Source organism: Salvelinus fontinalis, unplaced genomic scaffold (genome assembly GCF_029448725.1).
Source record: "Salvelinus fontinalis isolate EN_2023a unplaced genomic scaffold, ASM2944872v1 scaffold_0661, whole genome shotgun sequence".
NCBI lineage: Eukaryota > Metazoa > Chordata > Actinopteri > Salmoniformes > Salmonidae > Salvelinus > Salvelinus fontinalis.
The window spans coordinates 1-108,257 of record NW_026600870.1 but is presented as its reverse complement, the minus strand read 5'-3'; the positions used below and the strand labels follow the sequence as shown (position 1 = coordinate 108,257).

The 108,257-nt window shown below is 45.4% G+C and overlaps 8 protein-coding genes and 1 long non-coding RNA gene across 25 annotated transcripts; 4 read left to right on the top strand and 5 right to left on the bottom strand.

The window, feature by feature from the left end:
- Positions 1-20,023: 20,023 nt before the first annotated feature.
- LOC129846943 (zinc fingers and homeoboxes protein 2-like) lies at positions 20,024-24,238 on the top strand. Its single transcript, XM_055914756.1, has 2 exons — positions 20,024-22,690; positions 23,147-24,238. Exon 1 carries the CDS (start codon positions 20,203-20,205, stop codon positions 22,678-22,680), a length of 2,478 nt encoding a protein of 825 aa, XP_055770731.1. The 5' UTR covers positions 20,024-20,202; the 3' UTR covers positions 22,681-22,690; positions 23,147-24,238.
- A 2,199-nt stretch (positions 24,239-26,437) lies between these two features.
- Positions 26,438-48,319, bottom strand: LOC129846945 (derlin-1-like). Of its 2 annotated transcripts, XM_055914758.1 has the most exons (7): positions 47,940-48,319; positions 45,189-45,300; positions 42,041-42,105; positions 38,051-38,077; positions 28,031-28,179; positions 27,821-27,931; positions 26,438-27,696 (listed from the first exon to the last, which is right to left on the bottom strand). In XM_055914758.1, the coding sequence occupies exons 1-7, from the start codon at positions 48,090-48,092 to the stop codon at positions 27,537-27,539; spliced, it is 777 nt and encodes a 258-aa protein (XP_055770733.1). In that variant the 5' UTR covers positions 48,093-48,319; the 3' UTR covers positions 26,438-27,536. The 2 variants fall into 2 exon arrangements, with proteins under 2 accessions (XP_055770733.1, XP_055770734.1); XM_055914759.1 differs by lacking the exons at positions 45,189-45,300; positions 47,940-48,319 and adding an exon at positions 44,882-44,921.
- LOC129846944 (uncharacterized) lies at positions 42,112-44,873 on the bottom strand. Its single transcript, XM_055914757.1, has 3 exons — positions 44,799-44,873; positions 43,308-44,762; positions 42,112-43,152 (listed from the first exon to the last, which is right to left on the bottom strand). The coding sequence occupies exons 2-3, from the start codon at positions 44,335-44,337 to the stop codon at positions 42,668-42,670; spliced, it is 1,515 nt and encodes a 504-aa protein (XP_055770732.1). The 5' UTR covers positions 44,338-44,762; positions 44,799-44,873; the 3' UTR covers positions 42,112-42,667.
- A 9,081-nt stretch (positions 48,320-57,400) lies between the features above and the next one.
- LOC129846939 (TBC1 domain family member 31-like) lies at positions 57,401-77,468 on the top strand. Of its 2 annotated transcripts, XM_055914750.1 has the most exons (22): positions 57,407-57,830; positions 58,055-58,201; positions 58,294-58,409; positions 58,627-58,805; positions 58,974-59,125; positions 59,284-59,443; positions 59,651-59,851; positions 60,013-60,174; positions 60,621-60,700; positions 61,291-61,437; positions 62,026-62,159; positions 62,353-62,486; positions 62,809-62,988; positions 67,691-67,923; positions 68,145-68,297; positions 70,295-70,430; positions 71,135-71,227; positions 71,425-71,565; positions 73,902-74,096; positions 76,015-76,168; positions 76,375-76,530; positions 76,894-77,468. In XM_055914750.1, the coding sequence occupies exons 1-22, from the start codon at positions 57,757-57,759 to the stop codon at positions 77,016-77,018; spliced, it is 3,252 nt and encodes a 1,083-aa protein (XP_055770725.1). In that variant the 5' UTR covers positions 57,407-57,756; the 3' UTR covers positions 77,019-77,468. The 2 variants fall into 2 exon arrangements, with proteins under 2 accessions (XP_055770727.1, XP_055770725.1); XM_055914752.1 differs by lacking the exon at positions 73,902-74,096 and having other exon boundaries at positions 57,401-57,830.
- Positions 62,996-67,682, top strand: LOC129846940 (uncharacterized). 13 transcript variants are annotated; one of them, XR_008758318.1, is made up of 6 exons: positions 62,996-63,194; positions 63,229-63,363; positions 63,400-63,787; positions 64,132-64,343; positions 64,560-65,051; positions 65,292-67,682. It is a non-coding gene; the product is annotated as an uncharacterized LOC129846940 (long non-coding RNA). The 13 variants fall into 13 exon arrangements; XR_008758316.1 differs by having other exon boundaries at positions 62,996-63,363; positions 63,400-63,584; positions 63,725-63,787; XR_008758322.1 differs by having other exon boundaries at positions 62,996-63,363; positions 64,132-64,273; positions 64,452-64,629; positions 64,666-65,051.
- A 328-nt stretch (positions 77,469-77,796) lies between the features above and the next one.
- On the top strand, positions 77,797-86,333 carry LOC129846941 (protein FAM83C-like). Its single transcript, XM_055914753.1, has 6 exons — positions 77,797-77,802; positions 78,416-78,683; positions 80,963-81,237; positions 81,756-81,923; positions 84,010-84,134; positions 84,776-86,333. Exons 1-6 carry the CDS (start codon positions 77,797-77,799, stop codon positions 86,331-86,333), a joined length of 2,400 nt encoding a protein of 799 aa, XP_055770728.1.
- A 507-nt stretch (positions 86,334-86,840) lies between these two features.
- LOC129846942 (uncharacterized protein C8orf76-like) lies at positions 86,841-89,096 on the bottom strand. The gene is made up of 6 exons (XM_055914755.1): positions 88,882-89,096; positions 88,687-88,782; positions 88,301-88,444; positions 87,791-88,113; positions 87,371-87,503; positions 86,841-87,124 (listed from the first exon to the last, which is right to left on the bottom strand). The coding sequence occupies exons 1-6, from the start codon at positions 88,987-88,989 to the stop codon at positions 86,957-86,959; spliced, it is 972 nt and encodes a 323-aa protein (XP_055770730.1). The 5' UTR covers positions 88,990-89,096; the 3' UTR covers positions 86,841-86,956.
- A 762-nt stretch (positions 89,097-89,858) lies between these two features.
- On the bottom strand, positions 89,859-99,469 carry LOC129846938 (zinc fingers and homeoboxes protein 1-like). 2 transcript variants are annotated; one of them, XM_055914748.1, is made up of 6 exons: positions 98,904-99,469; positions 98,133-98,412; positions 96,306-96,802; positions 95,911-96,132; positions 95,525-95,686; positions 89,859-95,392 (listed from the first exon to the last, which is right to left on the bottom strand). In XM_055914748.1, exons 2-6 carry the CDS (start codon positions 98,290-98,292, stop codon positions 93,893-93,895), a joined length of 2,541 nt encoding a protein of 846 aa, XP_055770723.1. In that variant the 5' UTR covers positions 98,293-98,412; positions 98,904-99,469; the 3' UTR covers positions 89,859-93,892. The 2 variants fall into 2 exon arrangements, with proteins under 2 accessions (XP_055770723.1, XP_055770724.1); XM_055914749.1 differs by having other exon boundaries at positions 98,133-98,340.
- A 93-nt stretch (positions 99,470-99,562) lies between these two features.
- LOC129846936 (ATPase family AAA domain-containing protein 2-like) lies at positions 99,563-108,107 on the bottom strand (the record flags this gene model as incomplete). 2 transcript variants are annotated; one of them, XM_055914746.1, is given in 19 exon segments in its annotated part: positions 99,563-99,769; positions 99,899-100,027; positions 100,306-100,430; positions 100,522-100,588; positions 100,692-101,140; positions 101,375-101,521; positions 101,672-101,794; positions 101,992-102,151; positions 102,362-102,558; positions 102,768-102,903; positions 103,380-103,565; positions 103,910-104,096; positions 104,297-104,417; positions 104,727-105,044; positions 105,259-105,349; positions 107,181-107,340; positions 107,478-107,566; positions 107,706-107,880; positions 107,992-108,107. In XM_055914746.1, coding segments are annotated over 19 exon segments (3,009 nt in total), but the record flags the coding sequence as incomplete, so codon positions are not given.
- Between the last annotated feature and the right edge of the window lie 150 nt (positions 108,108-108,257).

Below are 108,257 nucleotides of genomic sequence, written 5' to 3'. Positions count from 1 at the left end.
AGGAAGAGAGAGGAGAGGAAGAGAGAGGAGAGGAAGAGAGAGGAGAGGAAGAGAGAGGAGAGGAAGGGAGAGGAGAGGAAGGGAGAGGAGAGGAAGAGAGAGGAGAGGAAGAGAGAGGAGAGGAAGAGAGAGGAGAGGAAGAGAGAGGAGAGGAAGAGAGAGGAGAGGAAGAGAGAGGAGAGGAAGAGAGAGGAGAGGAAGGGAGAGGAGAGGAAGGGAGAGGAGAGGAAGAGAGAGGAGAGGAAGAGAGAGGAGAGGAAGAGAGAGGAGAGGAAGAGAGAGGAGAGGGAGAGGAAGAGAGAGGAGAGGAAGAGAGAGGAGAGGAAGAGAGAGGAGAGGAAGAGAGAGGAGAGGAAGAGAGAGGAGAGGAAGAGAGAGGAGAGGAAGAGAGAGGAGAGGAAGAGAGAGGAGAGGAAGAGAGATGAGAGGGAGAGGAAGAGAGAGGAGAGGAAGAGAGATGAGAGGGAGAGGGAGGGAGAGGAGAGGAAAGGAGGGAGGGATGGAGGAGAGAGGGAGAGGGAGAGAGAGAGAGAGGAAGAGAGAGGGAGAGGAAGGGAGAGGAGAGAGGAGAGGAAGAGAGAGGAGAGGAAGAGAGAGGGAGAGGAAGAGAGAGGGAGAGGAAGAGAGGGGAGAGGAAGAGAGGGGAGAGGAAGAGAGGGGAGAGGAAGAGAGGGGAGAGGAAGAGAGAGGAGAGGAAGAGAGAGGAGAGGAAGAGAGAGGAGAGGAAGAGAGGAGAGGAAGAGAGAGGAGAGGAAGAGAGGAGAGGAAGTGAAATGATAGAAGGAGAGGAAGAGAGATGATAGGAGAGGGAGTTCGTACTGTTGGGTGACCTAAACTGGGATATGCTTAACACCCCGGCCGTCCTACAATCTAAGCTAGATGCCCTCAATCTCACACAAATGATCAAGAAACCTACAAGGGACAACCCTAAATCCGTAACCATGGGCACACTCATAGATATCATCCAGACCAACTTGCCCTCTAAATACACCTCTGCTGTCTTCAACCAGGATCTCAGCGATCGCTGCCTCGTTGCCTGTGTCCGTAATGGGTCTGCGGTCAAACTACCACCCCTTATCACTGTCAAACGCTCCCTTAAACACTTGGTTGCTCTTTAAAAGTGTTTTCCTCACCATCTTAAATAAGCATGCCCCGTTCAAAAAATGTAGAACTAAGAACGGATATAGCCCTTGGTTCACCCCAGACTTGACTGCCCTCGACCAGCACAAAAACATCCTGTGGCAAACTGCATTAACATCGAATAGCCCCTGCGATATGCAACTTTTCAGGGAAGTCAGGAACCAATATACACAGTCAGTTAGGAAAGCTACGGCTAGCTTTTTCAAACAGAAATTTGTATCTTGTAGCACTAATTACAAAACGTTTTGGGACACTAAAGTCCATGGAGAATAAGATCACCTCCTCCCAGCTGCCCACTGCACTGAGGATAGGAAACACTGTCGATTATCGTAGATTTATCGGTGATTTCAATAAGCATTTTTCTACGGCTGGCTATGCTTTCCACCTGGCTGCCCCTACCCCGGCCAACAACTCTGCACCCCCCAATCCCCCCCCCCCGGTTCTCCTTCGCCCAAATTCAGACAGCTGATGTTCTGAAAGAGCAGCAAAATCTGGATCCCTACAAATTAGCTGGGCTAGACAATCTGGACCCTCTCTTTCTAAAATTCTTCGCCAAAATTGTTGCAACCCCTATTACTAGTATGTTCAACCTCTCTTTCGTATCTTCTGAGATCCCCAAAGATTGGAAAGCTGCCGAGGTCATCCCCCTCTTCAAAAGGGAAGACACTCTAGACCCAAACTGTTATAGACCTATATCCATCCTGCCCTGCCTATATCCAAGCCAAGTTAACAAACAGATCACTGACCATTTCAAATCCCACCGTACCTTTTTCACTATGCAATCTGGTTTCCGAGCTGGTCATGGCTGCACCTCAGCCTGCACCTCAGATATCCTAAACAATATCATAACCGCCATTGATAAAAGACAGTACTGTGCAGCCGTCTTCATCGACCTGGCCAAGGCTTTCAACTCTGTAGCTCACCACATTCTTATCAGCAGACTCAATAGCCTTGGTTTCTCAAATGACTGCCTCGCCTGATTCACCAACTACTTCTCAGAGTTTCGTGTGTCAAATTGGAGGGCCTGTTGTCCGGTCCTCTGGCAGTCTCTATGGGTTGCCACAGGGTTCAATTCTCGGGCTGACTCTTTTCTCTGTATATATCAATGATGTCGCTTTTGCTGCGGGTGATTCTCTGATCCACCTCTACGCAGACAACACCATTCTGTATACTTCTGGCCCTTCTTTGGACACTGCGTTAACAAACCTCCAGACGAGCTTCAATGCCATACAACTCTACTTCCGTGGCCTCCAACTGCTTTTAAATGCTAGTAAAACTAAATGCATGCTTTTCAACCGATCGCTACCCGCCCGCCTGACTAGCATCACTACTCTGGACGGTTCTGACTTAGAATATGTGGACAACTACAAATACATAGGTGTCTGGTTAGACTGTAAACGTTCCTTCCAGACTCACATTAAGCATCTCCAATCCAAAATTAAATCTAGAATCGGCTTCCTATTTCGCAAAACAAAGCCTTCACTCATTCTGCCAAACACCCTCGTAAAACGGACTGTCCTACCGATCCTTGACTTCGGCGATGTCATTTACAAAATAGCCTCCAACACTCTACTCAGCAAATTGGATGTAGTCTATCACAGTGCCATCTGTTTTGTCACCAAAGCCCCATATACTACCCACCACTGCGACCTGTACTCTCTCGTTAGCTGGCCCTCGCTACATATTCATCACCAAACCCACTGGCTCCAGGTCATCTATAAGTCTTTGCTAGGTAAAGCCCCGCCTTATCTCGGCTCACTGGTCACCATAGCAACACCCACCCGTAGTACGCGCTCCAGCGGGTATATTTCACTGGTCATCCCCAAAGCCAACACCTGCTTTGGCCGCCTTTCCTTCCAGTTCTCTACTACCAATGACTGGAATGAACTGCAAAAATCGCTGAAGCTAGAGACCATTATCTCCCTTTAACTTTAAGCATCAGCTGTCAGAGCAGCTTACTGATCACTGTACCTGTACACAGCCCATCTGTAAATAGCACACCCAACTACCTCATCCACCAGTATCTCTACTTGCACATCTATCACTCGTGTTAATTCTAAATTGTAATTATTTCGCCTCTATAGCCTATTTGTCTTACCTTCCTAATCTTACTACATTTGCACTCACTGTACATAGACCTTTTCTATTGTTTTATTGACTGTACGTTTGTTTGTGTAACTCTGTTGTATTTGTCGCACTGCTTTGCTTTATCTTGGCCAGGTCACAGTTGTAAATGAGAACTTGTTCTCAACTGGCCTACCTGGTTAAATAAAGGTGAAATAAAAATAATTCTTAAACAATTTAAGAGGGTGAGAGGAGGGAAAGGAAGGATCTATGGCGTTGGTTTTTATGACATGCTTACGTGTTCGCTATGCGGGGGAAAGTGGCTAAAATCTGTTGTAACGGGGATTATTATCATAGCAACACACTTTTTAAGTGAAGACAATCCCACGCTGTGTTAGCTAGGTTTTTCGTGTCTTCAGGTGTAGTTCGTAACGGTTGAAGTGTGTATGTTAGGATGGGAACGATATAATAATTAAGGATGAACCGTGAATTCATGCCAGGAACAAGAAGTGTGAAGTTTTGGATTTCCTCCCTTCTGTAATAAGCAGCCAATGAGGTATTTTTACTTTATTCATGTGTTTAATCCGATGCTGTTATAGCTCCGGCTAAACTGTTTTATTAATGTAAGCACTTCAGAGTTATACCAAGCTAATGTCACTCGTAAGATAAGGTTGTAAGAGTGTGCCTAACTGTGTTTTCATTTACTTTCTAGTTCTCATGGAAGATGATAATTCTGACAAACTACAGAACAAAATCAAGGAACGGTTGTGGTTACTGGAGGGAGGAGAAGGAGAGAGGAGGAGTAAAGCGAGGAGAGAAGAGGAGTAAAGCGAGGAGAGAAGAGGGAAATGAGGAAGGGGGGGAGAGGGAAGAAAGGGAGGGGGGAGGAGGAGAGGGAAAGGAAGGGAGGAGAGGGAAAGGAAGGTGAGAAACAGAGGACAGGTTGAGGGAAGAAGACGAGAGAAGAGAGAAGGAAAGGAGAAGAGTATGTGAAGGCAAGGAGAGAGCATAAGAGGAGAGGACGAATCAGAATCAAAGTTTTTCTTGGTTGCATACACAGATTTGCAGATGTCGCAGGTGCAGCGAAATGCTGGAGGAAGGGAGAGGCCAGAAGAGCTCAGCTGGGGCTCTTCTCTCTGACTGCAGAAACCCACCGCTCTGACCCAGTCACGTGTCTCCAGCCTGACCAGCAGGTCACCCCTGCTGTAGCAGAGGCTGTCTGATATGTGGACACCCAGTAACACCAGTCAAGCTTGGTTGACTCTACAGTAGGTCGAACAACTGTCTCTGATATAGGCTAGAGGAGGTACTCTGGATGTACAGGTGGTTCATTAGAGGAACACTACTAGGTAACCTTGTGTTGAATGCCACAACAGAAATTCCCTATTTATTCTATTCCTTCTTTATCCCAACATGTGAAATACAATTGCATAACAACTAATGTTCCAAAACGTAGTTCTGACCGTATTTGATCTCAGTAGTGGAGAAGCCGCTTTTAAAAGATGACCCTGGCACAAATATGCCATGCAGTCTAAACCATTTGGTCAGGATTTCATAACTGTCTGGGACCGCAGCCATCACGATCTGAGTTCAAATACTATTTTAAATCTTTCAAATACGTTGAGCGTTTGCTCGAGCCTGCCAGGTGTGCCAGATGGGTTTTCACTTTCACAACTACTCTACTTCCATTGCGCCAGGCAAGCTAAATCAAGCCCAGATGGAGTATTTGAAATAATATTTGAACCGGGGTCTGGCAGCCATGGAAGAGGGAGATTTGTCTCTGGCTGGTTTTGGTTTCAGTTGGAAACACCATATGTAGCCCAGGGTTAGGAGGCAACTTAGGACTGTTACAGATGGTTTTACCAGACACCATCCTGCCAGGACTGACTGTTACAGATGGTTTTACCAGACACCATCCTGCCAGGACTGACTGTTACAGATGGTTTTACCAGACACCATCCTGCCAGGACTGACTGTTACAGATGGTTTTACCAGACACCACCCTGCCAGGACTGACTGTTACAGATGGTTTTACCAGACACCACCCTGCCAGGACTGACTGTTACAGATGGTTTTACCAGACACCACCCTGCCAGGACTGACTGTTACAGATGGTTTTACCAGACACCACCCTGCCAGGACTGACTGTTACAGATGGTTTTACCAGACACCACCCTGCCAGGACTGACTGCTACAGATGGTTTTACCAGACACCACCCTGCCAGGACTGACTGTTACAGATGGTTTTACCAGACACCACCCTGCCAGGACTGACTGTTACAGATGGTTTTACCAGACACCACCCTGCCAGGACTGACTGTTACAGATGGTTTTACCAGACACCACCCTGCCAGGACTGACTGTTACAGATGGTTTTACCAGACACCACCCTGCCAGGACTGACTGCTACAGATGGTTTTACCAGACACCACCCTGCCAGGACTGACTGTTACAGATGGTTTTACCAGACACCACCCTGCCAGGACTGACTGTTACAGATGGTTTTACCAGACACCATCCTGCCAGGACTGACTGTTACAGATGGTTTTACCAGACACCACCCTGTCAGGACTGACTGTTACAGATGGTTTTACCAGACACCATCCTGTCAGGACTGACTGTTACAGATGGTTTTACCAGACACCACCCTGCCAGGACTGACTGTTACAGATGGTTTTACCAGACACCACCCTGCCAGGACTGACTGTTACAGATGGTTTTACCAGACACCATCCTGCCAGGACTGACTGTTACAGATGGTTTTACCAGACACCACCCTGTCAGGACTGACTGTTACAGATGGTTTTACCAGACACCACCCTGCCAGGACTGACTGTTACAGATGGTTTTACCAGACACCACCCTGTCAGGACTGACTGTTACAGATGGTTTTACCAGACACCATCCTGCCAGGACTGACTGTTAGATGGTTTTACCAGACACCATCCTGCCAGGACTGACTGTTACAGATGGTTTTACCAGACACCACCCTGCCAAGACTGACTGTTACAGATGGTTTTACCAGACACCACCCTGCCAGGACTGACTGCTACAGATGGTTTTACCAGACACCAACCTGCCAGGACTGACTGTTACAGATGGTTTTACCAGACACCACCCTGCCAGGACTGACTGCTACAGATGGTTTTACCAGACACCACCCTGCCAGGACTGACTGTTACAGATGGTTTTACCAGACACCACCCTGTCAGGACTGACTGCTACAGATGGTTTTACCAGACACCACCCTGCCAAGACTGACTGTTACAGATGGTTTTACCAGACACCACCCTGCCAGGACTGACTGTTACAGATGGTTTTACCAGACACCACCCTGCCAGGACTGACTGTTACAGATGGTTTTACCAGACACCACCCTGCCAGGACTGACTGTTACAGATGGTTTTACCAGACACCACCCTGCCAGGACTGACTGTTACAGATGGTTTTACCAGACACCACCCTGCCAGGACTGACTGCTACAGATGGTTTTACCAGACACCACCCTGCCAGGACTGACTGTTACAGATGGTTTTACCAGACACCACCCTGCCAGGACTGACTGTTACAGATGGTTTTACCAGACACCATCCTGCCAGGACTGACTGTTACAGATGGTTTTACCAGACACCACCCTGTCAGGACTGACTGTTACAGATGGTTTTACCAGACACCATCCTGTCAGGACTGACTGTTACAGATGGTTTTACCAGACACCACCCTGCCAGGACTGACTGTTACAGATGGTTTTACCAGACACCACCCTGCCAGGACTGACTGTTACAGATGGTTTTACCAGACACCATCCTGCCAGGACTGACTGTTACAGATGGTTTTACCAGACACCACCCTGTCAGGACTGACTGTTACAGATGGTTTTACCAGACACCACCCTGCCAGGACTGACTGTTACAGATGGTTTTACCAGACACCACCCTGTCAGGACTGACTGTTACAGATGGTTTTACCAGACACCATCCTGCCAGGACTGACTGTTAGATGGTTTTACCAGACACCATCCTGCCAGGACTGACTGTTACAGATGGTTTTACCAGACACCACCCTGCCAAGACTGACTGTTACAGATGGTTTTACCAGACACCACCCTGCCAGGACTGACTGCTACAGATGGTTTTACCAGACACCAACCTGCCAGGACTGACTGTTACAGATGGTTTTACCAGACACCACCCTGCCAGGACTGACTGCTACAGATGGTTTTACCAGACACCACCCTGCCAGGACTGACTGTTACAGATGGTTTTACCAGACACCACCCTGTCAGGACTGACTGCTACAGATGGTTTTACCAGACACCACCCTGCCAGGACTGACACACTGATGTCCACACAGCTCCTCATGTCAAGTCTCCGGTTTCCTTAAAGGCCCAATGCAGACTGTTTTATATCAATATCAAATCATTTCTGGGTAACAATGAAGTACCGAACTGTAATTGTTTTTAAATTAAAATGGTCAAAATTAAACAGAAATAGCTTCTTAGCCATGTGCAATTTCTCAAGCAACATTTTTGCTAGGACTGTCTGTGTGGCCTGAGTGGGGAGCTGTTATTGGCAGAGGTTTGAAATTCTCTTTTACTATTGGTCGATTAACTCATTTAACAGAACTCCATCCCACCAAAACAGGCAGAAATTTAAGGCCGTCTTTTCAACCAGTTCTTACACTAAAAGGGACTTAATAAGCATCCTTTTCACAATTACACAGTAATATTCCAACCTCAGTGTGGATAGATATATATTTATCCACACTATGAAATATATATACAGTACCCGTCAAAAGTTTGGACACCTATTTTCTAATTTGTCGAATAATGAAGACATCAAAACTACGAAATAACACATATGGAATCATATAATAACCATTAAACAAAATATATTTTATATTTGACATTATTCAAAGTAGCCACCATTTTCCCTTGATGACAGCTTTGCACACTTGGCATTCTCTTCATGAGGTTGTCACCTGGAATTAACAGGTGTGCCTTGTTAAAAGTACATTTGTGTAATTTCTTTCCTTGATGCGTTTGAGCCAATCAGTTGTTGTGACAAGGTAAGGGTGGTATACAGAAGAAAAGACCAAGTCCATATTATGGCCAGAACAGCTCAAATAAGAAAAGAGAAACGACAGTCCATTACTTTAAGACATGCAGCAGGACATCTATGCAAAGGAGATGTCGTACTGCATGAGGGAAATGGTGGTCACACCAGATACTGACTGGTTTTCTGATCCACGCCCCTACCTTATTTTTAAAGATATATCTTTGACCAACAGATGCATATCTGTATTCCCAGTCATGTGAAATCAATAGATTAGGGCCTAATGAATGTATTTAAATTGACTGATTTCCTCATATGAACTGTAACTCAGTAACATCTTTGAAATTGTTGCATGTTGCGTTTCTTTATATTTTTGTTCAGAGTATAAATATGTTGTTTCTTTATATTTTTGTTCAGAGTATAAATATGTTGTTTCTTTATATTTTTGTTCAGAGTATAAATATGTTGTTTCTTTATATTTTTGTTCAGAGTATAAATATATTGTTTCTTTATATTTTTGTTCAGTGTATAAATATGTTGCGTACAGGAGTACAGAGTTCAAAAAAGCATGGTCATTCTCAGGGTTAGACTGCGTGGTCATTCTCAGGGTTAGACTGCACTGTGAGGACATGGTCATTCTCAGGGTTGGACTGCATTGTGGGAGCATGGTCATTCTCAGGGTTAGACTGCATTGTGAGGACATGGTCATTCTCAGGGTTAGACTGCGTGGTCATTCTCAGGGTTAGACTGCATTGTGAGGACATGGTCATTCTCAGGGTTGGACTGCATTGTGAGAGCATGGTCATTCTCAGGGTTAGACTGCATTGTGAGGACATGGTCATTCTCAGGGTTAGACTGCATTGTGGGAGCATGGTCATTCTCAGGGTTAGACTGCATTGTGAGGACATGGTCATTCTCAGGGTTAGACTGCATTGTGAGAGCATGGTCATTCTCAGGGTTGGACTGCATTGTGAGAGCATGGTCATTCTCAGGGTTAGACTGCATTGTGAGGACATGGTCATTCTCAGGGTTAGACTGCATTGTGAGGACATGGTCATTCTCAGGGTTAGACTGCATTGTGAGGACATGGTCATTCTCAGGGTTGGACTGCATTGTGAGAGCATGGTCATTCTCAGGGTTAGACTGCGTGGTCATTCTCAGTGTTAGACTGCATTGTGAGAGCATGGTCATTCTCAGGGTTAGACTGCGTGGTCATTCTCAGGGTTAGACTGCATTGTGAGAGCATGGTCATTCTCAGGGTTAGACTGCGTGGTCATTCTCAGGGTTAGACTGCATTGTGAGAGCATGGTCATTCTCAGGGTTAGACTGCGTGGTCATTCTCAGGGTTAGACTGCATTGTGAGAGCATGGTCATTCTCAGGGTTAGACTGCATGGTCATTCTCAGGGTTAGACTGCATTGTCATTCTCAGGGTTAGACTGCATTGTGAGAGCGTGGTCATTCTCAGGGTTAGACTGCATTGTGAGGACATGGTCATTCTCAGGGTTAGACTGCATGGTCATTCTCAGGGTTAGACTGCATGGTCATTCTCAGGGTTAGACTGCATTGTCATTCTCAGGGTTAGACTGCATTGTGAGAGCGTGGTCATTCTCAGGGTTAGACTGCATTGTGAGGACATGGTCATTCTCAGGGTTAGACTGCATTGTGAGGACATGGTCATTCTCAGGGTTAGACTGCATTGTGAGGACATGGTCATTCTCAGGGTTAGACTGCATTGTGAGGACATGGTCATTCTCAGGGTTAGACTGCATTGTGAGGACATGGTCATTCTCAGGGTTAGACTGCATGGTCATTCTCAGGGTTAGACTGCATTGTGAGAGCATGGTCATTCTCATGGTTAGACTGTATTGTGAGAGCATGGTCATTCTCAGGGTTAGACTGCATTGTGAGGACATGGTCATTCTCAGGGTTAGACTGCATGGTCATTCTCAGGGTTAGACTGCATTGTGAGGACATGGTCATTCTCAGGGTTAGACTGCATGGTCATTCTCAGGGTTAGACTGCATTGTGAGGACATGGTCCTTCTCAGGGTTAGACTGCGTGGTCCTTCTCAGGGTTAGACTGCATGGTCATTCTCAGGGTTAGACTGCATTGTGAGGACATGGTCATTCTCAGGGTTAGACTGCGTGGTCATTCTCAGGGTTAGACTGTATTGTGAGAGCATGGTCATTCTCAGGGTTAGACTGCATTGTGAGAGCATGGTCATTCTCAGGGTTAGACTGCATGGTCATTCTCAGGGTTAGACTGCGTGGTCATTCTCAGGGTTAGACTGCATTGTGGGAGCATGGTCATTCTCAGGGTTAGACTGCATTGTGAGGACATGGTCATTCTCAGGGTTAGACTGCGTGGTCATTCTCAGGGTTAGACTGCATTGTGAGAGCGTGGTCATTCTCAGGGTTAGACTGCATTGTGAGAGCATGGTCATTCTCAGGGTTAGACTGCGTGGTCATTCTCAGGGTTAGACTGCATTGTGAGAGCATGGTCATTCTCAGGGTTAGACTGCGTGGTCATTCTCAGGGTTAGACTGCATTGTGGGAGCATGGTCATTCTCAGGGTTAGACTGCATTGTGAGGACATGGTCATTCTCAGGGTTAGTCTGCATTGTGAGGACATGGTCATTCTCAGGGTTAGACTGCATTGTGAGGACATGGTCATTCTCAGGGTTAGACTGCATTGTGAGAGCATGGTCATTCTCAGGGTTAGACTGCATTGTGAGAGCATGGTCATTCTCAGGGTTAGACTGCATTGTGAGAGCATGGTCATTCTCAGGGTTAGACTGCATTGTGAGGACATGGACAAGGGTTTGATAAGTGTCAAAGTATTTCTGGAAGACTTCATGCTTCCCTCCGCTTGGTAGTAATATTAGGATTCCTTCTCTAAACCAAATACACAACTCCTCATGCTGTCTATATTCACTGGGAATACCAGGCTCAGTCTTTTAGTAGTACTGGTAAAGACCTAGTACTAAGTGGGAAAGTACTATGCAATGCAGTCTATGCAATGCTCCGCTTGGGTAAAGTATAGATTCAATTGACCCCTACCTGGATTCTACCAGTTGAATACAAGGGTCTTGTGGACCCCCTCCAACTTGACGTTTATACAGTATCATCAAAAGTGGGGGGATGTCTTATCAAAGTTGGTCGGGCCAAAAGTAGTGAGGCGGAACATTCTGGTCTCTGGTGGAGAGAATAAATCCCTCCCCCCTGCTGTTAGCCTGTTTCCATGGTAACCTGGCTGCTAGACCAGTTCAGACTCCATCCAGACTCTGACTGTTATATTTAAAGACATGATGGGACCCTAACCAGTAACTTTGGACTATTTAATTGTCCAAATCAGAATCAATGTGATGGTGGACTGACTGGACCCCGGATATGATAAAGACTTGCTCCGGTCCAGTAGTAGCCTGGTAGGCTTAAACAGTGGGGTTTAAACACTGTTATTTGTACCATTCTAATACAGAGAATCTGCACCAGGCTTGCAGTGCACCACTCCAAATTCCTTGAACCAATTCAGTTATTAATATTCTGTGTTCATTACCTAAATAGAATGGTAATTAAAGAATGGATATAGTGAGTGATAGCATGGTAAGTCAAGCAGGGATAGAGTGATTGATAGCATGGGAAGTCAAGCAGGGATAGAGTGATTGATAGCATGGTAATTCAAGCAGGGATAGAGTGATTGATAGCATGGGAAGTCAAGCGGGGATAGAGTGATTGATAGCATGGGAAGTCAAGTAGGGATAGAGGGATTGATAGCATGGTAAGTCAAGCGGGGATAGAGTGATTGATAGCATGGGAATTCAAGCGGGGATAGAGTGATTGATAGCATGGGAAGTCAAGCGGGGATAGAGTGATTGATAGCATGGGAAGTCAAGTAGGGATAGAGGGATTGATAGCATGGTAAGTCAAGCGGGGATAGAGTGATTGATAGCATGGGAAGTCAAGCGGGGATAGAGTGATTGATAGCATGGGAAGTCAAGCGGGGATAGAGTGATTGATAGCATGGGAAGTCAAGTAGGGATAGAGGGATTGATAGCATGGGAAGTCAAGCAGGGATAGAGGGATTGATAGCATGGGAAGTCAAGCGGGGATAGAGGGATTGATAGCATGGGAAGTCAAGCGGGGATAGAGTGATTGATAGCATGGGAAGTCAAGCGGGGATAGAGTGATTGATAGCATGGGAAGTCAAGCGGGGATCGAGTGATTGATAGCTTGGGAAGTCAAGCGGGGATAGAGTGATTGATAGCATGGGAAGTCGAGCGGGGATCGAGTGATTGATAGCGTGGGAAGTCGAGCGGGGATCGAGTGATTGATAGCGTGGGAAGTCGAGCGGGGATCGAGTGATTGATAGCGTGGGAAGTCAAGCGGGGATAGAGTGATTGATAGCGTGGGAAGTCGAGCGGGGATCGAGTGATTGATAGCGTGGGAAGTCGAGCGGGGATCGAGTGATTGATAGCGTGGGAAGTCGAGCGGGGTTCGAGTGATTGATAGCGTGGGAAGTCGAGCGGGGATCGAGTGATTGATAGCGTGGGAAGTTAAACGGGGATCGAGTGATTGATAGCGTGGGAAGTCGAGCGGGGATCGAGTGATTGATAGCGTGGGAAGTCGAGCGGGGATCGAGTGATTGATAGCGTGGGAAGTCGAGCGGGGATAGAGTGATTGATAGCCTGGGAAGTCGAGCGGGGATAGAATGATTGATAGCGTGGGAAGTAGAGCGGGGATAGAGTGATTGATAGCATGGGAAGTCAAACAGGAATAGAGTGATTGATAGCATGGTAAGTCAAGCAGGGATAGAGTGATTGATAGCATGGGAAGTAAAACAGGGATAGAGTGATTGATAGCGTGGGAAGTAAAACAGGGATAGAGTGATTGATAGCGTGGGAAGTAAAACAGGGATAGAGTGATTGATAGCGTGGGAAGTAAAACAGGGATAGAGTGATTGATAGCGTGGGAAGTAAAACAGGGATAGAGTGATTGATAGCGTGGGAAGTAAAACAGGGATAGAGTGATTGATAGCGTGGGAAGTAAAACAGGGATAGAGTGATTGATAGCGTGGGAAGTAAAACAGGGATAGAGTGATTGATAGCGTGGGAAGTAAAACAGGGATAGAGTGATTGATAGCGTGGGAAGTAAAACAGGGATAGAGTGATTGATAGCGTGGGAAGTAAAACAGGGATAGAGTGATTGATAGCGTGGGAAGTAAAACAGGGATAGAGTGATTGATAGCGTGGGAAGTAAAACAGGGATAGAGTGATTGATAGCGTGGGAAGTAAAACAGGGATAGAGTGATTGATAGCGTGGGAAGTAAAACAGGGATAGAGTGATTGATAGCGTGGGAAGTAAAACAGGGATAGAGTGATTGATAGCGTGGGAAGTAAAACAGGGATAGAGTGATTGATAGCGTGGGAAGTAAAACAGGGATAGAGTGATTGATAGCGTGGGAAGTAAAACAGGGATAGAGTGATTGATAGCGTGGGAAGTAAAACAGGGATAGAGTGATTGATAGCGTGGGAAGTAAAACAGGGATAGAGTGATTGATAGCGTGGGAAGTAAAACAGGGATAGAGTGATTGATAGCGTGGGAAGTAAAACAGGGATAGAGTGATTGATAGCGTGGGAAGTAAAACAGGGATAGAGTGATTGATAGCGTGGGAAGTAAAACAGGGATAGAGTGATTGATAGCGTGGGAAGTAAAACAGGGATAGAGTGATTGATAGCGTGGGAAGTAAAACAGGGATAGAGTGATTGATAGCGTGGGAAGTAAAACAGGGATAGAGTGATTGATAGCGTGGGAAGTAAAACAGGGATAGAGTGATTGATAGCGTGGGAAGTAAAACAGGGATAGAGTGATTGATAGCATGGGAAGTAAAACAGGGATAGAGTGATTGATAGCGTGGGAAGTAAAACAGGGATAGAGTGATTGATAGCATGGGAAGTAAAACAGGGATAGAGTGATTGATAGCATGGGAAGTAAAACAGGGATAGAGTGATTGATAGCATGGGAAGTAAAACAGGGATAGAGTGATTGATAGCATGGGAAGTAAAACAGGGATAGAGTGATTGATAGCATGGTAAGTAAAACAGGGATAGAGTGATTGATAACATGGGAAGTAAAACAGGGATAGAGTGATTGATAGCGTGGGTAGTAAAACAGGGATAGAGTGATTGATAGCGTGGGTAGTAAAACAGGGATAGAGTGATTGATAGCATGGGAAGTAAAACAGGGATAGAATGATTGATAGCATGGGAAGTAAAACAGGGATAGAGTGATTGATAGCATGGGAAGTAAAACAGGGATAGAGTGATTGATAGCGTGGGAAGTAAAACAGGGATAGAGTGATTGATAGCGTGGGAAGTAAAACAGGGATAGAGTGATTGATAGCGTGGGAAGTAAAACAGGGATAGAGTGATTGATAGCATGGGAAGTAAAACAGGGATAGAATGATTGATAGCGTGGGAAGTAAAACAGGGATAGAGTGATTGATAGCGTGGGAAGTAAAACAGGGATAGAGTGATTGCCAGTTTCAATGCAGAGCTACAGTGTTTTTTTCAGGGACCATTTGATGAGATTTAAATTAATTCTGTGAAGTTCCCAAATTCAGCCCCCTGCTGGGGGATGCAGTGTTAGCAGAGCACTGTCTCCTCCCACACAGCTTCTCTGTTCTCGCTCTCTCTGCCTCTCTATCTCTCTCTCTATCATCACATCACCCTCCTCTAGAGCACTGTCTCCTCCCACACAGCTTCTCTCTCTCTCTCTCTCTCATCACATCACCCTCCTCTAGAACACTGCAGCTGTGGGTCTGTTCAGAACGCCGCAATGTTTCACAACATTACACAAAGTTCAGATAGAAATGCATTGTCTAGATCAGACATAATTCTCTGGTAGAATAGGGAATTAAGTCACCTCTATTTGCGTTTCTGTTGCTGTCAAAGTTCTGAACACTTCACCTCACTGAATACAGCAGATCTATGGAACAATGAGCCAGTCTGGATGGAATGCCTACCTTCTTCCTGTCCACTCCGTTATCCTAGCAACAGTGGTCTGTACCTTGTCCCCCTCCCCACACCCACCATGACGTGTGTTTCTGTCACCTCAGATGAAGGCTGCTCTGAAAGTGTCTCGCCACTCAGCAGGTGGATCCATTCTGCTCTTCAGTATTTTATCATTTACCAACTGTCTTGTTGTCATGGTAGATATGGAAGGGCTGTAGTGATGGTGTGATGGACTCATGAGTCATAGTGTTGTCTCTGATTGGCCGGATAGAAAGGTCCTTTGACAGTCTCTGACTCGGCAGCTTCACACTTGTAGGGATTCATTGGCCAGCTGTTACTATTCCTGGACACACAGCAGAGTGAAGTCCTTAACTCTTGAGCTTGGTTGTTATTGTGTCAGATGGAACGACGTTAGTGATCTGATGACAGGGAGTCATCCATCGTCCTACGGATGTCAACATCAGTTACAGAACATGAAACATCTGCGGCAGCCTAATCGTCAGGATTGATTAATGACGTGGATCAGCCTGTTAATGTATGTTCTCCTGTTGGAAGCAAATAATGAAAGCCCATGAATACAGCAGCGAGTCACCACAGCAGTGTCCATTGGGGGAGTTACTTTGGTATCTGCTGGCCCGGGTTAGTATGTGTCAGTCGGGCTGGGAGCATATGAGTGGACAGAGTAGGTCTCCAGAGCAGAGTCAGACTCGCGCTCTCCGAGACAGTGAGCTGAGGACATGATATGAGACACAAAGCGTCGGCTGGGACCTCATGCAAGTTTAATTTGGCTCCAGTATAGCTGTGCGCTCCTCTCCACCCAGCCTGACACTCCACAGCAGCACAGGGATAAGACGCCCAGCCTGACACGCCACAGCAACACAGGGATAAGACGCCCAGCCTGACACGCCACAGCAGCACAGGGATAAGACGCCCAGCCTGACACGCCACAGCAGCACAGGGATAAGACGCCCAGCCTGACACTCCACAGCAGCACAGGGATAAGACACCCAGCCTGACACGCCACAGCAGTACAGGGATAAGACGCCCAGCCCGACACGCCACAGCAGCACAGGGATAAGACGCCCAGCCTGACACGCCACAGCAGCACAGGGATAAGACGCCCAGCCTGACACGCCACAGCAGCACAGGGATAAGACACCCAGCCTGACACGCCACAGCAGTACAGGGATAAGACGCCCAGCCTGACACGCCACAGCAGCACAGGGATAAGACGCCCAGCCTGACACTCCACAGCAGCACAGGGATAAGACGCCCAGCCTGACACGCCACAGCAGCACAGGGATAAGACGCCCAGCCCGACACGCCACAGCAGCACAGGGATAAGACGCCCGACACGCCACAGCAGCACAGGGATAAGACGCCCAGCCCGACACGCCACAGCAGCACAGGGATAAGACGCCCAGCCTGACACGCCACAGCAGCACAGGGATAAGACGCCCAGCCTGACACGCCACAGCAGCACAGGGATAAGACGCCCAGCCCGACACGCCACAGCAGCACAGGGATAAGACGCCCAGCCCGACACGCCACAGCAGTACAGGGATAAGACGCCCAGCCCGACACGCCACAGCAGCACAGGGATAAGACGCCCAGCCTGACACGCCACAGCAGCACAGGGATAGGACGCCTAGCCTGACACGCCACAGCAGTACAGGGATAAGACGCCCAGCCCGACACGCCACAGCAGCATCTCTTACCAGAGCCCTGAACCACCAGACCAACATGATGTTCTACTGAGACCATCTCTTACCAGAGCCCTGAACCACCAGAGCAACATGATGTTCTACTGAGACCATCTCTTACCAGAGCCCTGAACCACCAGACCAACATGATGTTCTACTGAGACCATCTCTTACCAGAGCCCTGAACCACCAGACCAACATGATGTTCTACTGAGACCATCTCTTACCAGAGCCCTGAACCACCAGACCAACATGATGTTCTACTGAGACCATCTCTTACCAGAGCCCTGACCACCAGACCAACAACATGGAACATGGATGTTCTGGGTTCTAAACAGTAGGCTCTAACAGTTGTTCCTGAAATGAAACATGATGTTCTGGGTTCTTAACAGTTGTTCCTGAAATGAAACATGATGTTCTATGTTCTAAACAGTTGTTTCTGAAATGAAACACGATGTTCTGTGTTCTAAACAGTAGGCTGTAACAGTTGTTCCTGAAATGAAACATGATGTTATGTGTTCTTAACAGTTGTTCCTGAAATGAAACATGATGTTCTGTGTTCTAAACAGTTGTTCCTGAAATGAAACATGATGTTATGTGTTCTTAACAGTTGTTCCTGAAATGAAACATGATGTTCTGTGTTCTAAACAGTAGGCTGTAACAGTTGTTCCTGAAATGAAACATGATGTTCTGGGTTCTTAACAGTTGTTCCTGAAATGAAACATGATGTTCTGTGTTCTAAACAGTAGGCTGTAACAGTTGTTCCTGAAATGAAACATGATGTTATGTGTTCTTAACAGTTGTTCCTGAAATGAAACATGATGTTCTGGGTTCTAAACAGTAGGCTGTAACAGTTGTTCCTGAAATGAAACATGATGTTCTGTGTTCTAAACAGTAGGCTGTAACAGTTGTTCCTGAAATGAAACATGATGTTCTGGGTTCTAAACAGTAGGCTGTAACAGTTGTTCCTGAAATGAAACATGATGTTCTGTGTTCTAAACAGTTGTTCCTGAAATGAAACATGTTGGTTCTCATCTAAAGCACCACTGGGTCTTAGTCACCGTTGTGAAGAAAAATGGGTTTTCTACAGCAAAGCCATCTTTGAAGAGTTTGAAGAGCGGCAGTTAGTGAAATGTGATATTTGATCGCTTTCTCCTGATTTAGTGAACTGATAAATGATCCGAGGTCAGGCAGTCTACTGTGAAAACAGATATGTATCTTCATTTTGGAGCCAAAAGCTACATTATTCACCATTCATCACACAAAGCCCACTCTTCTATTAAAGTCCTCCTACCATCACTTACCTGCTGTCCTGTCCAGCAGATTCTACCAGTTCAGTCACTGCTGGAGGTCGGAACACATCGGCCCTTATAAAAGACTCATGTTTGTTACATAAAAACACCTTCTCCCTTCCAGTTTTGTTGCATGGAAATGTGATTTGGTAATGCATGAGGCAACTAGAATATCAATGACTTCTTTCACGCTCTCTTGAATTAGCTCCTCTATCGCTTCATAAAAAAAGAACTGCCCAGGGAAATTAAATCCATGTACTGTATTATATTGCATCTTTAAGGTTACGCTGAAGTTTTTCACATCTGTTACCTTGGAGCCAATTCTGTTTTGGTGCGTTGTCAGATTTAGTTACAGTATGTTGCACCAAAATGGTGCTGTCTTGGCTTTGGGTGTATGTACTACTGGCTTTAGGCCTTTAAAGATGCACTTTGTGGGAAAATCACTCTGCTATTTCCTGGTTGCTAAAATTCAAGTAGTTCGCTTCATTTCAGTTTGTGACAAAACAAGCCAGTATAGAGTAGAGAATCATTGTACCATGTAAACTGCTGCGAAATATATTTTTCCATAACTAAAAATATTGTATTTTCAGCTGTTTGATCCTAGTGTACAAAACTGAAAACCGTAAATGATACACACAAAAAAGAACATTGCGCACAGAACAGATCTACAGCTTCTTAGACTTGCTTTCAATGAGTGACAGATCTATTAACACATTTCTGTGTGTTGCCCATAAAAGTGACATGTTGCAGCTTCAACAGAGAGATGACATGTGTAATCTGTTACTAGGGAGACGGTTACATATTGCAGCTTCAACAGAGAGATGACACATGTAATCTGTTACTAGGGAGACGGTTACATATTGCAGCTTCAACAGAGAGATGACATATGTAATCTGTTACTAGGGAGGCGGTTACATATTGCAGCTTTAACAGAGATGACACATGTAATCTGTTACTAGGGAGACGGTTACATATTGCAGCTTCAACAGAGAGATGACATATGTAATCTGTTACTAGGGAGGCGGTTACATATTGCAGCTTTAACAGAGATGACACATGTAATCTGTTACTAGGGAGACGGTTACATATTGCAGCTTCAACAGAGAGATGACATATGTAATCTGTTACTAGGGAGGCGGTTACATATTGCAGCTTTAACAGAGATGACACATGTAATCTGTTACTAGGGAGACGGTTACATATTGCAGCTTCAACAGAGAGATGACATATGTAATCTGTTACTAGGGAGGCGGTTACATATTGCAGCTTCAACAGAGAGATGACATATGTAATCTGTTACTAGGGAGGCGGTTACATATTGCAGCTTCAACAGAGAGATGACACATGTAATCTGTTACTAGGGAGATGGTTACATATTGCAGCTTTAACAGAGATGACATATGTAATCTGTTACTAGGGAGACGGTTACATATTGCAGCTTTAACAGAGAGATGACACGTAATCTGTTACTATGGAGATGGGATCGGAAGCAGTTTTGAGTTTCCAGGATTACCGTCATTGAGTTTGAAATGCTTGTTTTGTCACAGAAGGGACAAGCTAGGCCCTGTGACAGAGGGATGGAGAACACTGACTCTGAATATGTACAATGGTTGAGGGACATGTTCATTGCGGAGTTAGGCCTTATTACCACGGCCATTGATGTTAAGTAGAAAAGAGGAAGAAAAATGATGCAGACTATTGAACCGGCGGTTTGGGATTTTAATATGGTCTGTTTTCAGGTTATTGCAGGGATGTCCTTGTTTAATTTCTCCTCTCTCTCTCCCCCAGGTTGGGTGATCTGGGATGAAGTCTCATGAATTCCCTCATTGGAGCTGACATTAACAGTCAGCAGGAACAAGTGCATATTCTTCACAAGACAAACATCCCCTCATTTCCCCTACAACATCCGTCTAACAGTCCCAGGTGACCTACGCACGCCATGGCCAGCCGAAGGAAGACCACGACCCCTTGTAGAGCTGATGCTGTTTTTAGAGGTGATGACATGATGGGGCAAGAGGATCCAGGTGAGATGGAGGTGGAGGTATCGGCGAATGACAAAAGCACAGTGGTGAATGGCTCCACAGAGATGCTTCCTGGAGAGGACTGGAGCTCTGGGACAGAGCCTGGTGGTTCACGTCGGGAGTCGCCGGCCCCTGAGAAACCTAATGCGGTGGATCCAAGGCCTCCGAGGAAGCAGCAGGGAGGCTATGAATGCAAGTACTGTCCGTTCTCTACGCAGAACCTGAATGAGTTCAAGGAACACGTGGACTCCAATCACCCCAATGTCATTCTCAACCCGCTCTACCTGTGTGCTGTGTGCAACTTCAACACAAAGAAGTTTGACACCTTGACAGAGCACAACGAGAGGTGTCATCCAGGGGAGAGCAACTTTAAGTTCAAGAGAATCAAACTGAACAATCAGACCATCCTAGAGCAGTCGATAGAAGGAACCAGCAACGCTGTCGTCTGTGATTCAACCAACGGCTTTCTGACTGGAGAAGACTTTGCCACTTTCCCCCTGAGCAAATCCACCACAGTGAAGATTAGTAAGCCAAAAACAGACAACAAACGGTTATTCACAGAAAGTCAACCGGACAGACTCAACCCCGAGCTCCCCAGGAAGCAGATCGCCGCCGTGAATGTGAACGGGACCGTGATCATCCCAGAAGCGACCCTAAAAGATGGCATCTCTCATATCATGCCTTCTCTTCAGCGCCCGCCTAACTACAACTTAGTACCAAAAATCGCTGTCCCTTTGAACACCTCCAAGTACAACCCTTCACTGGACAGTAACATGACACTCATCACATCCTTCACCAAGTTCCCGTACCCGACCCAAGCGGAGTTGTCCTGGCTTACCGCTGCCTCCAAGCACCCCGAGGAGCAGATCAAGGTGTGGTTCACCCTCCAGAGACTGAAGCAAGGCATCAGCTGGTCCCCTGAAGAGGTGGAAGAAGCTCGGAAGAAGATGTTCAACGGTACCATCCAGTCAGTCCCACAGACCACCTTCACCGTGCTGAGCGGTGCCCAGATGGCCCAGTCCACCAAAGGACAACAGTCCCTAGTTCAATCCGTCCCCTTCAACCTCCTGGGACAGACCAGTTATGTGTTGACGCAGGTTGCAAACGGCTCAGCTGTCAGTTGTTCTCCCATCACACTAACCATGGCAAACCAGGTCGTGCAGTCAGTTAAGCGACCCTTGGTAGCTCCAGTAGTGGCCTCTTCAGAGATCAAACGTCCCTCCATAATCCAAACGATTCAGGCACCTAGACTGGTGGCTTCGCCTAAACCCAGCTTCACTTCAGACTCCAATAAAACCCCGGACCAGATTGTTGTACTGAAAGCTAGTTACACCCAGTGCCAGTTCCCTGAAGAGGAGGAAGTGTACCGCCTCATTGAGTCCACCGGCCTCTCTAGAGGAGAAATCAAGAAGTGGTTCAGTGAGCAACGACTCCTCAATCACAAGGTGGCGCCACAGGTGATCAAGATTGAGCCACAGGCATCGAAAGACAGTCAGCCCAAAAAGGCTGTCCCCACCCAGTTTCCTCTCCTGGAGAGGCTCAAAGGCAAATCCTCTGAGCAGCTCAAGATGCTAGAGGAGAGTTTTCAGAGGACCAGCTCTCCTACTGAAATTGACGTTGACAACCTTGTTGTGGACACAAGGCTCTCCAAGACTGAGATCGACTGCTGGTTCTCCGAGCGCAGAGCACTGCGGGACAACTTGGAGCAAGCCCTGGCAAACTCCATGGGTCCTAAGAGCCTTGAGGAGCAACGAGGGATACTGAATGGTGTTTACGAACAGGACAGCAAAGTCCGGCGCTCACCTCTTCCCATCGTCACCACTTCCACCAGTCCTGAGCCCATCGATAGGAAATCCCTAGGGCTTCTCAAAGAGGTGTTCACCCAGACCCAGTGGCCGTCGCCAGAGGAGTACAGCCAGCTGGAGGGACAGACAGGTTTGTCTCGCACAGAGATTGTCCGCTGGTTCAAGGAAAACCGATCCGCCCTGAAGAATGGAACCTTGGACTGGATGGAACAGTTCCAGAAAGTCAACGGCAAAGCAGGACACAATGGTCAGAGCTCGTCAGGGATCACTGAACGACCCCCAAGCAGCATTCTCCAGCAGCACTTCACAGAAGCCAAGACGACACTGCTTTCAGCAGAAGACGCAGAGAAGCTTCCATTGCAGTCGAAACTCATCAACCAGGACATAGTCCAGTGGTTTACCAGTAAGCTGGGCCAGAGTATGACAGACATCAGCAGGGACCAACATGGACAGGCCAACGTGGACAGAAGCAGATGGGTGAAGGTGACCATGGCTGTAGGGGACGAGACTAAAGGTGCTTTGGAGAACCAGAAGATGGGATCAGAACCAGAGGTGCTGATGGGAGACCAACCTGGTCGGGTGACTGGATGAGAAGAGCACGGTGAGTCTATGAGAAGCTACTGTACAGCAAGTTTATCATTCCTTTGATAAGGATGTATTTCAGTGTTAATGATCTCGTCTTGATGCCTGTAAGTAACTCAGTCAAAACAGATGTCCCAGATGAAGGGGAACTGGTTATGTAGTAGTGTCATGGTTTCCCCTTTAACAGAGCGATGGCTAGCAACAATCTAGCAGCTGTGGCTTTGAACCACCCGGGATGCCTGTAATTTAGCCTTCAGAAAAACATCTTGGCAGGAAGAGGCTATTGAGATTATACACATGTGGTTATCACTGGGGATTTTTCCCTCCTGGTGAACAGAAAAGCACCTCTGATAGCCTGCTGTATGGGTATGTTAACTGCAGAATGATAGGTGAACTCAATGTGAAGTTAACAACAAAGGGTGTAGTCAGCCATTTGTATAACAAGTCTGTGTTTTGACATTTTACTTTGTTTCAGAGGATACTGAGTTTCTCAGGCAGAAGATTCTCCAGATTGTTGAATCTGGAACCAATGATTTCCTCCCTGGCCTGTGACATCAGCACGGTGGACAGTCCACTCCGAACACTGACTGGCAAGACCATTGAGTGCCAAAGCTGGACTTGATGCATCATTATTATTACACTTAATAAAAAAAGGGCCCTTGTACATATTTTTCTGTATTGCAAAAGCTTTGTAAACATTTTCAGGGTTGCTGGTTTTTACATTTCTAACAGGATTCGATAACCCCTAAAAGAGGAATGTTTTGGTTTTTATGATGTTAATTGTAAACCAATTCATCAGTTGGTAAATATTTTTAACAAAACATTTAGTGACTGACAGCTGGCACTTATTTCAAGTGGATAGACAAGTAACACCTGTGATCTGATAACCAGTGAGTTCATCCATTGGACTAAAGGGTTTATAGTGGTTCTCTACCAGACCATAGAATCACCTAGCCTGGGTACCAGATGTTGGCATATGACAAGGAGTGGAATGATGGCACAAACAGGTCTGCTACCCGGGCTAAGAATCACCTACTTACATTACAATAACAGTTCTCTCCCTCTCTCATGCTGAATGCTACTGCTGCCTGAGACGACAGTCAGACACAGAATGGACATGAATAAAAACAGTTCTCTCCCTCTCTCATGCTGAATGCTACTGCTGCCTGGGACGACAGTCAGACACAGAATGGACATGAATAAAAACAGTTCTCTCCCTCTCTCATGCTGAATGCTACTGCTACCTGGGACGACAGTCAGACACAGAATGGACATGAATAAAAACAACAAGAAAATGCACTGTACATGTTTTTGTAGTTCAGTCTCATTTTTGAATTGCAGCGTCCGTTGCATCAGTAACTGGTCTTTTCTCGTGTTGGCTTTCTAGATATCCTAGGTGTAGTTAGGCTCCATTTCAATGGCTCGCTCCTTGAGTTTCCTGCTTCTTCTATTAGTGAATCATGTTCACACATGTATCTGGAATACTGTACTGCTACCAAGAATCTCTTTGCTTGCTCTTTTTTTTTTTATCCGTCTGCTGTAACTCAATAAAACACAACCAACTGAAGGATGTCTCGTGATCCGTTGTGCAGTGGTCAGAGATATTCACCCCCCAGGGCAGTGGTCACTACTCAGAGATACTCACCCCCCAGGGCAGTGGTCACTACTCAGAGATACTCAACCCCCAGGGCCCAGGGCTGGGTCACTACTCAGAGATACTCAACCCCCAGGGCCCAGGGCAGTGGTCACTACTCAGAGATACTCACCCCCCAGGGCAGTGGTCACTACTCAGAGATACTCACCCCCCAGGGCAGTGGTCACTACTCAGAGATACTCAACCCCCAGGGCTGGGTCACTACTCAGAGATACTCAACCCCCAGGGCCCAGGGCAGTGGTCACTACTCAGAGAGATACTCAACCCCCAGGGCAGTGGTCACTACTCAGAGATACTCACCCCCCAGGGCAGTGGTCACTACTCAGAGATACTCACCCCCAGGGCAGTGGTCACTACTCAGAGAGATACTCAACCCTCAGGGCCCAGGGCAGGGTCACTACTCAGAGAGATACTCAACCCTCAGGGCCCAGGGCAGGGTCACTACTCAGAGAGATACTCAACCCCCAGGGCTGGGTCACTACTCAGAGAGATACTCAACCCTCAGGACCCAGGGCTGGGTGACTACTCAGAGAGATACTCAACCCCCAGGGCTGGGTCACTACTCAGAGAGATACTCAACCCTCAGGACCCAGGGCTGGGTCACTACTCAGAGAGATACTCAACCCTCAGGACCCAGGGCTGGGTCACTACTCAGAGAGATACTCAACCCCCAGGGCCCAGGGCTGGGTTTCTAATTAAACTAACATATGGAATAGTTTTTTAGATAGTCATGCCGAGGATCATTTATTTATTTGAGGACCCCTGTATGTATTATAAAATACAGATCAAAAGGAAGTATGTTTTAAAGTGTCTGGCCTATTTCTGGGAGATGTAAGAAAGCTTAGAGGGGGGGGGGGGGGGGGTTTAATTTGACCGTGGAACCTTTCTTGGAAATAACCTTTTCACTTCCATTCATTTTTCAGCCTGGTACCGTGACACTTGTGGAGGTCGTAGAGCAAAATGGAGAACACCATTGTGTTTGTGAGTCATCTTTCCATAGACTGGTCGTAGTAGTTTGTAGCCCAAACCTTTCGGACAATAAAGATATGTGAGAAAACCGATTTTCAGGATGTCTCCTGGTCTGACAAAATACAGCTGTAGCTCTGCCGCCTTCCACAGTAGATGCGTTGATTTGAGGACTGGCCCATGCAACAACAAAAACAGACTGGTATTATGCTGATTAGAGGACTGGCCCATGCAACAACAAAAACAGACTGGTATTACGCTGATTAGAGGACTGGCCCATGCAACAACAAAAACAGACTGGTATTATGCTGATTAGAGGACTGGCCCATGCAACAACAAAAACAGACTGGTATTATGCTGATTAGAGGACTGGCCCATGCAACAACAAAAACAGACTGGTATTATGCTGATTAGAGGACTGGCCCATGCAACAACAAAAACAGACTGGTATTATGCTGATTAGAGGACTGGCCCATGCAACAACAAAAACAGACTGGTATTATGCTGATTTGAGGACTGGCCCATGCAACAACAAAAACAGACTGATTTTGGTATTATGCTGATTAGATTAAGCGGGCATGTCAATCAACTCTAGGGGAAACGCACACTCTAGATATACCAAATATTGAGTTGCACCCCCTTTTCCCCTCAGAACAGCCTAAATTCTTCAGAGCGTGGACTACAAGGTGTTGAAAGCATTCACAGAGATGCTGATCCATGTTGACTCCAAAGCGTCGTGTCAAGTTGGCTGGGTGGATCATTCTTGATACACATGGGAAACTTGAGCGTGAAAAACCCAGCAGCATTGCAATTCTTGTCAAAAACCAGACCATACCCCGTTCAAAGGCACTTGCATTTTGTCTTGCCCATTCACCCTTTGAATGTTACACAATCCATGTCTCCAAAATCCTTCTTCAGCCTGTCTCCTCCCCTTTATCTACACCGATTCAAGTGAATAACAAATGACAAAGGAACATAGCTTTCGCCTGGTCAGTCTGTCACAGAAAGAGTGTTAATGTTTGGTGTTCAGTGTATATGGGCTGCCTTATTCTCCATTTCCCCCCTTTCCTGTGTCCTTTAAGAATATTCTGTTCCAGAGACATGCAATTGAGATGGAGAAGTGCACAGGATTTGATTACGTCAGTACAATGTTCAAAGATTTTTTATGCAACAAAAACTGAAAAGTTGTCACGTTCTGTTTACTCAAGTACAAAATGGCATTGTACAAAAGTTAGAGAAGCAGACCCAGCCAAAAAAAACAAGATACTCAACTGAAAGATAAGGGTCACTGTACATGTGTGTCGGGGTAAATTCCTTTTCCTCAATACTTCTGAGGGGAGAAACAACTATTTTCAGTTAACTTCTTGAATTGAAATTGACCCTAACCCTGGTGATTTAACTAACTAGTCATCCTCAAGACAAGTGTGCTGCTATTTAGACTGGATCATCTTCTGAATGAAAATCAAGTTGGCAACAAGCAAATTACTCATCGTGAAAACAGTTGATACCCATTTCACGCCAACTGGGGGTATTCATCAAATCTTGCAGTTTCATTTAATTGCCGTGTTGCAGAGCTAAATCAAAGGAGAAACAGAACCATGACACTGCAGTTTTATGGATCCAAAGCATCTACTGGGACAGTCGGAGCACGTACTGTAGGCATCTCTCACAATACAAACTGCATCATTATACTATGTTGAAGATTAGATTTTCTTCTACTCTACTCCCCCATTCAAAACAGACAAACATTCAGTGTGGCAGTGTGATCATACAACAGCGCAGACTGGGGGGGGGGGGGGGGGGTGAACAAGAAATATTGTTTTGTTTTATTATATATGAGCCTCTATCTACACAGCCAGCGTGAGTGTTGCTGTTGCCCCGTGTTCTATTTAAAGGAGAGAGGAGCAGAGAGAATTCAGTCCTTAGTGCTCGCCTGTTCTCTCCCAGAACAATGCTTTTCTAAATAGCCAAACCCACGCTCTGAAAAGGCTGGCTGAGGCAACACACTGGTTCGGAGGAGCCCTGTAATTACAGTGTAATCAGATATGGCATCTTGTGTAAAAGAGAGCACTGAAAGAATAACATGCTGATCATATCCACAGCTGAGATCTTTTCTGAACAGTCCAAAGGAAGGGGAGTTGGATACAAAAACAATCTGCTTTCTTCTGCATCATTTGGACATCGGCAGTAGTCTTGAGGAGTGGAGACAAGAGTCTTTGTCCTGCTACTCGGTAGGACAGTCTCCTCAGTCGTCCCCTAGACGGAAGCCAGCTCCCCAGGCATGACGTCCTCCCATACCTCCTCCACCTCCTCCACCACCACCGGCCTCGGGAGCTGCAGGTCTCCTGCTGGGTGGAGCTCCAAACCCAGACACACCCCCTCGTCTGTTGGGCAGGAAGCGGTACCTGTAGAGGAGACAGAAGAAAGCAACTGTATTAAAACAGACATGCATCTCTGACATGTAGAAGAAGGAATCACAGAGGACAACAGGGCTGTGTTCATCAACACATGACAGGCAGAGGAACTCACAGGAAGTCAGGTGTTGACAGGAAGGACCTGCCTCCCAGGTCCATGGGGTATTTAAACATCAGGAAGAAGTACAGATGACCCACCAGGTTCCCAATCAGTTCATTGACAACACTGGAGATGAGAACAACCAAGACATTTAGGATTTTGACATTTCTGTTCAGATGTAGTTCTAACATGTTGGATTGTTGACTAAATAATGGAACTACTTACGAGCCCCCAATAATGTAGTTGAACCCGAGGATGACCCAGGGTAGATAACATGCTTTGAAGCGTGTCCCGAACCAGAAGGAGACGATGGTTTCTCTGTTCAGCTGAGCCCACACGTACAGGACGGACATTATCAACGGGATCATCAGGAGCTGGAAAACACAACAGCATTTGCATATTTTCAAATCAAATTGTATTTGTCACATGCGCCGAATACAACAGGTGAAGGTAGACCTTACAGTGAAATGCCGAATACAACAGGTGAAGGTAGACCTTACAGTGAAATGCTGAATACAACAGGTGTAGTAGACCTTACAGTGAAATGCTGAATACAACAGGTGAAGGTAGACCTTACAGTGAAATGCTGAATACAACAGGTGAAGGTAGATCTTACAGTGAAATGCTGAATACAACAGGTGAAGGTAGACCTTACAGTGAAATGCTGAATACAACAGGTGAAGGTAGATCTTACAGTGAAATGCTGAATACAACAGGTGAAGGTAGACCTTACAGTGAAATGCTGAATACAACAGGTGAAGGTAGACCTTACAGTGAAATGCTGAATACAACAGGTGAAGGTAGACCTTACAGTGAAATGCTGAATACAACAGGTGAAGGTAGACCTTACAGTGAAATGCTGAATACAACAGGTGAAGGTAGACCTTACAGTGAAATGCTGAATACAACAAGTGTAGTAGACCTTACAGTGAAATGCTGAATACAACAGGTGTAGGTAGACCTTACAGTGAAATGCTGAATACAACAGGTGTAGTAGACCTTACAGTGAAATGCTGAATACAACAGGTGTAGTAGACCTTACAGTGAAATGCTGAATACAACAAGTGTAGTAGACCTTACAGTGAAATGCTGAATACAACAGGTGTAGTAAACCTTACAGTGAAATGCTGAATACAACAGGTGTAGTAAACCTTACAGTGAAATGCTGAATACAACAAGTGTAGTAGACCTTACAGTGAAATGCTGAATACAACAAGTGTAGTAAACCTTACAGTGAAATGCTGAATACAACAAGTGTAGTAGACCTTACAGTGAAATGCTGAATACAACAAGTGTAGTAGACCTTACAGTGAAATGCTGAATACAACAGGTGTAGTAGACCTTACAGTGAAATGCTGAATACAACAGGTGTAGTAGACCTTACAGTGAAATGCTGAATACAACAGGTGTAGTAGACCTTACAGTGAAATGCTGAATACAACAAGTGTAGTAGACCTTACAGTGAAATGCTGAATACAACAGGTGTAGGTAGACCTTACAGTGAAATGCTGAATACAACAGGTGTAGGTAGACCTTACAGTGAAATGCTGAATACAACAAGTGTAGTAGACCTCACAGTGAAATGCTGAATACAACAGGTGTAGTAGACCTTACAGTGAAATGCTGAATACAACAGGTGTAGACCTTACAGTGAAATGCTGAATACAACAGGTGTAGGTAGACCTTACAGTGAAATGCTGAATACAACAGGTGTAGTAGACCTCACAGTGAAATGCTGAATACAACAAGTGTAGGTAGACATTACAGTGAAATGCTGAATACAACAAGTGTAGGTAGACCTTACAGTGAAATGCTGAATACAACAAGTGTAGTAGACCTTACAGTGAAATGCTGAATACAACAAGTGTAGTAAACCTTACAGTGAAATGCTGAATAAAACAAGTGTAGTAGACCTTACAGTGAAATGCTGAATACAACAGGTGTAGTAGACCTTACAGTGAAATGCTGAATACAACAAGTGTAGTAGACCTTACAGTGAAATGCTGAATACAACAGGTGTAGTAGACCTTACAGTGAAATGCTGAATACAACAGGTGTAGTAGACCTTACAGTGAAATGCTGAATACAACAAGTGTAGTAGACCTTACAGTGAAATGCTGAATACAACAGGTGTAGGTAGACCTTACAGTGAAATGCTGAATACAACAGGTGTAGGTAGACCTTACAGTGAAATGCTGAATACAACAAGTGTAGTAGACCTCACAGTGAAATGCTGAATACAACAGGTGTAGTAGACCTTACAGTGAAATGCTGAATACAACAGGTGTAGGTAGACCTTACAGTGAAATGCTGAATACAACAGGTGTAGGTAGACCTTACAGTGAAATGCTGAATACAACAGGTGTAGTAGACCTCACAGTGAAATGCTGAATACAACAAGTGTAGGTAGACATTACAGTGAAATGCTGAATACAACAAGTGTAGGTAGACCTTACAGTGAAATGCTGAATACAACAGGTGTAGTAGACCTCACAGTGAAATGCTGAATACAACAAGTGTAGGTAGACCTCACACTGAAATGCTGAATACAACAAGTGTAGGTAGACCTTACAGTGAAATGCTGAATACAACAAGTGTAGGTAGACCTTACAGTGAAATGCTGAATACAACAAGTGTAGTAGACCTTACAGTGAAATGCTGAATACAACAGGTGTAGTAGACCTTACAGTGAAATGCTGAATACAACAAGTGTAGTAGACCTCACAGTGAAATGCTGAATACAACAAGTGTAGTAGACCTCACAGTGAAATGCTGAATACAACAAGTGTAGTAGACCTCACAGTGAAATGCTGAATACAACAAGTGTAGTAGACCTCACAGTGAAATGCTGAATACAACAGGTGTAGTAAACCTTACAGTGAAATGCTGAATACAACAAGTGTAGTAAACCTTACAGTGAAATGCTGACTACAACAGGTGTAGGTAGACCTTACAGTGAAATGCTGAATACAACAGGTGTAGTAGACCTTACAGTGAAATGCTGAATACAACAAGTGTAGTAAACCTTACAGTGAAATGCTGAATACAACAAGTGTAGTAGACCTTACAGTGAAATGCTGAATACAACAGGTGTAGTAAACCTTACAGTGAAATGCTGAATACAACAAGTGTAGTAGACCTTACAGTGAAATGCTGAATACAACAAGTGTAGTAAACCTTACAGTGAAATGCTGAATACAACAAGTGTAGTAGACCTTACAGTGAAATGCTGAATACAACAGGTGTAGTAGACCTTACAGTGAAATGCTGAATACAACAAGTGTAGTAGACCTTACAGTGAAATGCTGAATACAACAGGTGTAGTAGACCTTACAGTGAAATGCTGAATACAACAGGTGTAGTAGACCTTACAGTGAAATGCTGAATACAACAAGTGTAGTAGACCTTACAGTGAAATGCTGAATACAACAGGTGTAGGTAGACCTTACAGTGAAATGCTGAATACAACAAGTGTAGTAGACCTCACAGTGAAATGCTGAATACAACAGGTGTAGTAGACCTTACAGTGAAATGCTGAATACAACAGGTGTAGACCTTACAGTGAAATGCTGAATACAACAGGTGTAGGTAGACCTTACAGTGAAATGCTGAATACAACAGGTGTAGTAGACCTCACAGTGAAATGCTGAATACAACAAGTGTAGGTAGACATTACAGTGAAATGCTGAATACAACAAGTGTAGGTAGACCTTACAGTGAAATGCTGAATACAACAGGTGTAGTAGACCTCACAGTGAAATGCTGAATACAACAAGTGTAGGTAGACCTCACACTGAAATGCTGAATACAACAAGTGTAGGTAGACCTTACAGTGAAATGCTGAATACAACAAGTGTAGGTAGACCTTACAGTGAAATGCTGAATACAACAAGTGTAGGTAGACCTTACAGTGAAATGCTGAATACAACAAGTGTAGTAGACCTTACAGTGAAATGCTGAATACAACAGGTGTAGTAGACCTTACAGTGAAATGCTGAATACAACAAGTGTAGTAGACCTTACAGTGAAATGCTGAATACAACAAGTGTAGTAGACCTCACAGTGAAATGCTGAATACAACAAGTGTAGTAGACCTCACAGTGAAATGCTGAATACAACAAGTGTAGTAGACCTCACAGTGAAATGCTGAATACAACAGGTGTAGTAAACCTTACAGTGAAATGCTGAATACAACAAGTGTAGTAAACCTTACAGTGAAATGCTGACTACAACAGGTGTAGGTAGACCTTACAGTGAAATGCTGAATACAACAGGTGTAGTAGACCTTACAGTGAAATGCTGAATACAACAAGTGTAGTAAACCTTACAGTGAAATGCTGAATACAACAAGTGTAGTAGACCTTACAGTGAAATGCTGAATACAACAGGTGTAGTAAACCTTACAGTGAAATGCTGAATACAACAAGTGTAGTAGACCTTACAGTGAAATGCTGAATACAACAAGTGTAGTAAACCTTACAGTGAAATGCTGAATACAACAAGTGTAGTAGACCTTACAGTGAAATGCTGAATACAACAGGTGTAGTAGACCTTACAGTGAAATGCTGAATACAACAAGTGTAGTAGACCTTACAGTGAAATGCTGAATACAACAGGTGTAGTAGACCTTACAGTGAAATGCTGAATACAACAGGTGTAGTAGACCTTACAGTGAAATGCTGAATACAACAAGTGTAGTAGACCTTACAGTGAAATGCTGAATACAACAGGTGTAGGTAGACCTTACAGTGAAATGCTGAATACAACAGGTGTAGGTAGACCTTACAGTGAAATGCTGAATACAACAAGTGTAGTAGACCTCACAGTGAAATGCTGAATACAACAGGTGTAGTAGACCTTACAGTGAAATGCTGAATACAACAAGTGTAGTAGACCTTACAGTGAAATGCTGAATACAACAGGTGTAGGTAGACCTTACAGTGAAATGCTGAATACAACAGGTGTAGGTAGACCTTACAGTGAAATGCTGAATACAACAAGTGTAGTAGACCTCACAGTGAAATGCTGAATACAACAGGTGTAGTAGACCTTACAGTGAAATGCTGAATACAACAGGTGTAGACCTTACAGTGAAATGCTGAATACAACAGGTGTAGGTAGACCTTACAGTGAAATGCTGAATACAACAGGTGTAGGTAGACCTTACAGTGAAATGCTGAATACAACAGGTGTAGGTAGACCTTACAGTGAAATGCTGAATACAACAAGTGTAGTAGACCTCACAGTGAAATGCTGAATACAACAAGTGTAGTAGACCTCACAGTGAAATGCTGAATACAACAGGTGTAGTAGACCTTACAGTGAAATGCTGAATACAACAGGTGTAGACCTTACAGTGAAATGCTGAATACAACAAGTGTAGTAGACCTTACAGTGAAATGCTGAATACAACAAGTGTAGTAGACCTTACAGTGAAATGCTGAATACAACAGGTGTAGGTAGACCTTACAGTGAAATGCTGAATACAACAAGTGTAGTAGACCTTACAGTGAAATGCTGAATACAACAGGTGTAGGTAGACCTTACAGTGAAATGCTGAATACAACAGGTGTAGTAGACCTCACAGTGAAATGCTGACTACAACAGGTGAAGGTAGACCTTACAGTGAAATGCTGAATACAACAGGTGTAGGTAGACCTCACAGTGAAATGCTGAATACAACAGGTGTAGGTAGACCTTACAGTGAAATGCTGAATACAACAGGTGTAGTAAACCTTACAGTGAAATGCTGAATACAACAAGTGTAGTAAACCTTACAGTGAAATGCTGACTACAACAGGTGTAGGTAGACCTTACAGTGAAATGCTGAATACAACAGGTGTAGTAGACCTTACAGTGAAATGCTGAATACAACAAGTGTAGTAGACCTTACAGTGAAATGCTGAATACAACAAGTGTAGTAAACCTTACAGTGAAATGCTGAATACAACAAGTGTAGTAGACCTTACAGTGAAATGCTGAATACAACAAGTGTAGTAGACCTTACAGTGAAATGCTGAATACAACAAGTGTAGTAAACCTTACAGTGAAATGCTGAATACAACAAGTGTAGTAGACCTCACAGTGAAATGCTGAATACAACAGGTGTAGACCTTACAGTGAAATGCTGAATACAACAGGTGTAGGTAGACCTCACAGTGAAATGCTGAATACAACAGGTGTAGTAGACCTCACAGTGAAATGCTGAATACAACAAGTGTAGGTAGACATTACAGTGAAATGCTGAATACAACAAGTGTAGGTAGACCTTACAGTGAAATGCTGAATACAACAGGTGTAGTAGACCTCACAGTGAAATGCTGAATACAACAAGTGTAGGTAGACCTCACAGTGAAATGCTGAATACAACAAGTGTAGGTAGACATTACACTGAAATGCTGAATACAACAAGTGTAGGTAGACATTACACTGAAATGCTGAATACAACAAGTGTAGTAGACCTTACAGTGAAATGCTGAATACAACAAGTGTAGTAGACCTCACAGTGAAATGCTGAATACAACAGGTGTAGTAAACCTTACAGTGAAATGCTGAATACAACAAGTGTAGTAAACCTTACAGTGAAATGCTGACTACAACAGGTGTAGGTAGACCTTACAGTGAAATGCTGAATACAACAGGTGTAGTAGACCTTACAGTGAAATGCTGAATACAACAAGTGTAGTAAACCTTACAGTGAAATGCTGAATACAACAAGTGTAGTAGACCTTACAGTGAAATGCTGAATACAACAGGTGTAGTAAACCTTACAGTGAAATGCTGAATACAACAAGTGTAGTAGACCTTACAGTGAAATGCTGAATACAACAAGTGTAGTAAACCTTACAGTGAAATGCTGAATACAACAAGTGTAGTAGACCTTACAGTGAAATGCTGAATACAACAGGTGTAGTAGACCTTACAGTGAAATGCTGAATACAACAGGTGTAGGTAGACCTTACAGTGAAATGCTGAATACAACAGGTGTAGTAGACCTCACAGTGAAATGCTGAATACAACAGGTGTAGTAGACCTCACAGTGAAATGCTGAATACAACAGGTGAAGGTAGACCTTACAGTGAAATGCTGAATACAACAGGTGAAGGTAGACCTTACAGTGAAATGCTGAATACAACAGGTGAAGGTAGACCATACAGTGAAATGCTGAATACAACAGGTGTAGTAGACCTCACAGTGAAATGCTGAATACAACAGGTGTAGTAGACCTCACAGTGAAATGCTGAATACAACAGGTGAAGGTAGACCTTACAGTGAAATGCTGAATACAACAGGTGTAGTAGACCTCACAGTGAAATGCTGAATACAACAGGTGTAGCAGACCTCACAGTGAAATGCTGAATACAACAGGTGAAGGTAGACCTTACAGTGAAATGCTGAATACAACAGGTGAAGGTAGACCTTACAGTGAAATGCTGAATACAACAGGTGTAGTAGACCTCACAGTGAAATGCTGAATACAACAGGTGTAGTAGACCTCACAGTGAAATGCTGAATACAACAGGTGAAGGTAGACCTTACAGTGAAATGCTGAATACAACAGGTGTAGTAGACCTCACAGTGAAATGCTGAATACAACAGGTGAAGGTAGACCTTACAGTGAAATGCTGAATACAACAGGTGTAGTAGACCTTACAGTGAAATGCTGAATACAACAGGTGTAGTAGACCTCACAGTGAAATGCTGAATACAACAGGTGTAGTAGACCTCACAGTGAAATGCTGACTTACAAGCCCTTAACCAACAATGCAGTTAAGAAAAATAAGTGTTAAGTAAAACAATAAGTAAAATATAAAACAAATAATTTAAGAGCAGCAGTAAAATAACAATAGTGAGGCTATATACAGGGGGTACCGGTACAGAGTCAATGTGGAGGCTATATACAGGGGGTACCGGTACAGAGTCAATGTGGAGGCTATATACAGGGGGTACCGGTACAGAGTCAATGTGGAGGCTATATACAGGGGGTACCGGTACAGAGTCAATCTGGAGGCTATATACAGGGGGTACCGGTACAGAGTCAATGTGGAGGCTATGTACAGGGGGCACCGGTACAGAGTCAATGTGATGGCTATATACAGGGGGCACCGGTACAGAGTCAATGTGATGGCTATATACAGGGGGTACCGGTACAGAGTCAATGTGGAGGCTATATACAGGGGGTACCATTCAGAGTCAGTGTGGAGGCTATATACAGGGGGTACCGGTACAGAGTCAATGCGGAGGCTATATACAGGGGGTACCATTCAGAGTCAGTGTGGAGGCTATATACAGGGGGTGCCGGTACAGAGTCAATGTGGAGGCTATATACAGGGGGTACCGGTACAGAGTCAATGTGGAGGCTATATACAGGGGGTACCATTCAGAGTCAATGTGGAGGCTATATACAGGGGGTACCGGTACAGAGTCAATGTGGAGGCTATATACAGGGGGTACCGGTACAGAGTCAATGTGGAGGCTATATACAGGGGGTACCGGTACAGAGTCAATGTGGAGGCTATATACAGGGGGTACCGGTACAGAGTCAATGTGGAGACTATATACAGGGGGTACCGGTACAGAGTCAATGTGGAGGCTATATACAGGGTGTTACGGTACAGAGTCAATGTGGAGGCTATATACAGGGGGTATCGGTACAGAGTCAATGTGGAGGCTATATACAGGGTTACCATACAGAGTCAATGTGGAGGCTATATACAGGGGTACCGGTACAGAGTTCATTAGTTTTATCTAATAATGTAGGTTATAGATACATCCTCCCATTTTTACAAACCAACTGGCCAAGACACGGCTGCTGCAGCGACACGGCTGCTGCAGCGACACGGCTGCTGCAGCGACACGGCAGCACACAGTCAGCAGAGATACCTTAGCACTGAAGCTGTAGATGGCATAGTTCTTATTGTCACGGTGACCACGGAAGTGTCCAGTTTGTTTACACTAAATGACAGTGGTTGTGATGACCTCTGGTAGATTTATGGTCAGTAGCACTGAAGCGGACAACTAGTCTCTTAGCTGTCAGAGACTGAAGACTTAGAGCTGTCTGAGGGACTGTCCCAAATGGCACCCTATTCCCTATTTAGTGCACTACTTTTGACCAGACTGCACAGAAAAGGGAATAGGGTGCCATTTGGGACACAGCCCGATTGTCGGCCCCTCTGTGAAACAAGATACAGCAGACTAGACCAGTCTGATCATCCACCAGTAACTCCCCGTCGTGATAAACTGGACCAGTCTGATCATCCGACAGTAACTCCCCGTCGTGATAAACTGGACCAGTCTGCTCATCCGACAGTAACTCCCCGTCGTGATAAACTGGACCAGTCTGGTCATCCGACAGTAACTCCCCGTCGTGATAAACTAGACCAGTCTGCTCATCCGACAGCAACTCCCCGTCGTGATAAACTGGACCAGTCTGCTCATCCGACAGCAACTCCCCGTCGTGATAAAATGGACCAGTCTGATCATCCGACAGTAACTCCCCGTCGTAATAAACTGGACCAGTCTGATCATCCGACAGTAACTCCCCGTCGTAATAAACTGGACCAGTCTGATCATCAGACAGTAACTCCCCGTCGTGATAAACTGGACCAGTCTGATCATCCGACAGTAACTCCCCGTCGTGATAAACTGGACCAGTCTGATCATCCGACAGTAACTCCCCGTCGTGATAAACTGGACCAGTCTGATCATCCGACAGTAACTCCCCGTCGTGATAAACTGGACCAGTCTGATCATCCGACAGTAACTCCCCGTCGTGATAAACTGGACCAGTCTGATCATCCGACAGTAACTCCCCGTCGTGATAAACTAGACCAGTCTGATCATCCGACAGTAACTCCCCGTCGTGATAAACTGGACCAGTCTGATCATCCGACCTTCTTAATGAACCTAGTTTACATGATGTTCTACAGATTAAAGGGACAATCCACTCAAACTACAGTACGTGTTGGTATTGTTCCATTAGTCCTCTGTTGATTCAGTCCCAATATGTTTTGCATGTCAGCAGTCAAATTGTTTTACATCATCATGATGTCGTGGCCAGTGACACGTTGCTTCTAGAAAGTCAATTTTCTTGAAAACTTGATTGCAGGTACAATAGAGATGGGCTGATAGCCTTTAATGCAGGGTTTGACTATTTGTCTTGGAACGTCGTGGTAAATGAAAAAGGCAACAAGTCTTAATTATTCTAATCTAAGGACAGAGAGAAAATAGGAGGAAGAAACGTACCTGCATGTCCATCATTAAGCCGGTTATCTACACAAGCAATGTCAAGGAAACCTGTATTCTTCCTGTCAGGATCAATTCTTTTACACATGTTGAATCAAACTCTCATCTAGTTCTACATAAACAGGCCACATACCCGGACCGTCATTTCCCTTTTCGTTACCCAAAAAGAAAAGCAGTGGAACAGATGACTTGACAACAGAACTACTGTGTTCTGTCATGGAGCATAGAGGAGCCTAATGATCCATTCCAGCTGTACTGAGGTTCTGGAACCACAACACAGTAACTGAGGCAGCATGGGCAGAAAGACAGAGGCTGTATGTCAACCAGATCTTTCATGTCAGTAGTGTTGTCCATCCATATGACCTGCATTAACCACATGGCTGTAGAGACTGTAGCCAGGCCACTAGCAGGCAGGGGGTTTGGCTGTACAGAGACTGTAGCTAGGCCACTAGCAGGCAGGGGGTTTGGCTGTACAGAGACTGTAGCCAGGCCACTAGCAGGCAGGGGGTTTGGCTGTACAGAGACTGTAGCCAGACCACTAGCAGGCAGGGGGTTTGGCTGTACAGAGACTGTAGCTAGACCACTAGCAGGCAGGGGGTTTGGCTGTACAGAGACTGTAGCCAGGCCACTAGCAGGCAGGGGGGTTGGCTGTACAGAGACTGTAGCTAGGCCACTAGCAGGCAGGGGGTTTGGCTGTACAGAGACTGTAGCTAGGCCACTAGCAGGCAGGGGATTTGGCTATACAGAGGCTGTAGCTAGGCCACTAGCAGGCAGGGGATTTGGCTGTACAGAGGCTGTAGCTAGGCCACTAGCAGGCAGGGGATTTGGCTGTACAGAGGCTGTAGCCAGGCCACTAGCAGGCAGGGGTGTTGGCTGTACAGAGACTGTAGCCAGGCCACTAGCAGGCAGGGGGGTTGGCTGTACAGAGACTGTAGCCAGGCCACTAGCAGGCAGTGGGGTTGGCTGTACAGAGACTGTAGCTAGGCCACTAGCAGGCAGGGGTTTGGCTGTACAGAGACTGTAGCCAGGCCACTAGCAGACAGGGGGTTTGGCTGTACAGAGACTGTAGCTAGACCACTAGCAGGCAGGGGATTTGGCTGTACAGAGACTGTAGCCAGGCCACTAGCAGGCAGGGGGGTTGGCTGTACAGCGACTGTAGCCAGGCCACTAGCAGGCAGGGGGGTTGGCTGTACAGAGACTGTAGCTAGGCCACTAGCAGGCAGGGGGTGTGGCTGTACAGAGACTGTAGCCAGGCCACTAGCAGGCAGGGGGGTTGGCTGTACAGAGACTGTAACTAGACCACTAGCAGGCAGGGGGGTTGGCTGTACAGAGACTGTAGCTAGACCACTAGCAGGCAGGGGGTTTGGCTGTACAGAGACTGTAACTAGGCCACTAGCAGGCAGGGGATTTGGCTGTACAGAGACTGTAGCTAGGCCACTAGCAGGCAGGGGGTTTGGCTGTACAGAGACTGTAGCCAGGCCACTAGCAGGCAGGGGGTTAGGCTGTACAGAGACTGTAACTAGGCCACTAGCAGGCAGGGGGTTTGGCTGTACAGAGACTGTAGCCAGGCCACTAGCAGGCAGGGGGTTTGGCTGTACAGAGGCTGTAGCTAGACCACTAGCAGGCAGGGGGTTTGGCTGTACAGAGACTGTAACTAGGCCACTAGCAGGCAGGGGGTTTGGCTGTACAGAGACTGTAGCCAGGCCACTAGCAGGCAGGGGGTTTGGCTGTACAGAGACTGTAACTAGGCCACTAGCAGGCAGGGGGTTGGCTGTACAGACACTGTAACTAGGCCACTAGCAGGCAGGGGATTTGAATGTACAGAGACTGTAGCCAGGCCACTAGCAGGCAGGGGGTTTGGCTGTACAGAGACTGTAGCCAGGCCACTAGCAGGCAGCGGGGTTGGCTGTACAGAGACTGTAGCTAGGCCACTAGCAGGCAGGGGGGTTGGCTGTACAGAGACTGTAACTAGGCCACTAGCAGGCAGGGGGGTTGGCTGTACAGAGACTGTAGCCAGGCCACTAGCAGGCAGGGGGTTTGGCTGTACAGAGACTGTAGCCAGGCCACTAGCAGGCAGGGGGGTTGGCTGTACAGAGACTGTAACTAGACCACTAGCAGGCAGGGGGGTTGGCTGTACAGAGACTGTAGCTAGACCACTAGCAGGCAGGGGGTTTGGCTGTACAGAGACTGTAACTAGGCCACTAGCAGGCAGGGGATTTGGCTGTACAGAGACTGTAGCTAGGCCACTAGCAGGCAGGGGGTTTGGCTGTACAGAGACTGTAGCCAGGCCACTAGCAGGCAGGGGGTTTGGCTGTACAGAGACTGTAACTAGACCACTAGCAGGCAGGGGGTTTGGCTGTACAGAGACTGTAACTAGGCCACTAGCAGGCAGGGGGTTTGGCTGTACAGAGACTGTAGCCAGGCCACTAGCAGGCAGGGGGTTTGGCTGTACAGAGACTGTAACTAGGCCACTAGCAGGCAGGGGTTTGGCTGTACAGACACTGTAACTAGGCCACTAGCAGGCGGGGGGTTTGGCTGTACAGAGGCTGTAGCCAGGCCACTAGCAGGCAGGGGGTTTGGCTGTACAGAGACTGTAGCTAGGCCACTAGCAGGCAGGGGGTTTGGCTGTACAGAGACTGTAGCCAGGCCACTAGCAGGCAGGGGGTTTGGCTGTACAGAGACTGTAGCTAGGCCACTAGCAGGCAGGGGGGTTGGCTGTACAGAGACTGTAGCTAGACCACTAGCAGGCAGGGGGTTTGGCTGTACAGAGACTGTAGCTAGGCCACTAGCAGGCAGGGGGGTTGGCTGTACAGAGACTGTAGCTAGACCACTAGCAGGCAGGGGGTTTGGCTGTACAGAGACTGTAGCTAGGCCACTAGCAGGCAGGGGGGTTGGCTGTACAGAGACTGTAGCTAGGCCACTAGCAGGCAGGGGGGTTGGCTGTACAGAGCCTGTAACTAGGCCACTAGCAGGCAGGGGTTTGGCTGTACAGAGACTGTAGCCAGGCCACTAGCAGGCAGAGGTTTGGCTGTACAGATACTGTAGCTAGACCACTAGCAGGCAGGGGTTTGGCTGTACAGAGACTGTAGCTAGGCCACTAGCAGGCAGGGGTTTGGCTGTACAGAGACTGTAGCTAGACCACTAGCAGGCAGGGGGTTTGGCTGTACAGAGAAACAGACTGGTTTGGCTGTACCACATGGCTGTACAGAGAAACAGATTGTAGATAGGCCCCTTTCCAGTGGCTGAACTGTTGCTAGGCAGCTTAACAGGCAGGGGGCGGCTCTAATAATACATACTATAACAAGGCCTAGACTCAGGAGGCAAAAACAATGGCAGTTCATGGAACAAAACATGAACAACTATTAGCCTACCTTCAACAATTTACAAAACAGCATAACATCGCTGTCTGATGAAAACCTTGTAAAAAAATTATTCACAAAATTGGAGATACATTACCGCTTTAAATTAACTCCCCTCAATGTTCTCTGACCATTCTCATGACTCAGGGACACAAAACATTTAAAGTTTCATAATGGTATGTTCCTTTTTCCTGAAAACCTTCAAAACAAACTTTTCAGGTTTTCAGACGGAGACGATAAGTTAAACGTACGAAGAGGTTTTCAGACGGAGATGATAAGTTAAACGTACGAAGAGGTTTTCAGACGGAGACGATAAGTTAAACGTACGAAGAGGTTTTCAGACGGAGACGATAAGTTAAACGTACGAAGAGGTTTTCAGACCGAGACGATAAGTTAAACTAACGAAGAGGTTTTCAGACCGAGACGATAAGTTAAACTAACGAAGAGGTTTTCAGACCGAGACGATAAGTTAAACGTACGAAGAGGTTTTCAGACGGAGACGATAAGTTAAACGTACGAAGAGGTTTTCAGACGGAGACGATAAGTTAAACGTATGGCTAATTGATTTACTATGACTGATAAAGTTGTCAGCTGCATAAAAGGCATCATATTGATAACAGGTAAAGGATACAACGATGCAGAGCCAGTTGAAGAGCAGCATGAACACAAAGTCAGCCGGACGCCCATCAAACGCCCCTGGAAGAAAAGAGAGAGGGATTGTTTGTTTATTTCATTTGGCATGTAAACATGTTTCCCATGCCAATAAAGCCCCTTTGAATTGAAATTGAGAGAGCTTTATTTGAGCCACGGGCAATAGGTGTCATCACAAAATACTGTACATACAGACCTAACAGCGCAATTATTTATTTAATCATCGCAATTTATTTAAATCATATTCTATTGCCTAGCCCCACCATGATCACAAGATTTGAATGAAAAAGCTCCATGTGTAGTGAACGACATGCTCTGCTTCCTCCTACAGTCCTAATGTTGTGTAACAGATCAGCTCTATAATGGAGCCTGACTAGCGATGAGAAGTGATCGGTGTGGCCTGGGGTGGTCTAGCTGTCTAACCCGCTGCCTCTGGAGCGCATCTACCATGTACCGCTGTCAGCATGGGTTCCAATACAGCCCACTGCTCTTTAAGCCTGCTCTCTCCTACCTTTCAGCTCCATCTATCCCATAAACATACTACATTCTTGTGTGTGTGTGTGTGTATGGATGTATATATATCTCCACATGACAGGCTCAACATGTATTATTTACCCTCAGACATAACGGCTAATGAGAGCTGGCAGACTGTCACCATAGCTAGCCTCTGACCTGAACCCACCTGTCTCCATCCTCTGTGACCTGGAGTGAACCCACCTGTCTCCAGCCTCTGTGACCTGGCGTGAACCCACCTGTCTCCAGCCTCTGTGACCTGGCGTGAACCCACCTGTCTCCAGCCTCTGTGACCTGGCGTGAAACCACCTGTCTCCAGCCTCTGTGACCTGGCGTGAACCCAGCCTCTGTGACCTGGCGTGAACCCAGCCTCTGTGACCTGGCGTGAACCCAGCCTCTGTGACCTGGCGTGAACCCAGCCTCTGTGACCTGGCGTGAACCCAGCCTCTGTGACCTGGCGTGAACCCAGCCTCTGTGACCTGGCGTGAACCCAGCCTCTGTGACCTGGCGTGAACCCAGCCTCTGTGACCTGGCGTGAACCCAGCCTCTGTGACCTGGCGTGAACCCAGCCTCTGTGACCTGGCGTGAACCCAGCCTCTGTGACCTGGCGTGAACCCACCTGTCTCCAGCCTATGTGACCTGGCGTGAACCCAGCCTCTGTGACCTGGCGTGAACCCACCTGTCTCCAGCCTATGTGACCTGGCGTGAACCCGCCTGTCTCCAGCCTCTGTGACCTGGCGTGAACCCACCTGTCTCCAGCCTCTGTGACCTGGCGTGAACCCACCTGTCTCCAGCCTCTGTGACCTGGCGTGAACCCACCTGTCTCCAGCCTCTGTGACCTGGCGTGAACCCACCTGTCTCCAGCCTCTGTGACCTGGCGTGAACCCATCTGTCTCCAGCCTCTGTGACCTGGCGTGAACCCATCTGTCTCCAGCCTATGTGACCTGGCGTGAACCCGCCTGTCTCCAGCCTCTGTGACCTGGCGTGAACCCGCCTGTCTCCAGCCTCTGTGACCTGGCGTGAACCCGCCTGTCTCCAGCCTCTGTGACCCGGCGTGAACCCGCCTGTCTCCAGCCTCTGTGACCCGGCGTGAACCCGCCTGTCTCCAGCCTCTGTGACCCGGCGTGAACCCACCTGTCTCCAGCCTCTGTGACCTGGCGTGAACCCACCTGTCTCCAGCCTCTGTGACCTGGCGTGAACCCACCTGTCTCCAGCCTCTGTGACCTGGCGTGAACCCACCTGTCTCCAGCCTCTGTGACCTGGCGTGAACCCGCCTGTCTCCAGCCTCTGTGACCTGGCGTGAACCCGCCTGTCTCCAGCCTCTGTGACCCGGCGTGAACCCGCCTGTCTCCAGCCTCTGTGACCTGGCGTGAACCCGCCTGTCTCCAGCCTCTGTGACCTGGCGTGAACCCGCCTGTCTCCAGCCTCTGTGACCTGGCGTGAACCCACCTGTCTCCAGCCTCTGTGACCTGGCGTGAACCCGCCTGTCTCCAGCCTCTGTGACCTGGCGTGAACCCGCCTGTCTCCAGCCTCTGTGACCTGGCGTGAACCCGCCTGTCTCCAGCCTCTGTGACCTGGCGTGAACCCACCTGTCTCCAGCCTCTGTGACCTGGCGTGAACCCGCCTGTCTCCAGCCTCTGTGACCTGGCGTGAACCCGCCTGTCTCCAGCCTCTGTGACCTGGCGTGAACCCACCTGTCTCCACTGGGGTATAGGACGACTCAGTGATGTGAAACATTCTGAACCTTGTTGCAGATCTATTCATTCTGTTTCCCTGACAACTCCCTATTCAACATGAAGGTTTGTATCTGAACGTTCTGTAACGTTACATGGTCCCGAACCGGCCCCTGCTAGAGGACGATGTGAACCCACCTGTCTCCAGCCTAGTAGAGTACTGCTAGAGTACTGTGTGAACCCACCTGTCTCCAGCCTAGTAGAGTACTGCTAGAGTACTGTGTGAACCCACCTGTCTCCAGCCTAGTAGAGTACTGTGTAAACCCACCTGTCTCCAGCCTAGTAGAGTACTGCTAGAGTACTGTGTGAACCCACCTGTCTCCAGCCTAGTAGAGTACTGCTAGAGTACTGTGTGAACCCACCTGTCTCCAGCCTAGTAGAGTACTGCTAGAGTACTGTGTGAACCCACCTGTCTCCAGCCTAGTAGAGTACTGCTAGAGTACTGTGTGAACCCACCTGTCTCCAGCCTAGTAGAGTACTGTGTAAACCCACCTGTCTCCAGCCTAGTAGAGTACTGCTAGAGTACTGTGTGAACCCACCTGTCTCCAGCCTAGTAGAGTACTGTGTGAACCCACCTGTCTCCAGCCTGGTAGAGTACTGTGTGAACCCACCTGTCTCCAGCCTGGTAGAGTACTGTGTGAACCCACCTGTTCCTAGCCTGGTAGAGTACTGCTAGAGTACTGTGTGAACCCACCTGTTCCTAGCCTGGTAGAGTACTGCTAGAGTACTGTGTGAACCTACCTGTCTCCAGCCTGGTAGAGTACTGCTAGAGTACTGTGTGAACCCACCTGTCTCCAGCCTGGTAGGGTACTGCTAGAGTACTGTGTGAACCCACCTGTCTCCAGCCTGGTAGAGTACTGCTAGAGTACTGTGTGAACCCACCTGTCTCCAGCCTGGTAGAGTACTGGTAGAGGAAATAAAGATTGACTAGGTAGAGGAAGCCTGTTCCAGGGCCCACAGGGAAGTATAGGGTGGAGGTGATTGGTCTCCATACCTGTAGAGAGAGATAGAGAGAGAGAGAAAGATCATAGTCTGTTAGCATTTAGGACATGTCAGGGCAGTAACTGGTGTGTGTGAGAGGGGGGGGGGGGGGGGGGCGGGGGGGGGGGGGTTGCCAGGGCAGTAACTGGGGGCAGGGGGTGCCAGGGCAGTAACTAGTGTGTGTGTGGGGGGGGGGAGTAACAGGTGGGAGGAGAGCTGGAGCTTGGCAGGCCCTCCACAGCTAAACACTTTATTCACATGTGATGTAATGGGGCACCAGGTCACAGTGACAAAATGTGAACTCAACTGTCACATTCACTGGTTGATGTAAACACACTAGGGTATTCAGGATACCAGCCCACGTATTGTGATACCAGGAAAACCCAAAGCAGACTAAACTCTACGGTTCTTTAAAACCTGCCTGTATGTAACAGTCTATGATATAAGCCTAGTTGGGAGAAAAAGACTAATGTGACTGTTAACAGAAGGCTGTGTGTTTACAACTTCAGAATGTTTTTTCCTCAACAAATGATGTCTGCTTCATGTTTTGTTGCCACGATACTTCCAAGTATTGCAATACTGGTATCGTGAGAACCCTAAAACATACACCCTGGGCCATCTGACCAGGTTGGGGCACTGCACTGGTTTACACAAAAACCCAATGGAACAACAGCCCAGACCGCCCAACACAGGTGTGACAGCTGTGGCCTCGCCAATGGAACAACAGCCCAGACTGCCCAGCACAGGTGTACCAGCTGTGGTCTCGCCAACAGAACAACAGCCCAGACTGCCCAACACAGGTGTGACAGCTGTGGCCTCGCCAATGGAACAACAGCCCAGACTGCCCAACACAGGTGTGACAGCTGTGGCCTCGCCAATGGAACAACAGCCCAGACTGCCCAACACAGGTGTGCCAGCTGTGGCCTCGCCACTGGAACAACAGCCCAGACTGCCCAACACAGGTGTGCCAGCTGTGGCCTCGCCAATGGAACAACAGCCCAGACTGCCCAACACAGGTGTGACAGCTGTGGCCTCGCCAATGGAACAACAGCCCAGACTGCCCAACACAGGTGTGACAGCTGTGGCCTCGCCAATGGAACAACAGCCCAGACTGCCCAACACAGGTGTGACAGCTGTGGCCTCGCCAATGGAACAACAGCCCAGACTGCCCAACACAGGTGTGCCAGCTGTGGCCTCGCCACTGGAACAACAGCCCAGACTGCCCAACACAGGTGTGCCAGCTGTGGCCTCGCCAATGGAACAACAGCCCAGACTGCCCAACACAGGTGTGCCAGCTGTGGCCTCGCCACTGGAACAGCCCAGACTGCCCAACACAGGTGTGACAGCTGTGGCCTCGCCAACGGAACAACAGCCCAGACTGCCCAACACAGGTGTGCCAGCTGTGGCCTCGCCAATGGAACAACAGCCCAGACTGCCCAACACAGGTGTGCCAGCTGTGGCCTCGCCAATGGAACAGCCCAGACTGCCCAACACAGGTGTGCCAGCTGTGGCCTCGCCACTGGAAACCTACTCTGCCTTCACAAGATCACAACCAGTAGTCAGCTGAGATGTGAACCGATACGGTTCACCCTGTATGTGTTCGTGGTGGAAAATAGCCCAATTATCATACTTGAGTAAAAATAAAAGATACCTTAATAGAAAATGACACAAGTCACCCAAAAAAATACTACTTGAGTAAAAGTATTTGGTTTTAAATCGAATGAAGTATCAAAAGTAAAAGTATCAATAAATTAAAATAGCTTATATTAAAGAAAACAAGATGTTTTGAATATTTGTTTTATTTTTTTAAGGATAGCCCAGGGCACACTACAACACTCAGACATCACTTACAAACGAAGCATTTGTGTTTAATGAGTCCGCCAGATCAGATCTCTTGATAAGTGAGTGAATTGGACCACTTTCCTATCCTGCTAAGCATTGAAAATATAACAAGTACTTTTGGGTGTCAGGGAAAATGTATGGAGTAAAAAGTACATTATTTTCTTTAGGAAAGTAGTGAAATAAAAGTAGAAGTAGTCAAAAATATCAATAGTAAAGTACAGATACCTAAAAAATAAAATAATAATTATGTCATACTTTCAAGAATTTTTACTTAAGAACTTTACACCGTGTGTGTGTGTGCGTGTGCGTGTGTGTGTGAACCCACTTCAGAGGTGGGGTCCAGTAACAAAAGAATGGTCTAGTGTCACGTTGTGACGCCACCTGTCAGAAGACAATGATGAAACCCTTGCTTGCTTGAGAGTCATGATGACTACTGTATGTAATGTGGGAGGTGCCAGTTATGATGAGGATGTGATAGCACCACCTGTTGGAATTGTATTGACATTATTTTGGTCAAACCTCACTCAACCAAACCTATTAACACATGCAGGAATATCATATATTTGTGAGATTCACCAAACCTTTCGAAATAATCATGTAGTTAATTTGTACATAATTGCTATTGAAAATGCTGCTATCCTATCGTTGAACTAGTGTCTTCATGCATCCCGGAAGTCCAACCTGTTTGTTTTGTGATTGGACTGAATTCCCACCCCTCGTACAAGCCAAGGCCTGCTAGCCTTGATGCTAGGCTATCATAGCAACACAGCGAATTGTAGCACACAAACAACACCACTGCCCATAACTTACCTGAAATTTGTGAAAGAAGTTCTCTGGCCATAAGACGAGGTACATGGGACTGATTAGTCCCAGTTTACCTATCAAGGGAACCGCAATCGACCCAGCAAACCAGTACCGGGTGATGAACGGGATTGTTTTGAACCAGTCCCCGATATCTGACATCTTTCCATACGATCTTGGCAAAACGACCACAGTCAACGAATTGCCTAAAGGCAAACGAACAGTCCCAAAGTCCTGTGGCGACTGACGATACCCCTTGTGTTATAATTCCCTTTCGATGACAACAATTATTCACGAACGTTTGGTTCCTCAGTCAAGTTTTCATGACGTGGCTTCTTATTATACCTCAATCTTCTCGCGACTAGCTCATGAACTGCTCACTTCCTGTCAAATTTGCACAGCAGTCTTTGCTATTAGGGATCCTTGGAACGTCCCAACTCTGACGTTACTCCATTGAAGTTGAACTGTTTCATGATTTACACTGAACAAAAATATTAACACAACATGCAACATTTTCTAAGATTGCACTGAGTTGCAGTTCATATGGAAATCAGTCAATTTAAAGAAATTCATTAGGTCATAATCTATGGATTTCACATGACTGGTAATACAGATATGCATCTGTTGGTCAAAGATACCTTTAAAAAAAGGTAGGGGCGTGGATCAGAAAACCAGTCGGTATCTGATGACACCACCATTTGCCTCATGCAGCGTGACACATTCCCTTTGCATAGTTGGCTAGGTTGTTGATTGTAGCCTGTGGAATGTTTTCCCACTCCTCTTCAATGGCTGTGCGAAGTTGCTGGATATTGGCGGGAACTGGAACACACTGTTGTACACGTCGATCCAGAGCATCCCAAACATGCTCAATGGTTGACATGTCAGGTGAGTATTTAGGCCACGGTAAAACTGGGACATTTTCATCTTCCAGGAATTATATACAGATCCTTACGACATGGGGCTGTGCATTATCATGCTGAAACATGAGGTGATGGCGGCGGATGAATGGCACGATAATGGGCCTCAGGAGCTCGTTATGGCATCTCTGTGCATTCAAATTGCCATTGATAAAATGAAATTGTGTTTGTTGTCCGTAGCTTATGCCTGCCCATACCATAACCCCACCATGGGGCACTCTGTTCACAACGTTGACATCGGCAAACCGCTCGCCCACACGACGTCATAGACGCTCTCTGCCACCTGTACGGTACAGTTGAAACCGGGATTCATCCATCGAAGGTAAGCATTTGCCCACTGACTGCAGTCAGGTCAAGACCACAGGAGGTTGATGGCACCTTAATTGTGGCGAACAGGCTCGTGGTAATGGCTGGAGCGGAATAGGTGGAATGGTATCAAATACATCGAACACATGTTCCCATTCCATTTGCTCCGTTCCAGCCATTATTATGAGCCGTCCTCCCCTCAGCAGCCTCCACTGGCCAAGACCCTGGTGAGGACGATGATCACGCAGATGAGCTTCCCTGAGACAATTTCTGACAGTTTGTGCATAAATCCTTTAGTTGTGCAAACCCACAGTTTCATCCGGGTGGCTGTTCTCAGACGATCCCGTAGGTGAAGACGAATATGGAGGTCTTGGGCTGACGTGGTTACACGTGGTCTGCGGGTTGTGAGGCCGGTTGGACGTACTGCCACATTCTCTAAAACAACGTTGGAGGCGGCTTATGGTAGAGAAATTAACATTCAATTCTCTGGCAACAGCTCTGGTGGACATTCCTGCAGTCAGCATGGCAATTGTGGCATTGTGTTGTGTGACAAAACTGCACATTTTAGAGTGGCCTTTTATTGTCTCCACCACAGCTGTCAGGTGGATGGATTATCTTAGCAAAGAATAAATGCTCACTAACAGGGATGTAAAATAATTTATGCACAACATTTGAGAGAAATAAGCTTTTTTGTGCATATGGAACATTTCGGGGATCTTTTATTTAAGTTCATGAAACATGGGACCAACACTTTACATGTTGCATTGATATTTAGTTAAGGTAGGGGTTAGGGTAGGTGCTTTTATCAACGCGGGTGTAGTATTTACATTCAGTAGCATTGCTTTCAATTGTATTGGATTGCACAAAAACTTTCCGTGGGAAGCCAGCAGTTAAATACAATTGCATTTGAACCTACTGGGCAGGACGATTGGTCATTATGGCTGGGGAATTTGAGACAAAATATCTAAAATATCGTATTATTAAACACACTTACCAAACGTGGGTATGTTGTAGACTCACTTCCTCTCTGCTTACTTAATGTCAAAATAAAAGTCCCCCACAAGTTATTCCTTTTTTGTCTACATATTGTGCATGTGCAGGACTTTTATTTTGGCATGAGGTCAGCAGAGAGGAAGTGGGTCTACACGTTTGGAAAGTCTGTTATAATAATATGATCCTTTAAGATATTTTGTCTCAATACAATTGAAAGCAACGCTAGTGTATATAATTAGAACCGCGTTGCTGAAAGTGCAGGCAAATAAGACAGGTGTCAAATATTGTAGCTAGCTAGATACATTTGATATTGTATTGTAACTCCAAAAAAGTTCTGGGATACTGTAAAGTCCATGGAAAACAAGAGCACCTCCTCCCAGCTGCCCACTTCACTGAGGCTAGGTAACACGGTCACCACTGATAAGTCCGTGATAATCGAAAACTTCAACAAACATTTCTCAATGGCTGGCCATGCCTTCCTCCTGGCGACTCCAACCTTGGCCAACAGCCCCATCGACTCTGTCAATCACCATATTCTTATCGGCAGACTCAGTAGCCTCGGTTTTTCTAATGACTGCCTTGCCTGGTTCACCAACTACTTTGCAGACAGAGTTCAGTGTGTCAAATCGGAGGGCATGTTGTCCGGTCCTCTGGCAGTCTCTATGGGGGTACCACAGGGTTCAATTCTCGGGCCGACTCTTTTCTCTGTATACATCAATGATGTTGCTCTTACTGCGGGCGATTCCCTGATCCACCTCTATGCAGACGACACCATTCTGTATACTTCCGGCCCTTCCTTGCTCATAGCCTGTGACAAAAATGAGGGGACACGAACAACAGGTATAGGCCAATTTAAAAGTGTTCTTTATTATTAAACAAACTATTAACTTAAACTAAGAAAAAGGAATGAGGTGTGGATGTATCATAATGTAAAGTGTATGTAAAGTGCATGGATGCGTGAATATGTGTGTGTGAACATGACTGAGTGAAAACTATGCAAAACTACAAAGGAACAAACAAATCATGAGCATACCTGGAGGAGCAGAGAGGGAGCAAGCAAGGGAGAGGTGATTAGTAAGCAGTTTTATACCCTGAGCCCAGGTGGCTCCAATCACTTAACGACCCTCCTCTGCCTGCAGGAGGAACCGCCCCCTGCACTGCAGAGGAGGAGCCGTGACACCCCCCTCCTTAAAATGAGGGTCCCACCCTCAACCCAACTTCCTCCAACATATTCCAAATAATTCAAATTTCCCCAAAAACCAAATAAACAAAAAAAAAAAAACAATCCCGGCTCCTAGCAGTAGCCCCGTGTCCCCCAGCTGACTGTCCGCCCCTCAAACTCAGCAGCCTTGGTACCTGAGGAGCAATTTAAGAGGAAAGAGGCGCAGACAGCCCGTAGGGGTCAGCAGAGAAAAGATACAAGCTAGGTTAAAGGAGCACGGGACAGAGCATCAGCAATGATATTATCCTTACCACTAATGTGCCTAATATCAAGGTTGAATGGTTGCAAGAACAAAGCCCAACGCATCAGGCGCTGGTTGGGATTTTGCAGGGACCTCAGAAAAACAAGTGGGTTGTGGTCAGTGAACACAGTTAAAGGGGTCAAACCAGAACCAACATAGACCTCGAAGTGCTGTAAAGCCCAAATGAGACCTAAAGCCTCCTTTTCAATTACAGAATAGTTTTTCTGATACTTATTAAATTTTCGGGAGAAGAAACTGACTGGACACTCAACCTTGTCGTCATTCTCCTGGAGAAGCACAGCCCCAGCACCGATTTGACTGGCGTCTACCTGCAATTTGAAAGGTTTCCCAAAATTTGGTGCTGCCAACACAGGTGCCAAACACAAAAGAGTCTTAACTGCATCAAATGCCTCTTGACACTGGGTGGACCAGATAAATTCAGCCTTGGCCTTCAACAGATTGGTCAGTGGGGACACTACTACCGAAAAGTTTACAAAAAGCACGGTAGTACCCCGCCATTCCCAGGAAGCGCATCAGTTCTTTCTTTGTAGAGGGCTGTGGGAACTGCCTCACAGCCTGAACCTTGGCTTCCACGGGACAGACAAATCCCTGACCCACAACCTTGCCTAGGTATGTGACTGTAGCTTTGGCAAACTCACATTTTGCCAAATTAATAGTAAACCTGGCCCACACCAGTCTTTCAAACAGGCCTTGCACTCTCCGAACATGCTCCTCCCAGGAGTCTGAGTAGACGACCACGTCGTCCAAATACACGGCACACCCTTCCAGACCTGAGACCACCCGATTCATTAGCCTCTGGAAGGTGGCTGGAGCATTCCGCAAGGCGAAAGGCATCACTTTATAAGAGAACAAACCAGATGGAGTTATAAAGGCAGCAATCTCACAAGCTCTTTTGGTAAGGGGTACTTGCCAATATCCCTTTAAAATATCAAATTTGCTAACCCAACTTGATCAATACAGTCCTCCATCCTAGGAAGAGGGTAAAGGTCTGCTTTAGTAACATTGTTAACTTTTCTATAATCAGTGCAAGGTCTGAAAGTAGAATCAGACTTTTTGACCAATAGACAGGGTGAAGCCCAATTTGAACAACATGGCTCCGCAATACCATTGTCCAACATATACTGCACCTCTGTTTCCAGTTTCAATCTCTTCTCCTCAGACACACGATAAAATCTCTGTTTGATAGGCTTAGCATCTCCGATGTCTATATCATGTTCAATTAAGTGGGTTTGCGATGGAGAGTCAGAAAACAAAACAGGGTAGTTTCTAATAAGAGCTACCAATTCATCACGTTTCTCAGAGTCTAAATGATCTACCAAAACCCCAAGGTTTTGCAAAGTCTGAGAGTTTTTCAACCGACCTTGTAAGACCTGGTTTGGCTTACTTGTACACTGACACGTATGACAAGTTTTAATAAACTGAGATACATCCCGCTTTAAACGTGGCCAGAAAAAATTACGAAGTATACGATCATACGTTTTACGAACACCCATATGACCTGCCACATCACCATGTGAAGTTTGCAACACTTTATTTCGCAAAGTAGTAGGTACAACTATTTGAAAGACTGGTTCTCCTAGACCCTGATCATAGTGTGGAACCCATTTCCTGACCAACAGCCCATCAAGAAGAAAATAACACTGAGCACTATTCCTCACCACTGAATCAGGAACCACTTTATCAAACAGATCAGTCAAATTAGTATCGGCTTTTTGCTCAGCCATCAATGAATCTCTAGAACTAGTCAACTGTTCTGTCTGGAGTTTGACTGGCAACTCAAGACTTTCTGGCTTACTCTCAATCTTCTTACGAGAGGCTGCGCGGGTAACCGCACAAACTGGAAATACCTCAGGAGACACACAGTTCTGATCCGGAGATTCCCTTGCAGGGGACACTGAAGGTTGCTTCTTACAGATGTTTAATTTGCCATCTGCCCACACCTTACTACCTGCCAAGTCATTCCCCAAAATCATGTGGACTCCCTCTACTGGCAACTGGGGTCTAACCCCAACATCTACATCACCCTCTACCAGACCACATTTTAGGGTAACTTCATGTAAAGGACAAGAGAATGGAACTAAACCCATACCACATACCATTACACAACGGCCAGTATCAGACTCTTTAGAGAACGGCAAAACAGATTACAGAATAAAAGAATCTAAAGCTCCAGTGTCTCTTAGGATCTTGATTTTAACATTCTGGTTGCCATCTACCAGGGACACTACACCATCTGAAATAAAGGCTGAAAAATCACAGCGGGAAAACTGAGAATCAAACTCAACTAGTGGCTGAAACAGCTCACCCTGGTGGTCAGAGGCTGTAACAGGACTTGCCATCACAACAGGTTTAACTTGAACTGACTGTTTTGATTTAAGCAGAGGACAATTTTTCTTCCAATGTCCTTCAACTAAACAGTAGCGACAGGTATTAGCATTAACCGGTCCTTTAAGTCCTCCAGACTTAAACTTCTGCCCAGGCCTTTTAAAAAAATCTCCAAAAAAAGGTGACCTCCTATTCCTAGGAGTAAAGTTATTTTTATGGTACATGTCACTGTTTGACTCAAAATGGCTTTTATGTGTTAGCCTGTACTCATCTCCAAGGATGGCTGCATCACTTGGAGACTTAACTTTACATTCATTCATGTATGTAGCAACCTGGTCAGACACAGAATTTTTGAACTGTTCTAACACAATCAAATTAGACAGACCCTCAAAAGTACTAACTTCAGAAGCTGTACACCAACGATTAAATGCAGAAGTCAAATCACAAACAAACTCAGAATAGGTTTGTGAATCTAACTTTTTCCTGTAACGAAAACGTTGACGATATGCCTCTGGCACAAGCTCGTAGACCTTCAGAACTGCTGATTTAACTTTAGCATAAACTTTACTGTCAGCTACACTCAGTGCTGCAAAAGCCTCACGTGCTTTACCTGTAAGTACACATTGCAACAACATAGTCATGTCCAAATCTGACCAAGCTCTAGCTTCCGCAATACGCTCAAATAAAGTAAAGTATGTGTCTGGATCTGACTCATCAAATTTAGGCAACAAACGAAGATTCTGTGAAACATCAAACTGTGGTAGTCTTTCCGGTCTATTAGCATTTCTCAATCGCTCTATCTCTAATTGCATTTGCAACAGTTCCCTCTGCTGCTCAAAAGTTAATGAAGGGCTAGACTGAAAACTTGCACCCTCACTACTAGCAGACTGACCGCCAAAAACACCCATTTCCCTAAGACCCTGCTTTAAGCTAGTTTTAACAGTCTCTTTAATTTTTTTATCAACAATCTCAATCTGATAATGTTCAGCAATTTCAATTAACTGCTCCTTAGTACACAACTCTAAGGCTACCTCTGAAGGAGCTTGAACAAAACTACACAAAATGGAAGACATTTTCCTTAACCAATACAACTATTACAAATGCTCCAAAAAAAACACAACTCACCTGCTGTCAGTCTGGGTTCAAGGACAGGAGCCACACCCCACTATCCTCCAAAAACTACTAACTAACTGGCCCTGGTCTTCGTGCAGTCACATGTGGTGGGGTTTTATGCACACAAAACCAGTGGAGTGGAAAAGACAACCAGAAACTGGCAGCCCTCCCATAACCACGGAGGTGCTCCCGAGCCGATGTAGGGGAAAAGGGAAAGGGATGCTCTACCCACGTTCACTGCCACCTAAAACAAAAACACCACAAGCCTCCTATGGACACTTGCTGATATGCCTGAACAGGAGAGGACTCCCACCTGAACAAAACCCAGAAAAACCCAGAGTGAATTGCTTAGCTACCAAGCTAACTGAACCAAAAGAACACATGGCTCTCAACACTCTCTTCAACAAAATTGGCCCAACCAAAACATCCCCTCAAACAAATTTTTTTTTGGCAATCTGAACTAAACTAACCCAAGTTAACTACTATCCCGGACGAGTCCCCACTTGTCACAAGCCGGCTCATAGCCTGTGACAAAAATGAGGGGACACGAACAACAGGTATAGGCCAATTTAAAAGTATTCTTTATTATTAAACAAACTATTAACTTAAACTAAGAAAAAGGAATGAAGTGTGGATGTATCATAATGTAAGGTGTATGTAAAGTGCATGGATGCGTGAATATGTGTGTGTGAACATGACTGAGTGAAAACTATGCAAAACTACAAAGGAACAAACAAATCATGAGCATACCTGGAGGAGCAGAGAGGGAGCAAGCAAGGGAGAGGTGATTAGTAAGCAGTTTTATACCCTGAGCCCAGGTGGCTCCAATCACTTAACGACCCTCCTCTGCCTGCAGGAGGAACCGCCCCCTGCACTGCAGAGGAGGAGCCGTGACACTTGGACACTGTGCTATCTAACCTCCAAACGAGCTTCAATGCCATACAACACTCCTTCCGTGGCCTCCAACTGCTCTTAAACGCTAGTAAAACCAAATGCATGCTTTTCAACCGTTCGCTGCCTGCACCCGCACGCCCGACTAGCATCACCACCCTGGACGGTTCCGACCTAGAATATGTGGACATCTATAAGTACCTAGGTGTCTGGCTAGACTGCAAACTCTCCTTCCAGACTCATATCAAACATCTCCATTCCAAAATCAAATCTAGAGTCGGCTTTCTATTCCGCAACAAAGCCTCCTTCACTCACGCCGCCAAACTTACCCTAGTAAAACTGACTATCCTACCGATCCTCGGCTTCGGCGATGTCATCTACAAAATAGCTTCCAATACTCTACTCAGCAAACTAGATACAGTTTATCACAGTGCCATCCGTTTTGTTACTAAAGCACCTTATACGACCCACCACTGCGACCTGTATGCCCTAGTCGGCTGGCCCTCGCTACATGTTCGTCGTCAGACCCACTTGCTCCAGGTCATCTACAAGGCTATGCTAGGTAAAGTGCCGCCTTATCTCAGTTTACTGGTCACGATGGCTACACCCACCCGTAGCACGCGCTCCAGCAGGTGTATCTCACTGATCATCCCTAAAGCCAAAACCTCATTTGGACGCCTTTCCTTCCAGTTCTCTGCTGCCTGCGACTGGAACGAATTGCAAAAATCTCTGAAGTTGGAGACTTTTATCTCCGTCAACAACTTTAAAAATCTGCTATCCGAGCAGCTAACCGATCGCTGCAGCTGTACATAGTCCATCTGTAAACTACCCACCCAATTTACCTACCTCACCCCCCATACTGCTTTTATTTATTTACTTTTCTGCTCTTTTGCACACCAGTATCTCTTCTTGCACATGATCATCTGATGATTTATCACTCCAGTGTTAATCTGCTAAATTGTAATTACTCGATTTATTGCCTACCTCATGCCTTTTGCACACATTGTATATAGATTCTCTTTTTTTCTACCATGTTATTGACTTGTTTATTGTTTACTCCATGTGTAACTCTGTGTTGTTGTCTGTTCACACTGCTATGCTTTATCTTGGCCAGGTCGCAGTTGCAAATGAGAACTTGTTCTCAACTAGCCTACCTGGTTAAATAAAGGTGAAATAAAAAATAAAATAAAAAATTGTGATCACCTTGAGAATGTGTCCACCTATTATACTTTTTTCTAAACCAAAACTTGGCACGGCATAGGTCCTTGTCCACCTTCATGGCCTATGGCTATGTTATCCACCCCCTTATAATTAGCAGTAATGACTTTAGAACAATTACATTTATTAGTTTTTAACTGTGAAACATCTATACAGAGAGGTTTCAAACCTCCAATCCTCCAATTTAACCTATTTGATCATAGCGAACTCCAGTAACCACAATTCCTGCTACTGTTTACATCCCATCCGTGACGTCATTCAAGAAGCGACAAGATAACCGCTGACAACCTTTTAACTGAAGACAGATTTATAATTATGGCTTTCATTTGAGTTTTGTTCTCAATAAATAATTTTGCGCGATATTGATTGCTCGATGATATGCTTGTGAATGCTCTTCTTGCGATTGGAGACCAGCAATAACGTGTTATTTCAAATTTCGCGCTGTACAGACCGCCAGACGATAGGCTGGTATTCAGGCTAGCCGGCTAGCTAATCAACAGCGAATTAGTTACCACTGCTAACTCGCTAGCTAGCTAGATCCAAACGTATCATATCCTCAATTCTGCTCATCAAAAAAAAATGCAAACGACCGACATTGGAAACAAGGAGGAGGGAAAAGTATGGCATCGAAAACCAACACCAAGTAATACTGGGTAGGTCGTTTCAAAGGATAACGTTAGCTCATAACCCACTTGTTGAGTCTCCATCACCTTGTGATAGTGAAGCCTGGCTGTTGAGTGTTGTTGATCGTAAACGAGAGGGGAATGTTATTGTCTGTTTCTGCATATCTTGAATAGAAGCTGTGCTTTGCATTCTTGTCTGACAGCTAGACGTGCATCTTGTATGTAGACCATAATAACAGTTTTTGCTTTAACAGCGTCATGGTCACAGTGATTCGCAGTGCAGCTGCCTACCAGTCCAAAACAGTCCGCTTCCTTCATGTGACCTTCGACACTACAGGGGACTCTTTCCTGGCTGGAGACCACCATGGGAATATTTATGTCTTAGACATCACCAGAAACAGGTGCAGTATGTCACACTGTCAACACCACAATATTGCATTGCAATACTCTTCCTGGTGCAGGCGGTGCTCATACCTGTTCTGTCTCTCTCCAGGTTTAGACTTGTTCAGAAAACCGGTCAAGCATGCACTGCCTTGGCATTCAACTTGCGCAGAACAACGGAATTCTTGGTTGCTCTTGCAGACTACTCCATCAAGTGCTTTGACAAAGGTATGACTCCTTACATTGCTGCTTAATTGTTTTCCAAAAGGTTAGGAACTGATTAGCTGATTGAGGAGGGTAAAGTCATCTTCTGTGGTGTATTGGCCTGTATACACAAACTTCCAGTACGTTGAAAGACCAATGATTCCATCAGATAATGGAGTTTTTGCTGGGTGTTTGCCAATTGGAACAAAAAACTGATTGATTAATTGTTTGATTCTGTCAGATACGAAGCAGCTGGTGAGCTGGATGCGGGGTCACGAGGGGGCGGTATCCTCCGTGTCGGTCCATGGCTCTGGCCGCTACGCCATCAGTACGTCAGCTGACACGGCTCAGCTCTGGGACCTGGACACCTTCCAGAGGAAGAGGAAACTCAATGTCCGTCAGTCTGTCGGCATACAGAGGGTTAGATCATTTACAGAACTGAATCATTTCATTTTTCAGATTTGACAATACAATGAATACATAATGGCAAAATTCACACAGTGCCTTTTTATTTTACATTTTGTAGAACTCTAAACAATTTTCTGAATTTCTGAAAATTCATTTTAACTGTGTGTTATTTTTTTCTAGGTGTTCTTTCTTCCTCTGAGTAACACCATCCTCAGCTGTTTCAACGATGACTCCATCTTTGCCTGGGAGAGTGACACGTTGTTTTGCAAATACCAGCTGCCTGTTCCTGATGAGGGACCCAGGATACACTACAAGGCATTTTCTGTCACACGGTGTGTGTGTGTTTTTGAAAGGTTGAGTGGAAGTGGAAGTCTAATATACAAAAGTGTGTCTGTCTGTGGAGCTATGACTATCAGATAAGCCGCGAACAACAAAGCAGATGTTCAGTACCAGTGATGTCCTCCTAAAACCATCTGTGTTCTCTTCACAGTGATGGGAAGATTCTGGCTGCAGGGGGCAGATCCAACCTTCTCCATCTGTGGTGTCTGGACACCAGGCAGCTGCTTAGAGTGGTCCAGATGCCTCCCAAGGTTCGCACTGTCAGACAGCTTGAGTTCCTACCAGACAGCTTCGATGGTGGGGCCAGCCAGGTATGTATTCATTCATTCTATTTATTCATCCTTTAACCAAGGAAGTCACGTTGAGTTTTACATCACTTTTTTTACATCACAAGTGAACACTTGCCAAGAAAGCAGCCAATGTACAGCCAATGCTATCTGATACTGATGTATTTTGGAGAACATGCTTTATTTGTCTCGGTGGTTGGAAAATGAGAACATTTAGTTTTTGTTCTTCAGACTCTTGGGGTGCTGAGTCAGGATGGTGTGATGCGTTTCATCAACATCCAGACCTGCAAGCTGCTCTTCAACATCGGATCCCATGATGACGCCATCACCTCAGCCACCGTCAGTCCCAACGGACGCCATATTGTCACGATAATGGACAACGGCAGCCTAAACATCTACAGTGTTCAGTGTCTGACTCAGGACTACAACAAGGTAGCAATCATCAGAATGATTAGAAAGGCCGTTCATCTGACACGTGTCCTTGAATTTTGCTAAATGACCCAGGCAGCTTCGTTTCATCTGTGTAGTTTTTAGATTAGCACACATCAGTCATGTTTCTGCCCTCCCCTGAGCCACTCGTCATCCTCTTCTAGCCTCCTCCGTCCCTGGTCAAAGTGGTGTCTGGTGGAGAGTGTTCGGCTCTGACAATGAAGGTGAAGTCAGAAGCGGTCCAGCGGCCGGCCAAAAACTCTGGTCGACGGGTCAAGACCAAAGTCCTGAGGCCTCCAGCTGTGTCCATGACAGAGGATAAAGAGGTACATATGTAGGATATTCATTGGATCACTCTTTTGTTGCACAACAGGAAATGCAAACTTTTATTCAAGGTTTTAAAAGACTTCTAAAGTTTGTAATTTCCCCTCAAATGTCAGATTTTGACCCCTACAAAAAATGTCCATTAATTATAATCAATATTATAATTCACATTTCCTGTTGCTCCAGGATTATTTTCCCTCTGTAGCAAACTGTCTCAAATTAAGAGCCTACACCTGTAGAGCATGCAGAAACACATGGCAGACAGAAGCATAGATACTTGTGGTATAATCTCATAGTGACCGTATAATAGCATGACCTTTATTTAGTTCTCTGGTCTGGAGCCAAGCTGTCTGATGATTTTACCATTGGTTTTCCTCATCCACATTTTGAATGATGTTCTTTTGAATCAAGTGAGGCATTCAACTGATTTGTGGCTTTTCTTTTTCAGAATGAACTGCCTGACGGTCTAAACAAGAAGAGACTTGTGGCGTTACTGAAGGCATTTGGAGAATATCCAGCTAAATACAGGTAACTAACTACAAATCAGGAATCGGGGCCAAGGTGTCACAGTTTTAACGAGGGGCAGCAACATACAAATGTGCTCCTTATACACTACAGTAAATGGTGCTCATTTATACACGACAGTAAACGGTGCTCCTTTAGGCACTACAGTAAACGGGGCTCCTTTAGACACTACAGTAAACGGTGCTCTTTTAGACACGACAGTAAACGGTGCTCCTTTAGACACTACAGTAAACGGTGCTCCTTTAGACACTACAGTAAACGGTGCTCCGTTAGACACTACAGTAAACGGTGCTCCTTTAGACACTACAGTAAACGGTGCTCCTTTAGACACTACAGTAAACGGTGCTCCTTTAGGCACTACAGTAAACGGTGCTCCTTTAGACACCACAGTAAACGGTGCTCCTTTAGACACTACAGTAAACGGTGCTCCTTTAGACACTACAGTAAACGGTGCTCCTTTAGACACTACAGTAAACGGTGCTCCTTTAGACACTACAGTAAACGGTGCTCCTTTAGACACTACAGTAAACGGTGCTCTTTTAGACACTACAGTAAACCGTTTCCATTATGATGATCATGTGTTTATTTCTCAGGATGTTTGTGTGGAGGTCCCTCCTCCATCTGCCAGAGAACCACGCAGCCTTCAGCAGTCTGACCGATAAAGGCCTGCACTCTGCCTACCTCAGCATCCAGGAGCGATACCCCATCAAGAGCCACAAACTGCAGCGGGGACTTCAAAGGTATACTTACCTGGCTGGCACTATGGGCCTGCTGTCATGTTGGCCTGGCATGGGCACGCTCAGATGATCTGGGATTATTAATAGTAGGAGCTAATGGTTCTTCCATTTTTATCAAAACGTCCTTGATGATTAATTATTGTGATGGGTATATCTGAGTGCTACCATTCCCATGAATCATGATGGGTATATCTGACAGTGCTGTCATTTCCATGAATCATGATGGGTATATCTGACAGTGCTGTCATTTCCATGAATCATGATGGGTATATCTGACAGTGCTGTCATTTCCATGAATCATGATGGGTATATCTGACAGTGCTGTCATTTCCATGAATCATGCTGGGTATATCTGACAGTGCTGTCATTTCCATGAATCATGCTGGGTATATCTGACAGTGCTGTCATTTCCATGAATCATGATGGGTATATCTGACAGTGCTATCATTTCCATGAATCATGATGGGTATATCTGACAGTGCTGTCATTTCCATGAATCATGATGGGTATATCTGACAGTGCTGTCATTTCTGTGAATCATGATGGGTATATCTGACAGTGCTGTCATTTCCATCTCTTGTCTGCCTACAGAGTGTTGTCTGCACTAGCCCACTGGGCGGCCATCTTTGGAGAGACAGACTACCTCCCTCTGGTGGCGTTTCCCTTCGTCAAGCTCTTCCAGAATAACCCACTGCTCTGTTTTGAAGTGGTCGCCACCACTATAGGTACTGTACACACAGTACTAGAAACTGAATCATGTTTCACTTGTCCTTTCATGTCGGCCCTGTTTGCTAACTTAGAGTTGCTGAATATTTGTCACTTTTTCAGTTTGCTTTTTCGTGTACATTGTTTATGTAACTTTGTTGTTGCACTTTGGTTGTAAAATAGGGTATTGACAGTTTTGTTTGTCCTTTGCAGTGAACTGGTGCCAGCACTGGTTTGAATACTTCCCCAACCCTCCTCTCAACGTACTGAGCATGGCAGAGAATGTTCTGGCTCACCATGACAAGGAACTGCTGCAGCACCTCATCGACTGTGGAGTCACCTCTCAGGTGAGACGACCAGGAGATCTCTTTTTAAACTCTCCTTACAACTGTATTATAATCACACTAGTATTGTATGGTTGGGTTTTTTATCTGCTCCCACAAACAAGTGTTCAGTGATACATTTCCACTCGCTGTGAGAGACTCTGTTCTCTGAGATGTCGACCAGAGAAAAGTGTCTGAAACTCTTTAATAACCTCTCTCTCTCTCTCTCTCTCTCTCTCTCCTCCAGCTGTATGTGTGGCCCCTGTGAGAGACTCTGTTCTCTGAGATGTCGACCAGAGAAAAGTGTCTGAAACTCTGTAATAACCTCTCTCTCTCTCTCCTCCAGCTGTATGTGTGGCCCCTGTTAGAGACTCTGTTCTCTGAGGTGCTGACCAGAGATGAGTGGCTCAAACTGTTTGACAACGTCTTCTCTAACCATCCTGCCTTCTTATTGGTATCTGTGGTCTCCTATGTCACCTGCTGCCGCGCTCCACTACTGCTCTGCAGCCACAAAGAGGACTTTGAGGTAAGATGTTTTATGTAAACCATGAGAAGATGAGGTAAGATGTTTTATATAAACCATGGGAAGATGAGGTAAGATGTTTTATATAAACCATGGGAAGATGAGGTAAGATGTTTTATATAAACCATGGGAAGATGAGGTAAGATGTTTTATATAAACCATGGGAAGGTTTACGGTAAGATGTTTTATATAAACCATGGGAAGATGAGGTAAGATGTTTTATATAAACCATGGGAAGATGAGGTAAGATGTTTTATATAAACCATGGGAAGGTTTACGGTAAGATGTTTTATATAAACCATGGGAAGGTTTACAGTAAGATGTTTTATATAAACCATGGGAAGATGAGGTAAGATGTTTTATATAAACCATGGGAAGGTTTACAGTAAGATGTTTTATATAAACCATGGGAAGGTTTACGGTAAGATGTTTTATATAAACCATGGGAAGGTTTACGGTAAGATGTTTTATATAAACCATGGGAAGGTTTACGGTAAGATGTTTTATATAAACCATGGGAAGGTTTACGGTAAGATGTTTTATATAAACCATGGGAAGGTTTACGGTAAGATGTTTTATATAAACCATGGGAAGATGAGGTAAGATGTTTTATATAAACCATGGGAAGAGGAGGTAAGATGTTTTATATAAACCATGGGAAGGTTTACGGTAAGATGTTTTATATAAACCATGGGAAGGTTTACAGTAAGATGTTTTATATAAACCATGGGAAGATGAGGTAAGATGTTTTATATAAACCATGGGAAGATGAGGTAAGATGTTTTATATAAACCATGGGAAGGTTTACGGTAAGATGTTTTATATAAACCATGGGAAGATGAGGTAAGATGTTTTATATAAACCATGGGAAGATGAGGTAAGATGTTTTATATAAACCATGGGAAGATGAGGTAAGATGTTTTATATAAACCATGGGAAGATGAGGTAAGATGTTTTATATAAACCATGGGAAGATGAGGTAAGATGGTTTATATAAACCATGGGAAGATGAGGTAAGATGGTTTATATAAACAATGGGAAGATGAGGTAAGATGGTTTATATAAACCATGGGAAGATGAGGTAAGATGTTTTATATAAACCATGGGAAGGTTTACGGTAAGATGTTTTATATAAACCATGAGAAGGTTTACGGTAAGATGTTTTATATAAACCATGGGAAGGTTTACGGTAAGATGTTTTATATAAACCATGGGAAGGTTTACGGTAAGATGTTTTATATAAACCATGGGAAGATGAGGTAAGATGTTTTATATAAACCATGGGAAGGTTTACGGTAAGATGTTTTATATAAACCATGGGAAGATGAGGTAAGATGTTTTATATAAACCGTGGGAAGGTTTACGGTAAGATGTTTTATATAAACCATGAGAAGGTTTACGGTAAGATGTTTTATATAAACCATGAGAAGGTTTACGGTAAGATGTTTTATATAAACCATGAGAAGGTTTACGGTAAGATGTTTTATATAAACCATGGGAAGGTTTACGGTAAGATGTTTTATATAAACCATGAGAAGGTTTACGGTAAGATGTTTTATATAAACCATGGGAAGGTTTACGGTAAGATGTTTTATATAAACCATGGGAAGATGAGGTAAGATGTTTTATATAAACCATGGGAAGGTTTACGGTAAGATGTTTTATATAAACCATGTGAAGATGAGGTAAGATGTTTTATATAAACCATGGGAAGGTTTACGGTAAGATGTTTTATATAAACCATGGGAAGATGAGGTAAGATGTTTTATATAAACCATGGGAAGGTTTACGGTAAGATGTTTTATATAAACCATGTGAAGATGAGGTAAGATGTTTTATATAAACCATGGGAAGATGAGGTAAGATGTTTTATATAAACCATGGGAAGGTTTACGGTAAGATGTTTTATATAAACCATGGGAAGGTTTACGGTAAGATGTTTTATATAAACCATGGGAAGGTTTACGGTAAGATGTTTTATATAAACCATGGGAAGATGAGGTAAGATGTTTTATATAAACCATGGGAAGGTTTACGGTAAGATGTTTTATATAAACCATGGGAAGGTTTACGGTAAGATGTTTTATATAAACCATGGGAAGATGAGGTAAGATGTTTTATATAAACCATGGGAAGATGAGGTAAGATGTTTTATATAAACAATGGGAAGATGAGGTAAGATGTTTTATATAAACCATAGGAAGATGAGGTAAGATGTTTTATATAAACCATGGGAAGATGAGGTAAGATGGTTTATATAAACCATGGGAAGATGAGGTAAGATGGTTTATATAAACCATGGGAAGGTTTACGGTAAGATGTTTTATATAAACCATGGGAAGGTTTACGGTAAGATGTTTTATATAAACCATGGGAAGATGAGGTAAGATGTTTTATATAAACCATGGGAAGATGAGGTAAGATGTTTTATATAAACCATGGGAAGGTTTACGGTAAGATGTTTTATATAAACCATGGGAAGATGAGGTAAGATGTTTTATATAAACCATGGGAAGATGAGGTAAGATGTTTTATATAAACCATGGGAAGGTTTACAGTAAGATGTTTTATATAAACCATGGGAAGGTTTACAGTAAGATGTTTTATATAAACCATGGGAAGATGAGGTAAGATGTTTTATATAAACCATGGGAAGGTTTACGGTAAGATGTTTTATATAAACCATGGGAAGATGAGGTAAGATGTTTTATATAAACCATGGGAAGATGAGGTAAGATGTTTTATATAAACAATGGGAAGATGAGGTAAGATGTTTTATATAAACAATGGGAAGATGAGGTAAGATGTTTTATATAAACAATGGGAAGATGAGGTAAGATGTTTTATATAAACCATGAGAAGATGAGGTAAGATGTTTTATATAAACCATGAGAAGGTTTACGGTAAGATGTTTTATATAAACCATGAGAAGATGAGGTAAGATGTTTTATATAAACCATGGGAAGATGAGGTAAGATGTTTTATATAAACCATGGGAAGATGAGGTAAGATGTTTTATATAAACCATGGGAAGATGAGGTAAGATGTTTTATATAAACAATGGGAAGATGAGGTAAGATGGTTTATATAAACCATGGGAAGGTTTACGGTAAGATGTTTTATATAAACCATGGGAAGGTTTACGGTAAGATGTTTTATATAAACCATGGGAAGGTTTACGGTAAGATGTTTTATATAAACCATGGGAAGGTTTACGGTAAGATGTTTTATATAAACCATGGGAAGATGAGGTAAGATGTTTTATATAAACCATGGGAAGATGAGGTAAGATGTTTTATATAAACCATGGGAAGATGAGGTAAGATGTTTTATATAAACCATGGGAAGGTTTACAGTAAGATGTTTTATATAAACCATGGGAAGATGAGGTAAGATGTTTTATATAAACCATGGGAAGATGAGGTAAGATGTTTTATATAAACCATGGGAAGATGAGGTAAGATGTTTTATATAAACCATGGGAAGGTTTACGGTAAGATGTTTTATATAAACCATGGGAAGGTTTACAGTAAGATGTTTTATATAAACCATGGGAAGGTTTACGGTAAGATGTTTTATATAAACCATGGGAAGGTTTACAGTAAGATGTTTTATATAAACCATGGGAAGATGAGGTAAGATGTTTTATATAAACCATGGGAAGGTTTACGGTAAGATGTTTTATATAAACCATGGGAAGATGAGGTAAGATGTTTTATATAAACCATGGGAAGATGAGGTAAGATGTTTTATATAAACCATGGGAAGATGAGGTAAGATGTTTTATATAAACCATGGGAAGGTTTACGGTAAGATGTTTTATATAAACCATGGGAAGGTTTACAGTAAGATGTTTTATATAAACCATGGGAAGATGAGGTAAGATGTTTTATATAAACCATGGGAAGATGAGGTAAGATGTTTTATATAAACCATGGGAAGATGAGGTAAGATGTTTTATATAAACCATGGGAAGATGAGGTAAGATGTTTTATATAAACAATGGGAAGATGAGGTAAGATGTTTTATATAAACCATGAGAAGGGACACTCATTGGTTAGGCCCTTTATATGACTTCATGTTATGACTATATGCCACTATGTATGTTGTCATGACTACTGCGACAGTCTCCGAATTGTATATTAAGGATGAATATTGAAGAACTGAGCATTATGTGCATCATTTTAACATTGTTACTCTAGTCTAATTTATTAGTTGTTCACAGCAAAGCTGCATTTTTATAAAAAAATTCTTGACATGGTCAAATATCTCAAGCATAGATTGGTAACTTCTTTTTCTTCAAATTTGGCACACAGAAACTACAGGACTGACTTGATCAAAAAGAATGGTACTGATTGACCTATAGGTGGCGAAGTTATAAGCAGTTATAAATCCTCATATCCGTCACCCCGTATGACCTACAGCAGGGGTCTTCAACCTTTTCTTGGCCAGGGACCCCTTCCCACGGACCACTTCCCAGGGACCCCTTCCCATGGACCCCATGTCATCAGAGACATTACCATGATGAAACATTGATATCTTAAAAAATATATATATAGGAAACTATTACCCAGGTGTCCTTTCTGCCATCCTATGAACCCTGTTCATTGCTGCTTGCAGCTACAGTATATTTACCTTCTTCTTCATAAAGGGAAAATGCACACTTAATTCTTGCCCTGCCTCCCTCCCTTTCTCTCCCTCCCAGTATTTCTTCCATCACCGTAACAACCTGGACGTCAGCTCCGTGATAAAGGAGACATACAGGCTGATGGAGAGCACCCCAGCAGACATCCACCCCAGGAACATGCTGGATGACTTTCAGCCTCTGACCAGGGGACAGTACCCTGTCTTCAACAAGTACCCCACCTACATAGTGGAGTACCAGTCTCAGGAGAGAGAGAGGATACGCCAGCAGGAGGTGGACTACCTCAGAGAGAGGTCAGATTGTATCATTGGCATCTTATCCTTTCTGTGGCATTCTAGAACACTGGCAAAGACAATAAGGTTCACACCAAGTCAACTCCTAATATCTTATCTCTGTTCTTCTTGCAGTAGCAGAGGAAAGAGCTTGACACTGATGTTTTTTACTCAAAGCCTTCTTCAGTATTTGTGTCAAAGAACCGTGTTAGATGTGTGTGTGTGTGTGTGTGTCTGTCTAGGCAGGCGGTGCAGGAGCTGCGTGCGGAGGCGGTTCAGAGGCAGGCTGAGGACGAGGCGTGGTACACCCAGCAGGAGTTACTGCAGCAGGCTGAGGAGAAACGCAGGGACATCCTACAGCAGGAGGAGAGCAAGCTGGCTGAACAGAGAACCAGGTCAGAGATCAGACACACATACAGTCATCTATGTATGCCAATTTATTACTACATCAATCATTCACGGCAGGCAAGTAGCCTAGTGGTTAGAGTGTAGGGGCAGGCAGGTAGCCTAGTGGTTAGAGTGTAGGGGCAGGCAGGTAGCCTAGTGGTTAGAGTGTAGGGGCAGGCAGGTAGCCTAGTGGTTAGAGTGTAGGGGCAGGCAGGTCAGTCTCTCTGACAGTCTGTAATGTGTCCCCAGGTCAGTCTCTCTGACAGTCTGTAATGTGTCCCCAGGTTAGTCTCTCTGACAGTCTGTAATGTGTCTCCAGGTTAGTCTCTCTGACAGTCTGTAATGTGTCCCCAGGTCAGTCTCTCTGACAGACTGTGTCCCCAGGTTAGTCTCTCTGACAGTCTGTAATGTGTCCCCAGGTTAGTCTCTCTGACAGTCTGTAATGTGTCCCCAGGTTAGTCTCTCTGACAGTCTGTAATGTGTCCCCAGGTTAGTCTCTCTGACAGTCTAATGTGTCCCCAGGTCAGTCTCTCTGACAGTCTGTAATCTGTCCCCAGGTTAGTCTCCCTGACAGTCTGTAATCTGTCCCCGGGTTAGTCTCCCTGACAGTCTGTAATCTCTCCCCAGGTCAGTCTCTCTGACAGTCTGTAATGTGTCCCCAGGTTAGTCTCTCTGACAGTCTGTAATGTGTCCCCAGGTCAGTCTGTAATGTGTCCCCAGGTTAGTCTCTCTGACAGTCTAATGTGTCCCCAGGTCAGTCTCTCTGACAGTCTGTAATCTGTCCCCAGGTTAGTCTCCCTGACAGTCTGTAATCTGTCCCCAGGTCAGTCTCTCTGACAGTCTGTAATCTGTCCCCAGGTTAGTCTCCCTGACAGTCTGTAATCTGTCCCCAGGTTAGTCTCCCTGACAGTCTGTAATCTGTCCCCAGGTTAGTCTCCCTGACAGTCTGTAATGTGTCCCCAGGTTAGTCTCTGACAGTCTGTAATGTGTCCCCAGGTTAGTCTCTCTGACAGACTATGTCCCCAGGTTAGTCTCTCTGACAGTCTGTAATGTTAGTCTCTCTGACAGTCTGTAATGTGTCTCCAGGTTAGTCTCTGACAGTCTGTAATGTGTCCCCAGGTCAGTCTCTCTGACAGTCTGTAATGTGTCTCCAGGTTAGTCTCTCTGACAGTCTGTAATGTGTCCCCAGGTCAGTCTCTCTGACAGTCTGTAATGTGTCTCCAGGTTAGTCTCTCTGACAGTCTGTAATGTGTCCCCAGGTTAGTCTCTCTGACAGTCTGTAATGTGTCCCCAGGTCAGTCTGTAATGTGTCCCCAGGTTAGTCTCTCTGACAGTCTAATGTGTCCCCAGGTCAGTCTCTCTGACAGTCTGTAATCTGTCCCCGGGTTAGTCTCCCTGACAGTCTGTAATCTGTCCCCAGGTCAGTCTCTCTGACAGTCTGTAATCTGTCCCCAGGTTAGTCTCCCTGACAGTCTGTAATCTGTCCCCAGGTTAGTCTCCCTGACAGTCTGTAATCTGTCCCCAGGTTAGTCTCCCTAGTCTCCCTGACAGTCTGTAATGTGTCCCCAGGTTAGTCTCTGACAGTCTGTAATGTGTCCCCAGGTTAGTCTCTCTGACAGATTGTAATGCTTCCCCAGGTTAGTCTCTCTGACAGTCTGTAATGTGTCTCCAGGTCAGTCTCTCTGACAGACTGTGTCCCCAGGTTAGTCTCTCTGACAGTCTGTAATGTTAGTCTCTCTGACAGTCTGTAATGTGTCTCCAGGTTAGTCTCTGACAGTCTGTAATGTGTCCCCAGGTCAGTCTCTCTGACAGTCTGTAATGTGTCTCCAGGTTAGTCTCTCTGACAGTCTGTAATGTGTCCCCAGGTTAGTCTCTCTGACAGTCTGTAATGTGTCTCCAGGTCAGTCTCTCTGACAGTCTGTATTGTGTCCCCAGGTTAGTCTCTCTGACAGTCTGTAATGTGTCTCCAGGTCAGTCTCTCTGACAGTCTGTAATGTGTCTCCAGGTTAACAGCTATGAAGCGTGAGTTGAAGGTGAAGGACCTCCAGCTGATGGATGCTGCCAGGAGACGCTTCCTGAAACAGCAGCAGGACCAGAGACTGACTGAACTACACAGACTGGACCAGCAGATACAGAGGAAGGTCTGTTTTCACTCACCGCCCTGTATTTAATATTGAAAGAAGAGATTCATTCTTTCAACCATCCTTTTATTTTGTGTGTAATGTGATGGGGTGTCTATACGTACTTTACTGTCTATAATGGGGTGTCTATATGTACTTTACTGTATATAATGGGGTGTCTATATGTCCTCTACTGTATATAATGGGGTGTCTATATGTACTATACTGTATATAATGGGGTGTCTATATGTCCTCTACTGTATATAATGGGGTGTCTATGTACTCTACTGTATATAATGGGGTGTCTATGTACTTTACTGTATATAATGAGGTGTCTATATGTACTTTACTGTATATAATGAGGTGTCTATATGTAATCTACTGTATATAATGGGGTGTCTATGTACTTTACTGTCTATAATGAGGTGTCTATGTACTTTACTGTCTATAATGGGGTGTCTATGTACTCTACTGTATATAATGGGGTGTCTATATGTACTCTACTGTATATAATGGGGTGTCTATATGTACTCTACTGTATATAATGGGGTGTCTATATGTACTCTACTGTGTATATAATGGGGTGTCTATATGTACTCTACTGTATATAATGGGGTGTCTATATGTACTCTACTGTGTATATAATGGGGTGTCTATATGTACTCTACTGTGTATATAATGGGGTGTCTATGTACTCTACTGTATGTTGTGTTTGTTGGGGTCAGATGAACACCAGAGACCAGGAGACTGCAGCAGCAGTACAGGATATACAAGTCAGACAGATGGAGCTGGAAGCACAGAGACGGCTGTTTGAACAGGTCAGTGACTGTCCTCATCACAGCAACAATGTGCAGAGACCCTGAGACAAACACTATCTTGTCATTCACATTATATTCCTTGCAGCATAAAGTTAAGACACCACACGTAATTTAACATAGTCCATTTTAACGCTGTCCAGCTCCAATATGGCTTGGTCTTCATTCACCAGACCATGATGTCATCCTTGTTGTTGTAGCAACTGGCCAAGGAGCAGGTGCGTGTGACTCAGGAGGTCAGAGCAGAGGTGGATACCAGGAGACACAGGTCAGAGGTCGAGGAGGCTACCTTCCAACACCTCCTTAACAACGACACTGACGTCAGCCTGGGAACCAAGAAGGTGAGCATTCATCTGCTGTATACTTCCAGAGACTGAAATATAGGGGGTTATTAAACAGTGACTGGAGAGAGAGAGAGACTGACCTCCTCCCCGTCTCAGGTTCTAGACTGAAATATAGGGGTTATTAAACAATGACTGGAGAGAGAGAGACTGACCTACCCGTCTCAGGTTCTAGACTGAAATATAGGGGGTTATTAAACAATGATTGGAGAGAGAGAGACTGACCTCCTCCCTGTCTCAGGTTCTAGACTGAAATATAGGGGGTTATTAAACAATGATTGGAGAGAGAGAGACTGACCTCCTCCCCGTCTCAGGTTCTAGACTGAAATATAGGGGGTTATTAAACAATGACTGGAGAGAGAGAGAGAGAGAGAGACTGACCTCCTCCCCGTCTCAGGTTCTAGACTGAAATATAGGGGGTTATTAAACAATGACTGGAGAGAGAGAGACTGACCTCCCCATCTCAGGTTCTAGACTGAAATATAGGGGATATTAAACAATGACTGGAGAGAGAGAGACTGACCTCCCCGTCTCAGGTTCTAGACTGAAATATAGGGGATATTAAACAATGACTGGAGAGAGAGAGAGAGACTGACCTCCCCGTCTCAGGTTCTAGACTGAAATATAGGGGGTTATTAAACAATGACTGGGGAGAGAGAGACTGACCTCCCCGTCTCAGGTTCTAGACTGAAATATAGGGGATATTAAACAATGATTGGAGAGAGAGAGACTGACCTCCCCGTCTCAGGTTCTAGACTGAAATATAGGGGATATTAAACAATGACTGGAGAGAGAGAGACTGACCTCCCCGTCTCAGGTTCTAGACTGAAATATAGGGGATATTAAACAATGACTGGAGAGAGAGAGACTGACCTCCTCCCCGTCTCAGGTTCTAGACTGAAATATAGGGGGTTATTAAACAATGACTGGGGAGAGAGAGACTGACCTCCTCCCTGTCTCAGGTTCTAGACTGAAATATAGGGGGTTATTAAACAATGACTGAGGGAGAGAGAGACTGACCTCCTCCCAGTCTCAGGTTCTAGACTGAAATATAGGGGGTTATTAAACAATGATTGGAGAGAGAGAGACTGACCTCCTCCCCGTCTCAGGTTCTAGACTGAAATATAGGGGGTTATTAAACAATGATTGGAGAGAGAGAGACTGACCTCCTCCCCATCTCAGGTTCTAGACTGAAATATAGGGGGTTATTAAACAATGATTGGAGAGAGAGAGACTGACCTCCCCGTCTCAGGTTCTAGACTGAAATATAGGGGGTTATTAAACAATGATTGGAGAGAGAGAGACTGACCTCCTCCCCGTCTCAGGTTCTAGACTGAAATATAGGGGATATTAAACAATGACTGGAGAGAGAGAGAGACTGACCTCCCCGTCTCAGGTTCTAGACTGAAATATAGGGGGTTATTAAACAATGACTGGGGAGAGAGAGACTGACCTCCTCCCAGTCTCAGGTTCTAGACTGAAATATAGGGGATATTAAACAATGATTGGAGAGAGAGAGACTGACCTCCCCGTCTCAGGTTCTAGACTGAAATATAGGGGGTTATTAAACAATGACTGGGGAGAGAGAGACTGACCTCCTCCCTGTCTCAGGTTCTAGACTGAAATATAGGGGGTTATTAAACAATGACTGAGGGAGAGAGAGACTGACCTCCTCCCAGTCTCAGGTTCTAGACTGAAATATAGGGGGTTATTAAACAATGATTGGAGAGAGAGAGACTGACCTCCTCCCCGTCTCAGGTTCTAGACTGAAATATAGGGGGTTATTAAACAATGATTGGAGAGAGAGAGACTGACCTCCTCCCCATCTCAGGTTCTAGACTGAAATATAGGGGGTTATTAAACAATGATTGGAGAGAGAGAGACTGACCTCCCCGTCTCAGGTTCTAGACTGAAATATAGGGGGTTATTAAACAATGATTGGAGAGAGAGAGACTGACCTCCTCCCCGTCTCAGGTTCTAGACTGAAATATAGGGGGTTATTAAACAATGATTGGAGAGAGAGAGACTGACCTCCTCCCCGTCTCAGGTTCTAGACTGAAATATAGGGGGTTATTAAACAATGATTGGAGAGAGAGAGACTGACCTCCTCCCTGTCTCAGGTTGTAGACTGAAATATAGGGGGTTATTAAACAATGATTGGAGAGAGAGAGACTGACCTCCCCATCTCAGGTTCTAGACTGAAATATAGGGGGTTATTAAACAGTGATTGGAGAGAGAGAGACTGACCTCCTCCCCGTCTCAGGTTCTAGACTGAAATATAGGGGGTTATTAAACAGTGACTGGAGAGAGAGAGACTGACCTCCTCCCCGTCTCAGGTTCTAGAGGAGTGTTTGGCTGAAGCAGGTCAGCTGGGAGTGGACACCGAGTGGCAGGCTGAGGTGATGAGGCGTCTGGACCAGGAGGATGCAGACCGGGACAGACACTACCACCATCTGGCTGGACTACACAGAGAAACACTCACCAAGGAGCAGCAGCTAGTTAACATCATGAAGGACGTGGAGGGACAGAGGGTAGGAGGAGAGATGATGTAGAGGAGGGTATATACAGTAGGTCATGAGGACGTGGAGGGACAGAGGGTAGGAGGAGAGATGATGTAGAGGAGGGTATATACAGTAGGTCATGAGGACGTGGAGGGACAGAGGGTAGGAGGAGAGATGATGTAGAGGAGGGTATATACAGTAGGTCATGAGGACGTGGAGGGACAGAGGAGAGATGATGTAGAGGAGGGTATATACAGTAGGTCATGAGGACATGGAGGGACAGAGGGTAGGAGGAGAGATGATGTAGAGGAGGGTATATACAGTAGGTCATGAGGATGTGGAGGAGAGATGATGTAGAGGAGGGTATATACAGTAGGTCATGAGGATGTGGAGGGACAGAGGGTAGGAGGAGAGATGATGTAGAGGAGGGTATATACAGTAGGTCATGAGGAGGTGGAGGGACAGAGGGTAGGAGGAGAGATGATGTAGAGGAGGGTATATACAGTAGGTCATGAGGAGGTGGAGGGACAGAGGGTAGGAGGAGAGATGATGTAGAGGAGGGTATATACAGTAGGTCATGGAGGGACAGAGGGTAGGAGGAGAGATGATATAGAGGAGGGTATATACAGTAGGTCATGAGGACGTAGAGGGACAGAGGGTAGGAGGAGAGATGATGTAGAGGAGGGTATATACAGTAGGTCATGAGGACGTGGAGGGACAGAGGGTAGGAGGAGAGATGATGTAGAGGAGGGTATATACAGTAGGTCATGAGGACGTGGAGGGACAGAGGGTAGGAGGAGAGATGATGTAGAGGAGGGTATATACAGTAGGTCATGAGGACGTGGAGGGACAGAGGGTAGGAGGAGAGATGATGTAGAGGAGGGTATATACAGTAGGTCATGAGGACGTGGAGGGACAGAGGAGAGATGATGTAGAGGAGGGTATATACAGTAGGTCATGGAGGGACAGAGGGTAGGAGGAGAGATGATGTAGAGGAGGGTATATACAGTAGGTCATGAGGATGTGGAGGGACAGAGGGTAGGAGGAGAGATGATGTAGAGGAGGGTATATACAGTAGGTCATGGAGGGACAGAGGGTAGGAGGAGAGATGATATAGAGGAGGGTATATACAGTAGGTCATGAGGACGTAGAGGGACAGAGGGTAGGAGGAGAGATGATAGAGGAGGGTATATACAGTAGGTCATGAGGACGTAGAGGGACAGAGGGTAGGAGGAGAGATGATATAGAGGAGGGTATATACAGTAGGTCATGAGGATGTGGAGGGACAGAGGGTAGGAGGGGAGATGATATAGAGGAGGGTTATATACAGTAGGTCATGAGGGACAGAGGGTAGGAGGAGAGATGATGTAGAGGAGGGTATATACAGTAGGTCATGAGGGACAGAGGGTAGGAGGATCCTGTTAGTTACTGTACCTGTTGATCAACTGAAGGCTCTTACACTGGGCATGCTTGTGTCATTGATTTATGGTGGGAGGAGGGGGGGAGGAGTGTTTTCAGCGGGAGGTGTGCAGTGTGTTCAGCCATTGTGTGTTTCAGCGGGAGGAGGGGGTGTGTTCAGTGGGAGTAGGGGGTGTGTTCAGCGGGAGGTGGTGGTGTGCAGTGTGTTCAGCGGGCGGAGGGGTGTTCAGCAGGAGGTGTGCAGTGTGTTCAGCGGGAGGAGGGGTGTTCAGCAGGAGGTGTGCAGTGTGTTCAGCGGGAGGAGGGGTGTTCAGCAGGAGGTGTGCAGTGTGTTCAGCGGGAGGAGGGGGTGTGTTCAGCGGGAGGAGGGGTGTTCAGCAGGAGGTTTGCAGTGTGTTTAGCGGGAGGGGTGTTCAGCAGGAGGTTTGCAGTGTGTTCAGCGGGAGGAGGGGTGTGTTCAGCGGGAGGAGGGGGTGTGTAGTGTGTTCAGCAGGAGGTGTGCAGTGTGTTCAGCCATTGTGTGTTTCAGTGGGAGGAGGTGGTGTCTCAGAAGGCCCAGCTAGAGGAGGAGAGGCAGGCTGCAGCCACAGCCGAGGCCAACAGGAGAGTCTTCCTCAGCCAGGAGGAAGAGGAGACCGAGCAGCACAGAGACAACCTCCGCAGGAGCCAGGACCACTCACTCAGTGAGCCCAGCCCCATAGAAATATATGTTGTAGAGAGAAAAGGCTCTATACATTCCATATCTGCTACATGCTGAGCATTCTACCCCACTACCTACACTGCTATACTACAGTCCTGTCACCTCTAAGCTAATAGTTGAAGGTTTCAGTGTTCCTCTAAGGCAGCCAGTGTATGGGCTGTTGGTGACTAATACAGTATGTTTTGGCAGGTCAACAGTGGGAGATGAGAGCCAGGTCTCCGTGCTCCACTAGAGGCCTGCTTCACAATCCTGTTGCTTCTCCTGGTCCTCATCAGTCTCAACAACGTCACAGTCCCAACAACATCTGTCTAAACAACCAGTCCACCTCAGACGACTCCACTTGCTGTGAGTGTTTCTGACTGTCCGTACCACATTTTGTATTTATTTAACCAGGTAGGCCAGTTGAGAACAAGCTCTCATTTACAACTGCGACCTGGACAAGAGGAAGCAAAGCAGTGCGACAAATACAACAGAGTTACACATGGGATAAACACACGTACAGTCAATAACACAATAGAAAAATCTACATTCACTGTTTCTACAGGTTTCTGTAGAAAGATCTGTACTCCAGAAGAAAATATCAACAGAACTCAGATCTACCAAGACATTATTCAGTGTTCCCAATGTGCCCGTTCCCACTGTAATCTTGCTGAGTGTACATCCATACAGTAAGTCCCTGAAGAGTCCTGTGGTGTCTTGTTTTCTCAGTCTCTCTGGACCGGGGTCGAGGGGAGCTGGACTGCAGAGAGAGGGAGTTGATGCAGAACATCAGAGAGCTGCGGCAGAAACTGGCGGCCCGCGCCAAAAACTCCAACTCTACCACCTCCCAGTAACCACCACACACGAACACACCAGCTGTGCCTTTTTGTTTTGCATATCTAGACTTGAAAACGAAACTGAAATGTTTTGTGGTTTTCTGCTCGTTTGTCCGTTTGAAAGAAGATGCTGACACTATTTGACTTAAACAGCTGTCCATTAACCACAACCCTGGTGTTGACTAGTTAGAGGGATTACATGAAAGCATTCCATGGTCTTAATTAGATTTGTAGCAAAACCCTCTCCTGTATGTATTTTAATGTGTATTTATATTTTGTTATTTAAGTTGTTTTTAAGTAATGTTGGATCAACTTTGAGTCATTTCATCTCTGCCTTGTTGACTAGTTTCAGTCTTTGCCGAACTATACTCACCCGTCATGCTTTGGGCTGATGGTGACTTATGGCTTGCTTACCTCAGCATAGGTATCCAGGTCATTTATCTTTTAATAAAGCCTTATCAAATCAAATTGTATTTGTCAGATGCTTTGTAAACAACAGGTGTGGACTAACAGTGAAATGATTTGTCGACAACAGGTTTAGACTAACAGTGAAATGCTGACTGACGGATCCTTCACAACAATACAGAGAGAAAGAAAATGGGTAATAATACGAGTTATAATATATACACAGGGTGAGTAACGATGCCCTGTGTGTAAGAATAACTTGGCTTCAATCAGTGTAGATGAAGGGGAGGACACAGGTTAAAGAAGGATTTTTAAGCCTTGAGACATGGATTGTGTAACATTCAGAGGGTGAATGGGCAAGACAAAAGATTGAAGTGCCTTTGAACAGGGTATGGCAGTAGGTGTCAAGCACCTCCAGTTTGAGTGTGTCAAGAACTGCAACGCTGCTGGGGTTTTTCACGCTCAACGGTTTCAACAACCAAAGGACATCAAGCCAACTTGACACAACTGTAGGAAGCATTGGAGTCAACATGGGCCAGCACCCCTGTGGAACGCTTTTGACAGTGAGAGAGACGCACATTGCAGTGACAAGTCTATGAAGAGTGCAGTCAGGTGTTATCGGCCTCCACTGAGCTGATCAGACAGTCATGTTCACCTCTGTCACTCAACTAGACTTCTCACCCCGCTGATGGAGGGAGTGCTTTAAACAGCAGGTCTCTGTCACGCTCTCAATCCCATAACAGCTCACCTGTCCTGCCTACACCTGTCCCCCCAGCACACTGCAACCCACAGGTGGAATGTACTCATAGAAATAACAATACTAGACCGGGCATCCCCATTCAAGTCAATGTAATTCTACTTCTATGGGTGTAGCCAACTGTACAATTGATTGGGGGGGGGGGGGCAGGGCTCAGAAACCTCACAGCTGCTACTCCATCCCTGTCTGTCTCCACTAAGGTTTTTCACTCAGTAGCAGCAGTAGGTAACTACAGGTAATACGTGTTGATCAGAGAGCCTTGTACAGCTTCACTATGAACCTGCAAAGCAACGGCCTGTCTGTTCAGTGGTACCTGAAGTCCAAGCCGGTGGGAAAGGTGAGGCGGCGTGTACAGGAGATGAAAAACCCATCTGTCTCCCTGGTGTCGGGTGACGTTGACCTCAGCCACAACGAGAGCACCAGATTGGCCATGGATGCCTTGCTGAACCAGGGATTGGACATGTACCAGGAAGTACTGGCCGGAGAGGGCGAGGTGGACTTCCTGTCCAAGGAGGAGAAAGGTTGGTCTTTTTTTCTACTCTGATTCCTTATCTACCTTAAACCATCAGTCTGTCCCTGACTCCTCTTATCTACCTTAAACCATCAGTCTGTCACTGACTCCTCTTATCTACCTTAAACCCATCAGTCTGTTCCTGACTCCTCTTATCTACCTTAAACCATCAGTCTGTCCCTGACTCCTCTTATCTACCTTAAACCATCAGTCTGTCCCTGACTCCTCTTATCTACCTTAAACCATCAGTCTGTCCCTGACTCCTCTTATCTACCTTAAACCATCAGTCTGTCTCTGCCTCTTCTTATCTACCTTAAACCATCAGTCTGTCTCTGACTCTTATCTACCTTAAACCGTCAGTCTGTCTCTGACTCCTCTTATCTACCTTAAACCATCAGTCTGTCTCTGCCTCTTCTTATCTACCTTAAACCATCAGTCTGTCTCTGACTCTTATCTACCTTAAACCATCAGTCTGTCTCTGACTCCTCTTATCTACCTTAAACCATCAGTCTGTCTCTGACTCTTCTTATCTACCTTAAACCATCAGTCTGTCTCTGCCTCTTCTTATCTACCTTAAACCATCAGTCTGTCTCTGACTCTTATCTACCTTAAACCATCAGTCTGTCTCTGACTCTTCTTATCTACCTTAAACCATCAGTCTGTCTCTGCCTCTTCTTATCTACCTTAAACCATCAGTCTGTCTCTGACTCTTATCTACCTTAAACCATCAGTCTGTCTCTGACTCCTCTTATCTACCTTAAACCATCAGTCTGTCTCTGACTCTTATCTACCTTAAACCATCAGTCTGTCTCTGCCTCTTCTTATCTACCTTAAACCCTCAGTCTGTCTCTGACTCCTCTTATCTACCTTAAACCATCAGTCTGTCTCTGCCTCTTCTTATCTACCTTAAACCATCAGTCTGTCTCTGACTCCTCTTATCTACCTTAAACCATCAGTCTGTCCCTGACTCCTCTTATCTACCTTAAACCATCAGTCTGTCCCTGACTCCTCTTATCTACCTTAAACCGTCAGTCTGTCCCTGACTCCTCTTATCTACCTTAAACCGTCAGTCTGTCCCTGACTCCTCTTATCTACCTTAAACCGTCAGTCTGTCCCTGACTCCTCTTATCTACCTTAAACCGTCAGTCTGTCCCTGACTCCTCTTATCTACCTTAAACCATCAGTCTGTCTCTGCCTCTTCTTATCTACCTTAAACCATCAGTCTGTTCCTGACTCCTCTTATCTACCTTAAACCATCAGTCTGTTCCTGACTCCTCTTATCTACCTTAAACCATCAGTCTGTCACTGACTCCTCTTATCTACCTTAAACCGTCAGTCTGTCCCTGACTCCTCTTATCTACCTTAAACCATCAGTCTGTCTCTGCCTCTTCTTATCTACCTTAAACCATCAGTCTGTCTCTGACTCTTATCTACCTTAAACCATCAGTCTGTCTCTGACTCCTCTTATCTACCTTAAACCATCAGTCTGTCTCTGACTCCTCTTATCTACCTTAAACCATCAGTCTGTTCCTGACTCCTCTTATCTACCTTAAACCCTCAGTCTGTCTCTGACTCCTCTTATCTACCTTAAACCATCAGTCTGTTCCTGACTCCTCTTATCTACCTTAAACCATCAGTCTGTCACTGACTCCTCTTATCTACCTTAAACCGTCAGTCTGTCCCTGACTCCTCTTATCTACCTTAAACCATCAGTCTGTCTCTGCCTCTTCTTATCTACCTTAAACCATCAGTCTGTCTCTGACTCTTATCTACCTTAAACCGTCAGTCTGTCTCTGACTCCTCTTATCTACCTTAAACCCTCAGTCTGTCTCTGACTCCTCTTATCTACCTTAAACCATCAGTCTGTTCCTGACTCCTCTTATCTACCTTAAACCATCAGTCTGTTCCTGACTCCTCTTATCTACCTTAAACCATCAGTCTGTTCCTGACTCCTCTTATCTACCTTAAACCATCAGTCTGTTCCTGACTCCTCTTATCTACCTTAAACCATCAGTCTGTTCCTGACTCCTCTTATCTACCTTAAACCATCAGTCTGTTCCTGACTCCTCTTATCTACCTTAAACCATCAGTCTGTTCCTGACTCCTCTTATCTACCTTAAACCATCAGTCTGTTCCTGACTCCTCTTATCTACCTTAAACCATCAGTCTGTTCCTGACTCCTCTTATCTACTTTAAACCCATCTGTCTGTTCTAGTACTGTATTTGTTGCACAACTGTAAAGGGCTTCCTCCCTGAAAGCCAATGTATTATCACTTTGTTTATTTAAAGGTTATATCCTGGAGAACACTACAGACCTGAGCACCAGCAGTCTGTGTGGGACGGAGAACGACAACCAGGCAGAGGGCTCCACCACCTCTTCCCAGACAAACACCTGTTGTCCATCCGTGTCTGAGAGCGAGCCCCCCGGCTTGGACCACGGCTGGCCGGCAGAGGACTGGAGCTACCGCCTGCAGGGTGAACCCAGTGTAGAGGTCTACTTCCAGTCTGATAGAGCAGCCAGCATGAAAGACCTGCTCAGAGAGTTCATCAGCAAGGCCACAATGGTACGTGATACAACTTTCACTGTTAACTACTTGGAGATGTCAATCTACTCTCATGATTATACCTGCATGATGTTTTTGCAGACTTTCAGAAAGCAGCTGATGTCTGAATGCCCTGAAAGTTGGATAATGACGTTTTGAGAGTTTGATCAAGCAGACTCAGTACCGTCTATAATTAAGCAATAAGGCCCAAGGAGGTGTGGTATATAGCCACTATACCACAGCTAAAGGCTGTTCTTAAGCACGACGCAACACAGAGTGCCTGGATACAGCCCGTAGCCGTGGTATATTGGCCATATACCACAAACCCCCGAGGTGCCTTATTGCTATTATAAACTGGTTACCAATGTATTTAGAGCAGTAATAATACATCCTGTCATACCCGTGGTGTACGGTCTGATATACCACGGTTGTCAGCCAATCAGCATTCAGGACTGGAACCATCCAGTTTATAAAACCAAGTACATAATGACAACTAATAATGTGGAAGATACCAATCACAGCAAACGTGATGTCTGCAGGTTCTAGCCATTGTAATGGACACATTCAGTGATGTGGAGATGTTCTGTGACATCCTGGAGGCAACCAGGAAGAGGAACGTGTCCGTCTACCTGCTCCTGGACCATATCAACCTGCAGGTCTTTGTCAAGATGTGTGAGACGCTACAGATCAACAGTAATCATCTCACTGTGAGTCTCTGCTAATGGTCATTTTCATCATTATTAAATGACACTAACGATTGCAAAGGTGGGGCGGAAGGTAGCCTAGTGGTTAGAGTGTAGGGGCGGAAGGTAGCCTAGTGGTTAGAGTGTAGGGGCGTCAGGTAGACTAGTGGTTAGAGTGTAGGGGCGGAAGGTAGCCTAGTGGTTAGAGTGTAGGGGCGTCAGGTAGACTAGTGGTTAGAGTGTAGGGGCGGAAGGTAGCCTAGTGGTTAGAGTGTAGGGGCGGAAGGTAGCCTAGTGGTTAGAGTGTAGGGGCGTCAGGTAGCCTAGTGGTTAGAGTGCAGGGGCGGAAGGTAGCCTAGTGGTTAGAGTGTAGGGGCGTCAGGTAGACTAGTGGTTAGAGTGTAGGGGCAGGCAGGTAGCCTAGTGGTTAGAGTGTAGGGGCAGGCAGGTAGCCTAGTGGTTAGAGTGTAGGGGCAGCAGGTAGCCTAGTGGTTACAGTGTAGGGGCAGGCAGGTAGCCTAGTGGTTACAGTGTAGGGGCAGGCAGGTAGACTAGTGGTTAGAGTGTAGGGGTGTCAGGTAGACTAGTGGTTAGAGTGTAGGGGCGTCAGGTAGCCTAGTGGTTAGAGTGTAGGGGCAGCAGGTAGCCTAGTGGTTAGAGTGTAGGGGCAGGCAGGTAGCCTAGTGGTTAGAGTGTAGGGGCGTCAGGTAGACTAGTGGTTAGAGAGTGTAGGGGCGGCAGGTAGACTAGTGGTTAGAGTGTAGGGGCGGCAGGTAGACTAGTGGTTAGAGTGTAGGGGCGGCAGGTAGACTAGTGGTTAGAGTGTAGGGGCGGCAGGTAGACTAGTGGTTAGAGTGTAGGGAAGGCAGGTAGACTAGTGGTTAGAGTGTAGGGACGGCAGGTAGACTAGTGGTTAGAGTGTAGGGACGGCAGGTAGCCTAGTGGTTAGAGTGTAGGGGCAGGCAGGTAGCCTAGTGGATAGAGTGTAGGGGCAGGCAGGTAGCCTAGTGGTTAGAGTGTAGGGGCAGCAGGTAGCCTAGTGGTTAGAGTGTAGGGGCGGCAGGTAGCCTAGTGGTTAGAGTGTAGGGGCGGCAGGTAGCCTAGTGGTTAGAGTGTAGGGGCGTCAGGTAGACTAGTGGTTAGAGTGTAGGGGCAGCAGGTAGCCTAGTGGTTAGAGTGTAGGGGCGTCAGGTAGACTAGTGGTTAGAGTGTAGGGGCGGCAGGTAGCCTAGTGGTTAGAGTGTAGGGGCGGCATGTAGACTAGTGGTTAGACTGTAGGGGCAGGCAGGTAGCCTAGTGGTTAGACTGTAGGGGCAGGCAGGTAGCCTAGTGGTTAGACTGTAGGGGCAGGCAGGTAGCCTAGTGGTTAGAGTGTAGGGGCAGGCAGGTAGCTTAGTGGTTAGAGTGTAGGGGCAGGCAGGTAGCCTAATGGTTAGAGTGTAGGGGCAGGCAGGTAGCCTAGTGGTTAGAGTGTAGGGGTGGCAGGTAGACTAGTGGTTAGAGTGTAGGGGCGGCAGGTAGCCTAGTGGTTAGAGTGTAGGGGCGGCAGGTAGCCAGTGGTTAGAGTGTAGGGGCGGCAGGTAGCCTAGTGGTTAGAGTCTAGGGGCGGCAAGTAGCCTAGTGGTTAGAGTGTAGAGGCAGGCAGGTAGCCTAGTGGTTAGAGTGTAGGGGCGGCAGGTAGCCTAGTGGTTAGAGTGTAGGGGCAGGCAGGTAGCCTAGTGGTTAGAGTGCAGGGGCAGGCAGGTAGCCTAGTGGTTAGAGTGTAGGGGCAGGCAGGTAGCCTAGTGATTAGAGTGTAGGGGCAGGCAGGTAGCCTAGTGATTAGAGTGTAGGGGCAGTAACCGAAAAGTTGCTAGATCGAATTCCCGAGCAGACAAGGTAAAAATCTGTCTTTCTGCCCCTGAACAAGGCAGTTAACCCACTGTTCCTAGGCCGTCATTGTGAATAAGAATTAACTGACTTGCCTAGTTAAATATATCTATTTTTTAAAGGTACACCTTTCAGACATTTCTTCATCTTTTTAACTGTACTGTAAAGTAGCAATTTGATGATAATTTGTGTTTGTCATTCACTCATTGCTACATGAAATGCCACCGTGTTCTGTCTGCAGAAAATGTCGGTCCGTAGTATACAAGGAGAGACGTATTGTGCAAAGTCTGGAAGGAAACTCACTGGACAGATCAAAGAGAAGTTCATGATCATTGACTGCACTTTGGTGCTGGCTGGATCATACAGGTACATTTCTGTCACATCAATGTTGACGTCATTCTGAATAGGTAAATCAACATTATGATGGCTGATGTCATTCTGAATAGGTAGATCAACATTATGATGGCTGATGTCATTCTGAATAGGTAGATCAACATTATGATGGCTGATGTCATTCTGAATAGGTAAATCAACATTATGATGGCTGATGTCATTCTGAATAGGTAAATCAACATTGATGGTTGAAGTCATTCTGAATAGGTAAATCAACATGTCATTCTAAATAGGTAAATCAATGTTAGGATGGCTAATGTCATTCTGAATAGGTAAATCAACATTATGATGGCTGATGTCATTCTGAATAGGTAAATCAACATTAGGATGGCTGATGTCATTATGAATAGGTAAATCAACGTTAGGATGGTTGATGTCATTCTGAATAGGTAAATCAACATTATGATGGCTGATGTCATTCTGAATAGGTATATCAACATTAGGATGGCTGATGTCATTATGAATAGGTAAATCAACGTTAGGATGGTTGATGTCATTCTGAATAGGTAGATCAATGCATTATGACTCCTCAGTTGTTTACAATTATGATGCTTGTTAGAATTATCAGCAATGTTTGTAGTAGTAATATTTATTCACTGTGCTCTATTCCTCAGTTTCACCTGGCTGTCCTGGCAGGTCCACAGAAGCCTGGCTGTGCTCTTCAAGGGCAGCGCGGTCAAGCCTTTCGACCTGGAGTTTAGGAAGCTCTATGCCAGCTCCAAGCCTGTGCCAGGCTTCCTCACAACGGCAACGGAATTCAACCTTACCAGGCCGCTTATTACCCATCAAGCAGCAGCCACCTCAACCCCACTGACAAACCTTCCTTGCCCCAGTCCTGGTACCACAACCCAGAACAGATACTTCAACAACCAGGCTATGGTTCAACCAACCACCACAGTTGTGCCCAGATTCAACACTGAATCTACTGTTCAACCAACCACCACAGCCCAGCTCAGATACTCTAGCCAAAACACAACGGTTCAGCCAACTACAACCACCCAGCAGACACACCCCAACACTCCGCCAACAGCACCCCCAACCTCCCAGCAGAGACACCCCAACACTCAGCCAACAGCACCAACAACCTCCCAGCAGAGACACCCCAACACTGAGCCAACAGCACCCCCGACCTCCCAGCAGAGACACCCCAACACTCCGCCAACAGCACCACCAACCTCCCAGCAGAGACACCCCAACACTGAGCCAACAGCACCACCGACCTCCCAGCAGAGACACCCCAACACTCAGCCACCAACCTCCCAGCAGAGACACCCCAACACTCAGCCAACAGCACCACCAACCTCCCAGCAGAGACACCCCAACACTCCGCCAACAGCACCACCAACCTCCCAGCAGAGACACCCCAACACTCAGCCAACAGCACCACTAACCTCCCAGCAGAGACACCCCAACACTCAGCCAACAGCACCAACAACCTCCCAGCAGAGACACCCCAACACTCAGCCAACAGAACCACCGACCTCCCAGCAGAGACACCCCAACACTCAGCCAACAGCACCAACAAACTCCCAGCAGAGACACCCCAACACTCAGCCAACAGCACCACTAACCTCCCAGCAGAGACACCCCAACACTCAGCCAACAGCACCAACAACCTCCCAGCAGAGACACCCCAACACTCAGCCAAGAGAACCACCGACCTCCCAGCAGAGACACCCCAACACTCAGCCAACAGCACCAACAACCTCCCAGCAGACACACCCCAACACTCCGCCAACAGCACCACCAACCTCCCAGCAGAGACACCCCAACACTGAGCCAACAACCTCCCAGCAGAGACACCCCAACACTCCGCCAACAGCACCACCAACCTCCCAGCAGAGACACCCCAACACTCAGCCAACAGCACCACCGACCTCCCAGCAGAGACACCCCAACACTCCGCCAACAGCACCACCGACCTCCCAGTGCTTGGTGAATCAGTCTTACTACACAGGTCCCCGGAGCCACAGGTTTGACTGGATCACACAGAGACACACTGCAACCAGGCCCGTCATGTTCCAGAGAACCTTCTCCAGTGATTATAGTACTGGAGACCACCTGACCTGGCGACCCTTTAAAAGCAATTACCTTCTTTATGGAGGGACAACCGGCTTGTTGGACAGACACCCACTTCTCAAGACTGGCCAGTGGTTTACTGTTCCTAAATAACAAATGGCATCGTACTGAAATTTGACAGTACACCCTGTTTGAGGTAAATTATGTTCTCTCACAACTGAAAATGGGCAAGTAACCTTCATAGAGTAAATGTGCCTGTTTTCCTTTGCTTGATGCCTGGAGTACAGGAGTAGTACTTCAATCACATCATTATCTCATAAGGATGATCATTGTCTGCCTTCAGGCTGAGAGCTTTGTGTTTCAGTGCATGTTAATTCAATGGAGTAAAAACAACATGTCACAGACATGAATTCCTCCTCCACCCATCAACCCTGATAGAACCACACTGAGTGACAGCCTAATGATGTGTGCTACACTTAGACAAGGGCCGGGCCTCTTAACCTAGTGATGTGTGCTGCGCTTAGCCAAGGGCCTCTTAACTGACAAATCTTCTGATCCATACACTGTCAAGCCCGAGGTAATGCAGAATGGCAGATCAAAAGTTCTCAAATGTGTCCACACTTTTTCCAAATGGTTCTACTTTGAAATTCAATACAGCAGTTATCTAATTAAACTTTACTGTAGATTGAAGTGTGACAATATTTCATTTCATATGGCGGTCAGCACATTGTTACACGCAATATTAAAGAATACATTCATCAAAACGTGTAGCCCAGTTAGGTCTTTACAGAAGGTCGTTCAGCTCCATCCTCCTTCAGTACTCCTGTCTGTACCAGTCTGTTCCACCACCTGTCTTCAAAGTCCTTCAGAGAGAGACCTGCCAAGCTCTCTCCATCCTGGTTGTCCTCTCTCATCCTCTCTGGAACTAGATCTTCTGACATCACCTGAATGGCAAATCACCAATAACGATGCATGATCAATCTGGTCCAAAGTGTACCTCTTACCTTTTCAAAACATGTGCATCGTCAGTTGTAATACATCTATAGGTAAAACCATGACATCTTGGTGTCAGCAAGCCACACATCTCCTTTCATTGAAAAATACCAGAAGACAAACTACAGGACATTATTTGATGAATAGACACCATGTGAGAACTGTAGTCTATGTACTGTGTCTCTAACCGGTCTCACCTCAGAGACTAGCTGTAGTGTGGTGTCTTTCGGTTCCAGACACCGCAGAGCCTCATCAGCCTTCTGTAGGGCTCTCTCACTGTTCTGGAGAACAAAGGATGACTGTTGTCCCTTTAATGCCCTGAGGAGGAGTCTGGCAAGGCAACATAATACAGTCAAACAACCATCTTCACAAGACAAAGACTGTGCTAAACAGTGACATTTAGGATGAATGTGTAAAAATGCTCTCTGCTTTAAGCCAAGGGCCAATTTCCCAGAGATAAAGTAAGCCTTTTCCTGGACTAAGAAGCACTTTCAATGGAGAATCTAAATCTGTGTTCGGGAAACCAGTCCTAAAGACTGCCCAACAAGCTTGTATCCATGGAATTCCATATAGAATAGGCCAACAGGATGTCTGCTTTTCTCTCACTGATTATTTACCTGGCCCGGACAAAACACATGCAGGCCTTGAGCCAAACGCCGTCACGCTCTTCCTTCAGTTGCACCTCAGTCTGAGAGTCAGGCTGTGGCTCTACACCATCTCCCTGTTGAAGAGGACTGGAGCCTGAGGGTGTTGACAGAGGCTGGAGGAGATGAAGGTAGCTTTCTGCCAGCTTCATCCAGTGCCACTGGTGGTAGGGGTGGAGAGAACACAGCTGCTGCAGACACGTGATCTGGCTCCTGAGGTCTCCGAAGCGCTCGTGGACGTTCGCAGTCAGGTGAAGTAGACCGGTGAGGTGACAGGTGTTGGAGGCTTCATTTTTCTGTCCATGGAATTCATTTTCAAAACAAACATTTTACTACCTGGTATACTGTAACCTTGTCCACAGACTAGAGCTGGCTGGCTGGACGACAAGACTAGGTATTTTGTATTATTTATGTATAATAAAAACCTTAGTGTGTTACAATAATGTATAAAGATAAGACTCACTCAACAGCAACGGTTCTTACAAGTGTTTCTGTGATCTCCAGGGCCTCCACTCTCTTCCCCAGGTGACAACAGCACCGTGCCATTCCCTCCATTATGTCCCGTCTAATGGCCAGGTTGCCGTCAGGGATATAGGAGAGGCAGGTAGTGTAGGCGTTTAAAGCTTCCTTCGGAAATGGATATAGTTAACAAATGAGAAAAGCATTTGGGCCATATACAGCGTTCCTCACTGAGTTCCCTGAATTCCTATCGGACCTTGTAGTCATAGCAGTTTGGGGTTTTAGGCTGGGTTTCTGTACAGCACTTCGAGATATTAGCTGATGTACGAAGGGCTATATAAAATAAACTTGATTGATTGATATGATAGACAGTGTGGAACTAAATTACTCAAGGGAAGAGTGGTCAATACCTGGAAGTTTTTTCGCCTGTACGACATATCAGCTCGAAATTTAAAGATCTTTTGTTTCTCTAAAATATCATCTGTGTCGATGCTCTCCCAAAACCACTGTTGAAATAGACAACTCATAGTTAAGAATTTCCATTCATTGCAATGCTAGCAAAAAAACTGATGCTACTTGACGTTAGGTAGCTAGTTAACACTCACCTCTGCTTCACAGAACTTTGCATTGTAAGACGACAGTGCAACAACAGTTGGCTTCGCTCTTGATTCCTCGAACACCGAATCGTCAAAGGTGCTACCGAAAATCTCCATTTCAAACGATGAATGACAGTGAATTCAAATGTTACCGACACTAAAAAACAAAACAAACGTCAACGTGTGCAGTGTTACAAGCTAATATGACCGTTGGGAAACAGAAAAAGATAGAATGTGTTCCGGGGTGATATGTTCCAATGACAGACGCTTTACTTTCTTCAATGAAATGTTCTAATATTTTCTATAAGAGAAACTCCAGTCATATTTTGAAGTTAAATATTTTATAAGACACCAAAATACACGCCTTTTCGTCCAAATGTATTGTATTTTGTCCTCAAAACAAGTATAAAATATATATGTGTCTAAATCAAGCCACAGCCTCAAAAAGCAGTTTGATTTCAATTAAAAAGCATTGCAAAGTCTATGGCTCAGGGGACTAAAGCTTTTTCCACTGAGTTTTCAGCTCCAAGGCTACTCTGTCTCAACATAAAAAAATTCCTTGGTTTACCATAACGTTTGCAAATAAACTCTCACTTTTCCCAAAGCACCTCAACATATCCAGAAACCAAACATTCTTCTCATAGATAACTTAATAAATACAGTAGGAGAAAGGAGACTGACTGACATTATCCATTATAGCTGTAGCTAGCAGAATAGTATATTAAAAGACAGGTTAAAAGATAGTGTGCGCACAATCTAATAGTAAAACTGTTAAGCATGTATTAAAGTTACATATTCAACTGTTGGGTATTAGTACTAAACAAGCACCTTTCTAAATATTGAGAAATAGCAAAGAGGACAGACAGGTAAGAAGTATTGTACTAGGATAAAACAGTCATGTACTATGGTCACAATGTCACGTCTACCTGTACAAAAAAAAGTAACGTGGATACATTGAGAGTTGCCAACTGAAGAAGGCAAAGAGCCACCAGGCAAAAAATATATATTTTTACACATTAACAGTAAAACGCCATACAAGCTATTAGTTGAAGTTGAGAGACAGGATTAATCATAAAGATTATAAAACCATTTAAAAACAACTTGTCTAATGCAAGCACATAATGCTGTCTAATCTGCAGTCAGGTGATTATTTCATGCACTATATGGATCTCAAAATTCAAATGCATCTTTTACCTTAACTATGGTATAAATAACTGTTCCTGCATGAAAACGTAAACCATTTCACAGCATAACATGCTGCCCAATTTGAAATGTTTATGATGAGCATGAGGTATCCACGATCTTCTCCTCCTCCACCTCTTCTTTTGTCAAGTCTTGATGAAACCCTGCTCAGAAAGAATGAGCCATGCAGGCACATAGGTTTGTCTCCTCAAAAAGGTTCTGAATCCATCCGTTTTTCTGTAAAATGTTGTGATGTTTCAACTAGATTCTAGATTGAGATTCTAGAACCAAAGTGACTAGAACTTGGTAAAGCATGTTTAGAATAGATTGAGAAACCGTTGGTAACTCCTCAGGTCCCGGCCAGGCTAGAACCCAGTGACCAGAGCATATAGGACAAGGCTTACAGGTAAGAAACAATGTCTTGGTTCTACTAATGTGCACATGTCAAAACATGTCATTTAAAATGACAGTTGGGGAGAGCAAAGTCTGCAAACGTTTTCAAAAGAAAAGAAAAACAATACAAACATGCATCTGAACATACATTAGAAAAACACTTGTTTGAAAACAGCCCTGTATCAAGTCCTCCAACACTAGTCTTCATACATACAAGTACTGCAGTCTTAAAAACTATAAACGTTATACATAATTCAAACTCACGTTACACGTTTCCAAGTCAGCAGAGTTTCACATGATTCAAATAGGGACCCACATTGTGCCAGTTGGTTGTGCTGGGGAAGCAGTAGGCCACATACAGTCCACTGATTTTCATTTGTGTCATATCAACACCCAACTTTAGAATTGATCCACAAGGAGAGGGTTAAGTCAATAAGGTGCATCCTCTTGAAAATAGAATCATTTCAGAGGAGGACAATACAAGGCAAAATACTTAGTTTTACAGCGTTCAAAAAGAGCTCATATAGAAAGAGATTTGGTCTCTAAAGCCATTAAAGGGTCAAAGGGATATAAGGTGCCTAATCAAAGTTGTTTTCCCCCACAAGAACATGTTAAAGAGATTCTCCGGTACTTTTGTATACATTTTAGCCAGTAGTTCTGAAAGTAGCGTTCAGCTAAATTGTGTACTACCTCACATCACTGACATAGAACACAGAGACCTTGCGGGGGGTCTGAACACTGACACGTCCAGTCCAAAGCAGGACGTTTAAAAAATACTTGGTAATCGCAAAAGTTCCGGAGCATGTCTTTAATACAGTAGTGGGCAAAGTGCACAATAATAAGTGCTACACTGTCAGTTTCCTTCAGAGACACCACAGTATACAGTACCAGTCAAAAGTTTGGCCACACCCACTCATTCAAGGGTTTTTCTTTATTTTTACTATTTTCTACATTGTAGAATAATAGTGAAGACATAAAACTATGAAAAAACACATTGTGGAATCATGTAGTAACCAAAAACATATTTTTGTTATATTTGAGATTCTTCAAAGTAGCCACCTTTTGCCTTGGCAGCTTTGCACTCTCTTGGTATTCTCTCAACCAGCTTCATGAGGAATGCTTTTCCAACAGTCTTGAAAGAGTTCCCACATATGCTGAGCACTTGTTGGCTGCTTTTCCTTCACTCTGCAGTCCAACTCATTCCAAACCATCTCAATTGGGTTGAGGTCGGGTGATTGTGGAGGCCAGGTCATCTGATGCAGCACTCCATCACTCTCCTTCTCGGTCAAATAGCCCTGACACAGCCTGGAGGTGTGTTGGGTCATTGTTCTGTTGAAAAACAAATGATAGTCCCACTAAGCGCAAACCAGATGGGATGGTGTATCTCTGCAGAATGCTGTGGTAGCCATGCTAGTTAAGTGTGCCTTGAATTCCAAATAAATCACAGACAGTGTCACCAGCTAAGCACCCCCACACCTCCTCCTCCATGCTTCACGGTGGGAACTACACATGCAGAGATCCTCCATTCACCTACTCTGTGTCTCACAAAGACACAGCGGTTGGAACCAAAAATCTCAAATTTGGCCTACAGACCAAAGGACAGATTTCCACCGGTCTAATGTCCATTGCTTGGGCCAGGAAACACGAGCAAGTATCTTTTTCTTAATGGTGTCCTCTAGTAGTGGTTTCTTTGCAGCAATTCGACCATGAAGGCCTGATTCATGCAGTCTCCGCTGAACAGCTGATGTTGAGATGCGTCTGTTACTTGAACTCGGTGAAGCATTTATTTGGACTGCAATCTGAGGTGCAGTTAACTCAAATTAACTTATCCTCTGCACCAGAGGTAACTCTGAGTCTTCTTTTCCTGTGGCAATCCTCATGAGAGCCAGTTTCATCATAGCACTTGATGGTTTTTGCGACTGCACTTGAAGAAATGTTAAAACTTCTTTACATTTTCTGGATTTACTGACCTTCATGTCTTAAAGTAATGGACTGTCACTTCTGTTTGCTTATTTGAGCTGTTCTTGACATAATATGGACTTGGTCTTTTCTTCTGTATACCACCCCTACCTTGTCACAACACAACTGATTGGCTCAAACGCATCAAGGAAAGAAATTCCACAAATTACTTTAACAAGGCACACCTGTTAATTGAAATGCATTCCAGGTGACAACCTCATGAAGCTGGTTGAGAGAATGCCAAGAGTGTGCAAAGCTGTCATCAAGGCAATGGGTGGTTACGTTGAAGAATCTAAAATAAAATAAAAATATAACACTTTTTTGGATACTACATGATTCTATATGTGTTATTTCATAGTTTTGATGTATTCACTATTATTCTACAATGTAGAAAATAGTAAAAATAAAGAAAAACCCTGGAATGAGTAGGTGTGTCCAAACTTTTGACTGGTACTGTACATACTGGGCCTCCAGGCCCGTATTCATAAAGCGTCTTAGAGTATGTATGTAATCTTTTACATAGTACAGACTCAGAGCTTCGTAATGGTATATTATACACTACAGTTGGAGGAAGCTATGTAGCTTTAAAAATTGCTATTCTTGTATAACCAGTTGAGGAAAAGCCTTAAGGTTTTTTTTTTTCACACTTACCAGAGAGCTCGAATTTGTTCACACCCTCTTAAGCCTTAGCCCCACCCATCTCTTTAAGGATTCACACGAGCTCATGGGTCGGTCTACGGACTCATTAGAATCTAAAAGGCTAAACTGATCCTAGATCAGCACTCCTACTCTCGAGTCCCTTGGTTTCTAAGTCTTTCATAGCACAGGAGTCCACATTCAATAGCTAACTTTGGCACCGCAGTTCCTCCAACCAATTTCAATAGGAATCCATAATATAATCTGATTTCACATGATTCATTGCATTCATTCCATGAATGTACTTACAGTACTTTGTAATCTCTATAATAATAGGGATATATACGAGAGACATTAGCCATTAAAAAAAGGACCTCTTAATTGCACATAAATAACTGTGCCGAATACTGTAGATTAACAAATGTCAATTTTCCATGAATTATCATCATATCAAATATTGTAATATCAATTGAATTTCAGCATTTTAATGTCTGACCAATTCATATAAAATTAGGTATTTAAAGTACTGGTTGTAATTCTTGACTAGATTGACTAATGGCGCTACACTAGCACTGTAAAAAGGTGCACATATTGTTTGTATTGGTGGGATATTATCGTTCAGTCTTGCATTCAGACAGTACCCTTTAAAACACGTAAGAGAAAGTGAAATGTGTTTGTGCTGTTGGACTAAATCCAACGTTGTGTTCATTTGGGCACACCATAGCAAAATGTTTTGGAACAGAAAGTGAAAATGGGCATGTCTAATTGGACAATTTCATGTAGTCCCTCCCTGTTTCAGTCCATTTTCCTTCCATTTGGTGCCTAACGAACACAGCCCAGCTGTCCTTCACTACTCCGACTGTGTTTTTCTGGCACCCTGAGAGGGCTCCCAAGAATCACTTTCATCAGTGTCGTCATCATCCTCCTCCTCCTCCTCCTCATCATCTTCCTCGCCCACCACGGTGTCATCCTGCTCTTCAGGTACCATCTCATTCTCACCCAGCAACGCTTCCTCTTCCTGCTGCTCCACGTTTACCTCAGCATCCCCAAACGGATCAGCAACCATATCTTCCCTCTTGTGTATCTCAGCGAACCACTCTCTCACCTGCTCGTATCCCATACTAGACTTGGTCACAAGCTCATCCAGGTCCTGCTCATTCAACAACTTGTGCTTCAGGTAATACTCCTTCAGAATGTCTTTCCCAGACTTCAACTTGATGATGGGCAGTGGTGGTGACTTCTCCGTGCTGGTTGACCTCTTGGCCTTCCTGCTCCGAGACCTCCCCCAGCCTCGGTTACGTATCCTCCTCTTCCTGTTTTTGTTGCCGTTCAGTCCCTCTACGTTGCCGCTCTGGTAGTGGAAGAACCACTTGACGTTGCCGTTCTTGAAGGAGTACCGGGTATCTCCGAACCAGTTAACTACGTAGACCCTGGGCAGCCCGCTCTCCTCTGCCAGCTTGTCATATTCCTCTGTGGAGGGCCATTGGGTACGGACAAAGGCACTCTTCAGGACGTGGAGCTGCTCGGGGGTTTTCTTTCCAATGTTCTTGTCCCCCCTGTTTGGCCGCCGGCTACCCGGAGGGGTCTGGGATCCTTTTCTAGACGAGGTAGCCTCGCTCTCCATCCGCTCTGCTTTCAGCTCAGGTGACTCTGCCTCCACTACCTTCCTCTTCTCTGTGAACCAGGCGTCGATCTCTCTCCTGGTCAGCTTGGTCTCCGTCCTCAGCCGGGTCAGTTCGTCGTCAGACGGAGTACTTCCCTTCTGGTAACTCTCCTCAAGAACCACCAGCTGCTCTGCTGTCTTCTCCTTGAACTTCTGCAATGTGAAGTCTGGGAAGGAGTTCCAGGTCTTGGAGCGTGGCTCTTTCTCTTTGACGGATGGTGTGGGCGGTGGAGAATGAGGGGTCTCGTCGCTGGAGTCAATGACGATGGTGGTGCCGCTGCTGTGACCCCTGGGACTCTGGCTGTCGTGGAACACGATGACGTTGCTGTTCTTGGAGTTGCGCTGGTTGTAGCGCGTGTCGCTGAACCACTTCTTGATCTCCCCTTTGGTGAGGCCGGTCAGCGTCATGAGCCTGGCGATCTCTGCGTCGCTGGCAAAGTGGTTCTTCAGGTAGCTGGCTTTCAGCTCCGCCAGCTGCTCCTTGGACTTCTTGGGACGCATTCCAAAGTGGTCGGCGCTGAGGGCCGAGTTCTCCTGTGGGGTCAGGGAGGGAGGCTGGACAGTGGTGGCTCTCTTCATCTCACTGACGGCTGGGCTGGTCTGGTGGGAGGACATCTTGGGGACCTGGCTGTGGCTTGGCATCCCTGCTACTGTCAAGGTGATGGGTGTGGTCACAGGTGTGCCAACCTGTTCAGAGTTTAGAAGTTTAGAAGTTTCACTCACTCCACAATATTACAACTACAAGACATATTGAGTTGAGAAACTATAAACAGAAAATATGACATTACATCATCCACAATGTCATCAATAAGTACCAACCTGTGTGAAAACCAGGCCTGGCTGCCCTACTATCTGACAGGTCTGGAGGATAGACTGCAGGCCGTTGGCCGCAGCAGAGAGCTGGTGGGCCGGGATAACAGTGATGGTCTGAGGCACCGTGTGCACAGTCCCGTTGAACTGCTTTCTCCTGGCCTCCTCCACCTCAAATCAAAAAGTGGATTTGTCATATGCACAGGATAGACGTAGTGTAAATGGTACAATGAAAAGCGTACTTGCAAGCGCCCCCTTCAACAGAGCGACAACAATTAAAACATATATATTCAATGAGTGAAAATAAGTTTTAAAAAAATCACAATAAAAACACTATGTCCCCCCAAAAATGTGACTCTGGTATAAGACAAACATGAATCTAACAGAAAAAGCACCTCCTCGGGTGTCCAGCTGACCCCGTGCTTCAGACGCTGGGCAGAGAACCAGATCTTTATCTGCTCCTCACTGAATTTGGTCTGAGCCGACAGACCCATGATCTCTGATACTGAAGGGTACGGGAACTTCTTGTAGGTGTTGACCAGGACTGTGTTGGTATCCATGGATTGGTTGTATGAGGGGATGCTGCTGACGGGGATGAGGAGCTGGGCTTGGGCGCTCTGCGGGGAGGGAGGGAGAAAGAGAACGCAAGAGAGAGAGAGTAGAGAGCAAGAGCAGAGAGAGAGAGGTTTTAGTCACTTATTTATCAGTAACATTACATAGTATCAACAGCAGTGAAAGGTGATTTGTTTTATTCAATTTACAATTTCAAAGAATTTGAAAATATGATCACCTGCTGGGCCTGCAGAGCTGAGAGGACCTGGGCCAGACCAGGAGGGAGCTGGAGTCCAGACATATTGGAGCTGAGGACAGAAGATTTCTTATGCTCTGATGACATCATATTGGGAATGTTCAGGAGAACACTGTGTTTCATGGACTCAGTGTAATGTGGGCTCATCTTCTCTACAGGAGTGAGGGAACCCAGCCCCAGAGGTGCTTCGATAGGCTCCTGCTCCCCTTCACTCTCTCCCATCCCGTCACTCTCCTCGGCTGCTTTCAGAGACACGGCGATCCTCTTCGGTTCCGATTTACCCCTCATTTTCATGATGGGGGTTTTGCTGAGTGAGATGCCAGCTGAGGCGGGGTCATCACTCTCTTCCGTCTCATGCTGTGTGTAACCCCCATCCGAGAGAAGGTCACTGAGCGTCTGCTCCAGGGTTGGTTGGTTGCTGCGTTTCACTCCTGTGCAGGTGACACCGTCCTCTCCGCTGGAATGACTGATGTCGTGCTCTGAAAAGTAAATTGCCCAGCTATGTTAGTTTAACTACATCAGAGAACAAGGGTCATTTTCAGGAGTAGAGCACACCATAGCAGATTGGTTTTGAAACAGTAGGTCGATATGAGCATTTCATATAGGTTTCACTCGGTTTCAAAAGCTTTTCTCCTGTTTAGTGCCAACAGAACAAAATCAAATCACATTTTATTTGTCACATGCTTGGTAAACAACAGGTGTAGACTGCTTACTTACGGGTCGTTCCCAACAACGCAAAGAGAAAGATAATAACACAAGGAATAGCACCTGGCCGTGCTGCTGCTCCAGTTTCAACTGTTCTGCCTGCGGCTATGGAACCCTGACCTGTTCACCGGACGTGCTACCTGTCCCAGACCTGCTGTTTTCAACTCTCTAGAGACAGCAGGAGCGGTAGAGATACTCTCGATGATCGGCTATGAAAAGCCAACTGACATTTACTCCTGAGGTGCTGACTTGCTGCACCCTCGACAACTACTGTGATTATTATTATTTGACCATGCTGGTCATTTATGAACATCTTGGCCTTGTTCTGTTATAATCTCCACCCGGCACACCTAGAAGAGGACTGGCCACTCCTCATAGCCTGGTTCCTCTCTAGGTTTCTTCCTAGGTTTTGGCCTTTCTAGGCAGTTTTTCCTAGCCACCGTGCTTCTACACCTGCATTGCTTGCTGTTTGGGGTTTTAGGCTGGGTTTCTGTACAGCACTTTGATATATCAGCTGATGTAAAAAGGGCTATATAAATACATTTGATTTGAATATATCCTCTGAGTAACAATAACTAGGCTATATACAAGGGGTACCAGCACCGAGTCAATGTGCAGGGGTACGATGTAATTGAGGCAGATATGTACATATAGGTAGAGACAAAGTGACTAGGCAACAAGATAGATAATATCAGTAGCAGCAGTGTAAGTGATGAGTCAAGAGTGCAAAATGGTCAATGCAGATAGTTAGTCCGGGTAGCTAACAGTTTTATGGCTTGGGGGTAGAAGCTGTTCAGGGTCCTGTTGGTTCCATACTTGCCGTGCGGTAGCAGAAAGAACAATCTAGGACTTGGGTGGCTGGAGTCTGACAATTTTTAGGGCTTTCCTCTGACACCACCTGGTATAAAAGTCCTGGATGGCATGGAGCTCGGCCCCAGTGATGTACCGGAACGTACGCACTATCCTCTGTAGCGACTTGCGGTTGGATGCCAAGCAGTTGCCATACCAAGCGGTGATGCAGCCAGTCAAGATCGAGCCAGGTGATTAACATTTCAAGAAACAGATGTGAGCAACATGTTGAAGATGAATAAAACCCTTCCCCACCTGTCTCTGGGTCAGTGGAGACCACAGCGGCGTCTGTAAGTCCCTCTGCAGCGCTCTCAGCTCCATCCTCCCCCACCTGCATGTCTGCATCCTGCTCCTCCATCACGTTAGAAGAAGGCAGGACCATGCAAGGTGTTGTTGACTTCCTCCTGCTTGCCATGGTGTAGGTAGGCTATCCTCCAAGATAACTTTGTGTAAAGAGATGTGTCTGGAATGGATGACCTTCCGCTAGTGATGGTTTGATTCACAATCTAAAACCTCTAATATTTTCATCTGTGGACTGAAATAAAAATGTATTTGACAGGTTCCATCCAATATAGTTTCACTTGAACAGCTACAATCTGTATGGATTACTGCATAAATGTAATAGCACGTTCGCTGTACAGTAATTACAGTGAAGTTGAAATGTGTCCTAGCTATACCATCTTTTGCATGAGAAACCTATTGCAATGATTATTTCTGCACACGACTGCAACTTGTTTGTAGCTACTGTCTAGTTTGTAGTAGCTGGTCATTTACAATACGTTTGGACCCAATTGCTCTTAATGCCATTTGTTTATGTAGAAAAAAAATATTGCTATCCAGTGTAACTATAGCAAATTGATTATCTTATTAGATTGCTAGCTATCCAGATCTAGCTAACCTAGCTTCCATTTCTGCATCTAGCCAGCCAGTTTACACCTGGGATAGACATTGCGGCTGGAAGCCAAATACTGTAGCTAGCTAGCCACCACAGTAGGCAGTACAGCAGCTGAGTTTGCGTTTACTTACCAGGACAAGAGGTAGCTTCTGCGCAGGCTCTCCTGCCCCCGGCAATTTGTCTTAGGTTCTCGTCTAATGTTAGCTAGCCTACCTATGAACAGTTCAGCCCGAGCTCTCTGCCGGACTGCAGTAGTTTTGCTCGGAGGCAGGCGAGTCCAGTTCACCGCTGTCTGCAGATGAAAACATGGAACATTTTCGCTGCAACAGTTCTTTTCCCGACTGATATCCCTTTACAGACGTATTCAAAAAAAGGCAGGAAGCTACTACATTAGTCACTTCAAGCATGCCATTTGTCCATCAAATTATATCACACTTTGTGTTCTTTTTTTAATGGCAGTTTTTAATGATTAAGCGGCGTCATCACGTTAATGCGATACGTCTTGACGTCATTCATAGGCGACATCTGTCACGCATGCATGGAGAAATGTTGCTTCAAATAAAATGTCTATCAACCGATAGAAGCATTTAAAAAGTGACGGTCCTGACGTTTGTATTCATACAGTATTTATCGTTACCGTCTGACCACAAACAAACCCTGAGGCTGCACCATGCTCAGTTTGTATTCCGCTATAAACAAAATAGTTACTGGCAATAGATATTTTTCAACCAGTTAACACATCACAATATCGTCTTTCCTTTATGGTATAACAAGACACAAGAACAAATACTTGTAAAAAAAACACTTTAATTAAATAAAAGAAAGAGTATACAAGTTGTTAGAAATATACAAATGTGTATTTCCTATCAAAATATGGTTATAGACTTGTTCTTTATACATTTAGACAACGGGGAAATACTACGTGCAATCCATGACTAGCTACATCTTTATTGTATAAAACTCATTATGAAAAATCTTCAATTTCATTTTCCATTTCCTGGAAAGAGAATAAGAAAATATTAGAAAACATAGAAAAACTCAATTGCTCAATGATATGTTTCATAAGTGCACTTATACATTTAAAAAAAAATACATAGTACAAATTAAAATGTATAGAATGACAAACCTTCAGCAGGGCAGTCTTGTCGTAGTCTTTGCGGTGTCTGTAGATACTCTGACACAACAAGGCGTATAGCTTCTCCAGTTGATAGACCTCATATCCCTCAGTCTTAGACACCGCTCTCTGAAGCAGCTCCTGAAATGAAGGAGCAGAAAACCAGCTCAGCACTGAGGTCTTATATCCTCCATCTTTGTCTAAACGAAGAAGGTGCCTCCGTCTGATTCCAGATCCGTTTGTGCTCTTGCCAACTCTATTGCTGTCATTGTCAAGCCAAAACATGGCTTGGCATGACAATTCCAATACACTGCCACTGGCTAGTTGCCTTAACCACAGATCTAGGATCAGTTAACAACCTCATTAGGAGGCTCGGGCGACGAGCTGACCCTGGACCAGCTGCAGTGATAATCTGTTACCTTTAGTTTGTTGTGATCCACCACAGGGGGCTTTGTCTTCTGGTCCAGTATCTCCTGGTCAACATCCATCACCTGCTGCATCCCCTGGTACTTCAAGCCCCGCGCCGCACGCCTCACTCCTACTTCTGACAAGAGGACAGAGGGACGGAGTGAGTGTACAATTCAACAAAGTTCACTTAAAAACAGAGTGTCATTGTGGGAAGGGAGGCTGCAAACCTGTGGTATTCTCTTCCTCCACTTCCACTCTCTGAGGCTCAGTTTTGTCTGTAGTGGACGCCTGCCTCTGGGTGAATGAGGAAAATGTTGAAAACAGAGAAATGCAATCAATGCAGCAGGAGAATCATCCATACAAAAAGCAACATCCATTTTACAACAAAATAACATACATTGTCTCCCCCTTCTGGTAAGATGTGGTTTTCCTGGGCGCCAACCACCACTACAGGGTCCTGGGTGCCCTCACTGCTCTGGTCTCCAGCCCTAGCCTCCACAGCTTCCTCCACCCTGGGCTGGGTAGCCTCCGTTGTAGCCTGGCTAGCCTCCTCCGTGGTCCGGCTGTCCTTAGTGTCTTTCTCCATGGGCTGGCTGTCCTGGTTCTCCTGTTGGGCTGGTTCCTCCTGCTCCATGGGGGTCTCCTCAGCCCCGGTGATCTCCAGCTCCTCCAGGCCTGACTCTGCAGCATCACCACCCTCCTCCTCCTCACTCTCTGCCCCTCTCCTCTCCTCCTCCTCTCCAGACTCCACCACAGCAGAGTGGTCTTTAGAAGTGTGAGGAGAGGACCTTTTCCTGATGATGCCATTGCACCAGCGGCTCTTCCTGCGCTTCTTCTTCTGAGCTGCTGAGAAGTAGATGACCAGATAATCAAAGCCAATTCAAAAACCACCTTTATGAATGACTGAATGATGTGTGTAAACATGGTGAGAGAAACTGACAAGGTGTTATCATCGGTCTTTCATTACCAGCAGTTAGTAGAGGATAGATCTGGAAAGCTCTCCGTAGTCTGTCTGCAGAGTAGTGAAATGCTAACCTGTGTAGCATTGTGTGTCTGTACATTATTGAGATGCTTGCTAACCTGAAGGGCGTGGTGTGGTCACAGCTGAGGGAGCAGCAGCGGTAGACTCTTTAGAGGGGCCTGCTGCATCGGTGCTCTTGGCATCCACTGCTCTTGTCTTGGGATGAACGTGATAGTAGGATGGAGCGAACCTTGAAGTGGAGCAACCTGGAAGTTAAGAGAGGCAGTTCATATTTAAATCTATCAGGAATGCTCTTCTTTCATCCATCCAGGAGAGCAGCAGCACAGATCAACTGGTCCCTGAACTCTAGAACCCTCTGTCTGGAACTACTCTGCACCAATAGAATAACACCTGACCTCTTGTGCTACGGGACTCCTTGATATCCTCGCAGATCTTCTCAAAGTCTTCATCCAGTTCGTCTTTGACGATGGCCTGAACAGTGTCCTTCAGAGCACAGGCTCTGTGGCGGATCTGACGATCTGGAAGACACCCAGTACAGACTTGTCACATCAGTATTATTATGAAGTGATGAATGGATAGATTCATGAATTAATAGTTGGCTGAATAAAGTAATGAATGATTAGTTGAATACATTAATTTATGAAATAAATGAAACATTCTCCCATGAACAGGAATACAACATCTGTGAAAATTCTGGATATCGCCGATTTCCTACCTGAAGGATCTTTGTCAGGGTTGTATTCCAGACAGTTCTTCCAGATGAGATCCACGTCGTGTACAAACTCCTTCACGGTCACGTACTTGTGAGTGTCGATGTTGGAGAGGACAGTGGACAGGTCCATGGGCTGCTCTATAACTGTAGCATAGTCAGGTACCTAGACAAGATCCATCAAAACAACAGGTCAGCCATTGTCCATGTGATAGAGATTCTACCATGTCCATGTTTAGACAACATCTGGCCTCTTCTCTTTATTTAACCCTCATCTGATGTTTATACGTGGCTCAGAACACAGCCCTCCCCTCTAGAACACAGCCCTCCCCTTTAGAACACAGCCACTTTTACAGCAATTGATGGTCAGTCTCACTTCCTCCAGGTCGACGGGCTTGGTGAAGGCCTTGAAGCGTTTGTCCTGAGAGAGGCGGTTGGTGACATCACGCAGGAAGAGGCGGAGCTCCCTGAGAGTGTCTTCCTCCTGCTCCTCCAATCGCTGCTGCTCCTTCTCCGTCAGCATTCTCGGGGGAAGAGGGGGAGCCACGGGGAGCACCTCCAGGGCTGCAAGCACTGGGGAGGACAGGGAGGTAAGTGACTAACCACATGACTGAGCGAGTGCTGACAGCTTTGGTACAGAGAACGTGCTCCTCTAATGTTCTACTGCTTGATTACCAGCACCTCATACAATACTTACTAGTTGTGAAGTTGAGCTTGTTTAACCGTTTTGAACCAATATCCAGGATTCCACTAAAATATTTCAGAGTACAGTGCAGCCTTACCTGCTTTCTTCTTGGATGCAGGAGCTTTGGCAGCCTGGTTTAGGATGAGATCGTCAAAGAAGTTCCTTCTCTCTTGTGGGGTTGGGACCTGAACCTGGAGCACCTCTCCATACTCAGCACAGAACAGGTCCTGGACCTATGGGGGGGACATTTACCAAGATGAGTCACCAGGTGAACATAACATTCAGATGAATAGGAATGAACGAGATCATTCTGACTGATCCCCTGCTCAGAGGCCCAACTCCAACCCTCCAGCCCATCCCACAGGGGGAGGGAACCAGTGCACATTTTCTAGGGCTTGTGTCCAGTTGGTGATTAGATCTCTTTTAGTCCTCGTTTGGACTAATCTTCCAAGAGTCCTTAAAAACATCAAAATCCTTATAATCACATATAACGCACAGCAGACAAAATACACTGCCATATTGGTGATGTTAGGGGCGGTGTGTTCACTACATCCTGTTAGACTGCTGTGGGGCGGTGTGTTCACTACCATCCTGTTAGACTGCTGTGGGGCGGTGTGTTCACTACATCCTGTTAGACTGCTGTGTGGCGGTGTGTTCACTACATCATGTTAGACTGCTGTGGGGCGGTGTGTCTGTCTACAGTACCTACCTCAGGGAAGAGGCTGCTGTGGGGGACATTACAGGTGGCCAGCAGCAGGATGGGTGAGAATGAGGGGATGTCCTGTAACAAGCTGAGGAAGGTAGCTCTGAGAGCAGACCCCACCGTGTCCCACCACCGCTGGATGTGAGGGATATAAAGGATACTGGGGGACGTCCTCTTGGCCTCACAGAACATCTACAACACAACATTACAGAACAGTGTTTATATGGACATGCATGCCTCCGCACAGAATATCTACAAGTCAAAACATACAGGACATCAACTGTCCATCAATACAAGACATCAATACTGTCCATCTCTGGGTTCATCAATACAAGACATCCAATGGAACATTAATGCTGTCCATCTCTGGGTTCATCTCAAAAGTCTTTCTTAGACTCCTCTCTCCTCGGACCTTCTCCAAATATGTGAAGAATCAAGGAAAGACTAAAGATACCCGTCTGTCATGGCTGCTGGCACAGGGCTCAATAGTGCACTATACAGAAAACAGGGTGTGATCCAAGGGGGTTGTACAGTACCTGAGCGCAGGCCTCCTCAGGAGAGGTGGTGCTGACGCCGAACAGCACGGCCATGTCCAGGGTGTAAACTGTGAACTTCTCCAGGGCATGGAGCACAGCAGGGGCCAGGTGACTGCTCTGACCTGACCCAGGACGCCCCGCTAGCAGCAGCCTGGGACGGTACGATGTAGGCTGGTTCAGCACGCTCCTGGGAGAACAGAGGGGGAGAAAAAGACTCAAATACTTTACAAGACCGGAGCTCAATACCCATTCTCCCCCTTTCTCATGAAGTGTACACTTCAGTCCACACACAGATTTCAAAGACGTCCAGTGCACACTTCAGGGAGGAGTGGGAGAAAGACAAATTTGGGATAAGTATTTCTGTGCGTTGGACAACCTGTTACTCACCTGCTGAAATGCAGGAAGCCCCCAGCTGCCTTGGCCTTGTGAGAGAGACCGTTGAGGCTGACAGAGTCCTCATCTTCACTGTGCAGGAGATCGGCATCTAAAACACCAGCTGGGAGGACACCTGAAGACAAGTGGTAAAACATCTTAGAACCTGACAACCAAGTATGACATTCAAGAACACAATACAACATACCCATTCTTACACAACAGACAAGGAAGGCATACCAAATCTGGGTCGTGTTTATTAGGGCACACTGTAGGAAAACCTTTGCTAACAAAAAACTAATTAGAGAGGAGTTCTGGTAGTACCTCCCGTTTCAAAACTTTCCCCCCTACTTATCACGGCCCTGTGGACAAAAAAAAAATCTCCCGACAATGAAGACAGTTCACATGAGAAAAAAAAGAAATTCTCTTGTCCCAGTTGACCCACCGTTGTCTCGCTTGTCTCTCTTGAGCCCCTGTTCTGCATGTGGGAACAGCCTGCTAACTGTATCCAGTACAGTCTGTAAGGCTGCACCAAGCAGTGGCTGGACTACAGGAGTCAGAGCCTTGGCTGGGGACGACACAGCTCTCTGGGAGGCTGGGACTGTCTTCCTCATGGCTGACAGGAAGTCCCTGCTGCCGATGGAGATAGATGCCACATCTAAAACCAGCTTCTGGGACGTGGAGTAAATCTGAGGGTAGCGTCTCCTCAGGGCACACAGAGCCGCCTCAGCACACACCGCCTTCATGTCAGCACCGCAGTAACCTAGGAGACACAGCAGGGGGACGTTGGGAAACGGTGTGGCAACGCAAGAGAGCATCAGCTACATGTTCTGATTACACACAACACTTTCAGTGAGCCTCCCAAAACGATTGGAATATTTAACAGGTTGGAATTTTAAAATGGCGTTTGAAAGAATGGGTAATCTTTTAAAAATTCTAGGTTGGTTTGGGAGAGGAGGGATTAATAGAAAACATACCAACACACTTGTCTGCCAGTTCCTCCAGGAAAGAGGCTGATGGCTGGGGAGTCCACTGTCTGGTGTGGATCTGCAGAATATCCTTCCGAGCCTGCAGTGGATAAGAACATGACCATGTATGTCAAATATGAATGTTTCCAAAAACAGTTCTCCTACATGAAATAAAAAGACCCTAATCTTAGTAGAACAAAGTAATGTTACCTGTTGACTTCTCACACAAGTCATCTTTTATCATACATACAGTACCAGTCAAAAGTTGAGACTCATTCAAGTGTTTTTATTTTTACTATTTTCTACATTGTAGAATAGTGAAGACATCAAAACTATGAAATAACACATGTAGTGAATCAACATTTTTATTAATCAAAACATTTTATATTTGAGATTCTTTAAAGTTGCCACCTTTTGCCTTGATGACAGCTTTGCACTCTTGGTATTCTCTCAACCAACTTCACATGGAATGCTTTTCCAACAGTCTTGAAGGCACTCTCACATATGCTGAGCACTTGTTGGCTGCTTTTCCTCCACCCTGCGGTCTAACTCATCCCAAACCATCTCAATTGGGTTGAGGTCGGGTGATTGTGAAGGCCGGGTAATCTGATGCAGCACTCCATGACTCTCCTTCTTGGTCAAATAGTCATTGTCATGTTGAAAAACAAATGATAGTCCTACTAAGCCCAAACCAGATGGGATGGCGTATCGCTGCAGAATGCTGTGGTAGACATGCTGGTTAAGTGTGCCTTGAATTCTAAATAAATCACTGACAGTGTCACCAGCAAAGCACCCCCACACCATCACACCTCTTCCTCCATGCTTCACGGTGGGAACCACACATTCGGAGATTATCCGTTCACTTACTCTGCGTCTCACAAATTTGGACTCATCAGACCAAAGGACAGATTTCCCCCAGTCTAATGTCCATTGCTTGTGTTTCTTGGCCCAAGCAAGTCTCTTCTTATTGGTGTCCTCTAGTAGTGGTTTCTTCGCAGCAGTTCGACCATGAAGGCCTGATTCACAGTCTCCTCTGAACAGTTGATGTTGAGATGCGTCTTACTTGAACTCTGAAGCATTTATTTGGGCTGCAATCTGGAGGTGCAGTTAATTGCCGATTTTTGAGGCTGGTAACTCTAATGAACTTAATCCTCAGCAGCAGAGGTAACTCTGGGTCTTCCATTCCTATGGCGGTCCTCATGAGAGACAGTTTCATCATAGTGCTTGATGGTTTTTGCAACTGCATTTGAAGAAATGTTAAAAGTTCTTGACATTATTGATTGACCTTCATGTCTTAAAGTAATGATGGACTGTCGTTTCTCTTTTCTTATTTGAGCTGTTCTTGCCATATGGACTTGGTCTTTTACCAAATAGGGCTATCTTTTGTATACCACCCCTTTTCTTGTCACAACTGATTGGCTCAAACGCATTAAGGAAAGAAGTTCCACAAATTAACTTTTAACAAGGCACACCTGTTAATTGAAATGCAATCCAGGTGACTACCTCATGAAGCTGGTTAAGAGAATGCCAAGAGTGTGCAAAGCTGTCATCAAGGCAAAGGGTGGCCACTTTGAATAATCTCAAATACAAAATATATTTTGATTTGTTTAACACTTTTTGAGTTACAACATGTGTTATTTCATAGTTTGATGTCTTCACTATTATTCTACAAAGTAGAAAATAGTAAAAAGAAAGAAAAACCCTCGAATGAGTAGGTGTCCAAACTTTTGACTGGTACTGTGTGTACACACACACACATAAATAATATGATTTGAACAAACATGACCTCCATCAGTGGTGTATTCACTAGGAACCAAACGGAAGCAAACTCAAACAAACAGAGGGGGACCTACCTGAATTTGTCGACTAGAAATCTGGTTTTCAATGCAAAACTGTTTTCTACGGCGTGGTCACTAAGACCCTTGTCTCACCTCTCGGTCAGGCAGGCCAAAGAGGAACTCTCGGTCGAAGCGTCCAGGTCGCCTGAGAGCTGGGTCTATAGAGTCCAGACGGTTAGTAGCACCGATCACCACAACCTCTCCTCTGCTGTCTAACCCATCCATCAGGGCAAGGAGAGTGGACACGATGGAGCTGTAAAATGGAAACACATACAGAACATTATTCCCACTGTACGAAGACGTACTAAACAAAAGATACCAAATAGCTAAACAAGAAGCAATGATGTTTGTATTCAAATCAGTTTGTTCCAGTGATTAACAGTGTCTGACCTGTGTATCTGGTCTTGTCTGCTTGAGCGGACGGGAGCCAACCCATCAACCTCATCAAAGAATATAATCGATGGCCGCATCTGATAAGCCTAAAAGATTTGGGGGAAAAATATTTTTTTTAAAGAGTATTTCCTCATCTCGGTTTCAACATCCTGGAACAATAACTCTAATACAATATATTTCAGAACCAGAAGCCAACTTCCATGGAGAATAATGGTAGGTACTGACCTGGTCGAAGAGAAGACGGAGCTGCCGTTCGGACTCTCCCACCCACTTGCTGAGGCAGTCTGCTCCCTTTCTCATGAAGAAAGAGACCTTCCTCTCTCCCTGACTGCACTCGTTAGCCAACGCCCTGGCCACTAGAGTCTTCCCTGTTCCAGGAGGTCCGTAGAACAAACAGCCCCTACAGACACACACACAGAGTAAGAATCTACAGCATCAAGAGCAACAACAGATCCTAGATCATTCCACCGTAAGATTATGGATGACTTTCTAAACATTTATTTCTAGCTACCTTGGTGGTTGGATCTTGAACCTCTCAAACACCTCTGGGTAAAGCAGAGGGAAGACCACCATCTCTTTCAGGGCAGAGATGTGTCTGCTCAGTCCCCCAATGCTGTCAAAACGCACCTAGAAAACAACATTACACCATTTCAATGTTGGACAATGTTGTCCGGGACTTTCCCAGTTACATATCCTTTCCCTCTTTCATTCCCCCTCACGGACTTAACATATGACTGGTGCAGGTATGGACTGGAGAGAGCTCCTGAAGGTTTCCTC

Excerpts from the sequence above, each read along its gene's own strand:
- LOC129846943 (XM_055914756.1), top strand. The coding sequence starts at position 20,203 with ATGGCCAGCCGAAGGAAGACCACGACCCCTTGTAGAGCTGATGCTGTT.
- LOC129846944 (XM_055914757.1), bottom strand. The coding sequence starts at position 44,337 with ATGAATAGATCTGCAACAAGGTTCAGAATGTTTCACATCACTGAGTCG. Across the intron at positions 43,153-43,307 it reads GACAGGTGGGTTCACGCCAG|GTCACAGAGGCTGGGTTCAC; the intron begins GTCACAGAGGCT and ends GGTTCACGCCAG.
- LOC129846945 (XM_055914758.1), bottom strand. The coding sequence starts at position 48,092 with ATGTCAGATATCGGGGACTGGTTCAAAACAATCCCGTTCATCACCCGG. Across the intron at positions 45,301-47,939 it reads ACTTCTTTCACAAATTTCAG|GTATGGAGACCAATCACCTC; the intron begins GTAAGTTATGGG and ends CTCTCTCTACAG. Across the intron at positions 27,932-28,030 it reads AACTACATTATTGGGGGCTC|TGTTGTCAATGAACTGATTG; the intron begins GTAAGTAGTTCC and ends TCTCATCTCCAG.
- LOC129846939 (XM_055914750.1), top strand. The coding sequence starts at position 57,757 with ATGCAAACGACCGACATTGGAAACAAGGAGGAGGGAAAAGTATGGCAT. Across the intron at positions 58,202-58,293 it reads TTAGACATCACCAGAAACAG|GTTTAGACTTGTTCAGAAAA; the intron begins GTGCAGTATGTC and ends GTCTCTCTCCAG. Across the intron at positions 60,175-60,620 it reads CCATGACAGAGGATAAAGAG|AATGAACTGCCTGACGGTCT; the intron begins GTACATATGTAG and ends TTTCTTTTTCAG.
- LOC129846941 (XM_055914753.1), top strand. Across the intron at positions 78,684-80,962 it reads CCTGTCCAAGGAGGAGAAAG|GTTATATCCTGGAGAACACT; the intron begins GTTGGTCTTTTT and ends GTTTATTTAAAG. Across the intron at positions 81,238-81,755 it reads TCATCAGCAAGGCCACAATG|GTTCTAGCCATTGTAATGGA; the intron begins GTACGTGATACA and ends TGATGTCTGCAG.
- LOC129846942 (XM_055914755.1), bottom strand. The coding sequence starts at position 88,989 with ATGGAGATTTTCGGTAGCACCTTTGACGATTCGGTGTTCGAGGAATCA. Across the intron at positions 88,783-88,881 it reads CAAAGTTCTGTGAAGCAGAG|TGGTTTTGGGAGAGCATCGA; the intron begins GTGAGTGTTAAC and ends CTATTTCAACAG. Across the intron at positions 88,114-88,300 it reads TGGAGATCACAGAAACACTT|AAAAATGAAGCCTCCAACAC; the intron begins GTAAGAACCGTT and ends TTCCATGGACAG.
- LOC129846938 (XM_055914748.1), bottom strand. The coding sequence starts at position 98,292 with ATGGCAAGCAGGAGGAAGTCAACAACACCTTGCATGGTCCTGCCTTCT. Across the intron at positions 96,803-98,132 it reads CTCCACTGACCCAGAGACAG|AGCACGACATCAGTCATTCC; the intron begins GTGGGGAAGGGT and ends TTTACTTTTCAG. Across the intron at positions 96,133-96,305 it reads CAGCTCTGCAGGCCCAGCAG|AGCGCCCAAGCCCAGCTCCT; the intron begins GTGATCATATTT and ends CCCTCCCCGCAG.